Source organism: Ambystoma mexicanum, chromosome 4q (assembly GCF_040938575.1).
Source record: "Ambystoma mexicanum isolate Mex_15411 chromosome 4q, UKY_AmexF1_1, whole genome shotgun sequence".
NCBI classification, from domain to species: Eukaryota; Metazoa; Chordata; class Amphibia; order Caudata; family Ambystomatidae; genus Ambystoma; species Ambystoma mexicanum.
Genome location: NC_090928.1, coordinates 748,744,710 through 748,888,888, shown reverse-complemented (window position 1 = coordinate 748,888,888; position 144,179 = coordinate 748,744,710).

Sequence of the window (144,179 nt, the reverse complement as noted above, 5' to 3'; positions counted from 1 at the left end):
CTTGTTCTTCAGGGGCACCTTGCCCTTATGGCTTGGAAGATTTCAGCTCTTCCTGGTGCTTTAGAGGACTTTCGCAAGACTCTATGTCAGTCATCAGAGACTTCTGGGTGCCCTCTACTAAGTCAGGGTACTCCTCAGCATGGAACAGCTCGGTTAGCTGGTGTATGGCTAGGCACCTCAATCCCGTTTCTGCCCCTCCAGTAGAGGTGGTTAATTTTCTGGTGGAGTTGTTTAAGGGAGGGAAAGCCTACAGGACCGTTAATGGTTTCAGGTCTGCTATTTCAGCAGGTCACCTTTTGGTTAAAAGGGAACCGGTGGGTAGGCACTTTTTATTGCGTAGAGCCCTCAAATCTATTCGTATTAAGGTTCCACCGAAGCCGAAATATTCGGTTCTTTGGGATGTTAATATGGTGCTACAGCTTTTAGGCCGGTCCTGGCCTTCTAATGAAGTCCTGTCCTTACAAAAGTTATTTCCCAAACTGGCGATGTTACTGTGCCTGGTGTCTATCAAGAGGGTGCCTGATATCAGAGCTTTGGATGTGGATAATAAAATGTTCACCTCTCAAGGGGTTACTTTCTTTATCTCATGAAGGACTACATGCTTGACATCCTCAATATCCCATCCAGCTTTTCCTGAAGATTGTAAATCATGTGTTGTCATCTGTTTGAAATGTTTTGAGTTAAAAACTGAAGGTTTCAGGCCTTCGAATACCTCTCAGCTGCTGATTTCCTACAAGAAACTCCATAAGCCAGTCTCCCCTTCTACTTTGGCCAGATGGATTAAGTGGGTTATGCGGGAGGCGGGGGTTGACATGTCCTTTTTTGGTCCCCACTCAGTCCGAGGTGCTATGGCCTCTAAAGCAGCCTTCCTTGCTGGTAGTTTGGAACAGATTCTAAAAGCAGCTGATTGGTCAAGGGAGTCAACTTCCAAGACGTTTATCATAAGCGTAGTGCTCATGTTGCTGTGAATGTAATGCAAGGGCTTTGAACTTGCATAATATGAGCCTCCTGTCTTGCCATAGAATACCTAATCCCCCACACTAGCGTGAGAAGGGGGTTTAGATTCTATAAAAGACAAGGAGGCGAGTATTATTCCTCCCGCCCGCCCTTACTGGTGTTTGGTTGTTGTTTCAGCTTTCGGATGAGAAGTTCGAATCAAGAAGAAACGTCATGTTCAGTTTCAAGTTGCGAGAAGGTTCAGCTTTCGTCTGTTTTGATTGGATCCTCGTCCTTCGTTCTACGTGGTGGACATGTGCTGTGGGCGTGTGAGGCAGATCAGCGACAGAAAGAGGAGCTGGTGTTAGAGGAATGGACCTATATGGGGTTGGCTCTCAGCCCATTGGCTACCTCCAGGGCATGACCTGCCCACTATGTTGGACTGGGATGTTTCCCTTTATACTGTCTGGAACAGCGTTATGTGTTTATTTGTAAATGTTTTGTTACAAAGTTTTCTACTTCTTTGCTGCTGTGGTTCAGAGTGAAGATTGTAATGCATAATACTCTCCTCCTTGTCTTTTTTAGAATCTAAACCCCCTTCTCACGCTAGTGTGGGGGATTAGGTATTGTGTTTCCATTATTGGTTACTGCGGCTGCGGTTGCTTACTAGAACGTCCTTTATCCCTCATGCCTCTCGGTGTGAGGCAGAGACTTTGCCTCAGCAACGCCCTGTGTTCGGGCCTTCCCCTTTTCCCTCCCATCCTCCGCAGTGTCTGGTTTCGTTTCCCCTGCTCGGCGACTTGGGGATTTTTTCTTTTGTTTAATGTATGTGCTGTGTGCACTGGCCATCCCCCCTCCATTAACGCGGCCTGCTTGGCAGCATTTCAGCTTGCCCAGTGGAGCGCTCACCTGCACGGGAGCGGCTCAAGCGCGTCGCCGCTCTCCCTGCCCCTTCCGTGTGGAGGTTTTTCTTTTGGTCTAGGAGGGTTACGCCTGCTCGGCGCCCCACACATGTGTTGCTGTATTTTTAAACACCTAAATATTAATGAATTTGCATTGCACACGTGTTTTCAAGGCTCTGTGTGACCATGTTTTCTCTTGTTTTCTATGGCCACTGGGGCCTGGCCTGCTTGGTTTCCGGGCTCAGCCTGGTCTAGGTTTAAAAGCTCTAAAGGAGCTATTTATTGGTCTGCTTGACCTGTCCCCCCCTTACATTTTAATTTGCCATTGCTGCTAGGGTCCATTGTTATATTTATTACATTACATTCATTAAGGACCATGCAGTCAGCCAAAGGGGCGGAGGGGTTCTCTTCAGCTGATGTTAGCACCCAAGTTCGGCCTGCTTCTAAGAAAACCGATAGGTCTGTTGCAGAGGATGGTATGAGAGGCTTGGGGGAGGCCTCCCTAGTTCTACCCCCATCTGTCTCTAAGGCTATTATGGACTCTATGGACTCTGCCCTACTGAATTTAAATTCCACTTTGGCCTCGGCATGTGATAGACTCAACAACAAGATTGCAGAGTTTCACCCCAATTCTGATCCGGGTCCTTCTGTAGCGGCCAGAAAGTGTACGGCCAAGTCTAAACATTTGCAAGGGCAACTAAGCCCTGTTAATAGCTCTCCCTCTTCTCCCAATTCCCCAGTTAGGGCCTTTAAGCGTAAGTTTGGGGAGGGTCTTTTGTAGTCATCCCCTCCAAATCATATTATCTCTACTCCCTTATCCTCGCCCGATTCTTCTGAGGATTCTGATTCCCCACCTAAGCGGCTTAAAAGGAAGGTGTCCTCTGTAGGGTTACTCCTGGGAACTCAGGGGCAATTGTTGGATGACAGTGGGGTCCCTTTTTTCGACCCCTCTCTCATCCAACATCTGAGGTCAGCAGAATGGCGCCCTTCCGAGGCGGTTACCCCATTCCTGCATCATTGGATCAGGAAACCGCTTCCAAAGGAGGACAGGAATAAGTTGAGATCTGAATGTCCTCGCCCTGTCATTCCTGATAAAGTGGCCTCGACTACAGAGATAGACCAATCTATGGTGGCTTTCTTGTCACAAAAGGGGAAGGATCCAAAAAAGGGGGTTGACAGGGCACTTCGGGGTTGTCAAGATAGATTGTTGGATATGTTGGGGCCCTTGCCCCAAATCTTCGAGTTGGCTGAGGAGGCTGCTCTTAATGATTCACAGATTGATGTCCAAGCACTTAGAGGCTGGGTGCAGCGTTCCTTTTGCCTGCTCGGCAATGCCAATACCAGCATATCTAGAGAGAGGCACAAAGCTCTTCTTAAGTGCATAGACCCTAAGATGCAGGATATGGCTGAGGGTGAGGCTGGCCCCAAAGCCCAGGGGAATCTGTTTGGCGACAAATGTATTAAGGACCTCTCGGCATATGTCAATACCTTTACTGCCCTAGACAGAACCCAGGCAAACATCCGGAAGGTGTTTGCGCCTAGAGTGTTTAACAAGGCTGGACGAGGAAGAGCCCGCTCTTCTGGCCGCCCCTCTTTCAGGGGCTCTGCCCACCCACAGCAGTACGCCTCCCGGGGAGCTTGTCACTCTGCTCGAGGTTCCCAGACGTCCTTCTACCCCTAGAGAGGATCAGAGGTCGCAATGGCAGAGGTGCAAATAGAGCAACATCCGATCCCGATATTGTCACGTTTTGTAAATATTTCTTCCCACAGAGATTTGGAGGGCAGGTTGGCAAGGTTTCTTCATCAGTGGGAGGTACTCACCTCGGATCCATGGGTGTTACAGACGGTTCAGGGATTTCAGATAGAATTCCACTCCCCTCCCTGTCAGCTCTCTCTGCCTCCTCCTCTTGTGTTCGATCAAGAGAAGCAGAAGCTGGTGGACGCAGAGATTCGAGATCTCATTTTCAAGGGTGCGGTGGTTCTGGCCACTTTCATGGCCTCCTAGTTCCTCAGCACGATTTTTCTAGATCCAAAGCCCAAGCAGTCGTGTGATAAATCGTCGTGTGATAAATCTCAGAGCCCTCAACTCGTTTATAGTTTACCAGCATTTCAAAATGGAGGGCATTCACCTTCTCAGGGACACCCTTCTCCCGAGGGATTGGATGGTCAAGATGGACTTCAAGGACATGTAGCTGGTGGTTCCAGTCTTCCCCCTACATCAGGAGTTTCTCCAGTTCCAGTTCTCTTGGGGGGGCGCCTTTGGCAGTTTGCCTCTCTCTCGTTCGGTCTGTCATCAGCCCTGTGGTCTTTCACCAAGCTAAAGTCAGTGATGGCATTCTTCAGATCGGAAGGGGTCCGGATTATCATTTACCTTGATGATATTCTTCTTCTGGCGCAGGATCACCAGGTTCTGCAGGGTCATTTGGAACTGACAATCTCCCTACTACAAGACCTAGGCTTTGTAATCAATGCCAAGAAGTCAATTTTCCATCCTACTCAATGCATCCAGTTTCTGGGCTTCAGTATAGATTCAAGGCAGTGCATCCTCCTTCTTGCAGACAGCAGACTCTCAAGAATTCGGAAGGAAATTCGCTTTATTCTAAGGAAGGGGATAGTGTCTCTCCATCAGTTAGCAAGGGTTGTGGGGATGTTGTCTGCCTTCATTTAGGCTATCTTTCCCAGCACCGCTGCACTACAGGGCGCTTCAGCACCTCAAGAGGAGGCATCTGTGCAAAAGTTTGTCACATTTTCAGATGGTGGTGCTGTATCCCTACGCCAGGTTGGAGCTTCTATGGTGGCTCAAGCATATGGACGCCTGGAACGGCAAGGCGATGTTTGGGCCATCTCTGGCGCGGCCGGTTTGGCGTGGCCCGATTTGCTGCGGCCAGTTCAGGCAGGAGCCGGTTCAGCGCGGCAGCCCGCGCCGAACTGGCCACATCGAAATTAAAGGATTTGAAGCTGGGTAATACTGCCCTTCCGCCCTCTGCATGTCTTTCATTCCTTCTTGACTTGCAGTGTTGCTGTGTTGCCTACCCATCATTCTCCCCTCTACCCTACTGTGCCTCCAAGGGCAAGCAAGTCCTTAAATTGTGCCACTAATTACTGGAGAGGGGGAGCAACTTCACACGTGGTGGCAACAGATGGACGGCGTGACGTTACAGTGGCAGGCACTTTTATACACGAATACGGCCAGGTACTGCCATCAGATGATGTGTGCAGACAGCCGTCTACCGAAAATCAACTTCAGCAACGTGCCATAGGGTTCCACAGAACTACCTTCCACATAAGATGCGAACTTACCATGTTGCCCCTCATTTATGACGCCCTTATCCTTGGACCATCATATAGATGCGTCTTAATGCTGCTTTATATATTGTTCCAAACAAACAGAGTCACACGGGTATTGTTGAGCATCTAGTGGCCAGGGGAGACAAAAGGCAGCTTCTGGGTGCTTTAAGTGTCAAGCTAACCAGGCGCCAAATGGCTCCCAGCTCCTTTCAATTTCGAACCCTGACATTCCCACAAATATAGGGAAAAATCAGTAGGCGTTTCAAAGCGTACCACACTTGGAATGGGCAGAAGAGCTGGGAGAAAGGCAGCTGCATCGCCAACCGGCTGATAGGCAGAATACAGAGCAAGCCTCGATGTTCACAAGCAAGTACTGTGCCCTAGTCCACAGTTCGTACTTTGTGGCAAGCAACCCTAGTATGAATATCTAAAAAGTCTGTTTGCTTGAGTTGCCTGCTCCTGAATTTACTGTGCCTACATTTCAGTTCAGTATAAACTGGGTTTGTAGTCAATTCAAAAAGGCGTGCAAGGACTTGAAATAATTGTGTGGTTAGTTTTAGGATCTAAAACCAGCCTCATACCAAAATCTACTGCCGCGCCAAAACATCTGAGCACCAAAACGTCCCGACGCCGAACTGGCCGTGCTGAACTGGTCGCAGCAAATCAGCCCGCGCCGAACCGGCCGTGCCGAAATGGGGTGTACCGATCTCCAGACGTGTTTCTGGAGTCCGATGCCAGCAGAACTGGTTGGGGGGCCAGGGTAGGTCAGACTTCCACTGTAGGGAAATGGTCCGATCAAGGGAGATTACTTCATATAAATTGTCTGGAGTTGCTAGCGGGTTCTTTCGCGGTCAAGAGCCTTCTCAAAGACCAGGGGAACTGCTGTCCAATATTTATAGAGTGCTTACGCCTAAACATTCAAGCAAGTTGTTTTCAATGTTTCACTATTCAATATTAACATTTATTTTATGGGCTTGCCAAAACAATATAAGATCTAACTTCAATTTTTAAAGTACATTAAAAAATGACTATGCAAACTAAACCTGTTTGGGAAAATTGAATAGAATGATGTATTTACCAACACCCTTTCTAACTATCTACCTCTCGAAAAAATCTACATGATCCCTAATCTAAATTTCTCAATTCAGTAAAATAGAAGCATAGATCCCTTTCAGACACTCAAGCCCAACTTGATTCTTCCTTTTCACGCCCATGTGCTCCTCACCCTGATGTTTTATTTCTCCTTCCCCTTCCTTCTACTCACCTTCTCCCTTCGTCCAAATCTGCCTCTCCCTCTCTCTATATTGTTTCCTCTCTCTGCACCGTGAAGACAGCATGAAGTAAGACACATCCAACAGATTCAAAGTTCAAAACAAAATGATTTATTAAATTACATATCAGGATGATTGAAGGACTAACTTGCCCTATACTTCAGGCAGGCTTTCCCTACCTGAACAAAACTAAGGAAAGCCTGAGTCAGAAAGATCAACTTAAAAATCTGTCTGTGTCCAAAACCTATCCTTGCCCTCACAACTAAAGGTAAACAATGTGTATGGATGCCAATAACAAAAGAAAGTGATCAAAGTTCTGAGCTTCTTCCATCTCATAGAGTCCTTCCTAGCTCCCCTTCCTCAAGTTCAAGAAAGTCACACAAAGGTCTTGAGGTTACCTTTCCCAAATTCACACAGTTCCACAGCTCCTTGGGGTTCCCTTCCCCAAGTTCAAGGCAACACAGTTGCAAAGAAAAGGGGTCTTCACGTTCCGTCCTCAAGAAAACATTGTAGTTCATCAAGTCGCAGGGTTCCTTTCCCCAAGACTCCAACGTATCAACTTATACTTAGTTTCAAACTTCCAATGTTCAACGCAACTCCAGGTCAACTTGACACTCCTTCTGTATTGCATTAATAGTGTACATAAAGTGCTCCTTCTTGTCTTGATTCACAGTGTCTTTATCTTTCACCATTGAGGGTTCCCTGGTCTAGGTGCAGTTGTCAGACCACACGGTCCACCCATCACATGTCGCGCAACCAGGAACCCTATGCTCTCAGCCCACACAGGTTCATCTATATTTGCCCCTTTGTGCAGATTCAAATTCACTTAGATTCTCCTTGTCAGACTCTTGGCTGTATGTGCAGGTTCACACTCTCTTGGCTTCTCCTGGTCAGCCTTTTGGCTTTGCCGCAATGTCTTACACAAATTCTGCCAGTCTTTGGCCTTGCCATATGTTAGTTACTCATAAAGTTCACTTTGCCAATTCACTCTGTAGTGTTCTTATTTATTCCCCATCTTCCTCTTAGGCTCTTTCACATTTGGGCTCTTTTAAATGGGCACTTTCCCATTTGTTTTTCATCATCTCGCAGCTTTGCCCACCATGTTTTCGTTCAGTATGGTATTCAATATTGTCTTAATATTTCCTTTTTACGAGTTCATCACTTGTTTCATATTAAAAATGTTCACTTCATCATCCAGTACTATGCTCAATTACTTTCAGATCATTCAACATTCATAGTTTTCTTATTTCAGTTCGTTCCGCATTCTCAGAATACACAGCAGCAGTGGAGCACTCCGGGCAGAGTGCTCCCTTGATTACACTCACCGGTTTTATTTATTTATATATTGAGAATTTGTTAGACGCCTATACAACAAAATAATGTTTCAAGGTGCCAAAATGACATGACCGCTCTCTACAGCTTCACTGGTTCTCCTGCTATCCTCCTGGATCCACAAGCTTTGCTTCCCTCGCAGCGGCCACCGAGAGCTTCCCTCGCTTACCTGGTCGCCGCAGTGGCTGTGGGCTTCAGGCGGAGCACAGCCTCCTGCTGTTGCCATCGGCAACCGGAGCTCGGCCTGAGATTTAGACCCTTTCACGGCCCACACTCGACCTAAGCGTCTCTCTCCTTCTCCGGACTCACACGACTCCCAGTGCTGGCACCGATTTGCTTTTCTCCAGCCAGTTACATCCCCTGCTGTCCCTGCAGGCACACAGGTCTCCCTCCATGGCGTGCAACCCCACCTCTTATACTCTCTAGGAGTGTTAAGGACCCACAGGCGTGGGTCAGTAAGGTCAATTGCCTGACCTCTAGTCAACATATTAGTGGGACATGGCTGACTTCACCAATTGTACAAGAGTGGTGAAAATACCTATTGGTATTCATTACGCGTAGTCGCCTCTTCCTCATCTCAGTACTGTGATAGGTCAAATGAGGGGAGATGTCTTACAATAGTGTGAAGACCCTCGCCCAAAACGCCCTCGGGCAAACCCATTGGCCAGGTGGAGTCAGGACTCGGGCCTCTAGAGCCTGGCATCCTCTTCAAAAGCCCTCATGGGGCCAGTCCTGGCGCCTATGGCGTCAGGCTCATACACCATGAACAACAATGTGCTTGGGAACTACTTTATTGTATTGTCAGCCAACATGGAGGCATCCACATAGCTTGGTTCCTAAGAACCAAGCTATGCGGTCTAGTGTTTTGGGTGTGGCAGGCCTGGAACTACTTTCCCTGGTACTACTTTACCTGGACTATATAAACCACACCCTGACTGCAGAACATGCTTCGTGTTACTTTGCAGCTTGCAACGTGATGCTCACCGTGTCCAGCTATTCCCTCGAACCTCGGAGAAGCAGAACCTGCAAGGAGACAAAAGGAACATCATTAGCAGCAGCATCTTACCTGCAGTCTTCATCTTTAAACACTTGCAGCTACTAAGAACAGCTTCCTCGAATCTGCACGCCTCCCGGACAGAACAACTTGAAAGAGGGAGATAGAGGCAACATTAAAGAAAGCTGTAGAGACATTTACAAATTACGAACTGCTCAAAAGGCTTACCTGGCTGGTCGCCCCTCGGCTGGCACCACTCTGGACATTCCACTCGCGCTGAAGAACACTGCGACCTACAAGGAAGGAAAACACAGGTTAGCAAAGGCAAGAATTTGCAGCGCTGCGCATAGCGCTTACTTACCGCATCATAGCGCTCTTAATGCGCCATCATTTACCACCGGGGCTCAACCAAGCCAGTTTGCTGCGTGGAAGCTCTGGATACCTCAGGGAGAAAAAAGAGACATTTTAAACAAAGAAAGGCATGAAGGATAGCACCAAAACTAAAGAACAGCAATAAGACCTACCTGAACAATATCAAACGGGCCGGCGTCAGTGAAGTAACTGGACCGCACTCGCCCATGAAAGACAACGCGCCCCTGCAAAGAAGGCAGGACGGAGAGCACGCCTAATTCTACTACAAGGCAGAACCTTCCCCACAGACCACATCAGGGCAAAGCTGAGAAGCATACCAGCGAGTAACCCAGCTGGGTGGCGTCCCTGTGGATACCAGGTGAGCATAACAAACAGCCCATAAAGGCTGGGTAAGGGTTAGGTTGGTCTTCCATAGGGAAAGTGGAATACCATGTCTCGCCTTTGTATACCCCACTCCCAATCCCCAAGGGCCCTTCACCCAGGTGATCTTCCCTCGCTTCTCCACCCCCAGGGTCAGGATCCAAAAGTGATGGCCTTTCCCCTGGCCACCTGAGAAGAGGATCCAGGTGGAATAGAAGTGGGGATCCCCTCAGGTTTCGAACAGCACCCAACACTCCTCTCCTCTCTCCACACTATGACTCTCAGTTCTCCATACCTTCTCCCCAGTCGCTCAGCTTTAATTCTCCCAGTTACCAACTAATTCACTCCTTACTCTCCCTATATAGCTACACCCACATACCTTGCAAGCACACCCAAACCCAAGTATCACTTTCTCCCACTGACCAATACCTCAACTAAAACACTCCTTTAGCAGTCTTCCACACGTCCTTCACCACTTAGCCTTTTGGTCATCCTTCTCTTCCCCTGACTTCAGCCTAATAGCCCTCAGCTTCTGGCTTCCTATGCTAACTGCTGGCTTTCCTTTCCCTAGAGGAGATGTGATAAATCAAAGAGGGTTTCTAAGCCATTCCACTTTCTTGTACCCGGGCCTGTCTTCCTTTGGTAATGGCCGCCCGATACTCTCACAGTCAATCTCCCAGTTCATGTGAGGACCCATGGGATCAGTCAGTATGCTGATTCAGCAGGGGTGGGGGGGTTCATTATGCAGCCATCACAGGTAATTGTATTGACTTTGTGGGCCTTGAACAGAATGTTAAGATTTTAGTGGAATGCTGAGTGGACCCCTCTGCATACTCACAGCGATAGCGCGAGTTATGGTTGCTTTGCTTACCATAACTGGCGAATTTCTGGGGGTTTTCGGTTTTACCTGTAAACATAACCTCCCTGTAACAACGTATTTCCATTGAATTTCAAATGTTTTTACTAGTGCAACTTAACCATAACGTCCCTTTAACAACGTTTTTTCACTGAATTGCATAGGTTTTTACCAGGATACCCTTAGTTTGTAAAGATGTATTGTACAACATACTGAACCTGCTGGCACCGTGTCAATGCGCACAGCAGTCGGAGACTATGCATCTGGTTGCAGACTTCAGGTGGCATCCAACCTGCTCAGAAAGGCAGGGGCTCTCTTACTTAGTGTTCCCATTCAGAAAACACAAGGAACATATACAAACAGCACCATCTACATGAATTGCAAGGGAAAATAGAGTAGGTCTACAAACTGTGTACTTATGAAACAAACAGCACAAAGGCATAGAGAGTACACCATAACCGAATGCACTAACAAGAGAAGTGACGCCTGCCATCAACAGTCTTACAGCACTGCTACTTTACATGGTAACAAAGAACGAACAGGCAGAGTAAGGACTGGAAAGTACTAAGAACAGACCGTCACTACAATGTATGAAGCACACTAAAAGTTGTCTGATAATTGCACAGGTGATGCAGTATACAAAAGTAGAAAAGCATAACGTTTCCTTTTTTTACACAGCAATGGCAAGCACCTTCTTCTCTTTCCACTATCTTCTTTCCAGCATGCTCTCATTGGGTACTGTTAAATAGTCATACACGCATCCACCAATCACATTGAAGAGCTCTACATGTAACACTATTAGGTCTGTACAATAGGCCTCTGCGTTCACACCAAACACAGAAACGCTATTGCGCAATCCCTTAGCCTCCGCAGTCCTATTTCCATGCCGGCCATCTGTAAAAGCTCCGGATGTGGCTTTTGTGCTGTGTGCGGGCGTGTGGGAATACATTGAAACCAGGGTAGGGGATTTCGTCTTTAGGGGTGGCTCTGAAAAGAGTATTTTTTTAGGTGCTTCTAGATAAAAAACTTTATTTTGAATTCATGTAGGTTTTTCGGTTTTCTTCTCCTCCTCACATTCTTACAGTAAACCTTTCAACGCCTCCTGTAGATGGGCAAACAAAAGAGCATCACCAATGCTGGACAAAGAAATGCCATCTTCATGGGAAAACTCTGCATTTCGAAATTAATGATGTCATTGTTGCAGAAGAACATCCCACGAGCGGACAAAAAAATCACACATGCTTCTGTTGATGAGACCCCTTCCAGCCTCTAGCTGGGAACAACATACATTAGGATAGTCCTATACTGTTCTTGTTGGTATGGCTGAGAAAAACACCTGGGCAGTGGGAAAAAGCCTCTTCACTGTATTCAGCAACCTTTTCAGTTGATGGAACAAACCTAAACAAGCCATCTAACCCAAATGTATGCCACCATAATGCACAACGACTACATGGACAGTAGTGAAAGTGCCAACTTGTCTGCAAAGTGCAAACATATCGCCGAAACTGCGAACGTGGACAGCACACCACAATGCGTCCATTCCTTCCAAACCGAAATCGCCATCAAAGTGTCCGAGCCGGAAAAACCGGCAGGTTACCGCTGGACCCATATTACCATTCCGCCTCCGTGATTCACGGAATCACCGGGGCATTACGACCCCGGTGACCCCGGGAATTCCAGAGGCGGAATTGTGTAAGTCCCCATTCCCATGGAGCCCCATAGGACTCCATGGGGATGGGGACAATGGAAACACTGGTTCCGTCTATGACAGAGCCGGTGTTTCCATGTCCGCCTGCCGGTGGGTGGTGTTAAACTCGCCAGGTCAGTAATGAGGCCCAATGCGTTTCTCCATGTCAGCCCTCCTCACTATTCAGAGTAATGAAAAACAGTATTACCGCCCCTTCCTGGGAACTACACCCTCAGTACCTGATTGGATAATCCCCACAGTCCCATTTTCATTGGTCGGCATGATGAGAAGCACGGACTGTGGCATGTGCGCTTCCCCAAGTACTGTGAGTGCCACACCCCAGTAAAGCAGAACCAGTCGTCCTTCCCATGCCACTATTTTTTGTCCAACACTACCTCATTTGGTACTGCTAAATAGTCACACACGCCAATCACATCAAAGGCGTCAGCATGTAATAGTGTCAGTTCTGTACAACACTTCATATGTACCGTTACACATCCAGAGTACAAGTGGCATGTGATGCGAAAGCCCCTCCAGTAGAAAGTTCTGTAAAACTATCCAAGATTTCTGCATCCACATTCATCCACATGGCCACCCATCACCACAAAGTACAGGTAGAAATATTTTCTACGGTGGTCTGGAGGGTTGCCCAGAGCATTGCCAGTGGTTAAGATTAAGTCTAAACCTTCCAGCCATCACTTCTTTGTTTTTGCTATGTCACCCCGAGTGGGACGGGTATGCCCAGACGTGGGTCCCGTGCCTGCTGGGCCTAGGGACCCAAGCTACTCCTCACTGATGAGCCCCAACAAGGGCGAAACATGTTTGGGGATGCTTGTGGTCTCGTGCAGAAGGGATGTGGCCTAGCAGTTCGGGCTGGACTGCCCCTTTTGGGGTGGGGCCAAGCCTGATTTGCATATGGTCTTTCCCTTCTGTAATGGCTTGGCAGGCGAAGAACGGTGGTCTGGAGGGTTGCCCAGAGCATTGCCAGTGGTTAAGATTAAGTCTAAACCTTCCAGCCATCACTTCTTTGTTTTTGCTATGTCACCCCGAGTGGGACGGGTATGCCCAGACGTGGGTCCCGTGCCTGCTGGGCCTAGAGACCCAAGCTACTCCTCACTGATGAGCCCCAACAAGGGCGAAACATGTTTGGGGATGCTTGTGGTCTCGTGCAGAAGGGATGTGGCCTAGCAGTTCGGGCTGGACTGCCCCTTTTGGGGTGGGGCCAAGCCTGATTTGCATATGGTCTTTCCCTTCTGTAATGGCTTGGCAGGCGAAGAACGGTGGTCTGGAGGGTTGCCCAGAGCATTGCCAGTGGTTAAGATTAAGTCTAAACCTTCCAGCCATCACTTCCTTGTTTTTGTTTTTGTTTTTGCTAGAAATATTTTCTCTACACTATTTTTACAACTCTGTTATAAGTGCCTTTGAGCAGGCTGTCTGCCACTGAATGTCCACAACGTACTTACAAGACGTACTGTTCTTTCTCTCATCACCTACCATCTAGTGCCACTGCAATGGATTATGCTTTCAATGTTTTCATTTACCCATATTAGCCATTCTAATATCCAAACAGTAACTGTCCTCTTTCCTTCAGACAATGCTACAAATTTTGCTCGCACTTACCCATTTCCTACAAAATTCATAAAAATATCACACAAAAGCAGCATTCAGTGTTACAAGTTCATGCAGTGCGTGCATACAAACAGGATGCCTTCCCCTTAACTTGCACACTTCAACCATAGCCTTCTGCAGTTCTCTGTACAAATAGAGCTTCTGCCACACCACACCCAGAAACCTTATTGAACAATGCGTTAGCCTTCACAGTCCCATTTCCATGACTGCTATCCTGAAAATGTGGCACGTGTAATGCTGAAACTACAACGGAATTCACTGAGTTATCGTGCTAGGAAGGGGTGGGGGGGTACAAATTTGAAACCGGGTAGGGGATTGGGTCTGTAGTGGTGACTCTGAAAATATATATTTTTTTGTTTTGTGTTTTTTTTTTACTGAATTCTGATCAACACTTCTTGCACAGTGTAAAAAGAAATGGCATTGCCAATGACGGTCAAATAAATGCCATTTCTATGGAACCATTGCATATTTTGTGACCTCATGATCTCATAGTGGGTGGAGAACATCCCAGCAGTGCGCATAAATTCACACGTGCTTCTGTTTATAAGACACCTTCCGAGCTCTGGTTGGGGACAAATTACACCGACATGGTCCCATACTCCTCTTGGTGTTATGCTTGAGAAAACAACCCTGGCAGTGGGAAAAATCAAAATCACTGCATTCAGCAACTTCTTCAGGTGACGGCGCAAAAGTCCACACGACATGTAACTCAAATATAGACTTCCATAATGCACCACCACAACATTAACGGTAGCCACAGACGCCACATATCTGCAAAGGCGAACCATCCAATTGCACTCATAGAGACTGCCCCACAAAGCGTCCACTCCTTCCAACCCAAAATTATCAGCAACGCCTCTTTGCATGGCACACCTGTGCAGATGTTGCACAAAGCTATCACACGATCAGCACTCCCTCATTGGGTACTGTGAAATATTCACACACGCATACACCAATGACATCCAAGACCTCTGCATCCAACACTATAATTTCTGTACAGCACTCCATATTTACCGTTAAACACTTTGAGTGCCTGTCGCGTGTGCTTCCAAAGCACCTCCAGTAGAAACTTCTGCAAAAGAATACACAATTTCAGCATCCAAAATCATCCAGAGGGGCACCCATCACGATTTTGGCCATGCACACAAGAGTCTAGGCCTTGCCCACACCCAGCACAACATAATAGAGCCATGCATGCGAACATGTGGCAAAATACCATAATCCACAAATGTTACAAAGCCAGCGGCACTTCTACCCAACCCCAGCACCATAACACAGCAATTCATGGAAACTTGTAACAGTTAGCAGAATCCACAAACATACCACTGCCTCCGGCACCCCTACCCACTTCCATTCACTATGTTTTGTGTCACTGCCAACCAAACCACAAAATCTTCACAATATTGGCTCTACTCCCACCAATCTGCACAAAGCAGAGTATCTAAGCACATAGAAGATCCACTTCAACCCTACCTTCTTCTATGCTGACAGTTTTCCAACACTGCACCCAGTGGCCACACTGCAGGACTTGTCACTGCACCATCTCCAGTCATACACCGAAAACTGTAGGATGTTCTAACAATGACCAAACCCATGGAACCAACAATGTGCACAGGTCAGCTCACTTCCGGTGCTCTATCAAGTCTAAAATGTGCTGCACAACCATTTTTTACAGGTGACCACCCTCTGACTGATGCAGAGTCCAAACTGCATTGCTGTGGTGGGTGTGGTCAAGGCTTTGGCTCTTGGGTGCATGGCCTACGGCCTACAGCCTTTGGTCATGCACCCAATAGTCTAGGCCTTGGAAACGCCCACAGCAACGTAATGCATCCATGCATGCCAACATGTGACCAAGTACCACAGTCCACAAACGTTCCACAGTCACCGCACCGGCACTCCTTCCCAACCTCTGCACCGTGATACAGCTATACATGGAAACAGGCAACAGTTAGCAGAATCTACAAACATTACACAGCCTCCGCCACACCTACCCACTTTCATTCACCTACTATGTTGTAACCACCAACCAAACCAACACATTGTTCACAACAGTAGCCCTGCTCCCAACACTCTATTCAGTGCACAAAACCAATACTTCACAGTGCAGTACAGTAGTCAGCACTCCGCGCAAGGGGCACTACCCAAGCCCATAAAATATGCAGTTCAACCCTATCCACTTCTATGCACACACTATTAGAACATTGCACCCAGTTGACACGCTGCAGTATCCAAGCACTCAGAAGATGCACTTGAACACTACCCTCTTCTTTACTGACACTATTCCAACACTGCACTCAGTGGGCACACTGCAGGACTTGTCACTGCACCATCTCCAGCCATACACCAAAAACTGTAAGATGTTCTAACAGTGACCACACCCATGGAACCAACAATATTCGCATTTGTCAACTCACTTCTGGTGCTCCCATCGAACCAACAATGTATGCAATGCTGACACACCACACACACAAGGCAGCAATGTCAAACCTACTTGCAATCAGGGCCCAAAGTTGTTGGTGCAAGGCCTCCAGCCATGCATGGAAGGGGCTACGGGATTACCACATGCAACACAACATAGCACACGTTATGTTACATTGTTAATGTCATGTGCAATGCACTCCCCTTCTGCAAAAAACACAACATTGCACTTGTCAAACTTATCAAATAATCTCTGGGGAGGTGAGCGGTGATGAGGATGGGATGGATATGGCTGCAAGAAGCAAAAAACAGGTGTTTTTTGATGCGAAAGTCCGCAAGCAGTTCGGATGTTCGCGGACAGTTCTGAAAAGTTTGCAGACACCTCAGCATTACAGGGTTGGTGAAATGCAGTTCTTGGATGGCTTATAACTTTGGCACCACTTAATGGAACTGCATGTAATTTTGCATGTATATTTCTGACCTGGTTATGAGTGAGTATGCAAAGTTTGGTGGGATTCTGTCATGAGGGGGCAAAATTAGAGGGGGGTTCGAAAATAATGTAAAGGCTTATAAATGAGGTGCCATTTGACGAATCTACACTTAATTTGGAAAACCGATAATACATTTAGATATGAATGTTTTTGCAAAGTTTGTTGGGATTTTGTGAAGAGGGGAAAAATTAGAGGGGAGGGTCCCAAAATAATGTAAAGGCTTATATATGAGGTGCTATGCTACGTCGAGATCTCCTCTTCCCCTGGATGAAACAGCGACTTGCACCTGCTGCCAGGAACAACTGTCCCTGCTGGAGCTTTCTCACCATTTCAGGTACCGCCTGGTCTCCCTTACAACAGACTGTTCAAGGTGTCCCGTAAATCCTTGACTTTCTATCCTGGGGTGACTTGGGACCTACTAACTTACTAACTACTAACTAACTTTTCCTGACTTGATCCAACCCTTTTTGAACTCTTTGCAACGACTCTTTAAAAGTACTATTCTACTGTGTGATCTTGGACACATTTCGCCTTGCTCTCTTCAAGAGTGGACCTGGCCTATGACTTTCTTGCTCCTCAGTAGATTCTGCCTTTTCTGACTTGCTCTGGTTCTCCTAAAGTGTTGGTATTGTGTATGCTCCTAATTCTGCCTTTTTCCCTCTCTTTTTAATTAACTTATTGGAGTGCCATCTTAGGTTAAGCGCTCACCTCTGTCTGAAAATAAGCGGTGTATTAACTAAGACTTGTTCAATAAGTGATCAGGGGTGTATATATATTAATAGTGACTGTGTTTGAACTTGCTTGCCACATTAGTGTTAGTGTATTTTACAAAGTGTGTTTTTGAATAAATAATTATATACTTTTATACCCAAGCTCTGGTCAGTGTTTGCTTGTGCTACTGTATTTTGGTACCTATCTTGTATACTCTATATACTGTCTAACTCTTCTTGAGAGAAGTCTGGCTGCTCAGCCACAGCTACCAGGTAAATCTGGGTGGTACAGACTGCTACCAATTGGGTATACTGCCAACACCTGTGGTCTTAAGCCTTTTGCAGTGGTCCCAAAGGGAACTGCACCGGTTTCTGCCTAACAGAGAGATCCTCCCTCGACGAACCTGAAGCTTTGTGAGCCACTGGAGGGACTGGAACGCCAAAAGTGCAATGAACAGGATGCTTGCCCGCCGGCAGAGGCATCCCTGACAGGTCTACCGCAGTCAAGTAGAAGAAGGAAGCCAGAACTCGGGTAACCAGCTCGACGAAGGAGCTGGAGCGTGCCATCCACGTGAAGCACACCACCAAAAAGCAGGAAGCTGCTGTGGAACCACCACAGAGCCGAGGGAGAGAAGGAGGGGCCAGAGGGGGGTCATGAGACCCAGAAGCAGCGAGCAGCCAGAGAAGGGTTGGGAAACTGGGATGCTTGCTGGGAACCCAGAGGGACATTACCATACAGATACAGGTCTGGGATCCACACCCAGTAAGAACTGACATCCAGAGTCATCTTCTTTGTGGCAGTCCCTGGCGATCTGGGAAACCAGGGCTGCCTAGACTATGGGATAAAGAAGGAAGTCCATACAAAGGGATCTGGGACCCAAGAGAAAGAAATCTATACAAAGGGGTCTAGGACCCAAGAGAAAGAAAGCCATACAAAGGGGGCTGGGATCCAAGAGAAATAAATCCATACAAAGAAGAAATCCAAACAGAGGGATCTGGGACCCAAGAGAAGAAAATCCATACAAAGGGGTCTAGGACCCAAGAGAAAAAAATACCTACAAAAAGGGTATGGGACCCAACAGAGAGAGGCGGTCAGTGGCAGATGGGGAAACTAGTGCTGTCTAGGCTACAAGAGAGAAAAAGAAACCAACAGCAAGAGAGTCTGGGACCCAAGAAAGGGAATACCTGGAAGGATAGGGAACCGGGTATAAGTCCTAGGAATAAAGAAGAGCCAAGAAGGGTCTGGGGCCCACACATAAACTGCTTCTGAGATCAACCCTACAGTCACAGTTCCTGGCAGGATTGTGAACCAGGTGTGCTGTGAGCTTGTTGTACGCTGTGCAGAGAGTTGGAGCATGACCAGGGGAAGAGACGATTTCCCTCTGGTGTTGCTGAACATTGCACAAAGAGCCAAGAGAAGGGGCTCATTCTCTTGGAACGGTGAACATTGGCAAGCAGGCCAAGAGAATAAAGGCACTTGCCCTGGCATTGAGAAAACTGATAAAGGCAAAAGGGGTCAGTGGGTCATCAATCTAACACTGTGGAGATACAAGACTTTTTGTTCAGGGTTCCTTATTAGAAAATCTGAACCCAAGGACTCCTGTTCGAAACTTTGATTTGCACTTTGAGAACATTTTGTTTCTGCATCATCTGGAATTGAACTTTGGCTGTGATCCAGAAGAAAAGAGCCATTCTGTACGAAGAAGACCTCTCTTTTTCTTAGTTGTGTTTCTAGTGCAAGGGTTAGAAATAGGTTTTGGACACAGGACTTGCTTTAGATTTTACGTACATCCTGACAGATGCCTTAGTATTAATTGATGCAGGGAAACCCCTCTTAAAACTAGGGACAGACAGAGATTTCTCTTTTATTTCCTCATTAATAAAAGTCTATAGCGAAAATCATGACACCTATGTGTCGGTCTCCTACATCTGCACCCTTACAGTATGTCCTGGCTCAATTTGACAAACACATACCAAAAGGATGTGGTATTGTGGGATAGGGCAAGGGATGTTGCATACACTTCTCCTGGACCCAGCATTACTTAGTGGGTAAATGTACCCAGCTCCCATGGATACGCCACTGTTCACCCCCAAATGTCAGACAGGGAACTTTTTCACAGCACACATACTCAAACCTGGACATCTGATGGTAGTCTGGCCAGTGGGCAGATTACCTGTGCATTTCAGCAGAATCCGAGTCAGTTGTGCGAGTACCAAAACAGAGTATGACAGTCCCTGATACATGGTGTATCTGGCATTACATGGCAATACCTGACATAGGATGCAATTTGTTCTCAGGGAGAGGAAATTACTGACGGGCCCATTGGTCAGTACTCAACCCCCAAAAACTTGTAAGACAAGATAGCTGCACCGAGTGAGGACAGGCTGCAGGACTTACATACTCCAGCACAAATAAATTCCAGGGACTCACTAAATTGGCAAAGGGAAGTCCATTTAATACATACATCAGCTTGTGGAAATCAACAGCATCGCGAACACCTGTCTCGCCCCGACTTCCCTGAACTTCAGCACAACAGCCTCTTTTATGGGCAAACTTCGTCATCATTGACGTACACTTCTATAAAAAACCATCATGCAATATAATTGGTTGGGAAAGGTAACTTAAGTATAGGTGTTATATCTGTATATGAAAATAAAGCATACGGATGGGATAACTCTTATCGGGTGAGCGTCTACGCCCATCCCTCTACAACACACGTGATTGACGTCACTAAAAGTACGACGTCCTATTGGTTACAGTCTCTATAGGACCCTCGATTACATGGTCCATTGTGATTGGGCAAGTTACACCCCTAAACATAAATCTCCACTTTAATTAGCAGCATGCAGAATAGACACCCTGGTGCCTGGTGTCCCAAGATTCACCCTGCCTCCCTTTCATCAATCAGTGGTTTAGGGCTATGTGTCAATTAGTTGGCTGGGTATGGCCTCGGATCTGTAGTCTCTTATCAGCAAAAGTTATGGCATCCTCTGGTTCTGAATGACATCAGGCGGTGGTACATCTTCGTGCCTGTCTGGTCACGTGTTGGTCCACCGTGAATCTGCTTCAGTTCTCAGTCTTTTCGTGCATTTGATTCTTTGTTCACTTGGCCACCTGCATGGGCCTCTCTTATCCTGACCTTCACAGGCGGGCTAGCTTGCTCTGAAGTTGGAGCCTCGTGAGCTCATGCTCACCTCCCCTTCTCTGGTTGACCTCGATTTCCCCGGCATGAGCCATCCTTTGTTAAGTTTCGATCCCGCTCTTTTCCTCAGCTTGGACCTAGATGTGAAACTCAGCCAGTTGGGCCTGGGCCGCCTGGGCTTTCTTCTGCTCAAACAAAATGGAGTCGCACATGTACATTGTGCTGTATTGAGGTAGACATATATAGTTGGCGCATGCCGCTCTATTCTTCTACTTAAACATTGCAGGCGGTATCGATTACTTAGCATCTTGCGTTTCAAGCTTATTTACACACGTTCAATAAGGCGGTTGCTTCCGTCTTGTCTCATGGCACCATTCTCATACGTTTTCACAGTGTCTCTCCCCTTCGTCCTTTACAATTCTCCTCGCAGTTGTCGGTACTGGCATGTATAGCTTTCAGTAGCCACTTCTGGTTGTTCTTGGTGCTGTCCAGGCCCTTAGTCTATTTCCATTGGCCTTCCATTAAGGCCTTCGGGGTTTCCTCGTGGACAGTCTGTAAATACTCATCGTTTCGTACCAATGGCAGGTACGGTTGTCTGATTGGGTACCGTGCTACCCAGGGTTGCCTGGTTATGGGCATTTCAACAGGTATTGATCTTCTAATGTTCACAGGGCAGCGGCCCATTGCCGCCCTTTGTTGGTTCAGCTGTTCCTCGTACGTCACATACCACGGCGAGTACCTTACTGGCAACTCACAATGGGGGGCAGGGGTGCAGGTCATATCTGGGACCTCCTCTACACTCCCCCCTCTGGTCGTTTCAGCGACCACTCCTACTTCCTCCTTTATATTCAGTTTCTTTGATTCCTCAGCTTCTTGCTCATCGTCTCCTGGGTTTACACAAGAAGGCGTGAAAGTATGCAATTTTGGTGTCCATATCTTTATCACCACTTTCAAGCTTCCTGCTGTTTTCACATGCTCATCTTTGTTCCAGGTCATCAACTGGCATTGTCCATTTGGACTGCAGTAAATCCATTTGCCTTCATACCTTCTTTGTTTCTTGGGATAAGTGAATTTTGTTCCCTCTGGTGCAAATTCACTGCCCTTCACGAAGTCCTTTATATCCTCATCTGTCAGGTGTCTGGGCTTCCAGCCTGGTTCAACGTTGACCATAATTCTCAGCCCAATAGCCTCCTTTGCAGTTTTCTGGCACTGTGTGATGATTATCTTGATAACACAGACTCCTAGCAGCACCACTGCTAGCAAGGCTCCCAGAAACTTGAATATGTCTGCCATCCATTGCGGGACCCATGAGAATAGGTTTCCGAACCAGCTATTATCATCTACTTCATCTGTTTCCTCAGTCATCTAGTTTTTCAGGGTCGTTAACATGCTCATGGCCTCTGTGAGGGTTCCATTTTCTTTGTCGTGAGATGGTGTAAAAGTGCAGCATGATTTTCCAATTTTCGCGCAAACACCTCTATCCATTGCGGTGATCATGTCAAGCACATATCTGTTCTGCAGAGTCATCAGTCTGATTGCTCGAAGCTCTTCTTTGATAGCGTTGAATCCTTTTATAGTGGTATTGATGGTCTGCAATAACTCCCATCTGGTTATCTGCAACCATTTAGCATTCACTCCAATTTGGATGTGTGCAGGAGCATTGTGGTGAATACTGTTGAAGTGAGGCTGAACAGCCTGTGTTCATATGGAATCGCATAGAATGCTTCTTCTGATTTGGCAGAAAAGTAGTTTTCTCTCTTCATTCTGGATATCAGTTCTGCGGATCTCCTCCTTCTCAGATGAGCATCTGCTTTTGGGAAGCTGTCCAGATTCAGATCGTTTTTTTGAATCACCAGTGCGGGGACATGGACAATGACAAATGTACATATGCCCCCCCACTTTCTTGGCAGTCTTATATATACTTTGGATCCACATGCCTATAGCGGTCCATCAGTACTGCGGTTCCTTGTGCCATTCCTGGTGCCTCATATATTCGACCACAGGTTTGATTTTGCCCCATTTTCCTTGTACCATTATTTCTGAACCACAGTTTCGGGTTCTCCAACGGTACTATTTTCAGGGGTCCTCCTCTGTCTTCGACCCATGTTAACAGCTTTTCCAATTTTGGCCATAGAGGTTTACATAACCTCCGTGAGTTTTCTACTGCTTCCTTGCAGGCTCCAAGGACCATCCAAGCTTGGCAGATTACTACTCTTCTTCCCATCTGTCTGGGGAAACCACTGACCCCCAGATCTGCATTTGGCCTCTGTTCTTCCAGATTTCAGCCTCTCCTGCAGTTTTTCCTTGGACGTTCAGTCTTGGAATTATTTCCCATCTAATTCCTGATCCTTTGACGTCAGGGTTTTCATATCTAATAACGTGATTCTTGGTGTGCGCCCTGTTTCTTGTTTTGATGTCCTGGACAAAACTGTCTTCATCTAGGAAGTCTTTTTCGTTGGCCCATATCAGTGAGGCGTCTCTTCCCATAAACTTCCCTCTGGGGTTGCACATTGCTACGTGTGACATGCAGTGTGCCGTGGGGACGTCAACTTCTACTGCAACAAAGATTTTGGACTTGCCCATGCTATATGGCAGGAGTGCACAGACGAAACATTCTCCTTCTGATTGCCTTTGTCCAACTTCCTTCATGTGCTGGTACCATATGTTGTTTCCAAGATGAGCTGTGCTGTCTAGGTAGTCATTTACTTCAGTGTCCGTTTCATATGGGCTTCTCTTGATTCTTAACGTTTTTCTGTAGTTGGCCAACACTATGTCTCTGAATGCGTCTGTACTGCTCTTTCGTTCAGGCAGTCTCTCAGGCGTTATCCTTGGTGAGGCAGGTTCCATTTCCTGCCCTGCAGTAATAGGGGGAGGTCTTGCGTTTCTTTTCCTTTCCTCATGCATTCTCTTGTAGACCTCCTCCCACCACCATTGGCTAGTCATACTTCCAACACGTGGCGGTGTCGTGGGTTCGGTAGTTACTTCTGGCATTGGAGCTGGTGTACTAGTTATTACAGTTGTTGCAGTTTTCTTGCTCAGCTCCTCATGATGTTTCTTTGCTCTTAGTATGAGCAGAAACACATACTTGACTACTGCGTGTGTTTTCTCAGTGTGTTCTTTCGTAGCTTCCTCTGTTCTCTTGAGGGATTTTGTCATGCCATCTCTGTCTTGTTGCTCGCTTGGTTCTCTGTTCTCTGGAGCTGTTTGTTTCACAGGTATCTTTTCTTGTTCGGTTGTTCCGGCCTGTGGTTGCGTAGCCATTGACACTTGCTTGTGCATTCAGTGTATGGGTGCGTGCCGTGGACAGTGCTATGTTATCATTCATTTCGTGCTGACCCTGTCTCCAGCTTTTCTCACCATTCATTACTTCAAGTGTGTACATATTACTGCTAATTACATTCAACTGTAAATCGTTTGCTTTATTATTTTTTATCTTGGAACAGGGATCACTATATAGGGTCTGGGTGCTTTTGTGGGGCCCAGATGTTCATTACCTGGTGGAAGCACGAACATTGGGATGCTTTGTGCAACAATAAGAAAGGCAGGTCTGACAGTTAGAGACAAAATACTACAACAATCACTATGCATATACATATGACAGCCTTGAAAGACATCTTACAGCATCTCCTTCCAGGAAACCGGGGGCGCCCCTCCTTTGGTGGCACAACTAAATTACTGTTTTGGGCCCCCATCTCGAACAAGTCCATAGTCAATAGTTTATTTATTTTCTTATCTTGATTTTCGTTACTTAAAAGTTCAGCAAACACTAAAATGGCGGGTGCAGTTTAATGTCCCCCCTCTTGCGAGTGATGACGGAAGTCTCTAGTTATGGAGTACAGATCCTTTGCTAGACTATAGAAAAAGGTTAGACTACCGCTTTTAGCACATCACATTCTTCCTGCATTTGTGTATACAACACATTTTCAGGGCCCCTTCCCAATTCGTCTTGGCCCTGAGGACATGCAGGAATTTGTTTGCAGTGACACCATAAAAGGATGGCTTCGCTGCACATCACGCATAGATAAACCATTGAAAAAATAAAAACAAAAATAAAAATAACAGTGAACATATGAGAAGGTAGGAAAAAAATAAGAAAAAGGTTGAAAAAAGTAAACACGGCAGTGAAGTTCATTGCTTTGCTCCTTTCGCCTGGTTCTTTGAGGTCGAGGTGCTGAAAAGTCTCTCTCTCCCCCATTTACTCCACTTTGGGATGATGATGAAAAACAGAGAAAAATAAGAAAAATAGGAAAAGAAGTTCAGGATGTAGTTATCCCCTTTCGATTCGTTCTACGTTTGAAGAATGAAGAACTGTGTCTTTGTTTCCTTGCTCTGTCCCCGGCTGGGGCTTCTAAAGGGTTTTATCTTGGATCTCTCCTTTCTAAGACTCTACTCAGCAGCGAATGTCCATGATTGCTTCTCAGCTGTGATGCAATAGCTCTCAGGAGTCTGTTGAGTTGTGCATTTTTTGCTGGATCACAGAGAAACGTAGGCACGTCGACAGTGATGTGGCTACCCACTAGTTCTGGAAAGTTCTCAATGAGGTGAAAGAAGACTGTGAAGGCAATTCTGCTGTCTTCAGGTGACAGTGACATTTAGCTCTGATTCTCTGTCTCTTAGGTCATCGGTCTTTTTGCAGTGTCCTTACCTTCTCGATCTGTCCCTTGCCGAAAGTTTCACTGGAATTCTCTCAGCAACTCCCTCTGAAAGCTGGACAGTTCCATTTGTAGCTGTATGCTATAGAAGAGTGTTCCTATCTTTCTTGCGTTGGGAGGGTCTCTGAGGAAGGTGAGGGCGTCAACCTCGGCAGGTCTCCCTACCATTTCCGGAAAGTCATTTACTAAGCCAAAGAGGACATTGTGGACTATTAGACTGTCCTCAGGGGACAGGGACATTTATTTGTTTTGCAGAGTCTCAATCACACGCCTCGCTTTTGCTTTGAGCAGTCTTTGCACTTGCCTGCTGCGTGGATAGCTACCACATTATTTAGTTTACTCCATATTTGGTTTAGAAAATGATTGTTTCGGGGATCTCTGATAAACGTCAGTGTATCTGTGGTCCTCCCGACAAGTTCTGGGCACTCCTCAATGATTCGAAAGAATAACGTGTAGGTCACTTCGTCAATGACTGCTTGAGGCGGGAGCATTGGTCTTTGAGTCACTGTGCTCAGGCAACTCGGCAAAGACTTCTGCGATGACAGTCAATAGTTGCCTGATTACCTTATTTTCTGGATCTTGGATGAATTCTGTGACACTTGTTTCTCTCCCTATGAGTGATGGATAAGTCAATGTCACTAATTGGAAGTAGGTGAGTACATCCCACTTAAGGCTTCTGCTAGGGTGTACCATAAGTTCGTGAACAAAGTCTAGATACTGGATGCTTTCAGGATAACAGTTTCAGTTCTCAGGAATATCCGGTTCTGTTGCTTACCAGAGTCTTAGAGTTCTTTGTCCACTACTCTGTGGCTCTACGTGTTTAAGTTACCAGTGTCACTGCAGGTTCAAAGTATGCAACCTTTTCCTTTGCCCTGCGACTTCAGCTGCACATTGCGTTTGTTTGAAAAGTCTTGTATCTCATTCAGTGCTTAGAGGAAAGTTCAATGTATAGCCACAGTTTTCACAGCGAGCTGTTCAGTTTGTCTTTTCTGCTTGTGCGTCCTTCTTCCTCACCCTAGACCTTGTCTGCACGTGCTGTGGTCCTTCCCCGTTGTCTGTAGCTTCCACGGTGGATGCAGTAGGAGCGCCTTCTCCTATAAAGGGCTTGACGTCATTCAGGAAGATCCAGACTCTTCTTCCTTGGAGCTTGACAGTGGACGGGGTGCAGTCCTCTACGATGAAAGGGCCATTAAATCGTGGTTCATCCCATTTCTTCCTCGTAAAGTTCTTCACTAGAACTCTGTCCCCGGGAAGACAAGGGGTGCGCCTAGGCTGAGAGTTGCGCCTGCATCAGCATTGTCTGTTGTGGTTTGTGCTGTGCTGTCCCTTTTCCGCCGTCGCTGCAGCTGGCCTGAAATGACAGATGTACTAGAGGTAAGGCAGTCAAGGTAATTCTTCATTTCTTCTCCCAGAACCTCCCTAACGGGCTGGGCATCACATCTAGCTCTATCTCGGGGGGGGGGGGGGTAAGAGGGGTTCTCATCCTTCTACCACTGATAATCTCGTGCGGTGTGAGGTGATGGTCAGAGCCTGGCTGGTTCCGAAGCGCATATAATGCCAATGGTAGGCAGTGCAGCCATCCCATCTTTAATATGAGCTTCAATTTGGCTATCCTTTCTTTCAACAGGCCGTTGAGCCATTCACATATGTCATTTCCTTCTGGGTGATGCGCTGACGAGAACTTGTGCTTTATACTAAGCAACAAGCTAATCTGCTCAAATACTGAGTTTACAAAATGGGGCCAGTTGTCTGACCTCATAACCTCACACACCCCCCACCTGGGGAAAACCTCCCTCACCAGGAATTTTGCAGCACAGGCAGCATCAGGGTGTGTACAGGGCCCTGCTTCTATCCATCTAGAGAATGGACACACCACGACAATTAAATACCTGTACCCATTACAAATCTGAATCATATCAACATAGTCGATGTGCAGGTGCTGGAAAGGGCCTTCAGGTCTGGGAATGATTCCTCTCATCACTTTCAATGTGTGCCCAGAGGTGAATTGCTGGAAAATTATGCAATTGACCATAAAGAATGCAACATGCTCCGCTAAATTCGGCGCGAACCAGTCTTCTGAGAGTGTGGCAGCAAGACTTTCTTTTGACATATGGAAAGGGTAGTGGAGCTGTTCTAACGCTACCTTTAGGAGGGTGACAGGCATTACTGGTTTACCAGTGCTGTCCTGCTTCCATAACCCACCAGAGGGGTTTAAAGAACACCCTCGATGCTTCCATAAATTCTTCTCATCCTGAGGTGCCTCCCCCTGGAGTTCCATTAACTGTGTCTGTCCCATATTGCTATAGGCTTCTGGAGTGGCTTGGGCTACCATCATTCGCTCATGGGTACGTGCCACCTCCACGTCCATGATTGTCTCACCCTTGGATGCCATGCGCTTGGCTTCCGTGACCGCTTCGTGGTTTCCACGTGACACGAAATCTGTTCCTTTGGTGTGAGCGGCGCACTCGATGACCACTATGCACACTGGGAGCTGTAGTGCTTTTAGCAGCCTGTCCAACAAGGCTTCATGTTGCACTGGCGTGCCGTCCGCTCGGAGGTAGCCCCTCCTTTTCCATCGTGCCAGGCCTGCGTGCACGGTGGATGTCACATAGGCGGAGTCACTGTACACTGTTACTTCCTGGTCTGCATGATTCTCGATGGCGAGTATCAATGCCACTAGTTCTGCAGCCTGTGCCGAATAGTGGGATGGTATTCGTGCACTGACAAGTACTTGGAACTCTCCATTTGCCATGTTTTTGATCACGGCCACGCCTGTGTACCTTTGCCCGTCTTCTTGGTCAATTCTCGATGACCCGTCAATGAAGACGACTTCTCCGCTTGGCAGAGCATTCTCTCTTATTCTGGGGATTTCATCATAAAACTCTTCATAATTGGCACAGTCATGCACAGGTTCTCCCTCTTGACTGGCTCAGCAATTAACATAGCAGGGTTCACAGTTTTGCATCGCACGATTTTGATTGATGGATTTGAGATAATCACCTCATATGCGGATGCTCTCTGTGACGTCAAGGTGCCCTTTGGCTTCTCCAATATGGCAAATAATGAGTGCTCAACATATAATGTCATGGAGCATCCCATCACAATACATGATGCTTTCTCGATGGCAAACGAGGCGGCTGCTAATTTTTGCGTGCATGGGAAGTGGCCCCTCATGACCGGGTCCAAGCTCCCACTGTAATACGCTAGGGGCTTGTACCCCAGCGATGTTCGCTGAGCGAGCACTGCCGTCATAAAATTGCCATCGATATGAGAGAAGAGATAGAATTCCTCTGCATAATTGGGGATCCCGAGAACTGGGGCCTTACAAATTGCCCCCTTTAGTTCTGCAAACCCCTTTTCCATTTCTTCAGTCCATTCAATTTTTCTCTCTGTTGCCTGGGCTTTCTTTAAGGCCTGGAGCAAGGGCTTCGTGTATGAGCTGTAATCGAAGACCCATGCTCTGACATAATTGCATAGGCCTAAGAAGCTCTGCATTTGTTTTACCGTGAGCGGCTTAGCCGTGTTCATGATAGCTTCAGCCCTCTCTGGTGTTACCTTTTTCCCTTCATGTGAGATTAGTTGCCCTATGTATAACACCTCCTGTTGACAGTATTGCAACTGGTCCTTGGCCACCTTGTATCCCTTCTCAGCTAATATGGTCAATAGCTGAACAGAGTCGTGTCGGCATTGCTTTTCAGTGGTGCTGCAGATCAGAATGTCATCTACATACTGCAAAACAACACTGTCTACCGCAATGTTACTTAGGTCCATTTGCAGGACTCGGTTAAAAATGGACGGAGATTCACAATACCCCTGTGGCAGCCTTGTACTTTTCAGGCGCATTTGTCTGAAAGTAAATGACGTCAGGTCTTGAGAATCACGGTGTAATGGGATCGAGAAAAATGCATTCTTCAAATCGATCACCGTGAAATATTTTGCCTCCGTGGGTATGTTGCACAAAATAGTGGATGGATTAGGGACTAGAGGGAACTCGGCTTCTACTATGTCGTTCAACGCTCGTAAATCCTGGATTAAACGCCAAGACCCTCCCTTCGATTTCTTGACAGGATAGATCACCGTTTTACAAGGTGATTGTGACGTTACCAGAATGCCCTGGTTCATCATGGCAGAGATTGTCTTTGCAATCCCCTCATCCGCTTCTCTGGACATGGGGTATTGTCGCGCTCTTGGTAGAATCGCTCCAGGCTTGAGTTTAATCTTCACCTCTCCTGCCCCCTTTAGGAGCCCTACGTCATAAGGCCCTTTTGTCCATACTGTGACTGGCACCTGGGCCATGTCCTCCTCAAAGTATTCTGGTCGTGCCATCACTAGCATCATTCGCTGTGGCACTTCTCGTTTGATCATTTTGACCCAGAATATGAGACTTACTTTCACCCGTGTCTCCTCTAAGTCAGGGTGCTCTTCAAACAGATCATCATCTGTGACATCAGTCACTCACTACCCTTCTTCAATGGCGATAACTGCGCACCATTGCCTTCCTTCGTCATCGTATCCTTCTACTAAAACCACCTTCCCCTTTACTGTGGCAAACTGTATTACCAAAGGAAATATTTGTCCCTCTTCTTCATGCATGGGTATCCTTGGTCTAAAAAGAAACTCGTCAGGGGTCCTCATAGTTTTGCCTGCAAGGCCCGGGAATCCCGCCATGAGCACTCGCACACCATATGCGAAGACCAACGGCTCCAGCGGTAAAGCTCTCATAGCTGTACGTCCCGAGTATGCTCTGATCATTTCGCATACGTTGGAATAATGCATTCCTGGCGTGGAGCACACTATGCCATCCTCAGTGAATGAGATTGACATGTTCAGCTTTGTCATTAGATCTCGACTCATGATGTTTACTGGGGACTGACATGAGTACAGTAAAGGCACATTCATTTCATGCTTTCCCACGGAGACCAGGAGAGAGTCTGTGAAGGGAACTCTACTATGAGCTCCAGTGAAACTCTGTGTGTCTATTGCCTCACCGGACAAGGAAAACTTGCCTTCTCTTATGCACGAACGCATCGCGCCTGTGTCAACTAAGAAGGAATACTCTTTTCCCCCTATGGTGACATTTACCCTCGGTTCCTTATTAGGGTTTGGTGTCACCGATAGGATAGAGCACATCCGAGTTTCCCGTGAGCTGTCCTATTTTATGTATAGGTTCGGACCACTATAAGTTTGTGGAATACCCCCATTGTCCATCCCTTGTGGTACCGGCGGCTGTGCCTGCTGGGGTTGCCCCTGTTGCAAGTTCCCCAAGTTCGAGGGTTGAAACCCTTGCTGTGCACCTTGCTGCAAGCCAGCTGCTGCACGGTATAGTTTTGTGCATTGCCCTGTTGTGAGGTAGCCGGTTGATTTACCGTGCCTGCCCCCATCCCTTGATTGTTCTGCCACATGCCTTGGCTTCTGCACATGCATGCCACGTGTCCTGTCACTCCACACAGCCAACACACTGGTCGTGGTCGGGCCATCTGTCCATCTGGAATAGCTGGACTGCCCATTGGTGCGCTCTGGATACCACCTTGAACATTTTGAAAACCTCCTTGGTTACCTCTAAAGCCTCCCTGATTACCCTGCCATCCTCTACCTCCAAATCCCCTTCCTCTCGGATAATATCCCGCGTTACCCTGATTGTTCTGCGGCGGGTTAGTGGCACATTGCGCACTGGAATCGGCTGGGCTTGTTAGCATGGCTCCCTCGAGCGCATACTTCGAGAGCTTCCTTTGCACTAGCTTCGCCTCTTCTCCCTTACGCGTTGCTTCTTTCTTTCGATTCTTTTCTTGCAACGGCTTTCAATAATGGGCAATTGTCAACTGGATTTCGGCCCACGGTTTAGCTTCTATTCCTACCAATTTTTTTAGTTGTTTTTGCACCGGTTCTGGTAACCCTTGGCACAATATACGATAGAATATAGGGATGGATTTTGTCCAAGACTCATGCGTTTCGAGCACCCACGCGTCTTGAAAATTCTGGATATAAAGCAACAGATCTTCTGACTCCTTCATTTTTCGAGTCATTAAAGCTCCCATATCAGATATGTCTGGATATAGCATACGTAGCGCTTTCCATACTGCTGCTCCACAGTTATTAAACGGCGCTCCGTCATGAGAGGTGTTAGTTATGGTTACCCTAGGGCAGCCTGCCCTCTTCCACAAATCGTCTGCTCTTTCTCTGAGTATTGCAATTAGGAGATCCTTGATGTCCCCTATGGCTAGAGTGACTCCCCCCATCATTTTTTCTAGCTCATGTATCCACTTCCCGGCTCCCGATGTCAACATTGGAAGATTATTCTTTACATTTTCCCGGTCCATGTGTGGCCATGGAATATATTGCGGTCTTACTCCCCCTTTCTCTAGCAGTCGGAATTGGAATGCGCAATCCTCCTTTCCCTTTTCTTTACCTCCTCAGTCTCTTGCTGGGGTGGCGTTTCCGCCTTGCTTTCTACCTGGCAGCGCCCTTAACCTATTGTGTAGGCAGGTGCCGACGCCCCCCGCTGACCGTGGGGTGTTTCTTCACGTCGGCTGGACTGTCCAGCGGACTTTGATGTCCTACTTGCGGACTCGCCAGCCTCTGACCATTGTACCCCTCGGTTCCCTGGGAGCTGCCTTTCACGCCGTCTCCCTTTGTCATACATCTCTTCTTCCCCGTCCCCATCGGAGTCAGACTACGAATACTCCCAGTTTGCACAACTTCTTGCATCATCTTCGTTCTGCCTACCTTCTAGTCGATCTAGGGAATGTCCCCTGCTCTCACTACTTTGGGTGAGATCCTTAGTTCATATAACTGAGTGCTCTCTAAGCGTTCATCTTCCCTTCCATCTTGTAAGATTCGTTCCAGTCCCATTTCATCATATATTTTATCAATCGCTTCCCCGATGCTTCTGGTGTTGAAGTCATCATCAATAATTGTCCTGCTTGTACCTGGTACTGCATCACTTGCTGGAAAGAACTCTTCTATGTCTTCCCAGTCTACAACAGGATTGGGTTTTTTCACTTCCCGCTGCAAATATTCGAAATCTCGCGCCTTTGCCTGCGCTTACGCTCTGCTTCCTCATCCATTTCTCTTTGCTTCTTCGCCTCCTCTCTAGCCTTACCTACTTCCCTCATCCGTTCGTTTCTACGTTCTTTTGCCCTTCTACTTTCCTCATCTTCTCTCTTCTTCACTTTCCTTTCGTGCACCCTCCTTTCTTCCTCCAACTTTAGCATGCTCTGCCTGCACTTTTCATAGGCTGCATTTTGCGTGCGACTGAGCGTTATACCCTGCTCTTCGCGATATAGTTGGTCTCGCCTCAACCTATCTTTTTTTCTTGCTTTCTCGTCTCTCATAGCCATTTCTTTCATCTTTTCCTTACTTTGCACCTCAACAGACCGTTCACTCAGCCTTGCGTCATCACTTCCTTTTCAATCTAATTTAAATAGTATCTGTCCTCCCATCCATTCGTCCTTTGCGAATGTCATCTCATCAATCTCTCTCTGCTTCTTTCCCTCTCTCTTTTTATCGAGAGGTGCACTAGTCTGTGCCTGATCCTTTCGTCCATCTCTGTGCCTCTCCTTGTCCCTCGGGATGGCGGGGGCTGGAACGGTGTCCTGCTCCTTCTCATTATTTTCGTCACTACTGCATGCAAGTGACTCATACGCAGGGTTGCTATACCCCATGGCTGCTTTGAGGTCTCGTAGCGGGTAAAGACCCTCTGACCTGCTTCCCTCAATGACTGGTTCCAGCGGGGCCGGTGGTGCAGTAGGCGTCTCACCCCCCTCTGTACATACGTTTAATATCCAGTCTGCAGGTGATTCTTCTTCCTTTGTTTGTTCAAACATCTTCCATAACTCGAGAACGGCAAGGCGTTTCTCGAGTTTCTTCCCGCTATATGTGGCATTTAGGAACATGGTTTTGTGCTGTAAGACAGCCTTAGACAATGACCCATTCTGGGGCCATGGCATAAACATTTTATTTGCGGTGCCCTTAAACCACTCCTGGCTGTATTTCTTCAGCTTTGCTGCATGTTTTGGCAATTGCTTACAGAGATGCATAAGCGGGATGACCTCCTCCATCTTTTCACTTCAATACCCACAATGTTTACACAATAACTTAAGTCTCTCCAGCAATATGAGCGAACACCACAACCGCAAGCTCCAATCCACTTTTTCCCACCAAAATGTATACCATCAATTTACTCAACAGAAATCATCAATTCACTGGCGATCCCCTCTCAGTTACAGAATCGCAAAAACCAAAATGCATTTCACTCAAGCATCAACACATTTTTCGCATCAATACATTTATTGCGCATTCACATATAGCAAGACACTTGTAACAGACGCTTGACAGACTAGACAGACACTAGCTGGTCAACATATACCTGCCTTCTAATTATTACCCCGTCATGGGATTTGAACTACCCCTTTATGACGTCTTTAAACGTCATTGTAGCCTAGTGTCCCCCTCTCTGTGGGCTCCGGGTTCAAGTTCCTTCTGACCACTCTTTAAAGCGCAGGAACAAGGCGAATTTACAGTTTTCTCTCGGGTTTCCCCCCCCCGGTATTCCTTACAGTTTTTAGTCTCGGGTGCCCCCCCCGGTATTCCTTACAGTTTTTAATCTCGAGTGCACGCCCCCGGTATTCCTTACAGTTTTTAATCTCGGATGCCCCCCCCGGTATTCCTTACAGTTTTTAGTCTCGGGTGCCCCCCGGTATACATTTACGTTTTTCCCTTTCCCAGGTGCCCCCCTGGTATTCTGTTACGTTTTAGCTCAGGTGCCCCCCTGGAATTCTATTATATATGTCTTTCTTTTATACTCAAGTTATTAAACCACTATATATGTACCGTCTTCTCTACTTCTAACTAATTTATCTTTCTCCGCCACCCTCTGCTACCTTTCCCCCACTTGCTCTCATGCCTATGAGTCATTTGCCAAGGTAACGAGTTTCGTTGTTTCACTCACCGATCGTCTCTTTTCCTCTCTGGATCTCTAGGATCACTGCCCCTTCCTCTTCCCGCTTTATGGTTTTCGCCCGATCCGCTTCCTGTGGGAATGAAAAGGGTTATGCTTGGAAAAGCGGGTTCCTTCAGACCCACTTCAGATTTTTTGGGAGTATATACACTATCACTGTCCACGGGAAGCTTCTCGGCCTACTCAGCCGGAATAGCGAAAGGACTCGCGATGTAACCGAAGATCCAGAGTTACTTCGCGCCGTCGGTTTAAAGGTGTCTTGTGACTATATTAATCGATTATCAATAATCGATGGCCGAAACCATCCTCACGCTACCAAGTGTTCTCGGGGAGAGGAAATTACTGACGGGCCCATTGGTCAGTACTCAACCCCCAAAAACCTGTAAGAAAAGATAGCTGCACCGAGTGACGACAGGCTGCAGTGCTTACATACTCCAGCACAAATAAATTCTAGGGACTCAGAAAATTGGCAAAGGGAAGTCCATTTAATACATACAACAGCTTGTGGAAATCAACAGCATCGCGAACACCTGTCTCGCCCCGACTTCCCCGAACTTCAGTACAACAGCCTCTTTTATGGGTAAACTTCTTCATCATTGACGTACACTTCAATAAAAAACCATCATGCAATATAATTGGTTGGGAAAGGTAACTTAAGTATAGGTGTTATATCTGTATATGAAAATAAAGCATACGGATTGGATAACTCTTATCGGGTGAGCGTCTACGCCCATCCCTCTATAACACACGTGATTGACGTCATTAAAAGTACGACGTCCTATTGGTTACAGTCTCTATTGGACCCTAGATTACATGGTCCATTGTGATTGGGCAAGTTACACCCCTAAACATAAATCTCCACTTTAATTAGCAGGATGCAGAATAGACACCCTGGTGCCAGGTGTCCCAAGATTCACCCTGCCTCCCTTTCATCAATCAGTGGTTTAGGGCTATGTGTCAATTAGTTGGCCTCGGATCTGTAGTCTCTTATCAGGAAAAGTTATGGCACCCTCTGGTTCTGAATGACATCAGGCGGTGGTACATCTTCGCGCCTGTCTGGTCACGTGTTGGTCCACCGTGAATCTGCTTCAGTTCTTAGTCTTTTTGTGCATTTGATTCTGTGTTAGCTTGGCCACCTGCATGGACCTCTCTTATCTTGACCTTCACGGGCGGGCTGGCGTGCTCTGAAGTTGGAGCCTCGTGAGCTCATGCTCACCTCCCCTTCTCTGGTTGACCTCGATTTCCCTGGCATGAGCCATCCTTTGTTAAGTTTCGATCTCGCTCTTTTCCTCAGCTTGGACCTAGATGTGAAACTCAGCCAGTTGGGCCTGGGCCGCCTGGGCTTTTTTCTGCTCAAACAAAATGGAGTCGCACGTGTACATTGTGCTGTATTGAGGTAGACATATATGGTTGCCGCATGCCGCTCTATTCTTCTACTTAAACATTGCAGGCAGTATCGATTACTTAGCATCTTGCGTTTCAAGCTTATTTACACACGTTAAACAAGGCGGTTGCTTCCGTCTTGTCTCATGGCACCATTCTCATACGTTTTCACAGTGTCTCTCCCCTTCGTCCATTACAATTCTCCTTGCAGTTGTCGGTACTGGCATGCATAGCTTTCAGTAGCCACTTCTGGTTGTTCTTGGGGCTGCCCAGGCCCTTAGTCTATTTCCATTGGCCTTCCATTAAGGCCTTCGGGGTTTCCTCGTGGACAGTCTGTAAATACTCGTCGTTTCGTACCAATGGCAGGTACGGTTGTCTGATTGGGTACAATGCTGCCGAGGGTTGCCTGGTTATGGGCATTTCAACAGGTATTGAACTTCTAATGTTCACAGGGCAGCGGCCCATTGCCGCCCTTTGTTGGTTCAGCTGTTCCTCATACGTCACATACCATGGCGAGTACCTTACTGGCAACTCGCAATGGGGGGCAGGGGTGCAGGTCATATCTGGGACCTCCTCTACAAAGTGTGTGCCATTCCAATGAACCATCTAGCCTCTGAATGCCTGGTGTTGGATGACAATACCCATGATATTGTGTGAGCCCGTGGCTAGTTGATTGGAGTATATGCCAAAGGAGGTCCGTACCTACCATGATGCGAGTAACTGGCTGAATGAATGCAATTTCCAAAAAGAAAGAAAACGCATTCACTTTACATGAATAAAAATATATAGCTTTGTCGATGCTTGTTAGCATTGTCAGTTCCCTGCAGTTGATTCACTGAAAGTATCTGAATCTGTTCATTTGTACGTGCTATCTCAGTTGTGGATGTTGGTGTCTGGATGTTCACATATAAGTTCATAAAAAGTATGTGATGTACAACTAGTAAACATAACATTTCAAATAAAACACTTTTTAATACTGTGTTTTGGTTCACTGAACCTTTCACAGGAGTAAATTGAACAGATTGATACAAGACACCATAATTAAGAAGGGGAACTGTACTAAATACACTTCAAATTCTAAATTACAAAAAAGGACTATCCAGAATTAAAACACTTCTAGCAATCAATTAGCAATACATTATCACTACAGTTGAACACATCACAATCCCAATTATACTTTAGACGAGTTATTTGGCACATTAATTCTAGGTAAAAATCTAATAACTGCTAAGGAAAAGAAATGTGCCCCTCCCCCCTCACTTGCATCCTGTACCACCAGTCACACGACATGGTTCTATAGTCATTAAAAAACCTATCGAAAAGCAATTATCTGAATTGTGATATGCCAGAGCATTCCACCATTATGTGTTCAGTGTTTCAGTCTGATCCGATGATTTACAGAAATGGCATAACTTCAAAGTTCGTGAAATTTCATTGGTAGGGAACAAATTGAGACGAAAAGCGCAGAAAGTGCACTCTTGCTGCATCATTGGGAAATGTCCCACGATACATAGGAATAGTGTTAACAGGTTTAATATCCAAAGTCACATGGTGGAATAATGTACAATTCCTGCATTCTTCAATAGTGGTAACTCAATCCTGATGCCATAATTACATTTTCACTGCTTCGGGTTTCTCCTTTAAATTATCATTGGTTTCATCAAGCGTCCGGAAGAGGCGTATACAACGATCAACCCGCAAACCCATAGGTCACTTTTCGCAGTTATCTCCTAAGTCAAACAAGGTACCAACTTCTGCCATTAAACAATTCCTGAAAAAAGATAACATTTTCCAAGTAACTTTGGCTGACAAGGATAGAAGCCTACGCCCGTATCGCATGGCAGAGAGCTGAACCCCTAGAGGAAGACACAGCACCCCACAAACACTTGTAAATGAAAATACTCAAAGGTTTGTCTTAAAAAAAATAATGCATGTCAGGTACCTTGAGTGGTGAAAACATCACAATTGCACTCCAATTAACCAGTTGGTGACATGCATGAAATTAGTTTGCATAACATTTCTATCAAATCCATTTGTTAATGTTTAAAAGAAACTACAAAGTTTATCAAATGTGTACATTCATATAAAATAGATATATTATTCAGTTAACATTGTGCTTTTCTTCTAAGTTGTACTGCAATGTTAAAAAGCCAACTAACATTTAATTTGAAGTTGTTCACTTTGACTTAAGTTAATGGCTTAAATAATTTATTTGCTATACAATAATACATGTAAAAGAAAACGTGTTTAACATGTGAGTTTATGGCCCTTTGGAATGTGCATATGTAATGGATGGGATTACACCAGAATAATTCATACAACCGGACAAACTCAAGAAGATGGCAAGTCACTGTTTTATTAACAATTATCTAAAACAGGGAGGTTGCAATGAACATCAACGTGCGTACACTCAATCTCTTAATGATCTCGTCAAAAAATACAAGTCTTGTACTTAATTGTGCATCAGAATTATGTGATACTACATGGCAATAGTGAAAAACCTATCAAGGGTCGGGATTGGTTGAGGGAAACATCTAGATATACACTTTTATAGGAGCTAGGTTATTGGCTGCCCTTTATCATGTGGACAACTTATGCCTACCTCTAAAAACATGTCTTTTCAGAAACATTAGATATACAGTTTCTCATTGGTTTTACAAGCTATAGGGTCCTTCATTATACAGACTAATACAATTGGGTGGCACGCTTGTGCCATGTATGGAACATTCGGTTCATTTGGCAGCACGTAAGCCCAGACCCAGGTGCAGGGAGATAGGACATGAAGCTAACTCACCACCCAATTAGCCCAACATCTCTCATCACCCATGCCTTCTGCCATGAAATTGTCTTCGCACTTGGCCCTGTAGACTATTCTTGTCTTTGGGAATGCACGGGAGTGAGGGCACTCGCTATCGTGTCTGGAACTCCAAGTTCAAACTCCATTTCCATCCTTGGCTCATGTGACAGGAGACCACAATCTGGCCCATTTTTAAGCTTTTAAATGCTCTAAATGAATTAAAACTTGGCATCCTTTGTGTTCTTTCTTGCACCTTAACGTGAGAAAATTCATCCTCTGCACACTCCTTTCTTCTTCATAACAGATAGCTGACCTCGATTTCTAGGATCTTGACTTCAGGCCAGGCAGCCTCACCACGCAGCTCCATGGGCCTGCTATTTGTCTGTGACACAGCTTTTCCATTACCCTTTTATGGTTTCTGGCTTATTTATTTCATGATAACAATGTCCAGTTTCTATACAATAGCGGCTTCGCCTGCTTTCTTCTATTATCTGCTCATGTCTAAGCTATAAAATGACTTGATCTACCTTGCGTTTCAGCATCTGTACATTCATATAACTTCGTTTTTTTGCAGCACTTTATTAACGTGTAATCTTTGCCTTTTGTACATTGATAGTTCACTCGATTCTTTACTTCATCATTTGTCCTCTAGGATGCCTACTTTGTCTTCAGTCAGTATCTCGGGGCGTCGTACACACTTTGTATGATGTCATCAGTTCTTTTACTCAGTTCTTCCTCATATTCCTTCAGGGAGTTCCCTCCTGCAGGTTGTCGTCAATTCGGGGGTACATTTGATAGTGCCGTCTCAATGGGTATCTCCTTCCAAATATTCGGTATTGGTACGATAGCTGGTGTCAGGCAAGGCACAGTCTCATGTCTCCAATACAGGAGAGGTAGGGGTGGGGGATCGCCTGCAGATGCATACAGCTGCTCCTCTGCATTCCCCCCCTCTGGTTTAATCCTCTACCACCTCCTCAAGTTTTCCTGCTTCTTTCTATCTTCTCTTGAAGAAGTTTTTCTTGGGTGTCCATATCTTTCTCACCCCCCTCAGGTTTCCCGCGGTTTTAATGTGTTGACCCACACTCCAAGTCCTGTGATTGCCTTGTCCAATCGGGGTACAGTACACTCAACTTTCCACGTAATTCTTATGATCCTTTGGATACCAGAATTTTGTTCCTTCAGGTGCCCCAATACTTTTATATAGTCTCTGATGGCATCATCGGTCAGCACCTTGTCTTCTGGTTAATCCTTTGCGTCAATCAATCTTCATTCCCACTGCTTTCTTACCCGTTTTCTTACATTGTACAATTATTATCCTTAAAATACAGAATCCAAATACTATGATCACCAATATTGCTCCAAGGAACTCAAATAAGTTTGCCATCCAATGAGGAATCCATGAAAACAGGAGTGCGAACCAACTGTCATCTTCAATGGCCTCTTCCACCATTTTTATGTGTAGATCTGTCAACATTGATATGGCCTCTGTCAAGTTCCCGTTCTCGCCGTCATGAGATGGTATGAATGTGCAAAATGATGGCCCGATCTTGGCGCAAACACCTCTTTCCATTGCTGTAATCATGTTGAGGACATATCTATTCTGGAGAGTCATCAGTCTTATGGCCCTCAATTCTTCTTTTATGGTGTTAAATCCGTTTATAGTGGCATTGATAGTTTGCAGCAGCTCCCACCTGGTGATATGCAGCTATTTGGCATTCACTGCTGTTTGAATTCCAGGCATGTACATGGATGTGAACATCACTGCAGTTCTGCTGAACAATTTGTGCTTGTCTGGAATGTTTTCATAAGCCATCATTGATTTTTGTGAGAAATAATTCGATCTCTTCATCCACCGGAGTTCTAGTGACCTCCTTCTTCTCAGGCGATCGTCCACTTTTGGAAATTCTTCAATCTTCAGGGCACTTTGTGGAATCACCAATGGTGAACATGGATATGTACCAAGGAACACACTTCACCCCAATGCCTGGGCAGTTTCATATAGGCTCTAGATCTGCAGGCCCAATATCGATCCATTCAAACTGTTTTCCCTCTCCTCATAGCTGGAATGTCAATTGTGGTTTTGCACCCCTTATTATGTACAACTTATTTTTTTCCTTTGCTTTGAAAGCATAGTGTTGCATTAATCAGTGGGACTACAGACACCGGGCCTGCTTCATCTTCCACCCATGTCAGCAGTTTGAAGTACTTGGCCCAAGACTTCAGACACTCATCATTTACCTTCTGTACTCCTTGCACTGCTAATAGAAAAACAAAGGGCTCCTGGCTCTGCCCCGATCTACCTAGGTGGGTTTGAAACTTATAACTACAAAAATGATCAGGGTGACTGAACTTTTGTACACTCTCAACATTGACCCTACTTACATGACAAGAAAAACATTTCTCTAGGTCAAAGTGTGAACAATTTGGCTTTTTGCCCAACTATTTTAATGCATAAAAAGTCATTTTTTCAAAGTTGTTTTTCTAGATAGGACAAAAATTGGTTACAAAACAAAATCTGTAAACAACACATTAATATTCTGTCCAGTCACGTTGACTGGGCCTGAGTCTGAATGAACATGTATAATCCCTTACAGAATCTAGGGATCTTAGTGAACAAATAACATGTGTATGTGGTACAATGTGGTACAGAGAAGTACATAAATTGACAGTGTTGACACTACAACTGTGGAAAAAAGGAGTCGACACTACTGTGTTTCTGCCATTCATCAGCTGATCCATAAAGCTGGCGAGTGATTGGCCTTCATCAGGACGGGAAACAAGTTGAACTGAAGATGTCCTATTGTTCTCGTGTTTTGACTTTGTCACCACGGGATCGAAAAATTGTCAAAAAAACTCCAGTTTGAATCTCGAAGAATGTTGCCAGTAATTCTGGTATATTATTATATACCCGAAAAAACCTATGGCAGAATGGCATAGGTTACAGATCTCAATATCCTTTTGATGGATGTGTGGATTCGAGCTCAGCGAGTGAATTGTTCTGCTGGAATGGATCCCATTTAATGGGATTATCTAGACAGTTGGTATGATTGGATCTCCTGATGCGCAGCCTGCATGGACCGCGGAGTGCTGCAGCATTCTGCAATGCTTCCTTTTTCAGAAGATGAGCTACACAGGACATCATTCCATGTTCCCAGCCTTTGTTTGTACTCACTCGTCATAGATCAGCAGTTGCCCCAACATCCAGGCATTCCAGTCTTCTCCGTCATGTCAGAACAGTTCATTCTTTTAATTTCTTCAACAATCACCTTGTCCGGTCCTGCAGCAGGATACACAAGCATCTTGTCTGTCTATCCAGGCTTTTTCTCCCTTTTTGTTGTCTTGATATAATCATCCTGGTATGGAAATGACTGTCTTCATCTCCATCGCAAGGTTGCCCAATTCCCTTGAAACTGTCCACAGTAGGACATGCTGCTAGATGGCTGTGGAATTTTGCATTGTGTGCTGGCATCTCTTTTGAAATGAAGGTTTTTACTGTATTCATGGCATGGGGGATGAGATAGCAGACATAGCAATTCTCATCAGATGCTCCCTCCCCCACTTTTTTCATGTGCTGTTACCACATATTATTCCCCAGGTGAGCTGCATTATCAAGATAGGTATTTATCCGCTGGTTATGTTCTTCTGCATCCCTCTTATGTCACCTGACATGCCCATAGAGGTCAAAGAAATGATCACCATTTGTACTTATGCTAGGAAATATCATAGGAGCCCTTTTTTCAATGGGACCATTATGAAAATAAAGACTTTAAAATGTAAGATACAGAAAGATAAAGAAAATCACAGCATATATATATCAAGCATAGAAGTCTGAAAAAATATTTGGCGTGCAATCCCAATACCTGTTGAACCTGTGCTCTCTCCATAATCACATTATCCCCTTCACAAATAATTTTTAATACAGGTATTCAATTTTGCACTCGTAGTTGCACAATCTGCTCAATTATCACAATTAAGAGTCTCCTTATCACGGAACAATGTTTAGGGTCATGTAGCAAGGTCTGAATATTAACATCTCTCCTAACAAGAGCAGGGTAGGACTGAAGTATAAACATAAAAATTGCAACTAGAAGCCAATGTGTGTCCCTGTCGACAGGTATCATATATTTATTATTGAAATGGATATTCTCCTAAAAATGAACCTGGATATTGATCTCTCTTCCAAGTTCTAATCAGAAATTGATGTTTAGGCATAATATTGATGCAATTTCTACTCCTTCAAAGAATTTCTAGAAAGTATGTTTTCAGCCTCTGGAATTCTCAGCAGGTCCATGTACTTCCTGCTAAAATAGTAAAGGCGTGTCCACTGAATTCCAGTCCAAAAGAAATATGTGCTAACCACACGCTGTTTTATCATTGTCCTTCTTAGTCATCGATCGAGTCTGCGCACACAGAAATTCTTCTTCTTATCTTGCTTCTTGGTCAATGAGCGCTGGATGGAGGATCTTGTTTTGTAGATTTGTACTTCTCCTAACAGCAACCAAGCTCTTCGTCCTGATACCTTAACTGCAGAAGGGGAGACTTTCTCAACACAAAAGGGACCATTGAACCTAGGCTTGTACCATTTACGTGTGAAAGTCTTAATAAGGATCTGGTCGCCAACATAAAACTTTGGCAGTGGCAATAGTTCACTTAGATTGGTTACTGGGCCGTCCTCTTCCGTGTTCCATGACCCCTCCCTCTGATGCTTGACTTGATCTGCAATGAAAGAAACACTGGTAGTCATACATGTCAAATAATCATGCATTTCATAACCTAGAGCCTTCACTACACTCTGGGCATCACTCCTGAATCTAGATGGAGGTGTAAGAGGTGTCCTCATGCAACACCTTGTCACTAACTCGTAGGGAGTAAGATGGTGGTCAGAACCTGGCTGATTTTGAAGGGCATATAAGGCTAAGGGTAGGCAATATTGCCACCCCTTCTTCAAAGTTAATTTGATCTTGGCTATCCTCTGTTGGAAGAGACCGTTGAGTCTCTCACAATTCTGTTTGCTTGTGGGTGATAAGCAGAAGGAAACGTATGCTTTATGCTGAATAGAACCCCTATTTGTTCAAATAGCTATTTGACAAAATGTTGCCCATTATCGGACCTTAGTACTTCACACACACCCCATCTTGGAAATACTTTGCACACTAGAAACTTTGCTACGCAAGTGGCATCAGGGTATGTAAAAGGACAAGCTTCGATCCACCTAGAGAAGAGACACACCACCACTAATAGATACCTGTATCCATTACATGTCTGCAGCATATCAGCGTAGTCAATATGCAAATGTTGAAATGGACCATTCGGCCAAGATATTACTCCTCTGATTGTTCTCAGTGTATGCCCAGCAGTAAACATCTGACACACGATGCAATTCACATGAACTGTGCAACGTGTTCCAATAGATTGGGAATAAACCAGTCTTCTGCAATTGTTGCAGCAAGACTTTCTCTGGTTATATGTGCAGGGTAATGTAACTGCACAAGTGCGACTTTTAGCAATGCCGCCGGTATCACCGGGTTTCCAGTGGTTTCCAGTCTCCATAATGTTCTGTGGGGGGATAAAGAACACCCCCTACATTTCCATAGCTCATGGTCTTCTTGCAGGGCTCTACCCTGAATCTCTATTAGTTGCGTAATTGACAGCATATTAAACCCCTTTTGTACTAGCATGAATCTATTCAACATTTCTTTAGTATCTTCAGTATCAAAACCCAAAAAGTTCTGAAGAATATGCAACTCTTTTGGCTTCTACATCTGCGGATTCGTTTGTATGAGAGATAAAGACTGTTTGTTTAGTATGTGTGGCACATTTTACAACCGCTATGGCTACTGGAAGTTGAAGTGCCTTAATGAGCCAGTCCAATAAAGATGCATGTTGCACTGCAGTGCCATCTGCGTGGAAATAATCCCTCCTTTTCCAGCGTGACAGCCCTGCGTGTACGGTTGACGTCACATGAGCGGAGTCACTGTACACCATCACTTCCTGCCCTTCATGTTTCTAGAGCGCAAAAATAAGTGCTACCAATTCTGCCGCTTGTGCTGAGAAATAGGACAGTAGTCTTGCACTCGCCACTACCTCAAATTCACCATTTAATCTGTGCCGTACAACTGCAAAGCCGGAATACATTTCTCCACTAGTTTGATCAATTTTCGAAGAACCGCCAATGAAGATAATCTCCCCCGCTAAAGTATTTTCTTTCACACAGGGTATATCATCATAAAGTTAGACATAATTTGAACAGTCATGCACATGATCACCTTATTATACAGGTTCAGCTACAAACGTGGCTGGGTTCACTATTTTGCACCTCACTACCTCAATTGCGGGATTAGAAATCATTACTTCATAAACTGAAGCTCTTTGTGACGTCCGTGTACCCCTGGGTTTCTCTAAAATGGCAAATAAGGCATGCTCCACATAGAGAGTCATGGAAAAGCCCATGGTAATGGTTGTGGACTTCTCAGTTGCAAATGTGGCAGCAGCCAAAGATTGTTCGCATGGAAAATGTCCTCTCATAACAAGATCAAAGATCCCACTGTAGTATGCCAAATGTTTATACCCTAGAGTTGTTCTTTGTGTGAGTACCGCTGTCATTACTGACCCATTTGTGTGTGAAAACAAATAAAATTCCTCGCTATAGTTGTGAATCCCTAAAACTGGAGCTGTACATAATGCCCTTTTTAATTCCTCAAATCTTTCCTCCATTTCTTCAGTCCATCCCATCTTTTCCTTACCAACTTGTGCTTTCTTTAGTGCTTGCAAAAGTGGCTTGGTATATGTGCTGTAGTTTAACACCTAGGCCCTGCAATAATTGCATAAACCCAGAAACTGCTGCATCTGCCTCACTGTGTTTGGCTTTGGTGTCTTCATGTTAGCCTCTGCTCTTTCAGGTATCACCTTCTTTCCTTCATGTGAAATTAACTGGCCTGTGTACAACACCTCTTCCTGACAATACTGTAATTTCTCCTTGTCTTCCTTGTATCCCTTGTCTGCAATATAGTCATCAACTGAACAGAATCTTGTCTACATTCATCCTCTGTTTCACCTCAGATCAATATGTCATCTATGTACTGTATTACCGCACTCTTGAGTTCACCTAGATCCAGCCGTAGGACTCTTAAAAATTGATGGGGACTCCCAAAACCCTTATGGTAAACAAGTATGTTTTAGTCTCTTTAGTCTGAACATAAGGTCTTGTGAGTCCTTGTGCAACGGGATTGAGAAAAACACATTTTTTCAAGTCTATCACCGTAAAATACTTAGCTTCAACTGGGATACTACATAATGTTGTTGCGGGATTAGGAACTAATGGAAACTCAGCTTCTACAATCTGATTAAAAGGGCGCAAGTCCTGATAAATCTCCAAAACTCCCTTTAGATTTTTTTTATCGGATACACTGCAGTATTGCACAAGGATTCCGATGGTACTATGATTCCCTGATTCATCAGTGCTGAAATAGTTTTAAATATGCCTTCATCACCTTCTCGAGGTATAGGGTACTGTTTTACTCGTGGTAAAATTGCTCCTGGCATGAGTTTTATTTTAAAATCTCCTCTTCCCTTCAATATGCCTACATCATATGGGCCCGTAGTCCAAAGGACACTTGACACCTTTTCTAGGTCATCCTGGACAAATGCTGGTCGTTCTCTTTTCTCGATCCTTATGCAGTACGTAATGCTTATAAAAAAACACTACCTCATCGTCTATACGTTCATCTCTGAGCATATCTTCATCTGATATGTCAATCAATCTGTATCCCTCCTCAAGAGCTAGCACTGCCCTCCATGCTCTGCCTTCGTCATCTACTCCTTCGAGCATTGCTACTTCTCCTCGTACCATGGATGCTTCTATTTCTATAGGAATAGTCTGTCCTTCCTCATCCATACGTACTTGTGGTCTGAATAAGAACTCATCAGGTATCCTCACACTCTTCCCTACTAATCTAGATCGCCATGTCAATAAAATTCTCACCCCATACATGAAGACTTCTGGAACTCCTCATAAGAGCCACTTGCCCTGTAAATGCCAGTATAAACTCTCCTACGTTTAAATAGTGTAACCTGGAGTGGAGCTCACTATTCCTTGATCAGTTAATGAAATCTCCATGTTAAGATTTTTTAAAAACAGTTTTTATTCGTTTTTACAACAAATCAAACAAAACAAACCCAACAGTACATGTCACATAACTTGTGGCATCATATACAGCGTAAATCGTGCACTACCTTCCCTTTACCCACCCCCTTACCCTGAGCCTACTCCACTATACCATCTGCCATTATTTCCTCTGGGGGTATAACCCCCTCTGTAGTGCCAAACAAATCATTTTCACTTGGGCAGGCCTGGGTGGACCCAGAGAGTGTGGCTACTTAGTGTCTCCAGGCTATCAGAGTTTCTGCATCCTCACCCTCCCCTATGGGCTGCTTCATTCCATACCGCCATTTCGGCCCCTGTCCATTTCTGGAGATCGTGCCACCAGACCTCTACCCTTGGCCTGTTGCTTGCTTTCCACCCGATGGCAATTCTACGCTTGCCAAGAGTATATGCCAAGTCCTTGAGTTTACTCACATGTTTTATTCTGCGCGGTCTAGAGAATCCCCCTACCATGCATGCCCACACAGATTCTACATCTAACGTGATCCCCCTCCCGATTAAACAGTGGGTTACTTCTACCCAGAATTTTCCAATTTCCGGGCATGTCCAGAACATATGTATCATCCCTGCGTTCACTTCCCCACATTTGGGACATGTTTGTATTTCTGCGTTCTTGAATCGAGCGATCCTCGGGAGGGTCATGTACGCTCTGTGAGTAACATATAGCTGGATCTGTTGCAGCCTGGCACTTTTTATGGTATCTGAACCCTTGTCCACAGCCCGTCATTCATGGGTTCCCCGGCTTCCTCTTCCCAGTCCTGTCTCAGCTGGGTCACCTCCTTCCCCACCCTGGACATCAACAGTTTGTATATTTGGGAGACCTTGTGCCCCCCCTCTGAGATATCATAAATTGTTTCTATGGCTGTGTCGGGTTGATCTTCCAGCACTATTTCAGACCATGTTTCTTTCACCCGCTGTACCAATCTGGTGTAGGTAGTATATTGCCCTAAGTGTAGCCCTGTTTCTTCTACCCGTACATTAAATACCCTTACTTTCCCCTCCTGCCATACATCTCCCAGCGTTGCAATGCCCACCATATCCCAATGCGTGCGGATCGCCTTCCTCAGTTGCTCGTGCACTTCGGTAAATGCCACTAGTGGCATTTGCAGCAAACACAGGGTCGGGTTCTCCATGACCTGGCAAGCCTTGCACCACATCTTCCACTCCAGTTCTAAAATCCTTATGCGCCCTTTTAGCTCCGGCCTTGGCAGCTATATCCATTCTTTCAAAAAGAACGGAGCACATTCAGAATAATCTGGACTCTGATGTTGAGTCTTCTTTTAACCACTTAGCCACATATTGTAATTGGCTGGCCAGATGGTAGACCTCAAAGTTGGGCAATTTTATGCGACCTTTATCATACATGTTCTGTAGTTTCCACAGGGCTATTCTATTCCTGCTATTGTGCCACATGAACCCTCTACATATGCTCTGAAGTATAACAAAGAATCGCTTGGGTATCATGTATGGTATGTTCCCAAAAAAGTGTAGCAACCTCGGCAATACTACCATTTTCAACAGAGCCACCCTCCCTACCATGGCCAGAGGGAGCTTAACTCAGAATCTCATGCTATTCTCTATGTTTTCCACTGCTTTTTCTGTGTTGTATTTATATTCAGCCTCCACCGTATGATAGATATCAATCCCCAGGTATCTAAAGGTTCTAGTCTCCCAAGGTATTTGTAATACTGGTAAATTGTCTTGCAGAATCCCCTTATATCTCCCTAGTGGGAATATACATGACTTCTTAGGGTTAACTGTAATGCCAGAGAGAAATGCAAATCGTTCCATCACTTCTAGGATATATTGCAGATTTTCCTACAGATACATCAAGTATAACAGCATATCATCGGCATACATGGATATTAGGTGTGGCCCTCCTTTTGTGTAGATTCCCACCTCCTTGTATTGTTGCCTCAGATATATCGCTAAGGGTTCGAGTGCAAGGATGAACAGCATCAGGGACCACCTGTCTGGTGCCCCTACTGAGTTGCAATCTCTCTGAAATTATTGCTCCGTTTTTACTCTGGCTAGTGGCGCACTGTACAGTAGTTTCACCCACTTCAGGTACCTGGGCCCTATTCCGTATTCTTTTAGGGCTGCCATCAGCAAAGGCCATTTAACCGAGTCAAAGGACTTCACTGCATCTAATGAGATAATTGCTACTTCTGGCGAGTCCCCTTGTGTTTGCTATATGATACGGTGAAGCCTTCTGAAATTGTTGGATATGCTTCTGTGCAGAACATATCCGGTCTGATCGGGATGTATAAGTTTGCTAATAACCTGTCTCAGTCTATTTGCCAACACAGCCGTGAGTACTTTGCTGTCCTGGTTCAGCATGCATAGTGGTCTGTACGACCCGCAGTCCGTGCTTGGCTTGTTGGGTTTCAGAAGTGGGATAATAGTTGCCTCTCTCAGAGATTCTGGCAGTGTCCCTATTTCCAATGCTTCATTTAACATTGCCAGTAGCGGGGGGGAGCACTTCCACCTTATATGTTTTATAGCACTCACTGGGGAGTCCATCCGTTCCCGGGACCTTACTGGTAGGTAATAACTTAATTACTGCTTCTCGTTCCTCTAACGTGATTGGGGCCTCTAGGTTCTCTCTCTCTTCATGTACTCAGTTTAGGTAAGCAATATCCTCAAATGTTTCCATCATCTCGCTCCATTCTCCCCCTTCGACGTTTCCATACAGTTGTTGATAGAACTCAAGGAACTCCCTGTCCATGCCCTCTTGGGTATCCCGTATCTGTCTGTTTTCCCCTTTATTGCTCTGATCGTTAGTTTTGGTGTCTCATATTTATATAACCATGCTAGCAACCTCCCCGGCGTATCCCTGCCAGCGTGCAGTCTTTCTATGTATTTCTTGTAATTTAAGTTACATAATCTCTCCCAATGCCCTCCACACTCTAGCTGCAATTGGCTTATGGTTCCTGCCTCCTCAAGGGAGTCATCTCCTTTCCGCATAAGTGCCACCAATTTTGCCTCTCCCTTTTGTAGCTCCTGCGTTATGCCTTCTTGTAAACCTTTGGATTTGGATATAGCTGCTCCCCTCACCACCACTTTAAATGCCTCTCATAAAGTGCCGGCCGATTGTACGCTTCCAGTGTTATTTTCGAAGTATTCTACAATTTCCTTTCTCAGGTCTTCCCTGAACACTGTATCTTTCAATGCTTTGGATCTAAGCCGCCATGTTGGGATCCTAGCTCTAGGAGGAGAGTATTGCCATGTTAAGATTAATGGCGAGTGGTCTGAGAGGACCTTCACTTTGTATTCTGACCGCACTAGTTCCCCTGTCAGCTCCATGGTAGCAAACATATAATCTAGCCATGTGTACAAGTTTTGTGGGGCCGCGTAATGAGAATAATGTCTGTCATGTGGATGGTGTAGCCTCCAAATATCTTTCAGATGAAGGTCTCCCAATAGGGTTCTCAAGATTTTAGCTGCAGGAGTGGGTTTGTCTAACTTCCTGTCTGATCTGTCTACCCCGGGGTCAAGCGTACAATTAAAGTCACCTCCACATATCACCGCTCCTCCATGGTACGGGCAATCTTTACTATATAAGGTCTTGAAATAGGCCGCCGTATCTTGATCCGGGGCATATGTATTGATGACACACAACTCTCTATTTTCTATCAATCCCTGTATCGCCACCATCCTCCCATCTGATTCCACATTGGACTGTAATAACTGAAAGGGGACATGTGGTGCTATCCAAGTAATCGCCCCTGGGGCATATGCAGAATACATTGCCCCTATGATAGTCCCTTTCCATTTCCTCATTATCACATCCTGTTTTTCTTTTGTGAGGTGCGTTTCTTGCAATAGGGCAATATCTATTCTCTGCCTTTTCAAATACATCACAATCATATTTCGCTTCAAGTAACTATTGAGCCCCCTGACATTCCAGGTTGCTATCTTAAGGTCTCCCATCTCTCATCCATGTCCCCCCGCCTCTGTCCTCCCTTGTCTTCCGCACCATGCGCAGTAGCGTGTCAGCGGTGTAAGCTCATACCCTGTCCCCAACTTCCCTCCCTCTCCCTCCAATACAGCACTCCCAACTCCCCAACTCCCCACCCTCTCCCAACCCAACCTAGCCAAAACCATACACACCCTTCAACTCCCCCACTGCCCTCCCTCCCTCCCAACCCCAACTGTTTAACTAGTTGCCCAGCTCGATTCCTAAATCTCAGGCTCTCCCGCATCTTGCCCTTTTCTCTGTATAACCGATACTCCGTTCTTTGTGGGGGGATACTGCCCTAACAGTATCCCACCTAAAACTACCAGGGAGGTTGGTACCAAGTCTCCTAGTATAGTAACTCCTGCAATACGTTGACTACATGCCTCAAACGACCATAATCCAGTCCTAGTGTCTATGCTTGTGCCGTACCTATCTCCCATAAATGCCACTTATGCATCAGTTCGGCACGTGCATGTGTCCGGTTCACTCCGCGGTCCCACTCTCCTTCTGGTCTTCCTCTCCCGCCGGGCAATTCCGTGAGTCCAGCCATGCGGTCACATCCTCTTGTGATTCAAAAAACAAAGCCTTATTCTTCAGGAGCACCTTCATTTTCACCAGGTACAGTAACATGTACCTGTAGCCTACTTCGCGCATCCTCCTTTTCACTGCGACATAGTTCAGGCGTTGTCTCTGCACCAGGAGTGTTTGCGGTGATGGTTGCTGATGCTCTGTTAATCGTTCCCCCTTTGCGGAAGTGCTCCAGGAGCTTCTACCTGTCCTTATAGTTTAAAATCTTAGCGATGATGGGCCGCGGTGGGGCTCCCATTGGTGGTCTTCTCGACAGGGCACCTGTAATCTCCTGGAGCAACATGTTTTCCACATAATTCGTCGGGTCTGCTTCCCTTCTGGTTTCTTCGAGCCCGTCCCTCCGCCTCCTCTGCCCTGATCTCCAGATTGCGCACCTGTTGTTGCAGCACGTGGATGTCCTTTGCATTGGTTGTGCACGTGGTTGCGTTGCTTTTCACCTCTTTTTCCAGTGTCCCTGTGTGCTCTGCTAGTGCCCTTACATCTTGTCGCAACAGGTTAACATCCACGCTCACTGCGTCAATTTTGGATTCCAGCGATGTCTTCAGTTCTGATATTGCTCATCTTACTTTCCAGTGATATCTTCAGTTCAGAAATGGCGTGCAGTACCTGTTGGTTATGGAGTGGCATCTTCTCCAAATCACGAGTGCCTTGGCCTCTCCCGCTGCCTGCTTCAGACACCTGTAGTGTTCTGGCAAACTCCTCAATGGAAGATTGTTTCCCTTTGCCTCTCGGCGCTTTGGCTGCCATTCCCCCTCAAGCCAGGGGCCACACGACACTTTTGCCCCAGAACGTGGCTCTCTTTGTTATTGTGTGTGCTCTCTCTCAGTGTGGGGTGCATCCGCCCCAACCTGGATGTGGCAGTGCGCTCATGGTGTCCTTCGGCACTGTGCTCACTCGCCTCTAGGGGGACCCTGCCGTCCAACATTACTACGTGGCTCAGTCAGTTGCTGTTAGGCAGTGCTTACTTCATTATTACTTGCTCCTCTATGTCAATGAGCAGAGCAGCCCCGACGTAGCTTGTTGCCTTCCACTCCGTTTGCTGTATTGGCAGAGTATCTGTTGCTCAGCCCACTCACCATTGGCTATGCACTGTAGGCTACTTGCTTGTCCCATATTCAGTGCTCTTCATACCAGTGTCAATGGCGCTGACTGCATCTACGCCCCTACAGGCCCCTTTTTATAATGTGTTTTCTCCTTAATTTGTTCAGTAGTGCACCAACTTGCCACCCACTGTAATCCCACCTTGGGGCTCAATGCCATTCCATTCAGCTCCGGCTCAACTCTTGTGTGCCCGCAACAGTGTAGCCAGCATTGTCTTCATCAATTTTGTTTTCCCGGAGCGGCGTGTATCAATGCCCCTCTCGTTCCGGAACACTGGCCACTCTTATAAACCATACGTATCCGCCTGGCAGGGAGCCTCTCACCGCCCCGCACTGCGGCCCGCTTGCAGTGCGTGTTAGACAGAATTATATGCAGTACCTTTGGGAACACCACACACAATTAAGACTACAAATGATAGTACTATTTCACCTTTGGTACAAGCCTGTACTACACAGTTAAAATGGTAGCAGTAGCAGAGCAGCCAGACTTATCTCAAGACTAAGTGAGCAGTATCGAATAGTTACAAAAAGGACAGCAATTTACATGATTCAGGCAAACACTGACTCAAGGTTTCTAAGTAAAAGAATATATATTTATTTACTCAATAACATTTCACTATTCTAAGCAAGTTAAGAAATCACAATCATAAATACACCACACCACTTCCCTTAAATTCCAGACAAGTTAAGCTCACAAAATGAAGTGGGAGCAAAAGGGCACTCTAGCAATTTAAAAGGAAAGGAAAAGTCAAAGCTATCAGAAATTAAATCAAACCAACAGGTAAGTACTCAGGGCAATTGAACAAGAGGATCTTCAGTGAGGAGATAAGCTAGAAAAGGCTTAGGGCCAAAGTCAATGGGTCAAAAGTCTTTTGCTCAAGATCACACAGGGCCAGTCCCCTTAGCCAATCAGGCAAGAGTGCGACTTGGGTTACCAAGGGAACCCATGGCAGGGGTCCGAAGACCCCTCCCTCACATCCTGCCTACCTAGACTTGCAGGCGCCTTAAGGAGGGCTTCTGGGCAGAAGCCTGTGAAAAGACAGCGAACAAAGGAATCATCCCCGGTTTGGCACGCAGAGAAAAACACGAGAAAGACTTTAACAAAAAGAAATGGTGAATAAACCCAGCCAGAGCCAAAATAAAATGTATTTGGTCAAGCGGGTTGATATTCGAGGCTAATATAATAGCCTAAAACAGCCCACGTTTATATAAGATAATCGCGGTAGAAAAGTTAGGGTAGATACCACTGCCACCAGCCAAGTCTTGATGTAAAGGGAGCGAAACAATGCTCCAAGAGACACAGACACAAAGGAATAAGAATTAACCCTTTCCAGTACTCCATGTAAGATGGTGTTTACTGGGTCTGTAGTTTAAAGTGACTAAAGTAAAGTTAATGGCAACTTTACCTTTTCTAGGGGACAGTAGTCAACCCCAGAAAAATGGAGTCAGTGGGAAGTCTAAAAGACAACCCTGTGTTACTGCACTGAAGGTGCTGTGTAACACACATGAAAAGTGGTGCTCATGGAGTAGGTGAAGCTCCAGTGCTCAAGATCACACAAAAAGTGAAAACACACACAGCAAAAACACATGTAAGAAAGGGAAAAAGGCTCACACTCTTACCAGGTGAGAAAAATAAATCCTAGAAATCCAGCAAAGCTGAGGGACTCATTAGGTAAGAGAAATTAGCCATTCTGGAGAATTCTCCCTAACAGTGCCATAGCCCTCAACCTGGCCGCCGTCCTCCAGGGGTGCGGCAGCTACGTCTCCATCCACAGTATCTAGCGCGTAGCATTTACTTTGTTGTCCGTGTCCACGTAGTATGCCTGAAGCTAAATGCACTTCCTTGCAGGCCCGGGTAAAGCTTTTCGCTCTACACAATGTAGCAGATGGACCCTTTGAAGTCCGGGTCTGCCATTTTGTTTCTATTGTTCGTCATCCACCGCAGCACTCGAACTCCAATATCTTCTGATCCTTTGTCACCACGCACATGTAGTTTTCAGGTTCCCTGCAGTCCACCCTCTGCCGTCCTTGTCTTCGGTTACTGGGATTTCAGGTTGTATTCAACATATATTTACAAGGATCAGTCACGATCATCAGGAGTTACCCAGGAAGACGTCCTACACCATGGCTAGTCAACCACGCCCCCTCGCCATGTTAAGTTTCATCATTAAATCTCTTCACAAGATGTTAACTGGCGTCTGTTGTGAATATAGCAAGGGGACAGACATGTCTCATTCCCCCATAGAAACAGGTAACTTATCAGTAACAGGAACCCTTGAGCATTCATGACAATACCTGACATCGTATATTGTCCCTCTCTTATACAAGAGCGAGTCTTCACAGTGTCTACAAGAAAAGGAAAGCATTTGCCTCCTATCGTCACATAAACCCTTGATCCTCTTGGGGGGTCTGGTGTCACTGATAGTACTGAACACATCAAGTCACCCTGTGAGCTGTCCTATTGAGGGTATACATTCATGCTCGTCCCTGTAAAAGGCTTTCCTCTTACCACAGTGACACCCCCTATTGTAGGTGTCAATATTTGCCCTATATTCGCATTCTGTTGTGTTTGCATGGTTGCTTGTTGTGACTGCCCTTACGGTGGGTACATTTGCACCAACCCTGCTGTTGTGCCTGTTGTGCTTGTGGCGCCTGTGTCTGATAGGATATGTGATCCTGGGCAAAGCCCTCTCGTGTTTGTGTACTGTATGGTGGTGGATAAGCTGTCCACCCTTTTAAAGGTAGTCCATTCTGTTGCACGTTCCCTCAGCTTCTACATACAGGCGCAATATACCCTGTCATCCCACAATTCCAACATACTGTGGGTGGCCCTCTGGCACCCCTCCATTATATCCCCCAGGAATATTCTGACTTCCTCCCTGGGCATATTGAAATCTACCTTGGGTGTTCTGAAATCCGCCATAGGCATTCTGAAATCCGCCTCCTCTTCCTATGAAGCCTACACCTCTACCTCGTGGCCAAAACCCATACCCACTTTGATCCATTGGTTGTGCATTATTCACTTGTGATGTACCCATTATTACTTGCGTTCCCACTCCAATCCGCTTGTCAATACTGTCCCTTCTATAGCAAACATTTGACAGTTTCTTCTTAACTAATTTAGCTTCCTCATCTTTCTTTTTGTTCTTCTCTTGTAATAACCAACAATGATGCACAGTAGTTAATTGTATTTCGCCCCTTGGTTTCGCTTCCATCCCTACTATTTTTTCATCTGTCTTTGTTCCAGTCCTGGCAATCCCTTGCACAAAATATTATGGGCTAGTGCCACTGTTTTGCCCCACAGTTCACGCATTTAAAGCTGCCATATCTCTTGAATATCTTGAATAGGGTCTTCATCTTCCTTCACTTTAAGTGTCATAATTGCACCCATATCTTATGTATCAGGATACTGTACCCTGAGAGCCCTCCAAACATCTATCCAGCAATTATTAAATGGTGCTTCATCATGCGCCGTGTTTTATATGGTCACACCCGCATATCTTGCTTGTCTCCAAATGTCGTCTGCTCTCTATCCAAGAATAGCTGGGAATAGAACTTTTATGTCTCTTATGGCCGGCGTGCTTCCTTCTGCCATCTTTTCTAATTCATATATCCATTTTCCAGCCCCCAAAGTCAAACTAGGGAGCTTGCATTTTAAGTTATCATTATCCATTTGGGGTCATGGAATATATTGCAGTCTTGTTCCCCCCTTCTCTAGCAAGGGGAACTGTGAGAACCCCATTCCATAGTTGGATCCCACTATTAGTTTACCTAATGCAGGGGTGACCGTCCCTATACATCTCTGTGCTGGTAACGACCTCAACCTATTCACATAAGGTGGAGATTCTTCTCTCTCACTACATTATCATCTTCGGGGAAGCTCAGGATATGGTATAGGATCTGGTTTCCTTTCCTTAGGGTGTTCCAGATCTGACAATCTTAGCTCTTTAGCCATCTGTTGACTTCCCAGGGGGACACACGTACCCTCTCCCTCCGTCTCACAACCTGACTCTTTTTGTCTGACATTGCTAGACCCCAACAAGTGTGACTATCATCCTCCTCTTTTCTATCTAAATTTAATCTGCTCAAAGACAGTGCTTGGCATGCATCACTAAAAATGTTTTCCTCCTCATTCTGTGGCTTAGGTACTGGGGCTCAGTTACCACTCCCTTGAGTTCCATACTTGCTATCCTGTCTCATTTGCTGGTAAATCTTATTGATCCTTTCTCCAATATGTTCAGCCTCATATCTTTCGTCTTCTAGTGCTACTCTAGGTGTTTCTAGCGCGTCTTCTTTCATCGGGAGAACCTCTTGTTCTATCCCATCATATTTCCTCGCTCGGCCTCATTTGTTCATTAAGAATGAGACTGGCATCCAGACCTTGCTGCCTTCTATTCTATCTCTTCGTCCACTTCCCTTCGCTTTCTCGCATCCCTTCTTGCCCTTTCTTCTTCTTGCCTTTGTTCTTCCCTTCTCACTTCCTGTCTTTCTCTCCTTCTCTGTAATCTTTTTTCCCTTCACTTTTTGTGCTTCTTCTTCCTCTCTCTCTTGTGTCTTTCTCCTATCTCTTTCTTTCTAGTGTCCTACTTCCTTTGTTCCTGTGCCCACTTTTTGTCTTTTTCTTATTCTTCTCTATACATCTGTTCCCGTCACCCTACTTTTTCTTCCTTGTTCATCCTCCCTTAATCTCTTTTCTGAATCCATATCCTTCTTTTCTTGCTCTTCTTTGTCTTCTCTTTGCCTAACTCCCTTGATGCTTTTCCCACCTAACTTAAGTAATATCCTTCCTCCCATCCATTCATTATGTATGAGCGTTACCTCATCAGCCGCATCCTTTTCTCCTTTCCATCTCTTGATTTCTCAGTCTGTGTCTGTCGATATATTCGATCTCTCACCTCTTTCTTTTTTATCTTGTATGAATTTACAGTCATCTTCCTTCCTTTTGCACTCTTCTGGACTGTCATCACTAAAGTAAGCGGGGGATTCATATGTTGGGTTACTTTACCCCGCAGCTGCTTTTAATTTCTTTAAAGGATAAACTCCTATCTCGTCTGTATCTGCGCTCTTAATTTCAGGCAAAGCAAGAGGAGGAGTTGAGGGCTCAATGCCCTCCCCTTTATGCTGATCAAGCATACATTTTCCAAAGTTCTAAAACTGCCAGTCTTTTCTCCAATTTCTTTCCTGTGCTTGACAATGATCCCCCTTGTGGCCATGGCATGAACATTTTATCAGCTGTGCCCATTACCCATTCTTCACTGTACTGATTGAGCGCATGTCTTGGTAGTGTTTTACAAAGGTGCATGAGAGGAGTGTCTTCCATAACGACAAGTCGCAATTGACTGTCGATACTTACCAGATCGTTAATAAAATCTCTATTCATCTCAAGGCTTACTGCTCACCACTTATAATCCAAAAACAACAAATATGAGAAAGCACCATCAATCGTCGCTCAATCCTCTTTTGTTTCAACAACCTATCATTCTTCTGATTGGTGCCAATCGTTTACTACACCCTAACTCAAAACAATGTCACTTCCAACCTTTTCAGCTTCTTACCTCTGAAAACTTCCCACAACAAATAATACTCAAAACAATAACACAATACACATTAATAATCCATGTGATCACCTTCCCTTTTTCTATAAATATTTATAGTAAGATGTATACTTCCCCTGCCCCCGATTATATCACTCTATACGGTTTTAAGACGTCACCTTTCACAGTCCTGACTCTGTGTATTCTCCCTCTTAATATTCCGATTGGAATTTGAGACGTCTTTTTCTATCTCCCTTGAAATAGGATTACTTAGGCATTAATTTATCTCCCCAAAATGTCCTGTTACCCAAAAATATCACAATCGCGCCACTTTATAATGCCATTTCCCTTAGTCTACTTACATCCGTTAATCAACTCGAGGCCTTCGGTATTGACTCCTCGTCCAATCTGACCACTCCGCCTTCCATCCATGGAGCGCCAGTGGAAACCAGGGACGTCATTTCACCAAAATGCCAAGGTAGTGGAAGTGACATCACACAAACCTTGACCTCTGGTGACATCACCGGAAGTGATGTCGTTTGACCCCACCCCAGAGTGAGATCACAGGAAGTGATGGAACACGACCTTTCCTTTCACCCCTTGACAAAACAGGAAGTGGCATCACATAGAATTGTTCCTAAGCACACTACGAAAAATATGGTTACGATATCACTATAATGTGATATACATTTCATTTAAGAATGGATCGCCATATGTATCAGTAAGATAAGTGTGTATAGGCCCATATTACCAAATTACTGTGAATGCAAGCAGATGTCCATGGCCAATAGTAATGATGTGCTATTATATAGCACTTACGCTTAAGCGCTTTATATAGAACAAATATACATACAATATCACCCAACCTTTGTTGGTACTCATTTATCGACCTCAGAAGGATGAAAGGCTGAGTTGGGGTGTTTAAGAACAGACTAAATCAGTGACTCACCCCTTGAAGAGTGCCTGAAATAAACCTTTATTGAGTCTAGCAATTATTGTATAGAATTCTAGAAAGAAAAATAATTTGGTATTCCCATTCTTTCTTATTTAGGGTCACCGCTGAAAGTGTTAAGACTAGTGGAACCCCTGTTTTTGTTTTTTTTGTTTTTTTGAAGAGGTCTGAATAAGAAAGCCAGCCACTCCAGAAGCAAAGAGCCGTGTGGCGCTGGTCACAGTCCAAGAGCTTGCATTAAAAAAAGAAATCTTTTTTATTAGGGGTAATAAGGGAGACCTCACTGTTTTATTAACAATTATTTAAAACAGGGAGGTTACAACAAACATCAACAGACGTACGCTCAGTCTCTCAATGACCTCCACAAAAAATTCTATTCTTATGCTCAATTGTTGCATCAGAATGACATCATACTACGCGGCAATAGTGAAAAACCTATCAAGGGATCGGGATTGGTTAAGGGAAACATCTAGATATACACTTGTATAGGAGCTAGGATTGTTATTGGCTGTCCTTTATCAGATGGGCAACATATGCCTACCTCTAAAAATATGTAATTTCAGAAACATTAGATACAGAGTTTCTCATTGGTTTTACAAGCTGTAAGGTCCTTCATTATACGGACTGATACAATTGGTTGTCATGCTTGTGCCATGTATGGAACATTCGGTTCATCTAGCAGCACGTAAGCCCAGACCCAGGTGCAAGGAGATAGGACATGAAGCTACCTCCCCACCCAATTAGCCCAGCATCTCTCAACTGCCATGACATTTTCTTTGTACTTGGCCTTATAGAGTATTCTTGTCTTTAGGAATGCACAGGAGTGAGGGCCCTCGCTCTCGTGTCTGGAACTCCAAGTTCAAGCTCTATTTCCATCCTTGGCTCACGTGACAGGAGACCATGATCTGGTCAATTTTGTAGCTTTTAAATGCTCTAAATGAATTGAAACTTGGTACCGTTTGTGTTCTTTCTTGCACCTTAATGTGAGAAGATTCATCCTCTGCACACTCCTTCATCAAAGCAGATAGCTGATCTCAATTTCTAGGATCTTGACTTCAGGCCAGGCAGCCATGCCACGCAGCTCTATAAGCCGGCTATTCGGCTGAGACACAGCTTTCCCATTTCCCCTTCATGGTTGCTGGTTTATTTATTTCATGATACCAATGTCCAGTTTCTATACAATGGCGGCTTATTATCTGCTCATAGCTAACTTATACAATGACTTGATCTACCTTAAATTTCAGCATCTGCCCATTCATTGAACTTCTGTTTTCTGCAGCACTTTATTAACGTGTAATCTTTGTCTGTTCCACGTTGATAGTTCACTCGATTCTTTACTTCATCATTTGTCTTCTAGGATCCATACAACGTCTTCAGTCACTATCTCAGGACGTTGTAAACATTTTTGTATGATGTCATAACTTCATTTACTTAGCTCCTTCTCATATTCCTTCAGGGAGTTCCTCCTGCAGGTTGCCGTCATTTCGGGGGTACATTCGATAGGGTTGTCACAATGGGTATCTCCTTCCAAATACTTGCTGCACTATTGGTACGATAGCTGGTGTCAGGCAAGAATTGGTATCATGTCTCCAATACAGGGTAGGAATGGGGGCGGGATCTCCTGCAGATATATACAGCTGCTCCTCTACACAGGGGTTGCGGATATTGTATGTCATACAGAAACAAATGTACTCTGTCCTTGTATGTACTTGGGTATGCCAAGTTTCTCTTGGTTCCCCCTAAATGAAAATGGGTATTTTTTATTGTATGAAATTAGGTCTAATCTAAAATGGTTTGTGTGGCATATGCCTGTTTGGGAGTGCCTGATACTTTCAATTCATCAACTACATAGTATACAATATGGAGCAGCACAATTATGCCATTTACAGTAGAACTACAACAAACACACACACACCAAACTAGCCACAAGCTGGCAGACAAAACAACCAGATTAGCCTCCCACAGATTTGCTCAGCGTGTTGATTTATTTATGAGTGCTCAAAGTTGCCCAACTACATTTGGTGGGTTTCCTGGCGACCGTGGCGACTGATATGGATCTTACGACGGAAACCAAATGGTGACTATTTAGTTAATCATGGAGAACATAAATAACATGACAACAATTTTAATAAACCTTTCAACTGTTGTCTGCACTATAATTGTATTGCATTAACATCCAGCTCCCTTAATTGAGTGGCGTTCAACTTAAGCAATGAACAGTAAAATAATAAAATGGTAATAGGATTCAAACAGCAAATATGTCATGAGGGTCCTACGGCCGCTCTGTGAACACCAGGTAGTTTGAAGCCAGCTCCAAATCTTAGAAAACATGCTTAAAAGATTTAGATGTTTCAGTTACCATTTAATCAGGGCGTGTCATTTCATGCATAAGGGAACATTAAGGCACCAGCGAAGTCCTTGCACAATGAGACGCATGTGCTCCATTAAAGGATAGGCTATTGAAACGTTTCTGGTTATATAACTATTTAGGATGGATCTAGATCAGAGGCACTCTTGAGATCACAGAGCACAAGAGAAGAGCTCCACTGTGTGGCTCCTGTTACTATCGTCGCTGGTGGGAACAAATCAACGGGGCAGTAGAGGCAACAACAAGGAGCACACACCTGCCTATCTGTTTATTCCTGTTTTTTGTTGGTACTACTTGACTTATTTTAGGTCGTAAAGCCACATACAGCCAGGCAGGGGTGTTGTTAGGTGTGGAAAAGATCAGGGGCTAAGCTAATGTCGGGACGTGTGGGATTAGGGGCTAGCTATTGCCTTTTGGTTGTAGTCCCTGAGCTACTATCCGGGGCTACAACAAAAAGATCCCGGGCTATAACCCCCTCAGCCCCCCATCCTCCAGCAACGCCTCTGCATACAGCTCTTATTTGGATAAAGACATGGCTCGTCCAACAATACCTTAGTGTAACCTAGAAGCCAACTATCTATTTTTTTTTTTAAAACATTATTATGCGTTGGTTTAACAAGTAAGCCTTTCACAAAAAGAAACACCCATATACAAACAGTCCAAAACACAAGTACACATTTACACATGATACAATTTTAAGGGAAAGAAAACATAAATAAGACATACATTCATCAGTAACATTGGCTAAAACGAATCATCCCTTCCATCCCATTATTCCTTGAATAAAAAAAACAAAAGAAATCTTTACAAACATGCATTTAAGTTTATTAGGCTAATGTCTTTAAAACAAATCTTAAAACCTTAATTATCGGCGAAACTGACCTCCCCTCGAAAAATCGCTGCCATAAGCACTGTGCTCCCAACCATTCATTCCTGTACAGGGCTCCTTCCCTCCCCCTTCCTGAGGCTTTCCTTTACCTCTTCCACACGACAATAATGGCATGCAGATCAGGGGGGAAGTCCTTATTGTTCCTAGCACTCAGGACTTCTCCTGTTTTCAACAAATTCATCCTGAAGCTCAAACTGGACTCTTAATCTAGAGTTGGAGAACCTCTCTAAATATTTTGGTAGTGTGCCCTGTGTTTTATGTTCATGCTCCAAATCCCCAATTAAGATACATACTAACTGCCCAGTCCAAGTCCAGCAAATGCGGTTTGGTAGTGTGCAAAGACACATTCTGAGATTCTGCACTGTTTTACCTCCATCTTGTTAAATAGTAGCAATTCTTCCCCATTTGCTCTCTGTACTTGTGAAAGGACTACTTAAAAGGCAATGTAAAAATATTTTTTTCAGGCTGCTTCTAGATATTCTTTTACATCTGTCAGCCAAATAAATCTGAGAAGAAGGCCAACTGAAGGAGAGGACAGATTCTTTGAATGTCCAAATGTAACATTTTAAAAACTGGCCTAGTCGCCTCAGGTCCTTCTGTAATATTTGAGCATGTAGGTGTGACAGGGTCAGGCATCAGGCCTTGTCAAGAGGGGATGAGGACGCCTCTCCACCTGAGTTGGGAGGCCTATCAAGGTTTTCACTAGTGTCAATCCTGCCATCCACAGAGATACCCAGGCTCTCACCATTTTGAAGGAACTCTGCAGTGTATGCCAGCTGCCCCCATGTTTGGGAGCATGAACAAATGTCTCCTTGTGTCCCTGGGCCCCTGGATTTGGACTCAAAAGCACCCTGAGAGCAATAATTAGCCGGGATCCTAGTGTTTTTTGCTACTGAACTGCCTGGAGCCATGTTTCAAGAACCACTCGACATATTTAAACCATCAGGACCCTCTGCTGCTGCCTTTTGCACTCTCCCGATCTTCAAATTGCTAGCATAGCCCCAGGAAGTCTGGTTTGGCACTGCCGGACCACCAAGAACTGGAAAAGGGTACTATTGGCTGCTAACTACCCCTTGTTTCCTCTTTGAGACTCCCACATAGCCTCATTTCCATCTCTTACAATGTTTAGGAAGCCATCTCTTTCTTCCCTTTCAGCGATATGGTCAGCCGCAATGGGTATACAATACCACAGGGTGAACCTAAATTTAGCTAAGGCACAAGTGGCCTTTGCAGATTTAAGAGCCATGAGTAGTAAAGCATGATACCTTTCCTCATCAAACTAGCCTTGACAGGTTTCCACGCCCCTGTAGGGTGGGATATCCGGTCCCTATGACATCATATCTGGGGCGTGGCCCCCTCGGGTTTCCCCCGGAAGTTCTGCCTGGGCAAAATCCCACCCCGGATGTGATGTAGGTGTGTTTAACAGGCACTTGTTCCTTAGCTGGGATGTCCCACCGGATGTGACATCATGGGGGCTAGCAGGAAGGCCCCCCCAAGGGTTGGAGTGCCTAGTGGCCCCAGGGGGCTTCCCCTGGATGCCCTCACCCCTCAAACCCCAGCGCCACACTTCCAGATCTTTGTGGGTGACAACCGGAGATGCCCCAGTGGGGCCCCCTACAAAGACCCAGAAGTGTGGCATTGGGTTTTGAAGGGTGGGATCGTGGAGATGTTTGAGCAGCGGTCATATTTAGAGGGTGTGGCTTGTAGGGTATATATATTCAGATGAGTATTGGGGGATGTACAAACCGTTCCTGAAGCCCTGGAAAAAACAAAAACTCAAAAGACCTCAATAAACGGAATTATGAAGTGCTACAGCTACTACTCTAAGGATAATACATCGACCGAGGATTTGAAAACCCTTCAAAAATACTACAGCCCTGAAAGTCAGCCGGTGCTATCTGCCGATGGGTACCCTGATGACGCAGCGGCTATGGATACAATGAGTGAGCATTTTGATATGGTGAATCTTGGGAGTGGGAAACCGCCGGGTGTCATCGACTCTGGTGTAGATGACTCCTACACCGATGCAGACTACGTGGATATGGATGATGTTGTTACGGCTTTTAAGGAGGCCCCGTATGAGGATCTGAATGTTTTAGAGCAACTGTTTCCAGAGGCCGCAATGACCCCGACGTTATACACAGCATCCGATGAAGACAAGTTGTTTATGGACGTTACTAGCTCCGCTATACTGGAAGATGCTGGTTCCGAAATGTGTATTATGGTAAGTAATGAAGTATGACGGCGTGTGTGTGTGTGTGTGTGTGCGTGTGTGTGTGTTTATGTGTGTGTGTGTGTGTGTGTGTGTGTGTGAAAAACCTGTGAAAACACATGCTCAAGAGCTAAACTTCTTTCTTTTTTGAATTGCAGAAAATGCCAGATAACCGTAACGGAGCTGTGGGCCTGAACAACTCGTTTAATGCCGTCAATTATAATTGCGTGTGCTGTTCGAAAAAGGATCGAAAGTTCAGCATTCCCAGACGGTGATACGTGTAAGAAATGCGATACTTTGAAACGTTTTGAAAGTTCTGATGAGGAAGAAGATGAAAATATAACCCTTTTGGAGACTGTAACGGTTCAAGCTTTTGCGGCGTCGGTTGTGAAAACGTGTTTGAAGCGTGACTATTACAGTTGGTGTGAAGGGCATAAATACGGATACCCTCAACAGGATGCTCATGATTGTTTACTCCCGATTTATCAATCTGCAGCAATACGGGTGATATGTCAGATGTTGAAGTCATATAACGTTTATCAGATGCTTAAAAGTGTTTATAAAACCATGGGTATGCGTGTACATGTGAGTGGGGGGGGGGGGTGGTAACAAAAACAATCTTGGAAATTCAAACGTGTTGCAAGCCTGAACAAAAATGAAATCTTTACGCCTGGCAGGACCTGTGTTTTTTAGAAACCATGTAACCCATTTAATGCAGAGAGACTTTTCTCACATGTACAGGCTTAGGAGTAACCTGCAGAAGTGTCCGGTACCGCGAAAGCTTGTTTTTTAAAAAGCTGAAAATACAATAATCCTGCTCCTTATATGTGTACCGCTGTTTCTAGGGTAACGTTTCTGGAGGACAAGCCGGATGTGTGGAGTGCTACCTGACGCCTGGATGTATGTGTGGGTAAAAACATTTATACGCTATGCTGAAGGTGAGAATAGCGGTAAACAGCCCACACCTGCTGTGGTGTTTTTATGTACCGAGACTTCGATATGCGCGGATTTGTGAAACTGTAATCTGTATAAGTGACATCTGTAACATCATCAAGATGCCGTGTGTGATGAATACGGTTCTGTATTCCGATGCAACTTGGGTTCTTTATACCTGGGTCCTAAAACAGTGTTGAAACACCACAGGGCTGAAATGTATGCAAGATTCCTATGCCTTAAAGGTCGTATTTTACAAGCCTCTGAACTATCTGAATTGTTAAAAGCCCTTCCTGAGGCTATATGGTGTCTACAGAGTTACAGGCGGGGTACACACATTGATGTGTATGGCTTGTTATATGATGCGTCCAATAAAATATTAGGGGTGGTAACTGTTCGACACCCCGTACTGTATACCAACCAGTATAAAGAAAAATAAAATAAAACGTCATACACCAACCCTGTGTCTGGTTATTTTTTTGTAGTGCAGCAATGGCTAACAACACGTGTTCAAGATTGCATGAAAGCTATTATGATAAATGTGGGGTTGGTAGTTATGGGGGTGTTGATGCGATTAAATGAAAATTACAGCGTGATAAATACCCCATCACACGAGGAGCTGCTAAGACATAGCTTTCCGGCCAGGAGACGTATATCCTCCATAAAAATGCTAGAAAATGTTTTAAAGGAAGAATAACCATTGTCGCAGCAGAAGTGACGCAGTGGCAGGCTGACCTGGCGGATGTTTCTAACCTTGAAAAGCAGAACAATGGTGCGCAGTACATTCTGACAGTGATAGATGTTTTATCAAAATACGCGTTTGCAGAGGCCTTGAGGGATAAGACTGGTGCAAGGGTGGCTGCGGCCTTCAAGCATATCTTCAGCAAGGGCTGCGTACCTGTAAAATTACAAACTGATGCCGGTAAGGAATTTCTGATTAGGCCCCTGCAAAACATTCTAAAGCAACACGGCGTGCATCATTTTATAACACACACAGAAGTTAAAGCGGCGGTTGTTAAACGTTTTAATAGAACTCTGAAATCTAAACTATGGAGATATTTCACAGCCTATAGTATGCAACGCTATGTGGATATATTACAGATTTTTATCAATGTGTATAATGACAGTTACCACCGGTCTACAAAAATGCCTCCGAGTTCTGTAACCTCGGAAAACTCATTATCAGCGTGGCGAAACCTGTATGCTGGACGGATATCAGAGAAGATCAAGAAAACAGCCTTCCGCGTAGGGGACCACCTCCGAGTATCCAAGTTAAAAGGTGTCTTTACAAAAGGCTACCAACAGTCCTTTACCGACAACATTTTTATAGTGGAAAAAGCAGCCGTGAAAGAGGGGGTATAGATATATCAGCTGAATGATTATGCTGGTGAAGTTGTAAGAGGTAATTTCTACACAGAGGAGTTACAAAAGGTGGTCGACGATCCCCAGCGTCTTTATAGGGTTGAGAAAATTATTCAGGTAAGGGGTCTAAGAAACAGCATCTGGTCAAGTGGCTGGGATGGCCAGAGAACTTCAACAGTTGGGTCAACGCGGCATCTCTAGAGGATCTAAAAAATAGAGACACTCCCTGAGAAGAAGAAGAAGATGGAAAACACTGGCTTTTATATCACCTTGCCAAGTAACGCCTCTTTAGATATATTCCCCAAAAACGAAATATCGAATTATTGTGTCAAACTTGCTAAACCCATTAATTTACAAGGTCAGTGGGAAGCAGGGTTGATGGAGATTCAGTACCCCCATACGTGGGACACCCTGGACAATAGAGATTCCTGGTATACCATCAGACGTTGAGAACCTGCTGAATTGATAAACGTGGGTTTTCCTCAAGGCTTCTACCCCACAATACAGGCACTGCTAGATACTATCAATAAATCAATCGCGAGTCTCGAGCGCTATGCAGATATACAGTTTCTAAATAACTCACGCCGGAAGGTATTTGTAAGATCACCCGATCTTACCGTGGAGTTTATATGTAGTGGGAAACTTTCGATGGTGTTGGGGAACGTTCAGCATATAAAAAATAATACTAAAAATATGGACAAAACACGTGCAGATATTGATGGTGGATTTTACAGCCTCATGATCTACAGCGATATAGTAGAATACGCACCTCTGATGCGGACCGCACAGGTCAAGGGTGAAAATAACAGCATTTTTAATATACAATACATGAAGCCTGATTATATTCCTGTTTCTAAGTGTCATTTTGACACCATCAACATTCAGATAAGGGGTGATCAGGGTGATCTGGTCTCATTTAAATACGGGAAGGTCCTGGTGAAATTACACGTGCGCCCTAGACGCGAGAGAGACAATTAGATCATGAAGAATTATGGGGAGCCGCACACTTATAGGGATTATTACCGCAGACAGGCCATTTATGGAAATCAACCCTACTTCCAAGGTGCACCTGTGATGTATGGTGTGGGTCTAGGCAATATTTTCAGAAGTCTTTTTCAGAGAGCCATGCCCTTCCTGTGCAAAGGGTTTGAATTAGCCAAGCCGCATATGAAAACAGCTGCTACAAACATTGCTAAGGATGTGGTGTCTATTGCAACAAGCTCCATAGCAAATCGTTTCAACCAACCAACACAAGAGGGCTCTGGTCTGGTTTACGTAGGTAAAAGCCCTGCAAAAAGAAAAAGGCGAGCTTCGCGCATGCGGGGTCCTCCGAAGCCGCATAAAAAATGAAGAACAACAACTAAAGCCGCTCAGAAGAGAAAACACATGGCAAAGAACAGACGGGTCAAGCGAAATAAAAACAAACCCGGCATCAATATTTTCTAAAAGATGGCCTTTATCCACTGTGCCTCGGGGGAATGTGTGGAATCGGAACTAGATCTGTTTGTCGTGCCCCAGACACAGGCAAGCATCAAAAACAGTTTTTTCATGGAAGTTGCGCCCCTAGCGGCACTATCACCATTAGTCCCCATCGAGTTTAACATATCGGGCTCAATGGAGACGTACCTGTATTTGAAAGTTACCTTACTCTAACTAACCTGCAGAATAACAAAAGAGGATGGGACCGCTATTGGTGCAGCGGCAAAGATGGCCACGATTGCCTATCCGGTGGCCACCCTTTTCAACCAGGTGGACATCACTCTAGGTGATCGCATGATTACACAGAGTGACAATATGTATGCCTATAGAGCATATATAGAAGGCATTCTGAACTACAGCATGACACTTTGGACACCCAGCTCACTGCAGGGCATTTTTATAAGGACACGGCGGGGCATATGGAGGATTATGATCTAGATGGAAATAACAAGGGCTTTATAAAGAGATCAGCGTATGTGACAGGTAGCAGAAGCTTTGAATTACTAGGGCGCCTACACGCTGATCTGTTTTTACAGGAAAAGCTAATGGTGAATGGTGTTGATCTAAAAATTAAACTCTCTCGAAAAATAAAGACGCTTTCTGTCTGAACAGTGATGATGCAGAAGCCTACAAACTGGTAATAGTATCAGCGAGTTTATTCATTAAAAGGGTCAACGTGTCACCGACGGTCAGACTCGCGCATGCTGACGCTCTTCAAGTATCTGACTTGAAATACTCTGTGGAGAGGACCTCCTTGAAAATCTCCAGTGTACAGTTGGTGTGAAGGGCATAAATATGGACAACCGTGTCGCCAGTCAAGATAACTTATTCTTGGGACAGCTACCTAAAATAATCGTTATTGGCTTTGTGGATAGCACCGCTTTTTCAGGGGATTATGCAAGCAATCCTTTTAATTTTAAACATTACAACATTAACTACGCCGCCCTTTTTAAGGATGGGGTCCTCATCCCCGCCAAAGCCCACAGCCCTAGTTTTCAACAGAAAAATACAATTAGGGAGTATCTGGGGCTAGTCTCCATCAGCGGGAAGCACATGCGCGATAAAGGATTTGTGATACCACGTGACGACTACGATGGTAGCTACACCTTGCTGGCTTTTGATTTGAGACCCAATAATGCATCATCAGGACATTATAATCTGATTAGGAATGGTAATTTAGGCCTTAAGGTACGGTTTGCTGCAAATTTACCAAGTACTGTGAATCTCATTATTATAGCCCTATTTGACTCGGTCATAGAACTCAACAACCAGCGACAGGTGCTGTACGATATGTAATGGATACCTACCAGATCATGCGTTTCCTGCGTAAAGACAAACATGCTGTGAAAACATTTCGAGGTGTGTATTCGTATGATAACATTCCAAGGGATATACCAGGTGAGCGGCCCATCAGCTTTGTTGTGAACACCTATCCCCAGCATCAAGAAGGCACACATTGGATAGCTATGTTTATAGACACTGTTGCAATAACTGTTTTTGATAGTCTGGGGTATTTCCCAAGCCACCCTCTATATGACGGCGCTCTATTGGACTATGTTAAACATATAGCACCCATAGTACATTATAATAGAGGCCAGGTGCAGCATTCTGAAGCCGTGACATGTGGTCAGCATGCTTGTTACTTTGTATCTAAAATGTCTGAGAAACAGTCCATGTGGGTTGTTATGCAAACCTATTCTCTTGATCTCAGACAAAATGATTGGATGGTGATGGATTTTGTGAACAAACGTAAATATCGCCGGCCACCTGTAAATGTATATAGTTTTTGCCAGAAATGTAAGTGTGTTAATAACCAGTAGATATGTGTACAGGTCTAAATAAAAATATCTTGTACTTTTAAACAACCGTCTCCTTCTTACTTGTGTCCTGTTTAATTATTTATTTTTTTAAATGTTGTGGTCGACATGCTTGAAATAATTACACGCAAAACGTGTGGTTGGTATAAATAATAATGGGGTTTTATTACAAACAGAACCTTTGTTTATACAGGCTGTGTGGGGTATAGATATAAAAGCATTTACATAAACACATATTTTATTACAAACATGGCATTTGTTTAATCAACAGGTGTGAGTATACTTATAAAACAGATACATAAACCATATACATATACACACTACAATGGTTAAACACTGTTCTTAAAATTAAGAGAAAACACAGTTACACACTAAACCAGGCCTCGTGTTTGGGTTCCTTTTTCTTTTTCTTCTCTTTAAGGAAATATCCAGGGACTCAACATCCTCGGACGGGGTTTTTAACACCAGTGTCTTTCAATGTCTCGAGCAGTTCGCAATACCCCATGTTTCCCACTAAAGTGGCAGGAATGTTTAAGTCCGCAGCAGATTGCATGAACAGATCCCAGCCTCTAGGTTTTTTGTGTCTTCCAAAGGCCTGCGGGTTGGTAATTGTAACGCTCACCTGATTCCCACGGAGGCGCCGACCTGTTCTGGACTGCTATGACCTCTTCTAAGGTGATGCGCAGGACTCGGAAGACGGACTGGACTGGACCCCCAAACCTCGCCTGTCTGGCCCGTAGAAGAATCCTTCTGTAGATGGAAAAGGGGATTAACTGTCTGCTGGATAATGTGTCGGATTCCCCCCTTTCCCCTCTCACACTCCTCGAACCCCCTCCGCGATTCCCCGTAGAGTCTCACCTTAGAGTCTGAAAGGACGAGCTCTCCATCCTGCTTCCGATGCAGGGGCGCGTTGATTTCCAGTTACTTCACTGGATCTCGGGTTTGGTGAGTATTCAACTCCGCTTGACTTTTCCGATATGAGGCCGTAAGTATTCAGTTGCAAAAGTTCAAGCCTTAATTGTCCGTTGTCCTTTTCTCTATTTCAGATGCAGGATGAAGAATCCGCGTTGAGGAATGGATTTGCCGAAGGTAAACTCTGGTGAGTCTTTTTGATGGATGGTTCCCTTAGTGATCTTGATTTCACCCACTAATGCATGTGTCTTTTTCCCCTTAGGGGCCGGGGTACGAAAGTGCCAAAGAAGCGGCGCCGACCCGAGGAGAGGAAAGATTGTCCCAACAATAATCAGGTAAGTCTTAAGGTGGAAGAATCAGGCCTTCCTCAATCTGTTCCTTCGCTCACCTTTGTTTTGTCTCTTTTTCTCCTTAGGTGCTGAATGGAGACGGATGGTGCCAATGGTCGCTGAAGAGCCCGAGGGCGCCTCGTGAAGGTGAGTGGAACGCGGCGCTGCAGCGAGCGATGCAATGCGCTTCTAAAAATAATGTCTTTTCTCAGGATGGTCGGAGTGATGGTTCCGGACTCCGGATGGAGGTAGGTAAAGTTCAATTATTCACCTTTCTCTCCTTTCCTTCCTTTTCAGGTGTTCCAGGTTGCAGGCGGGCGTGGCTGGAGCCAGGATGCAGGAGCAGACACGGTGAGCGTCCAGCTGCTAGATGCAGAACAACGCGAAGCGTGCGCTGCTGTCTGAGCGTGGTTTAAATAGCCCCCAAAGTAGTTCCGGGTAAGTATTCTTCCTCAGCCACGCCCGAGTGGTAAAATAGTCCCATAGGTAAAATAGTCCCTTTCAGACCTCAAGGAGGTCTGGATCCGGCAGCATGGTCTGCATCAGGTAATTCCATCCAAGCACTCCCATAATGAGCCTGGCGCCTATGGTGCCAGGACTGATGCCTTCTATGAGCCTGGCGCCAAAGGCGCCAGGACAATGTCCAAAGAGCCCCTATAAGGGGTTGCTGGGTCCCTCCCTGGGGACATGATGTCTGCTTTCGGGGACGCTGGTCCTGAACTGGCTTCCCGGGAGTAGGCATCATGACAGCACTCTCCCCCAAGGCCCCTCCCAAGATTGTTCCCTCCGGAGGTTTTGGTTTGTTTGGGAAGATCCGGTGGAATTTCTTAATTAATCGAGGTGCATGTACATGGTCACTGGGTTCCCACAACCTCTTCTGAGGCCCGTATCCCTTACAATCGATTAGATAGAAAAGTTTTGACCTTAACACCTTTGAATCTAAAATGTTCTTCACCTCGAATTCAGGTTCTCCATCTATTTGAATGGGTTCTGGAGGCTTGATTAGTCTGGTTCCAGGTTGCACTGGTTTCAAAAGTGACACATGAAAAACAGGGTGAATTCGCATGTTGGCTGGTAAATCAAGTTTAACGGCCGCTGGATTGATTATGGCCGTAATGGAGTAAGGCCCCAGATATTTTGGATTAAAAGTTCGAGGACCCTTGAGCGATAAGTGCCTGGCAGCCAGCCATTCTTGGTCCCCAATCTGGTACTGAGGTGCTTCACTCCGATGTAGGTCAGCATTCTTCTTGTATTTTCTCTTGGCTTGTTGTAAATGTGTAGTTGCTTCTTTGAAGGCTTGGGTAATTGAAGAATGCAGATGGTCCACTGCGGGCATTCCGAGGCCTTGAGGCGAGTCGAGGTCTGAGGTTCGAGGGTGATGCCCATATAAAGTATAAAAAGGACTTTGCCCAGTTCCAGAGTGTACCGAATTATTATATGCATATTCGGCTATCCAAAGAATGTCTTTCCAGTTACTTTCAGATTGCTGCAACATACACCGTAAATATTGCTCAAGGGTCTGATTCGTCCTCTCTGTTTGACCATCGGTCTGAGGGTGGTGACTAGTCGATAATCTTACATCGATTTGTGCCAATTGACAACATCTACGCCAAAAGTGGGAAATTAATTGGCTTCCCCAGTCTGAGATTAGTACAGACGGGAATCTATGTAAACGAACAATATTTTCAAGGAATTCTTTGGCTAGAACTGAAGCTGAAGGTAAACCTTTCAATGGAATGAAGTGGGCCATTTTGGAAAATAAATCCACAATAACAAGAATAGTGTTATATCCTGAACAAGGAGGTAAATCCGTAATAAAATCCAATCACAGGGTGTGCCAAGGTGCTGGCGGAATGTCTAAAGGTTGAAGGAGACCGGCTGGTCTTTTCTTTTGGCCTTTATTTTGGGCACAAACACCACAGGACATCACAAATGATTTAACATCTTTTTGCCAAGAAGGCCACCAGAATTGTCGTTTCACCTTTTCTTCCGTCTTGGCAATACCGGGGTGCCCCTCTATTAGTGTATCATGATAACGAGAAATAACGAGCTCTTGTAATTCCTTGTGTGGCAGAAATAAGCGTCCTTGGAAATAAGGTAAATCATTATTTATAGTAAAGTCAGATCCCTTTTGTACCCAATCCTGTAAATCTGTAAGGTCCAGGAGTTGTTTAACTCTAGCTTGAATGTCTTCAAGCGTTTGTAACGAAGTCATGCCCAAAATTCTCTGTTCGGTAATTATCGGTACAGGTTCTGAGTTAGTATCAGTTTCTCCCATTCCTATTCGGGATAGAGCGTCCGCTTTGCCATTCTTACAGCCAGGGCGGTAGGTGATTACAAAATCGAATTCTGCAAAAAACAAAGCCCAATGGAGCTGTTGAGATGACTGAGCCTTGGCGGTCTTTAAATACTGTAAGTTCCGGTGGTCGGTGATCACTGTGATGGTATGTCTAGCGCCAAGTAGATAATGCCGCCAGGCTTTAAAGGCGGATTTAATGGCTAACAGTTCTTTGTCAGTGATTGCGTAGTTAACCTCGGGTGTCGAGAATTTTCTGGACCAAAATGCAACGGGATGCAGTTGGTTAGTTTCGGGATTTCTTTGAGACAGGACAGCTCCCATGGCTAGGCTGGATGCGTCAGTTTCGACGACATAAGGGAGATCTGGGCGCGGGTGCTTCAATACAGGTGCAGAGGTAAATTTAGCTTTTAGTTCCTGAAAGGCCTGCTCGGCTTCTTCAGACCATTCGAAACGTTTATTTTCCTTAAGAGCGCAGTGATGGGTTGAACCACACGAGAAAATTCCGGGATAAACCTGCGATAAAAATTGGCAAAGCCAAGAATGCTTTGAACACCTTTCACATAGCTAGGCGAAGGCCATTTGAGGACAGCATCCACTTTTCGTGAGTCCATGCGGACTCCTTTAGGTGTCAGGATGAAACCAAGAAACTTGACTTCTGTGGCATGGAAAACACATTTTTCAAGTTTAGCAAATAGTTTGTGTTGGCGCAATTTCTCGAGAACTGCCCTGACATGTTTTCTATGATCAGATTCCGAAGAGGAGTACACAAGAATGTCATCGATATATACGACAACACAAACGTCGATGAGTTCCCGAAAGACATCGTTCATGAAGTATTGGAAGGCAGCCGGTGCATTGCACAATCCGAAAGGCATCACCTGGTACTCGAATAGCCCATATTTGGTGCGGAAGGCAGTTTTCCATTCATCGCCTTCCCTTATTCGCACCAGATGGTAGGCCCCCCGGAGATCTAACTTGGTGTATATGCAGGCATCCTTTACCTGGTCAAGGAGTTCAGGGATCAGAGGCAAAGGGCATCGGTTTTTAACAGTTATCTGGTTCAATGCGCGGTAGTCAATACAAGTTCTGAGGTCGCCTTCTTTTTTAGGCACGAAGAATAAAGCCTTAGACGGGCGAATAAAACCATTGGCTAGGTACTGATCTAGATATTGTCGTAAATGAAGATTCTCGGGTTCGGTAAGGGCATAGATCCTGCTGCAAGGGGGTTGTGCACTGGGCAATAGATCGATCTGGCAATCGTACGACCTGTGAGGCTGTAGAGTGTTGGCCTGTTCCTTTTGGAAGATGTCTTGAAATTCTTGGTATTCTGGTGGTATTTGCAAAATGACAGGGGTTACAGTAGCTAGGCCAATATTTGGATTTCTTGGATAACAGGTTTGTGCACAATCTGGAAAGGTTATCCTCTTTGCTCGCCAGTCAATTCGAGGATTATGTGTTTCCAACCAAGGGATTCCTAGAATTACTTGAAATTGCAGAGCCTTGATTACATCAAACACAACTGCCTCCCGATGTCCGTCTTGACCCAACAATGTCACTTCAGTAGTGGAGTGTGTTACCGGCCCAGAGGCGATTTCGGTTCCATCCACTGTGGTGATGACATCCTTACTGGTTTTAGGGCAAAGAGGGAGGTTGATCCTGGAAGCCAATTCACGATGCACATAGTTTCCTATAGCCCCACTATCGATGTATGCCTTAATGGCATGTAACCTCCCAGGCTGCTTCGGATTTACGAGGACCATTGGCATGATGAAATGCGAGGTCAGAGAGTTCATTTTTAAGCTCGGCAAGCGGACCCCTACGCTTGTCGGGCGTGGTCGTTTCCCGACTCAGATTCCATCAGGTTCTTATCAGAGAGTCCTACCGCCTTCTTAGATGGTTTTATAGGGCAATCTCGTAAAAAGTGTCCAGAAGCCCCACAATAAAGGCATAATTGCATTTGCGATCTTCGTTCACGCTCTTTTTGAGTTAAAGGTCCTTTAACCCCTCCAATTTGCATAGGTTCAGTAACATCGGCACCCTTGGGGTTAACCTGGGTTTTGACCAAAACCCGGGTCTCAAACTTGGACCGATCTGCCTTTCTTTTTTTAAAAACTTTATTTTTAGGTATTTAAACCACAATACAACTTCACACCCACATTAGGGTGGACTTTAAGCTTTGCACCTTGACCCAGGACCCACCCGGTGTCCACCCACACACCCCTCCAACATCCCCGCCCCCCAGACACAGCGTCCTCTTTAGCTGCGTGCAAGCTACTTTTAGCTCTCACTCCAAGGATATGGAAATACCATGGGCCGGCCCTCACCGAGGGGTATCTTCCGAGTCTGAGGAGTCAGATGTGTGATCCTCCACTTCACCCCTCAAGAACAGTGTCAGTGGTCCCCAGATGTCTGGTGGCCGGGCGTGCAATGGAAGGAGTTTGATGAAGTCTATTTCAACATCTTGGTAATAAAGCAAGTCTCTGCGCCATGCGGTGACTGTCGGGGGGGGGGAACCTCGACCCCAGGCCATGGTAACCCTCCTCCGAGCCAGAGTCAACAGAACCCCGGCCAGTTTTCTTATTGGAGCTGAGAGCAGCCTAGTCATGCCCAACAGGGTTGCTGTGTGGCTCGGCTGTATTGGTTCTCCCACAATAGCAGCTGTCGTCTCCAGGACTTGTTTCCAGGAAGGCATTAGCTCGGGGCACTCCCATGCTAGGTGAACAAAGTTCGCTGAGATTGTCCTGCATCTGTTGCATTTTGCTTCTGCGTCTGGGTGATGTTTGTTGGTTTTTGCTGGTGTGTGATATGTTTGATGGAGGAAGTTGAAGTGTATAAGTTTTAGGCGTGAGTTAAGCGCCACTTTTTGAGTTTGTTTCAGACTATAACACCAGTCTTCGTCCGATATGTTGACATGCAATGACTTTTCCCATCTAGCTTTTGCACCGGTGATGGCGGGGGTTGTAGTGGGAATGAAGGATTTATAGATCTGTGACACAAGCCTACCCTCGCCTTGTGCATGGATAACATTATGCAGCAATTGCCAGGTTGGTGGTTGACGCGGGAAGTCTGGCAGCAGCGCCTGAATGGTGTAGCGAGTCCTGAAGTAGAGGAATACATCCAGAGCGGTGTTGCCCCCTTTATTTTTGGCTTGTTCTGGAGTTAGAAAGCCCTCTTCCGTGAAGAGATCCCCTAGGGTTTGTATGTTCAGTTTGTCAACCCATTGGTGGAACACCGTCTCTGAGGTCAGTGGGACTCCGGGAATAAACTTGACAGGTAGGAGTGGGGAGTACCGTGAATGTACTCCGAGTTTCTGGGCCAGAGTCCTCCAGACTTGTACGTCGTGAGCATCACGTTCATCGTGGGACTGGAAACCGGCGTGTGACTGATGACGATCGCGATTAGAAAGCTAGGTGTTGCTAGGGCTCGTTTGACTTGTACATGTGGTCGGATAACTTGAGAGGCATACCAATGGCTGAGGAACTGTGCTTGAGCTGCCCAGAAATATCTCTCAAGGTCCAGCAGCGCCAGTCCCCCATTGGTGACCGGGAGAGTCAGCGTGGTGTACGCCACTCTGGCTGGCTTGCCCGCCCAGAGTAGTTCAAGGACCAGGCTTTTCAATTTTTTCAAGAAGGATTGTTGCAGCAACAGAGGGATATTGTTGAATAGGTATAATAGTTTTGGTAGAATCACCATCTTCACCAGGGAGACCCTACCCCAGAGGGTTAGTGGAAGCGACTTCCATCGAGAAATCTTGTCTTGCAGAGACTTCACCACCTCTTCGTAATTATCACGAAACTCTTCCTGACACTTTAAAGATAGCTGTATGCCAAGGTACCGGACCTTGGAGAATTTACATGTAAATTGGAAGTCGTCTGGAAACTGTATGGTGGCTGGGGTCAGGGGGAATACAATGGATTTTGCCTGGTTGATTTTTAAACCTGACGCTGCTCCAAACTTGATGACTTCCCTCATGACTGGATTCAGATTGTCCTCAGGGTCTCGGATGAACAGTGCAACGTCATCGGCATAGAGAGAGATGATGAGTTTGTGAGGGCCTATAATGAGTCCCCTCTGCTGCCGCTGTTCTCGAAGTTTGGAGGCCAGTGGTTCCATCACCAAGGCGAAAATTAAGGCAGATAGTGGGCAGCCCTGTCTCGTGCCTCGTTGCAGATCTATTGGAGCTGATTTGGCTGTACCCACAATTATACTGGCGCGTGGCTTGATATATAGGAGGGTGACAAGGCTGATAAAGCGGGCTCCCAGGCCCATCCTGGTGAGGACCATGAACAGAAACGGCCACTCCACAGAGTCGAAAGCCTTTTTGTCGTCGAGAAGAACCGCCACAGCTTGTAGCGAGGGATCCAGTGCGGCGATGACACCGAACATTCTCCGGATTCCAAACATCGTTTTGCGGCCAAGTATGAAGCCGGCTTGGTCTGCCAGTACGAGGGCTGGCATCAATGGCATCAACCTCCCCGCCAGCACCTTGGCGAGAATTTTATTGTCAAGATTAAGGAGAGAAATTGGTCGGTAGGAAGAACATTCTTCCGGGGGCTTGCCAGGCTTGTGCAGCAGAATAACATTGGCTTCACAGGTGGAGGGAGGGAGGTGTCCCCTTTCCAGCGCCTCTCTATAAACTTCTGCCAGGAGGGGGGCCAGGGTGCTCGCAAATGACTTGTAAAATTCTCCTGTCAATCCGTCAGGGCCCGGCGCTTTGGAGCTGGGGAGGGACTTTATGGCTTCTATAATCTCTTCTTGCGTGATCATTTCATTTAAGGGTTCACGGAGAGACTGTTCGACCCAGTAAAGCTCCATGTCTTCCAGGTACTCCAGTGGGGCGGTTGAAGACTTGTTGAGTTTAGCACTATAGAGATCTTGGTAGAAGATCCGGAACTCCTCTGCTACCTTTTCGTCGGTGTGAACCGACCCACCTAGCTTGGTCCGAATCTGTTCTATTTGCGCATGCTTGTTATCAGCTTTGATTAAATTTGCTAGAAGGGCACCAGGTTTTTGACCTTCTCCGTATTGACGGACTTGGCTGTTGCGATTCAGGAATTTGACCTCTCGGTCTGCTGCGAGATTAAATTTTAGCAATTCTTCCTTCAGAGCTGCTGTTATTTTGGGATCTGCCCCATTTGTGGCTTGAAGTTCAAGTCCCTTTAGCCTCTCTTCGCTGGTTGTGAGCTCGCGCCTGATGAGCTTTAGGATGCCGTTTTCCTTGGCGTGGCAGATTCCTCTGATAAAGCATTTTAAGGACTCACAGATTGTGCTTGCGGAGGGGACCGATCCTGCGCTGGCTTCGAGAAACACGTTGATCTCCTCCCTTAGTTCAGAGGCAAACTTCTCATCTCTTAACGAGCCTGTCTTGAAGCGCCATCGCTGTAGTGGCGGGGTAGGGGTGGAAGGCGTAAAGCTGAGGAAAGAGGAGAGTGATCGGAGAGCGTTCTCGGATGTATGCAGCAACGATCACTTGACATTGGACCGCTTGCTGAGACGAAGAAATAGTTGATTCGGGAGCTCGTGTTGTGTACTGGTGAGTGAAATGTGAATTCTCGCGACTCGCCGTTCGAGACCCTCCAAATGTCTAGCATGTTGAAGGCATTGCATATTTCTTTTATTTGGAGTCCCACTTTGGTAGGAGGTTGTGGCATAGCTTTCGATCTGTCTCTTACTGGATCCAATACAGTGTTCATATCCCCTCTCCAGATATGGATGCTGGGTCCTGCATGGAAAGCTGGGTAAGCACCCATCCAAAATTGTCTGGGCCATCCGTGTTTGGAGTGTAGGAGTTAACAAAGGTCACTTTCTGGCCTGCTATTATGCCGCTCACTAGGATCGCTCTCCCTTCAGCGTCTTTCGCCGTGCGTATAATGCGGAAGCTCATCCTCCTGTGTATGAGAATAGCGACTCCTCTGGAGTAGTTTGAGTAGGAGGAGTAGTATCTGTGACAGCCCCAGCTCTTGGCCCACTGGTGGTCCTTCCCGGGGAGAAGGTGGGTTTCCTGAATCATAGCCACGTCTATTTCGTGACGCCTGAGGTATTGCAGTATTTTCCTGGTTTTAGCTGGAATGTTGCCGCCTCTTATGTTCCATGTTAGAACGTTGAATGGGTCGGGAATATCATTCTATTTGACCGCAGATCTTCACCTGAGTCTAGCCGTGGTGTGGCATCGGGGTGAGTTTTGATGGAAATTTTGCTGAAAAATTGGCTCATTGCTTGGCAAGACGACACTGGTATCTGGTTGGGAGACAGAGAGCAGGGGGGTGATTGAGAACTGGTGGCGCAGAACTTTCCTGATGAACTCTGAGGGCACCGTCCATGGGTAGACCCCAAATGGCCCATGGCGTTTCTCTCTTTGAGGTGGGCAACCCCCAACTGGCCCACAGGGAGATCCCTCAATAACCAAATAAAACAAAAAGCGAAACATGTGGATGCCATGTCGCTGTGGGAACTGTAGCCCCAAGGAACTCAGCTTAAAACAAAAAAAAAAAAACTGGTCGCTGAGTGAACTTTGGAGAATGAACTGGTGCTGTGCTAGGGGCGCCTGGGGCTTTCCAAGCATCTCTGCCCCGCGTTGTAATCAGTGAGAATGGCACCTGTACTTTTTTGCAATTTATTGCAAGTTTGTACGCCGACTCTGGTCACTCCGGTTTATGGTGGATTCCTGAGATTTCTGTCTCTTTGGGGCCTGGGTCGGTTGGGGTTCGGATCAGGGCAGCCCATCTGGTCAAGAAACATGCTCGCGTCATCGGGCGAATGGAAAAAATGGACCATCTCCCCGACCGATCTGCCTTTCTGTTTTGAAGTCTGTGATCTAATTGGACCATCAAGTCTATATATTCAGAGCAGTCTTGGGGTGGATTTACGACCTGGGCCAGGACATCCTTAAGTTCTCCACGTAGACCTCGATGGAATAAAGTGATTCTTTTATCCTCCGGCCATCCAGTCTCCACAATTAACCTATTGAAGGTCGTGATATAGGCTAAGAGGTCCAGGTTACCCTGACATAGGGATAGAAGCTCGTTGTCCAGGGCTTGTCCCTGAGAATTCCGCGCAAAAAGTATTTCCATGCTTGTCTGGAAGGCTTGAAAGTTCCGAAGAATTGGGTCATCTTGAGTAACCAGTGGAACTGACCAATCCGCAGCACTGCCGCTGAGATATAATAGTACAAAAGCGACCTTGGTTTGGTCATTAGGGAAAGCCCCAGGTCTGCAGAGGAAGTGCAATCGGCATTGATTAATGAATACGGCGAACCTTTTGGGGTCCCCGGCAAAACGTTCCGGTGGGGCCAGTGGCATATTTCCAGGTAGATTAATTTGCACAGGGCTATTTGAAACCACTGGGGCGGAATTACCCCCAGAACCTGGTAAAGGAGTTTGACCAGCCTGACCATGTAATAGCTGTCTGGCAAGATCATCAGTTAGTTGTTTAGATACAATTAACTCTCTCCTGAGGGCATTTGTCTCCTGGCGAGCGGAATGAACTTCAGCCCGTAATTCCCCCAATAGCTGAGCCAGCTGGTCTGTTTCGGAAGTCTCCATAGCGCCCGGATGGGAAATTGTAGGTAGGCTTCGCATTCTGTAACGCTCACCTGATTCCCACGGAGGCGCCGACCTGTTCTGGACTGCTATGACCTCTTCTAAGGTGATGCGCAGGACTCGGAAGACGGACTGGACTGGACCCCCAAACCTCACCTGTCTGGCCCGTTGAAGAATCCTTCTGTAGATGGAAAAGGGGATTAACTGTCTGCTGGAAAATGTGTCGGATTCCCCCCTTCCCCCTCTCACACTACTCGAACCCCCTCCGCGATTCCCCGTAGAGTCTCACCTTAGAGTCTGAAAGGACGAGTTCTCCATCCTGCTTCCGATGCAGGGGCGCGTTGATTTCCAGTTACTTCACTGGATCTCGGGTTTGGTGAGTATTCAAATCCGCTTGACTTTTCCGATATGAGGCCGTAAGTATTCAGTTGCAAAAAGTCAAGCCTTAATTGTCCGTTGTCCTTTTCTCTATTTCAGATGCAGGATGAAGAATCCGCATTGAGGAATGGATTCGCCGAAGGTAAACTCTGGTGAGTCTTTCTGATGGATGGTTCCCTTAGTGATCTTGATTTCGCCCACTAATGCGTGTGTCTTTTTCCCCTTAGGGGCTGGGGTACGGAAGTGCCAAAGAAGCGCCACCGACCCGAGGTGAGGAAAGATTGTCCCAACAATAATCAGGTAAGTCTTAAGGTGGAAGAATCAGGCCTTCCTCAATCTGTTCCTTCGCTCACCTTTGTTTTGTCTCTTTTTCTCCTTAGGCGCTGAAAGGCGACGGATGGAGCCAATGGTCGCTGAAGAGCCCGAGGGCGCCTCGTGAAGGTGAGTGGGATGCGGCGCTGCAGCGAGCGATGCGATGCTCTTCTAAAAATAATGTCTTTTCTCAGGATCGTCGGAGTGATGGTTCCGGACTCCGGATGGAGGTAGGTAAAGTTCAATTATTCACCTTTCTCTCCTTTCCTTCCTTTTCAGGTGTTCCAGGTTGCAGGCGGGCGTGGCTGGAGCCAGGATGCAGGAGCAGACACGGTGAGTGTCCAGCTGCTAGATGCAGAACAACGCGAAGCGTGCGCTGCTGTCTGGGCGTGGTTTAAATAGCCCCCAAAGTAGTTCCGGGTAAGTATTCTTCCTCAGCCACGCCCGAGTGGTAAAATAGTCCCATAGGTAAAATAGTCCCTTTCAGACCTCAAGGAGGTCTGGATCCGGCAGCATGGTCTACATCAGGTAAGTCCATCCAAGCACTCCCATAATGAGCCTGGCGCCTATGGTGCCAGGACTGATGCCTTCTATGAGCCTGGCGCCAAAGGCGTCAGGACAATGTCCAAAGAGCCCCTATAAGGGGTTGCTGGGTCCCTCCCTGGGGACATGATGTCTGCTTTCGGGGACGCTGGTCCTGAACTGGCTTCCCAGGAGTAGGCATCATGACAGTAATGCTGTGAACTAAATCATGGGCATTTGAACCTTTGACAGTTGTGCCTTTATATACAAACTCCCCCTTTGCATTCCAGGGTACCAGCCCCTGCTCACCGGTCATCTTGTTCAACAATAATTCTGAATTCTTACGATAACGGGGGTTAATGGTGTTCAGGATTTTAGCTACCAGGGGATCAGAAACGTAGTGCCCGGGACTTGTGTTGCCGAGACTCGTGGGCTCTTCAGGGGGCATGTACAATAGTAGTTTGTTCTTCTCATTGTCGGCTTGCCTAAAATGTGTTAAGTATTTCTGGAGAATAGAGGAATAGAGGGTAGGCTTGTCGTAGTCTGATAAATCATGCCTGATCCGGAGGGTTGCTGATTTTCAAATATCAGGCTCTTTCTTGTTATGGGTGCTCAGACCATCCAGCTGACGTTTGTCAACCAGATACATCTTCTGACTGTGCTCCATTAACCGCCCCCTAGAAGCCTGGTGATCAGTGGCAATGCAAGGCCAAGGAAAGCTCCTATGAAACCTCTGGATTGTTTTAAAAGTTTTCTTTAACTTTTATGGAGGCCCGCTTGTTACCCAGATTCTTGAGGATTAGCTTCTTCTTTTTTAAGACATATAGTTGACGGCCGGATAGCGGTACGTTCCCCCTGACGGTATTGAAGGCAATCTCGGCGATAGCCGATTCTACATCATCAGAAGCTGAGCACAGAATGGCCTTGTGGTGCTGTGGCGGTGCCGTTACTAGCATTTTAAGGAGGGTGTAGTTCCATCGTATACGTGCCGTCATGATGGTCGGTCGCGGGTACTAATGAGGTCTGCTTTTCCCCTCACCGGGTTTTTCTAGAGGGTTTCTGTATGTAGACGACTGGTAAATCCGGATGGAAACTACCCATGCGCAATCGGTAGTCCTCTAAGGTGTTTCTCTTTAAATCCACCAATAAGTAGCCATAAGGTTTATGGGTAGCGTCTTCAAAGGCCTCCATGAAAAATCGGCTGTTACCCGGATACATCTGGCGTGCTAGAACTGAGAGTTGTTGTTTATCTCTGGGGTTCTTAAACAGAATGATATAACTGGCATTTAGCGTTATCGAACGGTTGCCCTTTCCCTTGTAGAATACATTAGGTTCCGATGACGTGAGTACTGGGTAAAAGCCTTTTCCAATTCGGAGCTCTGACCGCCCTCCATCATGAGATCATTTACGATAATCATTAACAAGGGTTGGTGGTAGCAACCGGTCATCATTCAGAGTATCTGGTAACCCCTCCACAAACTTCAGATGCAGTATTTTAGAGGCCAGTTCGTTATACAAGTTCTGCCAGCACAAATAAAACCAGATTACATTATCCAGTGGGGATGACATTGTGGTGTGGGCATTTTCTAGGAGCTGTTTAATAAAATAACTTTTAACACAGCTGGAGGGACCCACTAGCACGCATGAAAAAGGGTGTTGAAGGCGAGTGTCCATCATGCGCTATGCTTCCTTTTCAGTAACCGTAGGGTAATGTTTTGTAGTCATTTGTAAGCACCCTTTTATCAAACACTACCCTCAAAGTCTTCTGCAATGTCTGGGTGCTAATCTCCCAGCGTTTTTCTCCCACACTATGGACGGCTGCTGCACCACAATAGCCTTGATGGTGTTTTTTAAAGTGTACTCATGCATCAGCTCTTTCAAACTATCAAAATTGATCTTCATGCTGTTGCTGACGTTCAAAGTGATGCCTTTTACTTTCATACAGACCTCCCCTGAGGATGTCCGATAGGAATATGTTTTGGGCCCTGCAGAAACAAACTCTATAATGTGCTCACCAGGAGCTAATTCACTTGTTAGATTACCCAGATAATCACCCAGTGGGGGATTCTGCTGACCGGGGGCGCTAACAAAAATGACCGAATCCGTGTCGTGATACAGACACCCCTCCTGGAGAGCATCCATGACTGTGTAAAGTTCCAGACGGGCATAAGCTGTTGTGAAACACGCAATTAATATGTTTATATTGTTGGAACACGTAGGGTACTCCTCACCGTATTTCCAACAGAGGCATGCCGTTTCCTCATCTATAAACTGCAGGCTTGAAATGTCATAACCTGCGTCAAAAAGATAGGCTGTCAACTTGTCAGGATCGGTTATAATCGCTGTGTTTGGTAAATTTGTTCTCTGAGCAGCCTTACCCCATAAGGAATTTAAGCACATCTTGGCTAGTTGCTGTCTGGAAGGGTTATTCTCGATGAATTCTGGTCTTAAACAGATACCCTGATGTGTGTAATAGTCATCTATGTACTTCTGACGGGCTGCGGGGTCATCGCAACCCTCGGGGTATCCTGAAGATTCTTGTTTGCTCCTCAGGAACATATGAATGTACTCGCAAAAGAGTTCTACCGTGATGTTCTCAAAGTGCCATATTTCATGAATCTTTCCCAGAAGGTACCCTTTCTGCAAGGCCACTTCTAACTCGACGGTACACCAGGTAACCGTGATCAAGCGTTCCTCATCGCTATGTGTGCATTTTTCAGTCTGTTTTGACTCTGCACAAGCCATACACAATGGGAACATGAGCTTACCAGAAATCCTCTGAGGAAGGTACCAGAAAATAAAGCTTCTTAGGGGGTACACTTGGCATTTGATCAGCCCAAAATACTGCTTAATATGCCCAAAATGTTCATAGATGATACGTGGGTGGCCTAAAGGATAGGATTTTGACTGATTGACAAAGGGGTAGAGGCTGGTGAAGTCGAAGTAGTGTATCATCTCATCAGGCGTTGTTTCGTGGTAGAGCTTGATGGCATTAGTCCTACCTCTAAAAAGAGCGTCACACGGTTCTAGGGGTTCTGGTAAATTCTCATGCTTGAGAAAAATCTTTAAATCAGAATCTTTTTTCAACATTTCGTGCTCCCAAAGCATAATGACGCACAGACCCCTGGTCTCAAGAAAATTCTTTTTTAAAAGAGTTCTCCTGTAAAGATGATCATATTTACACACCGTCAGGGTGTTATAGTCATCTTTCTTATAACATTGTGGACACCCGTGATAAAAACACCCGTTAAACTCATAGGCCATCTGCACCCGGTTTAAAGAAGCATAGCCGTCTAGAAAATAGGGGCCGATCTTTTTCTCTCCTCCCCGCAGGGCATGCTGTATAGGTGTCTTGATCTGCTCACACACATACATTAGCCACTGGGTGGAGGATGTGGGAAATCATTTTTGGTGTCCATGATACATGTCTGGGGATATGAGGGCTATTGTTTCAGACTTTAGAAACAATTGCTTGTATATATGCATACACATGCTAGCCAGGGTGATGAATGCAAAGGGATCTACATGTGTAACAACATTTATCTTCAGCTCTGGGTTTTCAGGAGCATCCATAGTGTGCACCTGTCAGGTCATGTCTATGATGCTGTCTCGAAAACTGTTGCAGGCTGTTCTCAAAATGTTGACCTCTTCATGACAATAGGTTTTTAGCTCTCTCTTAAAATCAAAAACCTGTGTTTGGGTCTCTGTATACCATTTAAGAAATGTCTCCTTGTCATCAGGTATCATGTATTCTGACCCATAACACTCCATAGGGGGGATGGTGCCCACATAATTCTGATTCTGGACCATATTAAAGAAATGTGGGAAATACCCTTTGGACCCCGGGAAACCAAAAGCCTTAGGCAGTTTGCTTAATTTCATGGGTCGAAAATTCAAACTGTCGATAAAGCGTATTTTAAGGTCTGGCACAGTGAGGAGCTTCAACTTTGCACCCTGAGTAATCAGCTTGACGTCAACTCTCTCTTTAATCAGTTGTTGTATTATGAAGAAGCCATCGTAGCCCTGAATGTTGTGAGCCAAAAAGCTATACCCCTCGAGTTTTTTTGTCAGAAATGTGGTAATGAAGCGGCTGTCACAATCAATTCCCGCGAATGACCAGCTGGCATCACGAGTGAGATGCTTGGCATAGATATAGTTGGGTATGTGTATGCCGGTCTCTTGCATGCACTCCATATCAAAGATTATTTAATTCATCACAGCGGGGGCATATCTGACCCTTACAATCATGATTGGCCTTTATAAAACGTCCGCAGGAACTGCAGTCTGTTTTTAGATGACATACGACTGTACCTTGAGACGCATTTTCAATGTGTTGTTGAAGACAGTCTTTGGACCAGGCAAATGTTTTACACCGGGGACATTTAAAACCTGATTCACTGGTCACCACGCAACGGTCTCTCTGACACATGTTGCAGTGTAAGTGGCATCTGTGAGCGGCCTTATTGCTGTATATGTGACAGCAGTGAGGGCAAACATTTCGAGCCCCTAGGAAACTCTGAAGGTTTAAGATTCCATAATAGTGTTGTGCGTGTTGTAAAATATATATAGTGTTCTTATTCACATTGTCACCTGCCGGGAAGTATTTCCAAAGCCTGTTCTCATTATACAGGATTTTGATATGCACGCCGGAGTGATCCTCAAATAAACGCAGATCATTAAAGCCAACCATAACATCAGGTGGTATACCCAATACTCTATGGCCCTCCATAGCGCTTGCCTGAATGTATCCATCCATAATGGTTCTAGGCTCTAGCAGTCCTATAATGCTTGCAGCCATACAGATGTGCAAGTCCCCGTAATTAAAATCCAAGAGCCAGCGTTTCTTCTTGGAAACCACCATACTGTAAAGGGTTTTCTTCAGGGGTCTGTACACACCGCCCTCTCTAGTCCGGACAACCACCAACACAAGTCTCAATGGCTCGGTTACGACCAGTACCGCCTTACTTTGTAACAGTTTTCCAATGTTTTCTAGAAACTGCAAAACTTCAGAGGTCTGCCGAAACGACCGCCTGGTGAAAAGAGGCCTGTTTAAAACCGTGCTGTCTAGACCGATCTGGACAAAATTGTTAGGCCCAACCATTCCAAGAATCTGAGGGATGAGCCTTTCAACAGCTTCTGTGATCATTAAGAGAACTTGTCCGGTTGATCTTAACCTATCCAGATTTATAAAGCGGAACACCTCATAGTGTTCAATGCTTAGAAACTTTGGTAGATCTCGCTGGTATGTGCCCATACTCTGCAAGAAAACCATGTCAGTTTCATCCTGAGGGGGTGTGTTTTGGGGTTGCGCCTCTAAATCTTTAAGGGCGTGCTGCATGATTATTATTTTAGCTTTTCTCAGGCGTTTGAGAAACATTTTCCGCTGCCTGCGGGTTTGAAGCCATTTCAAACGGCTTGCCGGTAAATCTTTTAAAGCGGTACCTCGTTTTTTAACAGGATTTGAGGGGTTGTTTGTGTTTTCCAACACTAGACGTGGTGTCTCGGACGCTGCATTTAAGCCGGTCTCAGCTGTACCCGGCCCGGGGTCCAACCATAATCTTAAAGGCTCTGGGGGTTCTGCAAAATCAGACCTGGGCTGTATATGCTTTTGTAGCCCTTTTCAAGTTTGTTTTTAAGAGTTGGGTATGTGTTCTTTTTCATAATTCTTTTAGCTGTGGTGTTCACCCTGTTTTTAGAATCCCTAGTAAAAAGGACGTGTTTGGCCTTAGACACGCGCTTACGCATATCGACTAGATCTTTTTTACCAAACCGGTGTCTCAAGCTCCAGGCCTGGCGTCATAATCTAGAGTTGTTATGCAGTCCTGATAAGTGTTTTTCCTTTCTCATTTTTTTTAAACCTGGGGGCCGAAATAACTGTTTTACAACACTACCCCTTTTAGATGCACGTATATTTACAAAGTCGTTGAATGTATTGAGATTCACAGGCGCTGGAGTATTTAAGGGTTGTATATTAGAAGCTGTACAATAAATGACTGGTGTACGTCGTTGTTTGTTTATACCGTTGGGGCCCCTATAGGACAGATCAAGGGGTTTTGGGGTATAGCCTGTTTCACGGATGACAGATGCATATACGCAGTTTTGAGACTCTATTTTTATGGGGGAATCTGACATTATTATAATAGGATCCTCCTCTAGGACACCCCTGGTGCTAGGTTGAACCCCCCGACGTTCTATAGCTAATAGATATCTCAGTGTTGGGGGCCTTAGGTGAGGATGCATGGAGGGGTGTTATATCTCCACAGCCGGGGGCCACAGGATCTGATGACAAGAGCCTATGTGGGTGGGGATTGTTGGAGAGCACACAGGAGGCGATGAGATCTTATCCCAAACGGGGGACCCCTGTAGCGGACTATCAGTGACTATGCGGTTGGGGATCGTTGGGGAGTACAGATGAGGGGGTATGATCTCACCACAGCTGGGTGTCCACGGACGCGGGCTAACCGCCGCTCTGTCTAAAAGGTTTTCAGTGCCCACTACCGGGAGCACCAGGCCCGGTGTAATCACACCCCCGCTCTGCGTCTCCTGGGGAGATCCAGCATTCACATGTGCTACAGGTATGAGTGATTCAATAGTCTGGGGTATATGATTATTGGGAACAATAACACATTGGGGGTTAATGGGTACTACAATGTTTGCAAACCCTTGAGACACCCACCCCCTGTTAAGCGATAAGCATCTCTTTTTATGTAAAAGAAACTTTACTGCCCCATCTAACTCAGAGTTACGAATATCGGCATTATACAACAGCTGTGTAGGCGGCTGACCTGCAGTTGGCGGGGTTTGAGCTGTCGGGGTCGAAGAGGACAGTTGCGCTATAACTTCTTTCTCAGTAGCAATGCACGCCCCTAAAATAAAATAAAAAACAGTTTTAGTTTTATATTAAAGGCCAAGCAATACTTTACAATACATTGTTCGGATAAACCTCAAGGTTTATGAGCCCCCATTAAAATATTAAAGAAACTGGTTGGTAAAAAATGTGTCCCAAGCAGTATTCTAGAATAACATGATCGGTCCATTATGGGTTTTACAAAGACATGCTGAAATATTAACAATACTTGCTATGGAAAAAAAAGAGGTACTCTCAGTGATGATTTATACATACTTACATTCTGTATCCCAGCCAGGATGCTTCCTTTTTAATGAAGGGGTCGTCGCAGTTGTTGGGTATCTGGCGTGGGACCTGGGGGCGGCATCAGATGTTGATGGTCCAGCGGCCTGGGGAGCTGAGGAGAGCAGTGATGACGTTGGTCCTACAATGAGTGTATCTGCGATAAAAAACAAAGAAAACAGTTACCACCAGGTTCTACATCAAAGAGTCGCATGGCAGACATATGCTTCAAATACATAATAATATTTTACACTAAAGACTCAATTTGTGGAAAGCAGCAGGGTTCCTATAAAAACATACATGCTGCTTTACAGGGTTCGGCCTTTAATGAACATGTCTAAAGTGACAGCAACAATTACCTGCTACAATGCCCGATGCCTCTCGTCCATCTGCAGAAACGGCACCCTTAGATCCTGCATAAAACGGGTCATAAATATTGGTGCGGTCATGGATTACTGCAAAAAAAATAAAGAAACAACATATGTTATTGTAAAAACATAACTAGAAATCATAATAGTTACACTTATTTAATATTAATAAAACATTATCAATATCAGATATTAACCTCCAATAATAAAAGAGATAGTAATACCCAAGGTTACATTATTAAAGATTAACAGCTCCTGATAATGCCCGAAAATTACATTGATATAGAGATTGATATCAGTTACTAGTATCCGCTGTATTAAGTACCAACCCGACGTATTTGTAGTAGTAATTTCATATTCTGCCAAGAGGTCGATAAGTGCTTCAGAATTGATACACGTGTCCTCCAAGATGGCATCCCATGCAGCATATTCATCTGTTAAAAACAATAAATAGATATATAACCGTCTGTCCGTCCATACTGCAAATGCCCAAACCCGGCCCTTATTAACTTGGGACCCCCTGGGGATCAATTCACGGGGGTGCAGTAGTTTTGACCATCATTGTTAAATATTGTTTTTAAAATGTACAATTTGCATCACATTTTATCACAATCCCCACCCCTGGGATACTATTCAAGCAGTGTCACAAAAGACATAAAATACCATATACATATGGGGGCTCTTGGGGGACAGTTTGATGGGTTACTCCACTATGAGACTATTCTCATTGACCAACGATTTTGAATAAAAGTTCTTTAAACTGTACGACTTGCATCACATTTTATCAGAAATAACCCCTGGGGTTCCATTCAAACAGTGTCACAAAAGGCATGAAATACCATTTACATATGGGGGCCATTGGGGGCACGTTTGATGGGTTACTCCACTATGAGACTATTCGCATTGACCATCGATTCTGAATAAAAGTTCTTTAAACTGTATAAGCTGTATCACATTTTATCAGAACCATCCTCCTGGGTTGTTAATGCAACAGGTGTGCCTGAGACAACCTTATTTATTTATTTTTTGTTTTTTATAACACTGCAGGACTGGGCAGAGGCTCACCCTGCAGCGACCATCCCCCAGATCAAGGGCTGGGGCAAACCGAAGTCAGAGAGCCCGGCCTCACAAGATAAATTGACAAGGCCGGGCCCTCTGGCTTTGGATTGCCCCGACACTGCCTGTGGGCTTCTGATAACGGCATACTTGCCAACCCTCCAGATTTAGGCAGTAGGCTATTGCTTTTTAAGCAGTCCTAACGCCTACAGATTTCAGTGACAGATCCTACTGCTTTTTACAGTGTCCAGCAATTTATGTGACTCTAAGGCAGGCTCCAGGACAAAGCATGTAATACATTAGTCTGTCTATACAGTGGACCGGTAGGTGATCACTTTGATTGCATTCAGCCCAATCCACTTACCTGACAGATACTTGACAACATTTCAACATCTTTCCATGTTGTGCTGTTTCATGGGGTGTGTATTTTAGAATGCTTCAATGGTTCCAACAATGTATGATATGGCATTTATAACAGGCCTATACACAAGGGTTGTATGTTTTGTATTTTACGGTGATGTCATTGTTATGGGCATTCTTATTTTTGAAACTTGAAAAATCCTACATCTTTTGGGCAACAGAATGTTGGCAAGTATGTAACGGTCATGCGGAGAGCACAGCCTACACCCGGCGTACTCCGCCTGGTCGTTAACAGAGCCGCCCCCACGCCGTGGAAATGTCTGGATAGATTTCTTGTAAGTAATGAATAAAAACAATTAGCCTATCTTGTTTTACTTAAGTCTACCCTATTCTACATCTATGCATAAATTAGACAGGCCTCTTACTTGTGAGTTGGTCTGGGTAGGCATTTTCTCTGTCAGCGTCAGGACTGCTTCACACAAATTCACAGAAAATGGAAGAGATCTTGTCTAAACAGCACACAACCCTCATATACTTTTAAATTTGGTGTTTTTTGCAACAGTTGCGAATTACCCCGGAAGCTAAACACCTTTGTCCATTCAGGACATTGCACCCCCCCAGTGTTTTGCGACTAGAGCTGCCTGCCTTATCGGCCGGCAATTCAAGCTGATGCATCACACCTGTTCCTGTGGGCTGAGTCCTCCTCCAACCCTTTCCCTCCTCCCCCAACAACCCATCCACAAGCTGGGGGAGGAGGGGAAGTGCTGGAGGGGACTCAGCCCACAGGAACAGGTGTGTTGCATCAGCTGAGCTCCGGGCTACGTACATCCACTCCCCAGCATGGAGAGGGGGTTTTGGGGGAGGAGGGGAAGTGCTAAGCGGGGCTCAGCCCCGAGAGGCAGCTGTGATGCATCGGCTGATCTCAGGGCTACGTACTTCCACCCCCCAGCATGTGGAGGGGTTGTTGGGGGAGGAGGGGAAATGCTGAGTGGGGCTCAGCCCCCGAGAGACAGCTGTGATACATTGGCTGATCTCGGGGCTACGTACTTCCACCCCCAGCATGTGGAGGGGGTGTTGGGGTTGAGGGGGAAAAAGGGGGGCTCAGCCCCCGAGAGGCAGCTGTGATGCATTGGCTGATCTCAGGTCTACGTAATTCCTCTATGGATCTCTTCCTGTTGAATTCCAGCTACCACGTGGCTGGGCCCAACAGCTGCTTTTGAGCTCTCTATATATAGAAGGCTGTTAGGGATGTGGGGTGAACATGGCCTGCGCAAACTCTTGTGCATGCCATTTTGAAGCCTGAGGGCCTTGAAAAGGACAGAGACCTCCAACGCTGACCCAGGCCCCACAAGCTGACCCTTGCAGAGACCCTGGGCCTTGCTTCACAAACCAGGTGGGCTCTGACCTATCACCCCCACATTGCTTATGAATATTATTTGTTCATAATTTAGTTTTTTTGTTTTCTCCCCCTCATAATCGGTTGGGAAATTATGAATATTTTTAATAAGCATAGTGAAAATATGATTACAAATTAATATTTCATAATTTTTCCATTTTTTATATATTTACAAATATATTTTTCAGACATTTAAAAAAAAAATCTTCTAATTCTTACCTGTTTTATTATAAGTGTAGACACCCTGCCACACTATACTAAATACCCTCGTTAGCACAGCCACCCCTGGTCAACGCCCAAAGTTTCAATCTTATGTATACCTTACCGCACCTGCCTGTTCGCGCTAATGCTGTTTAATCAGAGTTTCACCCCGGTCCTCAGGATTGGCTTGTACCTACAGCCAAAAACCCCACTGTATATATACACCCTACACTCTCCACCCCCTAAAGATGGCCGCCGCTCAGACATCAGCTCCACACTTCCGGTTCTTTGTGGGGGGATCTAGGGGAAGCCCCCTTGGGGCCCCTAGGGACTCAAACCCTTGGGGGGCCTTCCTGCTAGCGCCCATGATGTCACATCGTGTGGGACACCCCCGCTAAGGGGCACGTGCCTGTTAAACACACCTACATCACTTCCGGGGCGGGATTTTCCCCAGGCAGAACTTCCGGGGGAAACCTGAGGGGGCCACGCCCCGGATATGACATCATAGGGACTGGGTATCCCACCCCAAAAGGGGCGTGGGAACCTGTCAAGGCTAGTTTGATGAGGAAAGGTATCATGCTTTACTACTGTCATGCTCCCAGCAGAAACTACTTTCCTTGCCCAAGTGTTGAAATGCTTATCATCCCTGTCTGGCAGAATTGTTGGATAAGGTGTTTGTTTAGAGCTAGATGTTGCAGCCTGAAAACCAGGCTCTCTGGCGTAGGATTTTTTGTCAAATTTCCAGGATCGCTACTGGATGGCCTGTACTTCTTGGTGAGGTTTTGGTTCACCTCTGGACTTGCCTCAGGTCCCTCCCAGTTTGCCTTTACCCTTTTTTGCAGAGCAATATGAAAATGGAGTACCAGATCCTCCTGAAGCTCTTTATCAAGGATATCAGTCAGGTCATCTTGCTCGAATGGGGTCCTGTCCCATCCTAGAAACTCTATTACCCTTGACATAAGATGTCTGTATGGGGCATCTGCGTGTTCTACCGGGTCCGGTTTACCAAAATCAAGTGCTGGTGAGGTGTCAATCCCACTAGCTGACTGAAGATTTTCATATAACTCTTTTAACCTTGACTCTTCCAAGATCAGGGCAAAGGGATGGGTATATGGGTCTGAAGGTTCATGTTCTTCATAAACTGAAGACAAAGAGTTGAAGAAATCGCCCCTTGTTAAGGGTTTACATGATTTTTCAACCACCTTAGCAGGTTGAGGGCAAAGGTGTTGATGGCTTCGACACCAATGTCGCTTATGGTTTCGACCCTGATGGCATCGATGGTTTCAACCCCGATGGTTTCGACCCTGATAGCGTTGATGGTTTCGACCCTGATAGCGTTGATGCCTCTGAAGACCTGATCCCCTATTTCTCGTTGAGTCGACACCTCGGGCTCAAGGGGTTGCAGGAATTTGGCTTAGTCCTTTCCTTGTCGGTCTTCAAAGACTCGATCGGAGCATGACTTCTGGTATTTTCTTTTGAAGATTTTCAACATTTTCTGTCTGAATAACTTGCATTCACCAGGAGTTAACGATTTGGTCGGGCAAGAAATTGTTCTCTCAGGAGAAGAATCGGAAGAGGATGTGGAAGGTGACCTATAGCATCTTTTCTTCATCTTCTTGTAGGAAGATGAAGAATGGTATGACCCACCTTCTGAATCATGAACGCCTTTTTGATTTTTTCCTTCAAGGAGAGTCGGCTCTCGTTTTGTTGGTTGAGCCTTTCTTCAACAGAGTGGTCGGGTGGGATTTAGGTTGGGGCCTACCTGCCGCTAATTTCCCTTTGTGCTCTTTCAACGCCTTACTGGTCATTGCTTGTCATTGCTTGACAAGATCGACAGTTTGTCATGTCATGCTGCACGCCAAGACACCACAGACACACTCAGTGAGGGTCCGTGAGCGACATTTTGGTGCTGCAATCATGGTATTTTTTTAACCTGATCTTCAGGGTTGATGGTGTCGATGACGAGGCCATCGTTTGAGAGTGCCGCAGTTTTCTTAAGACTGGAACCAAAGCATGTCGTAATTCTCCAAAGCGTTGGCTATTGTGGAGAAATGGAACTGAAGCTAACGGTGCGCTGCGCATGCTATATGTACCAGGGATGACGTCAACATCAGGACGGAGGCCCTCAAGGGACATCGAGTCGACCGCATTGACGCACTGCACCCTCTGCTGAAAAAAAATATTCTGAAGCAGCTGGAGATGAATAAATCAAAAGATGTGGGATACGTGGAAGGACACAATCCATTCGAAGTAGGATGCTCCAGAGGGCCTGGTCAGGCCCTAGGCAGGTCTAACAGGTAGTAGGAGGTTCCAGCTGGGATCAGTGAAAGTTCAGGGAGGTGGTGGGAAGAACAGCGTCTGGAAGAAAGGCTATTATGGATAATCCTTTTGCCTCTCTCCTTGCTGACCCCAACATGATCTCTAAGAGGCCCCCTAGAGTCCTGCAGAACAGGACTGGTTAATCTTCGGGCACTTAGCCTAGGTGAAGACTTTCTGGGGTCAAGAGGAGCAGAAGAGGGCTTTGCCACATACAGGAAGGAGGAGTGAGGTAACTTCTTTGGGATTTTGTAATAGTGACAGCTAAGATTCAAACGCCTGATCATTCACCTGGAGTTTGGGAAAAACATGGTTAAGAGACATTTATGCAAGAAGGCCATTCTACATTTTGATATTTCTTTGGGGAAAGACCTGTTTAAATTTAAGTTGGCCAACCTCTGTACACAGTCACTAATAACATTGCTGAACTTTAAGCATCTGGTCTTGGTGTACTTCTTGGTTCCAAATATCCATTTTGTGACAGGATACACCCCGATTGTTCTCAGAGGGAGACATAAAGGGTGTTTGCCCATAGGCCATCACAACCAGCCATTCAGTACTCAGACAATAGGCGTTACCAAGTTCTAGTGGCCATCCTGGGGTTGAGAGAAGCGTGGGCTAGTGAGTGAACTGCCCATTGGAGACGAGAGAGAGAAGGACAGCCTTTAGTAAGCCCCTTCTGAAATCATTAAATAAAAACTGTTATATTTTCCTCAAGAGTTGGTGTGTTCTTGAGGCCATCTGTGACCAAACGCTGAATCATTGTTTAAGGTGCACTTTTCTTTAGATAACAAATATGGCATATTGGAACAGCTATAAAACCATATTTCTTTTTCAAAACCTTTATTTAAACATGGAAATGATACAAACAAAGGCCAGTTGTGTCAGCAGCATCGATGACAGTTAAGAAAATAAACGGTTCTATGTGATTTTACCGAGTTAAATTACACAGAATGATTTTACAATTACACTTTTATAATGAAAAATTATCAAATGTTTTATTTCTTTTATTTCGGGCCCCCCAAACCCTGTTTCATTCTGCTTTTAAACCCTCCCTAACCCCCTCCCCACCCATTTTAACCCCTTAACTCACCCCATATATATATATATTTTAATAGATTGTTATTATTGTTTTGTTATTAAAGTAATTCTCTATTTTTTATTCGCTAAAATAACTGGATACCAAAAAAACTGAATTATTACCCACCCGACACAGTGGACCCACCCCAACAATAAAAGGCCAGAGCACTCAGTATTGTCCACCCCTAGTTCACAGAAGGGAATAGTTCAACAAAAGGAGCGGATGTCTAAAAGCAAGATATGGATACGTTTGGCAATCAATTGATAAATGGTATTTAGGTACTCGGTTAATTGATTATTCACATGGGTCGTCACTTTCTCTGTCACTAAAATATCCCACACCTTGATCCGCCAGTGGGGGAGCAAAGGTTCCTCACTGCACTTCAATTCACGGGCGACTGTGATCCTGGCGGCAAGCAGGATTTGTGTAACAAACTGAGGAGTGAACCCAGATTTAGGGTACACATCCTCAACCGAACATCGCAGGAGGACAACTTGAAAGGGAGGGCGTGACAGAAGTACAAGAACCTGAGCAGGAGATTCATTTTCACTGCGGTAAGCCACCCCATTGACAATATCTTGTGTTTGCTCCACCACTGGAGGACATTAGCCAGGTCACTAAATAGACCAGGGAAAGTGGCCTGATAGACCGCCTGGAGAGAGGTATGGAATCCACCCTCCCTCCCTCCCCCCCAATAAGCAATATAGCCAGTGTCCCTCTGCAATGGAGAGAGCATCCCCAGTTCAGCCAGAATCGCTCGGGGGACGTGGACACCCAATGCCGAGGACTCATGGCAATTAACGGAAAATCCTGACGCTGCCACGAATCAAGCCAAGTTGGACATCACACCGCTGAGGGACGTCTGGAGGTCTGTCAATGTAAGCATGACATCATTGGTGTATTACAGCGATATTATATGGTGCTCCACCTACCACCACCCCCTGTATCTCTGCATTGTCCCTGATCCTTTGGGCGAAGGGCTACATAACAAGTGCAAATAACAGGGGGCACAGTGGACAAACCTGTCTAGTACACCTGGTGAAGCCAAAAGGGGTGGTGAAACCCTGGTTGACCCTCACACTAGCCGAAGGACCATATGTTGAAATACCACCACAAAGCCGAAGGATTGAAAGACCTTGTGCAGATAGGGCCAACGCACCCTATCAAACGTATTGGCTGCGTCCATAGCGAGGACATCCCATTCCAGGCCCCATCTGATGTTATTGTGGGCATCACGTTTGGGGATACATTCCATTTGGTCAGGGTCAAATAACTTGGGAAACACTGTGGCTAGGCTGGTCACCAGAATCTTGGAGTACAACTTGGCGTCAGTGTTGAAGTGGACTCTACCTTCAAGGGAGTAACCTTTCTGAATGCCTGAAATGAATTAAATAACCTGGTCATAGAAAGAAGTAAAGAATCTGTTCAGCCTGGGGGTTCTATTTTTAAGAGAAGCGATCTCGGCTGTACCCACTTCTTTGGTGATGTTTGCGTCCAAAGCTTTACGATTATCAACTGAGAGTATGGGAAGGCCCAGGACCAGACTATAAACCTGATCTGAAGGAGCAGGGAGAACCTGCATCCATTTCACCATGAAAATAGCTCTCGATTATGTCACGTTTCCCCAGTTCGGTGTAACAGAGTTGGTGAGCCCAGTAAAGGTAATACTAGCGTGTACCGATTTAAATTTCTGGACCAAACATTTGTTTGCCTTATTACTTTTCGTGTAATAAGCCTGCCTAGTACGGATAAGTGCCTCAGCTGTCCTACCAGCTAAGAGTGCTTTGAGTTTATTCCTGGCCACCCGCAACAGTGTCCTCGCATTTATGGATCCCTGTTGCCTGTGCAACAGCTAGGCTGTGCACACTTCACTCTCCAGGATTTCCCTAAGTTGCCTATGCCTTTTGCTGTTCACTGCAGTGTGTGCAATAACTTCCCTCCGGACTACAACTTTCATCGCATCCCACAATACGGCAATCAAGATCGTTGCATAATTTTCAGAGAAGTAACTGACTATCACCTTTGCAATTGTGTCTCTATGGACCATATCCCCCAGGGCAGGATCATAAAGCTTCCAATGAGGTCTGCGGGGAGGGAACAGCCTACAATCTAACAATTCAAGCTCCACAGGCATGTGATCAGACGGAGTAGTTGGGCACCATAGGAATATACAGAACCTGGGAAGGAGATACAAGCAGCAAGTCAATCCTCTAAAACGTCCTTTGCACATGAGAGAAATGCATGTTGTCGCACTCACCGGGGTGCAATAAATGCTAAAGTTGAACTAAATTAATCTCTCTCAGCAGCTCTAGGAGTGAAAGGGCATGTTTAAAATCGGTGGCTAAGAGGAGATGAAACTTATCCAGGTTTCGGTCAGGCACCAGGTTGCAATCACCTCCCAAAATCAGCTACCCTTTGGCAAAGGGTATTATTTCCACCAGGAATACATCTTGTCTCTCGTTAGGTGTGTACAGCAAGATGAAAGTGAATAAGTAGGCCTTTAACCCCTATGAATCCTCCCCCAGGGTCAAGTTTTACCTCCAATTCGACAAAAGGTACATCACAAGCAAGCATGATCCAAGCCCCCACTTCTTTGTACCACTAGATATCAGATATAGCCTTGGGACATGTCTACTTCGCAACCTGCAGGTGTCAGGAGGGTATAGCTGGGTTTCCTGTAGAAGGACAATGGAGTAGCCATTGCCAACCAACCTCTGCAGGATTGACTTGTACTTGCTGGGAAGTTGAGCCACTGCACATTTAGGGTAAGCACCTTAAGATATAATGGAGAGGGTCCGCTACATTCTCTGGACTAGGAAGGGGCATAAATATAACCTGTCACCCACCACTGACAAAAACCAACATAAGCAAAAATCTTAATAGGTTTGTTCGCATCTAATTTTGTTCAACTCCGTTCCCTCCCAACCAAAGAAAAATAAGAAATAATAAAACAAAAGGTAACACCACAAAGATCTATTAGTCCCAATGGCTCAGGGCTCATGCCGGTCAGTGCTGGGCCCAGCACATAGACACAGAACCAGAAGTGAACAAGCTATGCCAGTACCAGGAAAACAGAAGAACAGGAGCATAAAATAACGGAAGATGATGTCTGACATCAGGAGGCTGGAAAAAGAGACATAGGGGGTCATTCCGAGTTTGGAGGTAAATAACTGTCCTTACCGGCATGGCGCAAATAGCGTGTCCGTGTAGTCAAGAGCCCGCTAATAGAGGGCTATTACGAATTCGCGGGCATGAGCTTTGCACCATGCTGGTAAGGGCATTACCGCCATGCCGTTAAAGGCACGAAATTGCCCTTAGCGGCATCATGCATAGCGCAGTTTGCACTACCGGCATGAACCAATGCGGCATTAGCTGCCACCGCTAATAGGGGTCACCTCTATTAGCGGTGACCGCTAATAACGGTCATCGTAAATAAGCGGAATCGGAAGTAACGTCATCGCACAGGAATGGGAAGGAGCACGGCGGCCATCTTTAAAAACACAATCCATCGACATGCTCAGCACACAGGACCTGTGGGACACTGCTGTTCGTGCAACGTCATCCTCCAACATACCAACATGCCAAAGGCTATTAAGAAGGGCGCCGCCCGCCTGCGCAAGGAGCGCTTCAACGAAGACAAGCTGGAGATGCTAGCTGGGACCCTGCAGGAACATGCAGACATCGTGTTCGCCCAGAGCATGAAGAGGGAGGCTATTATTCGAAAAAAAGAGATCTGGGCACTTGTGGTGCAGAAAGTGACCGCAGTCGGGAACACCCCACGCACCATAAAAGACTGGAGGAAGCGTTGGGACGACCTGCGGCTACGAGTACGGAACATACGCTCTGCAAACAGAAGCCAGGCAATGGCAACAGGTGGAGGAGCCAGCTCCCCCATCAAGCTGTCCCGATGGGAGGACATCTGTGCCAGCCTGATTGGCATTTAGGGGATAGAAGGTGTCGGAGACATGGAGTGTGGCACCACAACATCGGCGGATGGAGGTGAGTGTCCTAAGAAAACACTGTAATGCAGAGTCTGATGAAAGTCAACCAATATGTCTGTCCAAAGAGGCAAGCCATGGCCCAACACACACACACTCCCAGCAAAGTTGTCGGACGCATCACAGACACATGCAGATGCCTGCAGCAAGGCAATGCTGTACCTGACATATACCACACAAAATGTAAATGCCATAAGTCACACTGCATGCAGGCCCCAACAAATATGCATGTCACATACCACAGGTCTTGCCCAACATGAGTGACCCCGACGTATGCCTGGATCACCCACCCATGTAGCAAACAACGTGATCATCCAAACTCTAATGTCTATTACCCTCGATTGTGTGGATGATCAATTGTACAAATGTATGTATGATGCCCATCAAAACATTGATCATGCAATCCCTCTCTTCGACCCACACAGGCTCAGACCTTGACAGCAATGCCCAGGACTCAACCCCACAGAAAACCACACCATGGAAGAGGACCCGGGATGAGGCCAACTGGCCTTCAACCTCAAAGGGCCAACCCAAGGCCCGCCGTGCACCACCAGTGAAAACACCTCAGGTTGCCAGGGCACCGGTGCTGCCAAGGGCCGTTGAGGCGGAAGTGCCAAACACCTGTTCTACAGCCACAGGAAACAGCCGAAGCTCCACACTCGGCAGAGTCCAGTCTAGCTGGGGAGGTGGCAGCCACAGCACCCCAGGCTGAGGAGGAGGCACAGGAAGAGGGATGGGTGCCCGTGGAAGACAATTCCTCAGAACTGCTCCGCACGGCCAGTCCACTGCCATCCCTCAAAATCACATCACTTGAGTCGGACCACGGCACCACCCCGTAGCAGTCTGGGGGGCATTTTATTCAAGAGGCCATTAGTCCCATAGTGGAGAGCAGTGAGGCCGAGCATGACACCCAGGCACCGTCCACTTCCGCAGGTGCACCCGCAGGGCTGCAGCGTTCTGAGCAGCTGACTGCCCTTGTGCCACACTTCGTGGAGGACAACGCCCAAGCAAGGCAGGAGTGGCGGGAGAACATCAACTCTCAAGGCAAGACAATCACAGACAACACGGCCTCCACGGGCAAGATATTTGCGGAGAATACTAGCCGCCTGTGCGAGGAGATATCTGCCCTGCGGCAGGTACTCAGCCACATAGCCGATGCCTTGGAGTCGGAACGTCCGGCAACCCAATTTGAGCAGGCGGCCACACCATCATCATCAAGCTCTACCCAGACCAGCCCACTCCGCAGGTCGTCGCGCACCCTGCGCCAGCCAGACATGCCGCCACCAGGTCCAGGGAGTGCTAAAAAATAGTCTGGGCAGCCTGATGAAGGCATTAGAGACTTGTTTGGACATGTGTGGGGGAGTTGTTGGGGGAGGGGGTGAGGGTGTTGTGGGAGCTGTGGGGGGAGGCGGAGGGGCTGAAGGTGGTGGAGGGTTGTTGCACTATCGTAATCATTGTTAATTTCAATACACCCGTTGTGTCAAAAGCAAGACCTGAGTGGACATTCATCATTGCGCTTGTGTCATTTATTCATATACACTGCATAGTGTGCATGTACCCCCACACCCAGTGCACTCTGTCAAACTATCATGTCAGCCTCTGCAGCCATGTGTGTCAGTAATATTGTGCAATCATTGACTGACCCACAGCACGTCCCTCCTGTGTATCGGCACCACAATGATATGCAGCCACTTCGTTTTCATCCCCTTCATCATCACCAGGTGGTTGCATTTCAATTTCAGGGGGCAAGGGCACTTTGCGTCGGATACACATGCCGCCAGATTATCGTTGGCCACATGCACATGTCCCTTGATGTATGCACGCCATTGTTATGCCCTTGATGTGTCCTGTGCCCTGGAATAATGGTGTGGGTTGCATCTTCAAGATGATACACGGTGTGCTCTGCCGTCTTGTTGCTCATTCATTGTGTATGCATACAGCTGTGTCCGTGTCCATTAAGTGATGTGCAGCGTTCTGTAGGATTTTCTGATGGGGAGCGTTGGCAGTAGGCTCTTCAATGTTAGGCATTTTGTGCTGATTTTTCCCATGGTGACATGCAGCATTCCTGTGGTTGATCCGGGATATCGGGCACAACAATGTGGGATGATCTTGCTAGCGTAGCCTACCATCTGGACCTTGTTGGAGTCGTATTGCTTGCGATGGCGGTAAACCACCTCCATGGCATGCGGGCCCACCAGCTCCACGTGGGTGCAGTCAAGGGCACCTATACAATTTGGCATGCCTGCCTTTGCATGGAGGCCACCTTTTGTGTCAAGAATCTCCTGGGGAGTCCGTGGTAGGGATATGTATTCAGTTGTGTGCTTGAGGAGGGCATCCAGCACTTGCTTCAGGATGCGAGTGAATAAGGGTGGTGATATGCCATGCATGTGCCCCACTGTATGCTGGTAGGTGCCTGTGGAAAGGAAGTGGAGCTCCGACACTACCTTCAGTAGAGGGGGGATGGCGGTGCGTATTTCAATGAGGCTGACAATGTCGTCGTGTATCATGTCCACAATGGTGTTGATGGTGTCCCTGTCCAGACGGTACAGGGTGTGGTTATGCTCCAGGGTTGGGTTGAAAGGACTGGCTCTGATGTTTGGGATTGGGGGCTGCCTGCATGGTTACGCTGGCTGCACTGGTGGGGCATGCTGGGCCTGTCTCTCCCTCCGTCTCCTGCTGCATCTCCTCTGTGGTGCCTGATGTTGCTGTTGGTGTTGTTGCTGGTGGTGCAATGCAAGCATGTCCTCCAGCTCAGGTATTGATGCTACTATTGTTTTAATCTTGGTGTGGAAAAGGGTGTGGTGTGTTGGTGTGCTCCTTTTGTACAGGCCCAGACTCCATTGCCTCCACCTGTGCTGATGGTGTGCACCCGTGGCAGTTGGGAACACTGCACATAGCATTTTACGGTTGGTCCGCGATGCCGGTATTTACGGCATGCAGGTATCCACTTTTAGCGCCTTCATGATGCCGGGATTTGCATGTCCGCCTGACTTGTGATGTCCTCCAGTTTACGGCATGCCGGTATTGCTAACATAAAGGGATGTGTACCGCGCCCATGCCGCTATTAGAGGCACCGTTATTTACAGTGCCACTAATAGTCGGTTGGCAGGTCGGAATAGCTTGGAGCAGTAAGCGATGCCGGTAATCCTTTACCGGCAACGCTTTTCCCTTACCTCCAACCTCGGAATGACCCCCATAGTCACTGTTGTAGAGAAGGAGCCAAGTACCCCCACCTCAACCACCTCACCCATATTGCCTATATGTTGGGAACCATAGTGCGAGACACATGCAGCACCATTGAAACTACAGATACCAAGGAGAATCCTGGAAGCAAGGTTTGAGAAACCATGCTCTGAGACGTCCATTGATGTCCGTTGTACTCCCTGTTTTAGATAATTGATATTAAAACAGTTAACCTTTTTGCCAACTACCTTAGTCGTTTTGATTATTGATGTTTGAGTAAGTTTTGCATCCCCATTCATGTCCAGGGTATTGTTACCTCGTCTTTAAGGGCTCCGAAACCACCAGTTCACTGTGATGGAGTGAAAACCAGGTCAGAGTCTCCGAGTCCATCACACTCTTATCACTTCATGCCAGATGGGCCCGTAGGTTTCCAAGCCTTACCAGCACTGGACCACTGCTTCACCTGTGGCTTGGGGTTATTCTGTTTCAGCATGGAGGGCGGAGAGACACGCTCCCTCATCCGAGGGTCAGCATCTCAACAGGCTCAGCCTCCCGGAAAAATTTGATTATTTCATTCCTTGCCCTCGTGCGTGTAGGTCATGGCCTATGGGAACCCCCACCTATAGCGGATTCCCTCCTCTCTGACCCAAATAGTAAGTGACTGGAAGGCTCTCCGCCATGTCCTGATTAAGCTGGAGTTTAGTTCTGTGGAAAGTTAGATTTGGTAAACAACATGCAGCCACCATTAACTCATGTTTGAGAGCGAGAAATGAGCTTGGCTAAGGACATCAGTGAGCACATCCATTTCATCACTGGCAGCTTCACGAAGGCTATGAGTATGATCCAGCTCTACTGATGCATCATCAGGGAGTTTAAGGAGTGGCACTACTGAGAGCTGGACATTACCCGGCAGATCAGCATCTCCCACAAAGCAGGGAATCCACGCAGCCCGATATTTTTCTGTATCGAGTGATTCTCCATGTCTTAATCTTTTGCTTTCAAGCACCTCGCACCTGAGCTCCATGTCATGCAGGCGTATTGCTCTGAAACACTCGCATCATTTCCCCCAACAGATTGGCCATATTTTATAAAAATAGATCAGTAGGTGGAAAACTGCCCTGCTCCTGATGGGCAAATGGAAACATTTTAGTTAATTGAAAAAACATGTATCGTCTGCTTCTCCATGTATTAACATATCTGGTCATTTGGGAGGGTGGAGCTAGTGCTGCTTCCCCAATTATGTGATGGTGTGCAAATGTTTTAGGGTTTAAACATGTTTTTAAACTTATGAAGCAAGAGCCAGCAATTGTTAAACTCAAGCAACAATCATTTAAGAGCACACCAACTTTACAGATCGAGCACTGGTCTGTAGGTTGACCTGAATCTGTGTTTTCAATTCATTTCATGGACGATGAAAAAATTTACCATAACATACTAAAAATTATGTTTCACATAATCCCATAAAATCACTCTCTGTCAAGTTAATGTTCTAGTTTACCCTTATAAAATTAAAATCAGTGGGAACACATTTTGTCCAGTTTACCATTTCTCTGCTTTATTCTTCTGAGGTTAACTTCCTTACTCTCACAGCTTCTCCTGCTTTAATTTTAAAACCTGCCTCCAGCCGACACTGCCATTTCCCCACCTCTTTTTACCTTCCCCCACTACTCCTTGTTTTTTCATGATCTTTTTTAATTTTAGCTCATAAGTGTCATAATGCGAAACCTAGTGTGGTGTAACTACAGGCATGAAAGCAGAGCCAGACAGGAAATGGTTATAAGGAGATCTGCAAAGCCTGCAGTTGCTGGTTGGATATAGCAAATACAGGGCCTGTGTTAGAATCGAGGCCTTCTCAGCCAAAGACAATATGTTACTTATCGTAACAAAGTGCAATTGCATCTTTTATCCACGCACGCGCAAGGCTCTGGACTGTATCGGGTGTCCGTCTTCTTGCGTTGAGTTTGTTGCACCAGGACCATTTGCCCCATCTCCAGTTGTTGTTCTTTCGCTCTCCGTTTGGTGTCGGTCCATTGCTTGGCCCTTCTCTTCTTTTCGGCATCTCGTTCCCTGATGACGAGGTCTTCCTCAGGGTTGTAGTCCTCCCATCGGGGAATGCATGTCCTGGGTTGGTACCTCACCATGAGCTCAGCTGGTGGCTTTCCAGTGGCATTGTGTGGGGTATTTCGGTAGCTCCGAAGCATGCTGCAGATGGCTTTCGGGTGAGGCGTCTGTTCTGCTGCTGCTTTTTGTCTGGTTAGCTTGATTCTGGCCATAAACCTTTCCACCATCCCATTGGCTTGGGGCCAGAGAGATGTAATCTTTTGGTGGTGAAAGCCTAGGTGACTTGCGAAGTTTGCAAATTCTCTTCCTTGAAATGGGGAGCCGTTGTCGGTCTTGACGACGTTGGGGATGCCCCACTCGCTGAATAGTTCGTCCACTATGGGTGCGGTTTCCACGAAGGATGTTGACGGCGTTTGCTTAACAAAAGGGAATCTCGAATATTCGTCCATTACTACTAATAGATAGCCTCCTTCTTCTAAAGGTCCATAGAAGTCCATTGCGACCTTTTGCCAGGGTCTTGTCGGGAGCGTGGTTAGTTGCAGAGGGTTTGGGTTTGGTCCTTTCGCTGCCAGTTGACATGGCTTGCAGTGTCTGAGCATGTCTTCTACTATTACATCCATGTAGGGGAACCAGACATAGTTCCTGAGAAATATTTTTGTGTTGTCCATTCCCCTGTGGCCCTTATGTGCCAGTGTTGCTAGGGTCTTCCTTAGGTCCCTTGGTGCTACTAGCCTTCTCCCTCGTAGCAGGAGTCCTTGGTCAGTGGCTGTGAGTTTGTCGTGTATTTTGGCCAGCCGGTCCAGTTCCTTCTGGTTTACATCCTCCCCCCCGGTTTCCTTTGTGTGACGTTCCCTCCATTTGTTGGACCGAGTGAGAAAGACAGCAGCTCTGAGTGTTGGGTCGGCTTTGCTCCTTTCTTCGAATGTTGCGGTTGAGATGGTCGGTGGCATGGCATTTGATGACAGGTATGAGATGTATTCTGTGGCTTCCTGGGCTAGGGTGCCGTCTTTGTCCGGTAGGGGGTGTCTGGAGAGATAGTCTGCTGGGTTGGTGTCTCCTCCTGGTTTGTGGACGATGCAATATTCGTACTCTTGCAGTCTTATCCCCCACCGTTCTATGCGAGGTGGCATTTTCGTTTTGGGGTTCCCGAAGATTGATATTAGAGCTTGGTGGTCCGTTACTAGGGTGAACCTCCGGCCAATAATAAAGTGGTGGTATTTTTCGCATGCCCATACTGCAGCCAGGCTTTCCCTTTCTGCCTGGGAGTAGGCCTTTTCCGTGTGCGACAGGGCTCGGCTGGCATATTCAACAATCGCGTGATGAGCGTTGTCTGCGGTGTCGGTCTGGGCATGGATGGCACCTAGTCCCACTGGACTTGCGTCGACCGTAATGATGGTGTGCCAGTCCGAACGAAAGTATGCCAGTTGTCGGTTGTTGGTGAGACCTTCTTTTATCGTTGTGAATGCTTCCTGACAGGGTGCATCCCATACAAAAGGTGTATTCTTCTTTAGGAGGTTGCGGAGTGGGTCAGTTGTTGTGGCGTAGTTTGGGAGGTAGCGCGCACAGTATCCTGCCATGCCTAGTAGGGAGCACAGGTCTGCCGTGGTCGTAGGTGCTTGGAGATCGGTGATGGCCTTAATCTTGTCCGGGTCGGCTGTTATCCCTTTGCTCGAAAATATGTGGCCGAAGAATTTAAGGCTTGTCTTGTTGATGTCACACTTGTCTTCGTTGAGAGTCAGTCCCGCGTCTTGTAGGATGGAGCAGATGGTTCTCAGCGCTCTGTCGTGTTGTTCCTGATCTTTTCCAAATACTAAGATGTCGTCACTGTAATTTACTGCGTTCATCTCTGATGGTCTCTTGAAAGATTTCGGGGGCAGATGATATTCCGAAGTTGAGCCTTTTGTATTGAAAGAGGCCGTCGTGCGTTGCAAACGTTGTGATGGGTCGTGATTCTGGGTCCAGGACCAGTTGGTGGTAGCCCTGGTTGAGGTCAAGCTTTGAAAAGAACCTCACTTGGTTTAACCTAATCAACATGTCCTCCAGGCTCGGGCCTGGGTGCCTTTCTCTCTGGATGGGCGTGTTCAGGATGCGCATGTCAACGCATAAGCGGAGACAACCATTGTCCTTGGGAACAATTACTACTGGCGATACCCTTGGTGTTGGCCCTTCTGCTTTCTCTATGATGTCGTTGAGAAGGAGAAGTTGGATTTCTTTTGATACTTGTTCTTGGAGGTGGAAACCCACTTTGCGCGGGTGTTGCGGTACTGGACTAATGGTATTGTCGATGTGTAGTTTGATGCATGATCCTTTTAGCATACCAACTCCTTCAAATAACTTGGAGAATTGGCCCTTGAGGTCTCCCTTCGCCAGAGGTCTGTCGATCATTGCTCTGACGCATTTGTGTGATACTGGCAGTCCCTCTATTACTTCTGACTGGTTGTAGTGTAGATCAATTAAGGCGAGGGCACTGGCCGTGCGGTAGCTGAGGAGGCAGCGGCCGATGGATGGGCTCTTTATAACGTGTATCGTGGCAGTTACCGTGATGTCCCTGTGCCGCAGATCACATAGAAATTTTCCTTTGGAGGTCATTGGCTGCGCCGCTCCCAATTGAAAAATGTGAGTCTTGGATTCTTGTAATGGGTATGAGGAGGCTATTTCCCTGTAGATATCTTCATTCATGACGTTTACCGTCGCTCCTGTGTCGACGATAAATCTGTTTCTGGTACTTCCTAACTGTATGTATCTCTGGGAGCTGAGGTGTCTTCAGTTTCAGCACTAAGAAGGCATAAGTACTCTCTGTCGTATCCATCTTGTAGATATCGGGCTGGTTCATTCCCTCCCAGCTGATGTTGTGGTGGGGGGTTGAGATATAGGTCTCTTCCTTGTTGGAAAGGGCTTGGGGTTTCTGCCTTGTAGGTCGTCCCGTGTTCCGGGTTTTGCATGAAGTCACTCTGGTGTATGTCATATAGTTCATGGTCTTTCCTATCTGGTTCAATCTGAAGCCCCTCAAGGGCTCTTACGGTGTTTGGACGTTGATAAGCATTCGTGGGCAGTGTCGTACTTCTGTCTCCCTGGCGGGGTTGTTCCGTGTGTGTGTCCATCATGCAGGTGGTCGGTCGCGGCCGTGTCGAGCTCCCTTCTGGTAGTAGTTCTTTGCACATCACCTGGAAATGGTTTTCCATACCGCATATCATGCAGCGTTGGCCGATGGCAGGGCACGGACCTCTGTGCGGATACTCGAAACCGCAGCGATAACATTGGCGGTCGCTTGGTGTTCGTTGTGTCGGATACCTTGGGTTTATCCTTGTCTGTGGAGCTGTGTGTCGGGCGTATGGGTGCATTGCCGCTATAACTTCTCCTTTTTTGGGGTTCTCGATGGCTGCTGCCTGGATGTCCACTCTCTCATATACTCTTGCTAGGTCCAAAACTTCTTTTAGGGATAGGGGTTTCTTTAGGAGATGTTTCCGGAACATGGAGGATACACACCCTTCTATGAAGCGTAGCCTTATGGCTTCTTCGTCATTAAAGTTGGCGAAATCGCACTTCGATATTTTTCTTTGAAGGCGAATGGCGAATTCTCCTATTGATTCATGAGGCAGTTGGCCACATTGGTTGAAAGTGTATCTTTCATAGTCACGGTTGGGTGAGATAACAATCTTTTCATTTATGGCTTGTCGGAGTCTCGCATATGTGGTGCGGTCCTGTAGGGGAATCGTACGGATGATATTTTTGATTTCTCTCCCTGCGACGTTTGCAAAGATGCTTAGTATGTTGGGAGGTTCTTGTGTGCCAATTGCACCCACAAAGTCTTCGAATTCCTCCATCCACTCTTCCCATCGTTGGCCCTGGTCGTGGTGTGGGTTCAGAGTGAACGGGGCGGGTCTTCTCATTAGGCTTGCATAGGAGGAGGATGCTCCTGGTGATGTTGGTTGGGCATTGGGATCTGCTGCATCCTGGGCTGACATGATGGCGCAGCTCGGTATGCTGTAGTTAGTTCAGTGGTGCGTGGGCGTTGGTTATTATTAACTCCTGGTGCTGTGTCTTCCTTGGTATATACCAGACGTCACCTGGGGAGACGCGGGGCTTTCTTTTGTCGTGACTTCTTTTACCCTTAAATGTTTTATGGTAATGTCAAGTGCGGGAGACACGGGGTTCCTTTATTTGTAGTTAAATTTCGTTAATGTCACGTGGGGAGACGCAGGGTTCCCTTGTGCCGTGTTGTGGGTTTTCACCCGTTTTATGGTAATGTCACGTGCGGGAGACACGGGGTTCCCTTCTTTGCAGTTAAATCTGGTTGATGTCACGTGGGGAGACGCGGGGTTCCCTTGTGCCGTGTTGTGGGTTTCGGGGTTCCCTTCTTTGCAGTTAAATCTGGTTAATGTCATTACAGGAGACACGGGGTTCCCTTTTTTATGTGGCTGTGACTCCGTTCACTTTCAGCGTGTTTATGGTACTGTCACGTGCGGGAGACATGGGGTTCCCCTCATTGTAGTTGCCCCACCCGGCACCTTACTTGTTAGTCAGCGCCGCGGGCCTGCGGGTCTCCTCCGGTCTTCCGCGATGACGGGCGGGCCTCTTCCGGCTCCTCGGGCTGCAGGTCTTCTCTGGTCTTCCGCGACGACGGACGGGCCTCTTCCGGCTTTTCAGGCTTCCGCGTCGCTGGCTGCAGGCTTCAGTAGGCACGCGGGCTGCGGCTCGCTGATGTGTTGGCCTTCTGGTGTTGACGCTGGGCGCACGGGCCTTCCCGATCTTCTCCAGGCACACAGGCCTTCCAGCAGGGCGCGCGGGCCGCTGCTACCACCTCGGGCGCACGGGCCCTTGCGGTCTCTTCTGGGCACTCGGGCCCTCTCGCAGGGCGCACGGGCCGCTGCTGTCTCCACTGGGCACACGGCCCTTCCTATTACTTCAGGGCACACGGGCCCTCCAGCAGGGCGCTCGGGCCGCTGCTCTCTCCTCTGAGCACTCGGTCCTCCCAGCAGGGCGCACGGGCCGCTGCTGTCTCCACCGGGCACACGGGCCCTCTCGATCGCTTCTGGGCACACGGGCCCTCCAGCAGGGCACTCGAGCCGCTGCTCTCTCCTCTGGGCACACGGGCCCTCATGATGACTTCTGGGCACACGGGCCCTTCTCAACTGCTGGGCTTGCCGCCCTCCTACCACTGCTGCCGGTACGCAAAGGGTCTCATCCCACCTTCATCGCCAGTGTTGGACTCTATCTGGTTACGCAATAACGAGACTGAGCCAATGCTGCTGTGAACCTTCTTTATTCACGCCGATCACTTCTCTGTCTTCCGCCACTCCCGCCCCCTCCCCTTCCTCCTTCTTCCCGCCCTTTCCCTCACGTATTTCTTAAAGGGGCTGTGTCCCTTTTGTCCAACGTACAACAGCACTGAGCACAGATACACACTCCAGGGAACACTGCAAATACCAATAGCACATCACACACACACACCGCCTCCTGCACTGCACGCACATACTGCTTCTAGCAGTCCACGGCACTACCCTGCTCAACACCACAGCACTACATGCACAAACTGACTTTAGCATTACCCGTTTACACGCACAACTACCCACACTCAGGTATGCAAATACATACACTGTCCTAACTCAACTAAGCAAGCACAAACACACCCCTCCACTAGCACTGCACATGCAAACACAAGGTGTACCCTTTCCCATTGAGTGCCCTACAGGAAACTAAGGAGAGTGATTGGAACAGCGTAAGTTGACCCACAGAGGGCATTAGAATTGAAAGGGAAAGAGTGGGGACTAAACAGATAAACCACAGGTCCCACCGAAGGGCCCCCCACCCCCACCTCAAGTGGTACAGGGAGGTGATGCTGGCTACACACAAGTGTACACAAGGGGACAAAGCAGTGTAGACATCCATTAGTCTGAACACCGGGGGTGGACGGTGGTGGAGTCTGTGTCACCACAATCTGAAACCCTGGGTAGAATATAGAAGGGAGGCCCCTAGCACATCACAATGTATTACACTGGCAGGGATTTGTGCCACAAGTTGCCAAACTGAGTGGGAACAATAAAATATCACCACTAACCAATCCCACTAAAAAACTCACCCCTCTGCTTACACCTCTCAAACTCTAAACAAAACCCAACTATACCTCTACAGCACAAACACACTTCACTACAACAATGAAAAAAACACACATAGCCTAACACAACTACTGACTGGAAATTCACACCTATGCTCAGTGAACGGTGTAAACCGAACTGATGCTGCCAACAGCACAACACAGCTCGCTTGCACTTTTTCCCCGCTCAGTCCTACTAACTTACCTTACCCCCTTGCTTTTCAGATCCGCCAGGGGACCACTCAGGTGGTGATAGTGCGCAGTATAAATATCCTTTAACATAACATGCAATGCACATATACAAACAAGGTCTCTAGCACTGCGTGCATTCACAGACACACGAACAGCCACGATGACATCTAGCCTTGAATAGTTGAATCTGAGAGGACTATGCTTTGGCATAATGGTAACTGTTTTACTACAATACCAATGAATATTGGCATGCAGCCTTAATGAATTAAATGCGCACAATCTGGGACTGCTGCCTCTTACTCAGCGAAGAGGCAAAAATCAAATGTGGCTTTTACAGCCTGATTGGTCATAATGGAAGCTCGCTATGCTATGCTAATCTGGGCATAGCAAATCCTGGCATTAACATGGCAATGTATTCGCTTGTGTGTCTGACCGAGGTCAGAATGACCAAGGGAGCCACTTTCCAAGTTAACAGCTGAATGGCTACAGAGGCAATATGATCAAAGTGCTTGTAAGAAAGCACTAAAATAACTACATTAAGACCCCAGGCAGTGTGTGTTGTCTACATTGGAGGAAGGAGGTGTAATGTCGCCAAGAGCTGCTTCACCACAGTATTAGAGCAGAAAAAAAGAAATGCAGCCAGAATTTCAATAGGTGTGAATGGTTGCCAATTAGGACCTACAAGACACAAACAAACTTGCAATATAGGAGAAGCTTGATGAAGGACAGAGGACATGACATTGGACTGACACAGGCACCAATGCAAAAAGAGCATTGGCAATGCCAACAGTGTTTTGTGTGGGCATGGGAAAGGCATTTGCCAGGCCCTGCCGTACTGGTATTAACTGGCCATCGATGGTAGCAGCTGAAAAACGGTGCGAGTACCTAGGCATATAATAGCAGTGCCTGGCAAATGCGTAATACTTATGCACAAGTCAAAACTGTTGCCAATGCTTGCTTTTATTAGTACTTCAGTGAAGGTCACGCATAGGGTTTATAAATTGAGTGGTGAAGGCAGACTTGCTTGATACATTTTTATAACATGCTTGATACATTTTTATAACATCAGTGGCGTTACAGTTCCAATTGGAATTGGGAAAAGTGAAAACATGCAAAGAAGTCAAACATGAATGCGTGGGTAACACCCACTCCCACACTCCTCTTTGCCAGATCCAAATCACAGACACGCGAGAGTGAGAGTGTAGCCCCTTCTGGGTCGTTTTCCAGAAGAGGAATCAAGATGTTGCCAGCCCAAGAAAAAGCCTTGGTCCACAGACTGATGGAGAGAGGAATCGGGGCCCCATAGAACAGCAGCAAAGTTCGGACCAAAAGTAAAAGAAACTATTCACACAAAGATGAACGTTCTGGAGACCCATTTGGTGACCGTCAAATGGTCAGATTTGAATTGCGGCAACATCTCATCTGTGTATGGAGCAAAAAGTATATTGACGTAAAAGGCAAGTGTAAAGACCGGAGGCGGGTTTGTACTTCTGCTCTCTATATGGTAGAGGAGAGACACAGAGACCCTGCCAAGATTCTCTAGTATTAGTAGTTGTGGTCGAGCAATCAAGGCCTAGCTTCTCGGGAGGTGGTGCGAGGTGGTTCTTAAGTATAGTGTAGGCCCTGAGCACCCACGAAGGAATGTCCACACACTATCGGTTAAAACACAGTCTTTATATAATTAATATTCAAAGTCACATACACGATCACGATAAGTCACTTTGTGCTCTGAAAATCAACAATGGTAAATGTGTACAATTCTAAAGTGGTACCACTAACGTTATTAGATCTCCTTAAAGTGCATACAGTCAGAATGACACACAGTTCAAAATAAAGAGGAAACCAGCAGTAGAGAGAGGAAGGAAAGCAAGATGGTTGAACAACTGGCAGAATACTGGCCCCTACCACTAGACACAGTTCTGTGTGGAGATCCCCCCACCTGGGCAACCTGTAGAAGAAAGATACAAGCCCTGTCCGTATATTGTTCACACTAGGCTTTCCAATAGTTCTGCATCCCCAAAGTACCTGGCGTTGTAGCGTTCCTCGTCGGGGAAATTGACAACCCTTCTGAGTATTCTCCCTTTCAGGCAGGAGTCACGGGTCATCAAACGTCTGATGGAGAACAGGTCGAGCTAGCGGTGCTCGTTGACGGGGAAGCGTAAACGTCCTGCAAGGAAGAGGCGTGCGAGGCATCTCGGTGTCCATAGTTCTGGACAGCAAAGAGTTGAGGAACTGTAGCCCAGCAAGGGCGTCCAGTCGTCGGCGTCTCTGTGGTCTTTGGGTGGCGGGAAACCCACCGGTAGATGCTCCTCGGCGCGTCGACGGTCAGGCCTTCTCCAGCAGGATACAGCAGCGACAATGCAAATGAGAGCGTCCTTGGATAAATTAAGTTCTTAGGCAACGGGAGCACGGTGGCTCCAGTCGGTGACGGCGGTCGTCAACAGTGGCGGACAACAGTCCGGGCGCTTCTCCTTGGAGTTCCGCAGCAATCCCTGTATCAGGTCGGCAGTCAGCAGCCTGTCGAAGGTCTGTCTACCAGGGAGCTTAGGCAAAGATCAGCTGTGCACAATGGTCCCTTGTAGCTCAGGAAGAGGGCGTCTTACCAGGTCCTCTCTGGGTCAGTTCTTGAAGCACAACAGCTTTCAGATTGTGAAGGAGAGCAACAGCAATTCTTCTCGTCCAGCAGGGCTTCAGGATCAATCTTCAGTTACTCCAGTTACTCGTCGTAGTGGACTTCAGCTTCTGAACACGATTCCTAGCAGTGAGAGGTCCCCAGATATACTGTTGATCTCCCATTCATTCTGCTGGGTCACACTCAAGCATCCAATCACGACTACGGTCATTCATGCAGGCAGGCAGCCAATCAGACACACGAGGTATTCAGGCCATTCACTTCTCTCCAGACATGTGTATTGGGACAGGTACAGAGCCATTCAACACTCCAAGCTGCATTCATACCGGTTTCGGGCAGGGCTGTCTCAACCATTGTGTCAACCACCAGATACTAGACAGCCACAACATAGAATGTATATTCGTCACACACTCCATTCACCCACAACATACGGTCGTTGAGAAGGCTCCAGCCAGTCTGGTCGGCACTTCCCCACACTACCATATACGGAACTTCCACCCAACAGCCAGTCAGGGGGAAGGGACAGAGGCAGGGCTTCCTGGGACTTCGGGAAGATCAAGGTAACAGGTGATGGAAGGCAAGAGGCCATGGGGGCCATTTTGTCTCCATCTGGAATCTACCGATTCCATTGACAGGGCCTGGGCATCCCAAAATGGAGGACGCTCAGGGCACCAGTCATTTCAGCACGGAGCTGCCACCAGCTCATACCCTGCTCTGTGGGTCACACAAAGGTGCCCAAAAACACACACTGGGGGCACAAGGTTGTACCCCTGCCCATTGGTGCCATCAGGGTATCCCACGGGTCTGTTCATCAAACCAAAAGAGAGAGCTGCACTGCCAGGAGTCCCACATGAACTCCTGCACGGAAAACACGACAGAACACACAATACAAAGCAGTAAAGGGTTTGTAGGGAGCAGGCCAGCAGGGAACATAGCCCCACTACTTATTTTCATACACTTCGACAACTGACCTTGCGAAGACGTCTTTGCAGCAGCTTTCTGTGAGAAGGGTCATAAAGGATACGGAGGCCCTGTCCCTCCGATGCATTTACAGCATCACAGCAAGTCCAAACCCTTCACCTGCACATCAGAGCCCAAACTTGAAGCTTTTGAGTAAGCATGCTGCCCATGGGACATGGGGCGTCCTTATCAATTATGACCCTTCTCACAGAAAGCTGCTGCAAAGACGTCTTCGCAAGGTCAGTTGTCAAAGTGTACGAAAAGAAGTAGTGGGGCTATGTTCCCTGCTGGCCTGCTCCCTACAAACCCTGTCACAACGCTCTCTCCCACACGCAATCCAAACCCCAAAATACAACTGCTGGGAATGTTCAGTACAGTGCAGTGAAGTTTCAACTTCTTCCTACACTTCCATTGCAGAACAGTTTCTTTTTAAAATAAAAGTATAGTAACAGTAAAACTTTTTTTTAAAGTAGAGGTGAACCGCTCCCGCCCACTTCCAACCACTGTACAAGGTGAAGAAGAAAGGTAAACTCCTCTACATCAACTTGCAATGGTCAGAAAACATGTTAATTTTATTTAAGACCTGGTATTGACAAATGAGGATGGAGACACAGTATACGTGGCTCAAAGTCGAGCCCGAATTTTGTGACACCTTGCTGCCACATCCCAGTCCTTGCTCTTCTTGTTCCGACAGAAATAAAAATAATTGGAAGGCTAGGACATTGCAGTTTGCCAAAGCTGAAGTAAAGAAATCTAATGACCAGTACTACAAATGATTCATAGGCTTATTTTTTTGATAAAAACCTTTTGAGGCTGAGAATAAGGTTTTTCCAAAGCCAAATCACAAAGTACGACACAAATGACTCCAGAGGCACAGAAGAGGAAGTCTCTTGAGGTTTGATTATTGATGAGCCTGAGCCTTTGCACTTCCCAGGAAGAGTTGAACCAAAGACTTCTGTGTCCCTCAACTTTACTGCCCTAAAGTGCCTATTTAGTGGGATTGGCAGCTTCTCCTCAGCAGAGGATGTCAACCCCTTATTAGAAGCCTAAGGCAAATTTGGCGGTTGAACTGCTGAAGGAAGGACAGGCGGAGTATCCCTGGCGTGTAACCTCAGAGGTTGAGCTGGGACAGGAGCAACTCTGTCCCCATATTAGTCTGCTAGCATATCAAGGAACTTGTTAGAGGACAGAATTTACAGAGACATGTCCAATACTGTCTAGGAGATTGTCCCACACCAATATCTTCCTCCGATTGAAAGATGTTGGGAGGGCACGCTGAAACCACAAACAACAGACAATGATGGTTGCAAGCTGGAGGGGGTTGAAAAAGCACTCAAGGGGAGCATGACCAGGTGGCATCAGATTGCAGATGTGCCTGTTGTAGGCTTCGTTGCGAGACATCAAAAAACCCTAAATGCAGTATTAATTTACAATTTGATCCCCTTACCATGCAGTGAAGCCTCCCTGACTCAGTGGTCTGTGCTGGAGGACGATTGGGGTCCAGAAAGGGCTGTGCTCTGTAAGCCTGGACAGAACAGTGTGGGTGGCTTACAAACATGGTGGCGCAAGAGGGTTGTTGGAGGCCGGAGCAGTAGCTGGTGTAGACTTCGAGAGCCACCACAGTGGTTGGTGGGGCTGCTCCTGTGGCAGTCTGCCCCACAGCGAAGAGCGAGTCTGACACCTGGAGGTCCAGAGCACAGCAGTCAACATCCCTCCAACTCACAGAGGCACCTGTGATCGGGTGCTCCGAGCAGCCGGGAGGTCTGACAGCAGAGAGGCGAGGCAGTGGCAAAGGTGGTTGGGGTCCTTTACTGAGTGCCGATCGGACTGCTATACAATGCAGACCCGGAGTCAGAGCGCCTCTTCTCTTCCTCCATCCTGCAGGAGGCACAGAGGTGCTATTGCTGGATCAAAGAGACCCGAGATGGCATTTCACAAGCTGGAGAAGCCTGGATATGTGGAACGTGAAGCAGTGAATGAATGAGGGTGCTCGACCCATGGCAAGTAAATCAGTAGAATTATGCCTGCAGTATACACAGCACACCCAGTACTGTAAGGGCAGAGACATACCTCTCCCACTGATGGTTAATGAAGGGATTCCCAGGTCTCTGAATACTACACAGGAGCTAGGGTCGTAACTTCATGGCAAGTCCTGGCCCGACTGCGTAGAAGTCACTGCGCCAACATACCTGAATTAGAAGGCCGTTTTCAAGCCATCTGATTCCCTGCCACTGCTTAGAGGCTGGTGCCTTTGCCCCAAGGAATACACTGTCATTGAGGACATTTATGGTGATACCTCTTCCGGTACTTTTGATGTAAGGTTGCCACTGGGGGTGGTCAAGGGAGTCCCGGGCCCTCAACATTGTTAATGTGCTCTGGCCATAACCAATCTAAATGAGATCATTTCAATCGCAGAACCCAGACCAGTTGGTGGAGTTGAGGCTGAGGAGTTGAGGTTCCCGGGTTCGAGGTGGCAGGCGGGTGCCTTGTAGGGAGATCATCATATATCTTGTGCTGTGAATCTGGCTGGCAGGGGTATACTGGGGCACTCATTTGGTTTCTGGGTTCCCGAACAGCAGCCCTATAAGTGTCACAGCAAGATACATTGGATTAAGCCAGGTGGAAGCCTTTGGGAGACCAGAGGAATACTGTGTCCAGGGACATTAATCAGCCTCTGCAATAAGGGCGAAAGTTGGGGCCAAAGACAAAGGAAGTGGCATCAAAGCGTTGTTAGGCACCTAACAGTTTCGCTGCACTCTGAGCAACACTTCTACTCCTCGATGGAGATGTAAGAGGCATTCTCTTTCACCTCCCTGTCACTATTTCATGTGCGGTGAGGTGGTGTTCCTAATAAGGCGGATTCCGTAGGACATATACAGTTAAGGGCAGGCAATATAGCCATCCCATTTTAAAAGTCAGTTTGATTTGAGCAATCCTTTCTTTAAGGAGGCTGTTGAGTCTCTCAATTACCCCGTTTGCTTGCAGGTGATAAGCAGAAGAAAACGTGTGTTTAATACTCAATAATAGTCCTATCTGTTCAAATTCTTCATTAACAAAATCTGGCCCTTTGTCAGATCTCAGCACTTCACTCACACCCCAGAAAGGCTTAACGTACGAAAAACTTGCTGCACAAGTGGCATCAGGGTGTGTAAACGGACCCACCTCGATCCACCTAGAGAAGGGACACACCACCACTATCAGATACTTATATCGATGACACACCTGCATCATATCAACATGACCAATATGTAAATGCTGAAAAGGACCATTCAGTCGAGCTATTACTCCTATAATTGTTCTCAGTGTGATGCCCAGCAGTAAATCTTTGACACACGATGCAATTCACTACAAAGGATGCAACATGTTCTAATACATTTGGAATAAACCAGTCTTCCGCAATCGCTGCAGCTTGACCTAATTACATGCGCAGGGTAATACAGCTGTTCAAGCACTATCTTTTTCAATGCTACTGGCATCATAGGATTTCCAGTGCTATTCTGTTGCCATAATGCTTCTGTGGGGGATAAAGAAAACCCCCTTCCTTTCCATAACTCCTGCTCTTCCTGCGGTGCACTTCCTTGAATCTCCATTAATTGGGTCTTTGGCAAATGATTAAACCCTTCTTGCATTACCATAATCGTGACTACTTTCTCTTTGATATTTGGAGTGTCAAAACTTGAGATATCTGGGGAATAAGCAACCCTTTTGGCTTCTGCGTCTGTGTCTTCATTCCCACAAAAAATAAAATCTGGTTGCTTAGTGTGAGCGGCACATTTAACGACCGCTATGGCTATTGGGAGTTGTAGTGCTTTGATAAGCCTGTCCAATAAGGATGCGTGCTGTGCACTGCAGTGCCGTCTGCTCGGGCCTAGCTCCTCCTGTTCCACCGTGCTAGCCCTGCATGTACTGTGGACGTCACGTAGGCAGAGTCACTGTACACAGTCACTTCCTGCCCTCCATGGTTCTCGAGCAAGACAATAAATGTCACTAATTCTGCTGCTTGTGCCGAAAAAAGAGACAGTAGTATGGCACTTGCTACCAATTTAAATTCCCCATTCATTCTATGTCTTAATACAGCTGCGCCAGAATGTCTTTCCCCAATCGTCTGATCAATTTTCGAAGAGCCATCAATTAACAGAATTTTACCTCCCGACAAAGCATTTTCTTTCACACAAGGTATATCATCATAAAATCCAACATAATTTGCACAGTCATGCACATGATCGCCTTCCATTACTGGCTCAGCTACAAATGTGCCAGGATTCACTATTTTACATCTGACCATTTTGATCATTGGGTTAGAAATCATAACCTCATAGGAAGAAGCTCTCTGGGATGTCAATGTACCTTTGGGTTTCTCTAAAATAGCGAACAGAGCATGCTCCACAAAGAGATTCATTGAGTAGCCCATAACAATACTTGTAGACTTCTCAATTGCGAACGTAGCAGCTTCCAATGACTGTTCGCAAGGAAAGTGTCCTTTTATAACTGGGTCTAATATCCCACTGCAATACGCTAGAGGCTTGTACCCTAATGTAGTCCTCTGTGTACTGCTGTCATGACTGTCCTATTCGTGTGCAAAAATAAATAAAGTTTATTTACAGATGGGAAATATCCATTTGCATTTCAGTTTTTGTTCCGCCCACAAGTAGCTGTGCTACCTTTTTTGAAATATTTGCAAGGAACTTGGGCTTGGGCACCCTAAGTTACCTGGGGGCAACCAGACATGGACTCCCTGCTCACTGTGCTCAGAGAGGCACAGCTTTACCTCACTGATGAAGCCCAACAAGGCTGAAATACGTGTATGGGGTTGCTGTTGGTACTCTTGTTCAGAAGAGAATTGCCATAGCATTTTGGTGCTGGACTGCCCTTGTGGGTGGTACAAAGACTGATATGCAAATGGTATTTCCCATCTGTGAAAGGTACAGTGAGCAAAAAGCAGATGGCTGAGAACTCTCAATGTGGTTAATAACCACTGAACATGTTATCATGCCGGTTTCTTTCGTGAGAGGGTTGCCTGCTACCTTTTTTTGTATTTTTGGAAGGAACTTGGGGTTGGTCACCCTAAGTTACCTGGGGGCAACCAGACGTGGACTCCCTGCTCACTGTGCTCAGAGAGGCACAGTTACACCTCACTGATGAGGCCCAACAAGGCAGAAACATGTGTATGGGGTTGCTGTTGGTACTCTAGTTCAGAAGAGAATTGCCATAGCATTTCGGTGCTGGACTGCCCTTGTGGACGGGACAAAGACTGATATGCAAATGGATATTTCCCATCTGTGAAAGGTACAGTGAGCAAAAATAAGATGGCTGTGAACTCTCAATGTGGTTCATAACCACTGAACAGGTTATCATGCCGTGTTCTTTCGAGAGAGGGGCGCCTGCTACCCTTTTTTGAATGCAAGTGAACAACTTTGCATCCAAGATGAGGAGAAAGATCCAGTGTCACATTGCCCACCCTCCTTGCCTTCTCCAATATCTTCTGCTTGTCTGGGTAGTTATGGAACTGAGCCAGCATGAATCTCAGGCCTCTGCCTGCTCCACCCGCTCTGTAATTCTAGGCTCGTCAATTGTATCATTTCCAAAGAGTACTTTTGCTGTTTCATGGACCACCCTGCGGAGATCTGTTTCTGTCTCCCACTCCTTCTCCGGCATCCCAAAGAATCGCAAGTTGCTCCTCCTTTCTCAATTCCGTCATCCTCATGTCTATCTAGGTTTCCAAAGTTTCAAGAGAGGACTGATTATTTTCCCTGCTTGTAACGTCTCGTCCATTGCGTCCATCAGGATGTTGATTATGTCCAATTTGCCTCCAATGTCTACCCTCATTCCTTGGATCTCCCTCATTCCTCGCACCCTCATTCATTCACTGCTTCAGATAGAGAGTCCTCCCCCCTTCCTACATTTTCCTCCCTGTAGAAGTGCTATTGGTGCTCCAGCCCTGTGGATATTCAAATCGACCCAATTTCCCTTTCCAGTCGATAGGGGATCTAGGGTCCTCTATGCGGACCAGGAAAGTACTCCCCAGCAGTCGCTTCACTCTCCCCATTGGTCAGATATCTCCTTTGGCGTCCCCAATACTTCCACTAGATAGGGCTAAGGGGGCAATTTTATTGTAGTGTCCAACAGGGCAGGCCACTGCTTCGTTACCAACCCAGGGGCTCACGACTCCCCTCACAATTCCGAGCCTGGGGATTTGCTTCCCTTTCCAGCCTGCGGTTGGGGGCTCCCGGCAGTCTCCCTCCACAGCACAGTTAGGGCCTGCCCTTGTGTCTCTGCCCTACCTTGTCACTTCCTCCATGGGGGTTCCTCTCTAGAGTTCCTCAGAGGTCACTTTGTTAGGTGTACCTCAGAGGTCACCTTGTTAGGTGTACCAGTAGCGTCTGTCACTATTAGACTTGTGTTGCTGGGCAGCCACCACCTTCTCCGGGTATCACTACGGTTGAACTCTCTCGATGGGCCTCCCACAGCCGGTCGCCGATCCCAAAGTGTCCTATCAGCTCATGGGCCACAGCACAGGCCCCTGTTGGGTCTGCCTCATCAGGGGCCTTCACTGGCCTCCACCAGGGGGTCTCCAGCACTTGACTCCTCCTGCACCCAGACTTACAGGCCCACTTTATCGGAGAGCCTTTGGGGTCACCCCTCTCCTTACCAGGGCCCCCTCCCCTGTGGGGTGTTGTCACCTCCACACTACAACCTGTGCGCTGTCTGTGGCCCTGAAGACGTGCACTCCAGGGAAGCTAGAGCCCAATGCCCCCTCACTGGACTCACCACAGGCCCAGCTGGGTCTCCGCTGTCTGCAGCTCTCACTCAGATGGTCTGGCCCCCAATCCCCCTCTTCACTCCGGTCTCCAGGTGAGGGGGGGGGTTCACCGACTCACAGCCTGACCGCTGCACTGAGGGCCCTTACACTGTGCCAGGCCCTCTCCTGCAGCACCCATGCAGGGCTCTCATGGCCTGTCTCTCACAGTGCGCAGCTCCTCTGTGCCTCCTCCTCCCTCTCCTGGTGTCGGAATGGCTAACTTTGCCGCCCAATGTCGGATTCTCTCCAGCTTTGGAGCAGGGGTGCCCCAGGCTTGTCTCTCCCTTGGGGGATATTTGCTGCTGCCCATGGGAGGGGGGTTGAAGGCAGGGGCTCAGTCTCCCTTTATGGTCCAGGACTCGGTACTGCTCGCCATGCCCCCTGTTGCTAGTCCACTTCTAGAGATTGTGTGCCTTGGTGGACAGGGTTTGAGACTTCACTTCTTCTTGCTTCTGGATTTAAACAATAGTACTCATGTGGTCTGTGAGAACTCTCACAGTTTTCCCTTTCAAACAAGATAAGAAGGATTTTAGCACCTAAAACACTGACCTATGCTCCAATATGTTTATGTGTTGCTACCATTGTGCCTTGGCGTAAAGGTCGCCCATATGGGCACCCTAGCCCTTCATGAATGCATCCATTGCTACTGTGAACTTGGAGGCAATTCTGCGAAAGGTGCCCCTTATTTAAGTTGCTCTTGTCCTGCCACCAGAGACAACTCCTGTCAGGAGAGGACTTGCACATTTTGGTCGGGGAGCGGGGCAATTACAATTTACTGGTCCATATGAGTAAGACTTTCCTTGCAAGTGAATAACAAAAACCAGGCACTGTGATGAAAAGTAATTTGCTCAGGGTCACATAAGGTGTCAATTGTGGAAGGTGAGGTTTTAAGCACTATCTTCCTGGCTCCACAGTTTCAAATTTAGACAGCAGAGGAGGCTTCATCTTCTCCTATTCTATCTTCAATGTTGTACCAACAAAATGCTTTCTGAAAAGTTATGTAAGGACTAAACTAGTATATTAATTAATAATTCTGGCTTGTATGCACCAATTGACAGGATAAAGAAACCTGTCCAAATATAAAGGAAGCTGTTGAGCTCAACCTTCATGGGTTACCTCGCGCGTAAGCCAGCGCGCCAAATGATATGCAGGAGCCGGAGGTGCACATAACCTTCTTTATAAACTGACTGGCGGCAACTGCCGCAACCCTGTCCCCGTCCCTCCCCTTCCCCTGACGTCACGTCCGGGACGTCGTGTCCTGGGGCCACAACGGCGGCCCGCCCACACAACGATGTGGGCTATCTGACATCTCCTCCCTTTTTAGCATGCGAGTCCCGTAGGTTTTCTCACCCCATCTCCTCTATGAGTCGGGTTGGCTCCATGCGGCTCCTCTGGGGGCGCCTTGCCCTGCTCGGGGTTAGTCTTTCCTTAGCAGGCGGTGGGGTGCTTGCTTCACCACCTGACTCTTCCCCGTCTCCTTGATATGCTCTTTCTTGTGGTCTGTCATTTTCGCTGTCTCTGTCCATCGTCCACTGACCCCCTGGGGCCGGCGTGACACGTTTAAAATGTGAGCTGTTTCTGGTCACTAACAACAGTCATTTCTTTGTGCAGTGACCATGGTGCCTTTCTTGTGGGTTATGATGAGGGGGGTGGATGCGAAGGTGGCTTCTTCCTTTTGATTTTTTGGTTGTCGGAGCCACACTTCGTCACCTGGCTGCATTATGCTTTCACGGGCTCTTCTTTTCCTGTCTGTGACTTCCTTTGACATTGCTTTCCTCGCAGTGTTGTTTGCTTTTGCCACTTGTTCCAGCAGCGTCGGTTCTTGTGACCTTGGATCTTCCGGTAGTCTCGTGGTGATCGGCCTCCGGAATAGCAGGTCTGCTGGGCATACTCCCATCGTGCTGTGTGGCATGTGTCGGTATTCCCTGAGTAGCTGGTTGAGGGCCTGCTCAAAGGACTTGTTTTGCACATGTGCAATTTGTAGGGTTCTCTTGATATTGGCCATAAACCTTTCGACCATGCCGTTGGCCTGGGGCCACCGGGGGGTTATTTGTCGATGTTAGAACCCCATGTATTTTGCAAACTTCTGGAAGTCATGGCTTATGAATGTGTGACCATTGTCCGACTTTATGACCTTGGGGATGCCATAAGCTGAGTGCATTCTGTCAAGTGCTGTGATGACACTTGATGTCGCACTGCTTTCCACTATCTGGGCATCCGGGTATCTCGAATGTTCATCCATGAGAATGACCATGTGAGCCCCGTTGCTCAGGGGTCCAAACAGGTCTACTGCTAGCTCCTCCCATACCTTGCTCGGCAAGGGTGATTTCTGTAAGGGGTTTGGGTGTGGTGGCGGCGCCACTTGGGCGCAGACGTGGCAGTTTCCTACGATGGTCTCCACTAGGCGGTCGAGCTGCGGGAACCAGGCTTTCTGTCGAAGGAGGCGCTTCGTGGCGACTATGCCTCAATGTCCTTCATGGGCCAAGTGTACTATCCTCTCCCGGAAGGGTTCTCGGGATGACGACTTTGCAGCCCTTCAGTAGCACATTGTTCTCTACCACCGTTAGTTCTTCCTGGACTTGGTCAAGCCACTTGACCTCCTCTCGTGTTGTCTCTGACTCTCCCCTCGCCTGTTGTCTCATGAGGGCCATCTTGTCTGTTTGCAGACAGTGTCTCGCGATTCAGAGTGCCGGGTCCGCCTTCGAATGTACCGATAGCTCCGTCCAGAATGTACCGATAGCTCCGTCCATCCTACTGGCATTGGTTGTAAGTGGGGTATGATGTAGTTTATGTATGCATCCGCTATGTATGGTTGGCACGCGGTTGTGGTTATTGGCTGGCAGGAGAGATAATCTGCAGGGTTTTCCTCCTTCCCGGGTCGGTGTTGTATTTCAAATCTGTAGTCCTGTAGGCGCAGACCCCATCGGGCTATTCTCGGCGGCATTCTGGCTTTCGGGCTTCCGTGTATGGTAAGCAGTGCCTGGTGATCAGTGATGATGGTGAATTCCTTGCCGAACAGAAAGAGATGGAAATATTCGCAAGCCCAGACGACCGCTAAGCTTTCCTTTTCTGCCTGTGAGTATGCCTGTTCTATGGTTGTCAGGCTTCGGCTGGCATACGCCACTATGTGGGTGTTGCGTGGTTCCTTGGGGTCCTTTTGTGTCAGTATGGCGCCGAGTCCCACGGGACTGGCATCCACGATCAGCTCGGTGTTGCGGCTGGCACCGAAGTATGCCATGTCCTCAGCTTGCGATATGGCTTTCCGTATGGCCTCAAATGCCTCTTGACACTCTTTTGACCATATGAACGGTGTGACTTGCGTGTGAGTAGGCGCAGCGGGTTACTGACGGTGGCGTAGTCTTTTAGGTATCTGGAGCAGTAACTAGCTAGGCCCAGAAATGATCTCAAGTCTGTGGTGTTTATGGGGGGGGTGGCTGAATTGAGTGCCTCGACTTTCTCCGGATCGGATCTCATTCCTTTGTCCGAGAAAATGTGCCCGGCGAACCTCAGATAACCTTTCGAAAATTCACACTTTGATTTGTTCAGTGTCAACCCTGCTTCGTCCAGTGCCTGACACACTCTGTGGAGTGCTATGTCGTGTTCCTCCTGTGACTTGCCATATGCTAAGACATTGTCTGAATAGTTCAAACAGTTGGGGACGTGTCTGATTACCTTGTGAATCTCCTCTTGAAAAATTTCGGCAGCGGAGGAATTGTCAAAACTGAGTATTTTGTACTGAAAAAGACCGAGGTGGGTGACAAACGTGGTAATATAACGAGATTCAGGCGCAACCTCAATCTGGTGATAACCTTTTGTGAGGTCCAGTTTCGAGAAGATTCTTGCACCGTGAAGGAGATGGATCATGTCAGTGATCCTGGGTGCCTGGTGCCTCTCTCTTTCAATGGCGGTGTTGGCCCTGCGCATGTCTACGCATAGGCGTATAGACCCATCCGGTGACTTCTTGGGGACGGGCGGATGGGGATACCCATGGTGTGGGACCCGACACAGGTTCAATGACGTTCATTTCGATGAGTTTATCAAGTTCCTCTTCCACCTGTCTCTGTATATTGAATGGAATCCCTCGATAATCCTGGGCAACAGGTTTGATGTGAGGGTTTATGCGGAGATGGACCTTTCTGTTTCGCAGCTTGCCTAGGCCGGTGAAGAGCTTTGGGAATGATTGTTCGATTGCGTCCGGTTTGGCAAAGTATTTATGCGCCATCAGCTGGTATAAGACGTGCACCAGTCCCATGTCTACCGCGGTCCGGAAGCTTAGTATGCATCCGCTGTTAGCTTCAGTTTTCAGAATATGTAGAGGGACTTTTGCCGTGTGTTCCTTATGTGTGCACCATGATGTGATCATGCCTCTGCACGGCAGAGGGGTCGTGGAGCCATAAGTATATATGTCTACCATAGCTTTCTTGATTTTGGGCTGCGGTGCCAGGGACTCGTATGCTTGTTCGCTGATGATATTGACCGTCGCACCGGTGTCTATTAGGAATTTTAATGCGGTGTCATTTACCTGAAGCGTTAATATGGGACTGTGTTGGGTGGCTGCAGTATTGTCTTTCAAGGCCCACACGTAGCCTTTCCTCCTTTGATCTTCCTCTGAGGACGGGGTGTCGCTGATGGTGGGTGAGCGAGTTTCAACGTACCTCACAAACCGTCTTCTGTGTGAGCGTCTCGTTTCTTCCGACGAGCGTCTGTCCTCACGAGTGTATAGGCTTTTGCGGTCCCCATCCTCTTTTCTAGTGGGTTTCCTTTCACTTTCCCCTAGAGACCTGGGCGGACTCTGGCGACTGTATCGGCGCCTGTCTTGATTGCGGTGCTTGGTTGGCGTGTATGTCGGCGCGTTCTTGCACATGGCCCTGTAATGATTCATTCCACCGCATGCGGCGCATTTTTGTCCTATGGCAGGGCATTACCCTGTGTGTGGGTACTCATATCCACATTTGCAGCACGTGGCTTCAGGACGTTTGTTTCCTTGGTTGGGGTGCGAATACAATTTGTTGACTGAATCAGTGTTTTCACTATGCTGTTGTATGGATACTTTTACGAGATTGTCCAGTTGGGAGTCGACAGCCGCTTCCATGCGAGCCAGTGCTAGGATTTCCTCCAGAGATCTTTGTTTCTGTAAGAGTTGCTTGCGAAATGGTTGTGAGAGGCATCCCGCAATTACTTGTGATCTGAGCGCCTCTTCATTGGAGTATCTATGGAATTCACAATGTTTTAGTTTGATGCGGAGGCGCATTACAAAATTGTCTATTGACTCACCCTTTTCTTGTCTGGTCGTATGAAACATGTGTCGTTCATAGTCGACATTGGTGTGCGGGGCAAAATAGTCTGATAGCTTGGCGTGTAGTTCTCCATATGTGACCGTGTCCACATTTAGTAATTCCTCCGCAATGTCTCTTACTGCTGGTCCCACAGCCATGAATAATGTATTTTTCAGTCTTGTATTGTCGGTTAGTCCTATGGCACCGGTGTAGAACTTGAAGTCCCGGAGCCATATGGTCCAGCGAGGTCCTAGATTCGACGTATCACGTATTTCAAAGGGGTTTGGCATTTGCATGACCTGGGATGCACCTCCCTCGCTCTGTGCGTGTTGGTTGTTGACTTGTGCTGCATCTATAACTGATGATGCTGATGCCGCCGCTCCCGCCCCTCCTGAAGATGAGGCCGGGGTGCACGCCGAGACGCTCGCCGAGTCCGACATGTCGGCTGATGATATCGCGGGCTTGTGTGCAGGCACGTGAGGCGTGTGATTTTGGCACCTGGCGCCTGAGGTTTATTTCCACCTCAGGTACAAAACACGTGGGGCGACTTGCCTGTGGAGTAGGAGCGCCGAACGAGAACAAGGCAAAGCGGCACTTGCCCTCACCTTGGACCGGCACCTTTCTCTTGCAGCCTGCAGGGCGCTGCGTCACGCTGGGGAGTGAATGTTCCACTCCTCGCCGAAGAGTTGCGGGCGGGATGCGTCAGAGCCCTTTCCTCGGGCTTTGTGCTTTTTTGCTGCCTCTTCCGGGTGCGGGCGCTATACTCCGCAGTCTGGAAGATGAGCTCAAGTCGCCTGGGCTCGTTATCTGGGGCCTGGTGTCCCACGGGAGGCGGGGTAAGGCTTCTGCTGTTGGGGCCGTGTCCAAGGTGCACCGACGCGCTGCACTGCTCGGCTGCAGACCTCGGCACGACGTTGCTAGGGCCCGTGTCCGCTCATCGCCATTGTTGAGCTCAACCTTCATGGATTACCTTGCGCTTAAACCAGCGCGCCAAATGATACGCAGGAGCCAGAGGTGCACATAACCTTCTTTATTAACTGACTGGCGGCAACTGCCGCAACCCTGTCCCCATCCCTCCCCTTCCCCTGACGTCACGTCCGGGACGTCGTGTCCTGGGGCCGCAACGGCGGCCCGCCCACACAACGATGTGCGCTATCTGACAGAAGTCTTAAATGAAACATATGTTCATAAAGTATGTATTACATTTTCGGAAAAAGAAAGGGATTGAGCCAGTCCCACAATCAGGTGCAGTGGCATGAAGTTTAGGCACAGATCTCAATCTGCTAATCTACATTTCCAGGTTTGTACCACTACTTCACTTACCCAATTTTCCTTACCAATTACTCTTTGTTTTCCCTCCACACACTCAATGCCCCTTCGCACCCCCTTCCTTACAATGAACTTTCAGGCTTCCATTCCTCTGTTGCACAATCCCTTAACTCAATTCTTACTTTTTTTGTGTGCCCAAGATGTACTTTCTTTGTTTTATTTTTTATTGATTTGTTTTTCCATTTGTAGAAGGGCACAAAGACAGTGCTGCAAAGGGGTGAAGAGGCACAGATAGGGGGTGCATGGCCTTGGAGTTGGGCCTTCAAGCCAGATGGCAAAGCCGGCCATCCAGATTGAGGAGGCCTTCCTCCATAAATCCCTGTGCGACCAATCGGATCGCGGGATAATCATCAGAGTTTGCAGGGCTGTTGGGTCGTCTTCATTGCAATCAGGAATCACGGCAGCCATATTATCATGGGGCTGCGGCTTTGGTGATATTAATGCCGGCAGGGTGGCCAGCGCAGCCAAAGTGGATGATGTTGGCTTGCACTGCTTGCAGTAAAGCCATGAAGAGGCAGAGACAGGGGTGCCTGGCCTTGGAGGTGGGTCTTCGAGGATGGCGGCTTCTTTGAAAGTTGGCAGCCTATTTCTGATCTGGGGATGGAGCGACTTAGCAAATGTATTTGTATTTTCAAGGGGGGGCGGGTGGGTGGTTGGGGGTGATGGCTGGCTGGTGGTGGTGTGGGTGTGTGTGTGTGTGTATATATTTTATTTGTGGAAGTATGCAACTGTGTTCATGTGGCTATGGGCATCATTACGAGGTTGGCAGTAACCCGCCTGGGTTGCCGCCAACCCTGTCACAATGTTTCCACCACCTGACTTCCCAGTGCCACCAGGACATTACAAGTCCCGGCAGCCCTGGAAGTCAGCCAGTGCTTCCGAGTCCTCATTCCCATGGAGTATATAGGAGTCCACGGGAATGGGGACTTGGAAGCACTGGCACTGTTGCCAGTGCTACCATGACAACTCTGCTTTCTTGGGCAAATGCGCCCAGCAGGTCAGACCTGCCGGGTGCAGAGGCCTCTGAAAGCAGAGTTGTAGTCTTCCGGTCCGGAAAGCGTGCCAGTATGTTGCTACCAGCACCTTGATTTCCAGACCGGCAGACTTGTAATGAGGCCCTATGTCTCTATATATGTGAATCAATTATTGATTTGTATGTTTGTCTTATGTTGGTCAGATAAGAGTGTTCTGCCCAAGGCAAAAATATGAAAACCTTAGGCGTGTCATTCAGAGTTTGGTGATAATGGTAACTGAGCCATACTTCCTTGGTAAGTAGAAAACATGATAAGCTGCTTAGCATTGTAACGGCCAATGGTGTAGGAGCTGCAGTGGTATCAACATTACCACTCAGGGTCACAGAAATCAGCATTTAAATGTGTACATTGCCACTGGGTGGTATACACATGCCCTTGTGCCTAGGCCCTTCTCCAGTGGGGCATTGGGGGCTGACCAGGCACAGCAGCAACATGGTTGAAATAGAGACATGTGCCACACCCCATCAAAACAAAAGCAGAGCAGGCCTTGCAGCAGTGGGTTCCTTCTGGGCAGGCTTGATTCTGAAAGATGTTTCCTTTCTCAGTTTATTGTTTTTACATTTTGCACCTCTGGCCCAGGGAGTTACAGCCGAGCCAGCCTGGGGGGGCAATGGTCCCCTTGGCCCCTTCCCAGCCCCCTCCTGTGGAATGTGTCTAGGTGAATGTTATCATCACATCTCCCAAATACTTGAATCCACCTCAAGCCTAGAAACTCCTTCAGTGGGTGCGTGAAAATCCTGTAATTCGAGACTAAGGGAATGCACAATGACATGTCTAGCAGAGACTTGCATGTCTGGAATATGGTTACATCTTTGAAGAGAATGTCTGTACTTTAGCCAGTATGCTCGGAATGTTTTCCTTCAAAGGGTTTGCCTCGAATTGTGATGTCCAAGGGTCCCCAGGAACCCTGTGTGACAAGTCAGAATCAGGAGAATGACAAGGTGGCATTTTGGATACAGTAGTTATTCATTTTAAACACCAAAAATCTAAACTGCCACTATGTTTCACAGCGCTATTCTTAAAGAAAGGAGTCTAAAAGACATCAGGATGTCCTACAAAATAATCAAGGTCTGCCGTCCTGAAACCTGTTTTAGCCTGATTCCTACCCCCACCTCCAACTATGAACTAGAAAAGAGCCTAACTTTAACAAAGGTACAATAAATGCCTTTGACCAAACAAAAGACTAACACCACTGTGATGTCTCTTTATCAGAAAGGGGTTTCTTGCCCCATTGCACAGTACAAGTAAAGGCACCAAATGTCTCTTCCACCTTCCAATCCTTGGGTTGAGTGACAGTGTTTGGTTTGTCTCCTTCTCCCTGGATTGCCAGGCACTATGTCTCAGTTTCAGGTCGTCTTCCACCCTTCATACGTCAACACCAGGTATTTTCCTTGGGCTCCCCACTAGAAAACCTTGTGGTGTTTTCTCCACTCAGCTACCTCCTGGGTTTTACCCTTCACTCGGGTCTCGTGTATCACACCCCACCTTGGGGTTTTGTTTCTCTCAGCCCATCTTGGGCCCTGGTTTCTTTCACTCTGCCTTTGGTTTGGATCTCGCTCTACCCGCCTTGAGATTGATTCCTGTCACCCACACATTGGGGTGTGGTTCCTCTCACCCCACCTTGGGTTCTGGTTGTTCTCACCCCACTTCGGGGTCCAATTGCTCTCACCTTGCCTTGTGGTCTGGCTTGGCTTTTCCATCCCCCCTCCCAGCTCCCTGGAACGACTGCACACCTTCTGTCTTGGGGTGGTGCTCCCCCAGGCAGGAGTTCACATACGATGATGCTGTTTCTCCCTTCCAGCCTCCTCCAGGTGTTCTGTGTCTGATGGAGCTGGCACTCCCTTCCCGATGTCTTCCTGCAGGGCTTCACTGTCACTTCTACATTGCGCTGCTCATTCAGTGCTCAGGCATTCTCCACTGCAGGAGTCTTGTGGGCCGGGATTCTCTGGTCTTGGCCCGGCAGGATTGCTGAGCATTCCGCATGCTTGGCTGCGGGTTGATTCACTACGCCAGGGGTGGGATCATTTCTCTCTGCCAGACCTCCCAGGAGGAGGCCTCTCCTCTTCTGCAGCCCCAAGGCTACTCTCCTCTCCTAGTTCAACACTGATTGGGTCTTTATCCTCAAAACAACGAGCCTTCTCCTTTCAGAGTGGAGGACGGTGCCTGAAAAGGGTCAGAAACCATACCAGCCATTGGATTAGGAAGTGGTAAGTCACTATACAAGTTAACGCCCATATAACTAACACAACTATCAGATTCCTGAGACACGGGATACCGTAACCCCTATTTAGGGATTGCCTGTCCTCTAAGGATGATCACCCCAAGTGGGATCCTGCTTACACTGTTCCCTAGGGGGTGTTAAACATAGCAGGCTCACACCTCTCTAGTCCCAAAGTGAGTGGGCTCCCTTTTAGGGAGGGGACACATTTCTTGGATTCCCCACAGCACTTTGATGGAACTTTGAATGACTTCTCTTGATAGAGAAGCTCATCAATGCCGGACATCTCTCTGCATTCCACGGGCCCTGGTCGAATCTTGGCACCTGATATGGACAGATGTGGATGCCTTTCCTTCCAAGATGGGTGCTACTGCAGCAGAAACATTGTGAACAGTCTCAGGGTAGACTGTAGGCCGAACTGGAGCACTTTGAAATGGTCAGGCTGCCTCGCCACAACAATACATTTGTATCTTCTGTGTTTGGATGAATGGCCATGTGGAAAGAAGCATCCTCCAATTCAGAGGTTGAGAGTAAATCTATGTTCTGAATTTGACTCAGGATTTTCTGTAGAGTGACCAAACAACTGAGAACATACTGAAGTGTGGACGTAAGCTACTCTGGAAAGCACCCATTGGTCCCAGGTTATATTTTTCCATTGATTCACAAAATCCTGCAGATTCACCCTGCCCTACCACCGGGCCGTTGAATTGTGGGGGCAGCTGGTGGAATAAATCAAGCCTTCTTGCCAGACGGCTTTTAATTGCTATGCACCTCTTTGTTTGCTGCCGTCCCAGCAGGACTGCAACCTCGGTTTATACTCCTCGCCTGTTGAGTATGAAGCTACTCTGTAGGATTCGGAGCGATGGGATGAACAGGAATCTGCGGTCCCTGGCAAAATGGCACTGGTGCCTATGCTAGAGTATGCCCAGTGACAAGACTGTATCAATGTGTCTTTTTTAAAAAATAGAACATTTTATTGGTTTTTAAAACAAACATAATTATGTACTACACAACAAGCAAATCCACATACCACACTACACCTATCGGTACCATTGCTGTTTGTTACATTTGGTAAACATTGCTAAGCATATTCAGTCCATATCTGCCCATTTCTGCCAGGTCTTATTCGCTTTCCTAGGGGGGTCTATAGCTGCATATATTCGCTGCTCCATTGTCATGCATATATTAACATCTGCTACCCATTGCACAAAAACCGGAGTGTACCCAGGTCCCCATAGTCTTGCTATATTGAGTTTAATCAGTCCTGTGGTTGTATAGATGAATAGTTTCTCGAACCGTGTGTTGACTCCCTCCTCCCCTATGCCGAGTAGTAACAGTGTGGGGTCCATTGGTATGTCCTGTCCTAAGACTTGAGCCACTTTGTTACAGCACTGGTGCCAGTATCTTCGGGTTCTTGGACATTCCCACAGTATATGAAAGAACATGCCCTCCTCTTGCTGACAACAAAGGCAGTCAGGGTTGGCGCCCGAATCCACCGGTATAGTGCACCTCAGGGATAGTACACCCTATGTAGGATTTTAAGCTGTAATAGTCTGAGCCTGGAAGAGACTGCGGTTTCCTGCGGGTACATCTGTGCCAGCACCCAGTCATCTATTTCTATTGGCCCCACATCTATCTCCCATTTCAGTTTGAGATTAGAAAGTTCAGGTGTTGCGAAGGAGGTTATGACGTTGTACATCATAGATGTGACCTTGGTGGGTATGTGTTCGGAAACAAGTTTTCGTTTCAGTGGCGTGCATTCTGGCATATTGGAAAGCAGGGGGCGATGCGCATGTAGTGCATGGGAGAGCTGAAGGTAGTGATAGTGTTCCACATTTCTCAGCTAGGTCTTCAAAGGGGACCAACTTTCCTCCGGTAATTGCATCCCCAACCGTTACTATTCCTGCTGCTATACATCCCGGCCACATTGGTAGTTTAGTTCATTCAGATAGGTTACTGTTCCTCCATAATGCCTGTACTGGGGTCACTTTTTTGTCCCATCCAATGTATTTATGGGCATCTCGCCATATAAGTGTGGTGTGGGCTGCTATTGTCTGTGGCGGGGTTCTACTCCGGGTCTGACATGTCCCTGCAGCAAATCAATCTCTGCTCGGATATGAGTTAGGTTCCTATGCCCATGTAGGGTGTTGTTGACCACCGCCATCTGACTTGCCCAGTAATGCAATTGGAGGCGTGGCAACCCAACTCCACCCTCCCAGATGGATCTTTGCAGTGTCTGCAGCACAATATGTCGGTGTCCCCCCGCCCCATAAGCTTCTAAGAGCACTTTCTATCTTGTGAAATTCTAGATCCGTTACCTGAAGAGGGGCATTTTGAAGGACATATAAGAAGCGTGGCAACACTAGCATCTTGGAGAGCGGCTCTTCCAAGCAGAGTCATTGGGAGCAATACTCAGTGTCGAACATCTGTTATGAATCTACCCACTATCGGGTATACGTTTCGGGGAGTGTATTCCAGCAGGTCAGTTGTTACGTGGATCCCCAAATAGCAGAACTGTTCGAGTTCAATGCAGTATGGGCAATGTGGGGGAATTGCCTGATCCAGTCCTTTGACTGGAAAAAAGGGTGGATTTATGCCAGATTACCTGTAGACCACTGAATGTCCCATACTGCTCAAGTATTCTTGTAACCACCGGACAGGAACAGACTAGGTCAGACAGATACATCAAGAGGTCGTCCACATACAGCAAGACATTATCCTCCGCGCCTTCTAGCCAGTGGAATCCTCTCCATGAGTTTGTGTGTCGCAGTAGTATGGCTAGGGGCTTGATAATTAATGCAAAGAGCAGCTGGGACAAGGGACATCCTTGACGGGTCCCTCTCCCCAATTGGAATGTGCGGAGGGCCACCCATTAACTCTAACCTCTGCAATTGGGGATTCGTATAGAAGTCGGATCCATTTTATGAAGGATTCCCCAAAGCCCATTTGCTGCATGATCTCCCATAGGCTTTCTCAAGAGACTGAATCAAAAGCCTTCTCAAAGTCAACAGCCAGTAGAGCAAGAGGTTCTTTGATGGCCAGGGCTCTCTCTAATATGGACCAGTGCAGAGATCACTGTCTGTAACCTATTCACAATTACTTTTGCTAAGATTTTGGCCTTGCTGTTTATCAATGAAATCGGTCTGTAAGAGCTACATAGTTCCGGGGGTTTCCCTTCCTTCGGGATAACAACTATGCTGGCCTTGCGTAGATCTGGGGGTAGGCTGATTGTTCCCTACAGCGGAGAAACATTTTAAGTAGCAGGACGGCCATTTCATTCCCTCCTAGTTTTTTCCAAGTTTCTATTGGGATGCTATTAGGACCTGGTGTTTTCCCTGATTGAAGCTGAGAGATGGCTTCTACAATTTCCAGCTCCGTGATATCTTCTTCTAGAAGTGTTTGTGTCATGGTCAATTCAGGGAGTGTAATGTCGTCTAGGATAGCCGTGTTAGGAGGTTCGGTCGGGGATTGATATAGTGTTGCGTAATATTTGTATTGTATTTATTATGTTTATATAGCGCTTTCATCCAAAGCGCTTTACATTATAACAACAGAATACATAGAACATTCGAACATTATAACAGAAGAAGCAATTTACAATGAATCGAACCAATAAAAACAGTAAGTAGAGCAATTAATCTGTGAGGGGAAGGGGAGAGGAAGGGAAGGGGGAGGGGAGAAACAGAGGCATATAAGGGTGAAGTGAGGGAGGATAAGGGGAGGGGGAGGGAGGAGAGGATCATAGGGAAGATTCGAGGGAAGGGGAGAGGATGAGAGGTGGGGAAGGTTTCAAGGCGGGTAATGGAGAAGGAGAGATTTCAGGGAAGTACGAAAGGAGGAAAAGGTAGGTATAGAGCGGATTGAGAGAGGTAAGGAGTTCCAGTGGAGGAGGGCTAGGAGCTGAAACGGGAGGAGGCACATGGGGAGGGGGAACGGTGAGAAGGAAGTGGTTGGCTGAACGGAGGGAGCGGGAGGGATTATAGAAAGAGAGGAGAGAGGAGAGATAAGGGGGAGCCAGGTCATGGAGAGATTTAAAGACTAGACAGAGAAAATTAAATTTAAGTTGGGAGTGAAAGGGAAGCCAGCCAAGGCAGGAGAGCAAAGAAGAAATGGAGTCATGCGGGGCAAGGAGACAGATAGATAGATTTAAGGGGAGCAAGATGAGAGGCAGGTAGTCCAAAGAGTAGGGAGGAGCAGTAGAAGAGGCGAGAGAAGATAAGGGAGTAGCTTAATAGTTTTGTTGCATGGAAGGTAAGAGAGTAGCGGACCTTGCGAATATTGAAGAGATGGTAGCGAGAGACGCGAGAGGTAAGAGAAATATAGCGGGTAAAGGAGAGGGAAGAGTCAAAGTGAATGCCTAGAATTCGAGCGTGGGCAGAGTTAGTAATAGTAATAGTCCACAAAGCTCTCAGCAATGTCCCAATCAGAGTGTAATAGTTTGTTTGACATTGATTTTATTTCCCTGATTGGTCAATGACCTGCATCCCTTCACTCTAGCCAGGCCAATATCTTACTGGCCTTGTCCCCGGTCTCGTATAATTGCGTGCACATCTCTGTGTGTGCTTGCCTGGCATTGTCTAAGGCAGTGCTGTGGAGTCGTTCTTTAGCCGTTAAGAGGGATTGGTGAGTTTCTGGCGTCCCTGTGGTTATGTATTCGGTTTCCCAATTCACTACCTCCTGTTTGGCTTCAACCACCTTTTGTCTGTGTAATGTCTTGTGAGCTGACGTCCAGGTGAGTATCTCTCTGCAGAAAACTGGTTTATATGCTTCCCACAGTGTTGTTGGATTGTCTACCGTGCCACTATTGAGTTCAAAATACGTGGTTGTGGTATTACGAATATGATCGAGGAATCCCGGGAAGCCTAGGTAATAACTATTTAGCCGCCATGCAGGGGCAGGGCGGGTGGGGGGCAGGCCTATTTGTTTTCAATTCCAACAGTAGGGGAGAGTGGTCTGAGATTCCCTGCGCTAGTCACTCTATGCACGTCCATTGATGGGAGAAAGAAGTAGTCTAATCGAGAGAGAGAGGCGAGAACCCCGGAATGGTACGAGTATCCAAGCTCTGCAGAGTGCAAGTCGCGCCAGACATCAGTTAGCCCTAGCAACTGCCGAGGCAAAGGTAACCAGTCTGGGATTTCTATGATGCAGGTGTGTGCGTTCCAATTCCATATCCATAACGTCACTAAATTCTCTGCCTAATCTGCAGAGATCTGATCTATCGGTTGCGATTGTGGGTGTTATATCATCCAGCAATTCTGCTGTGAGTGCGACTGCTACCTTTTCTCCCCATAGTACACCTTACATCATTACAAACCTGCCCCTGGGATTCTGCACCACTTGGGACAATATGAAGAGGAGCCTCTTGTGTACCAGGGTCAAAATCCCCCTGGAACCTGTAGAGAAGCCTGCATGTATCGATGTGCGGTAGTTCGATTGCTGGAAGGAGTTTAAGGTCGTACCGGGTATGTGCGTTTCAGTAAGGAGAGCAATATCTGGGGAATATCTATTGAGGAATTGTGTAAGCAAGCGCCGTTTGATCCCAGTGCCTAGGCCATTCACATTCCATGTCAGGAGCTTCAGAGATTTTACTTTATCATTGGTCATTGCCATGTCAGAGGTCCAATAAGGGCCACTGTAGCAAGCGGTGTGGGGAAGAGTGTCTTGTGTATGTGCATCATGGTGCAGGTAGGTGAGTACCAACGTGACTTCAATTGGTTTATTTGGAAATTAAAACAAAATTCACTAATAAACTCCCGTCCCCGCTTCCTATACTCCATCCCAACTTCAAGCATCTGTCGCCCAAATCTTATTGATAGACGAAACCGTCAGCTATCAACTTTTAACCCTTTAAGTGCCATGGGTTTTTCCCCCAGTGCCAAGGTCTTTTTTGGTGATTTCGGTATGTCGCCATTCAATGCCTTCTAACATTTTTGTTACATGAGATATCATGGCAAAATTTGGCCCCTTTTTTCCCACATGTAGGCGGTTGTAACCCCACCCAGGAATCCTAGGTTGCTGTAGGGGGGTGAGAGAAAATAGCCAAAAAGAGCGGAAATGTTGTGTCTTTTCAAAAAATGCCAATAAAATGATGTACAAAGAAGCCTGTGATTTATTTCCTTGTAAGAGCTAGGAACAAATGGTTTGCTGTGCTGAATTCCCCAATTTCCTGGCTTTCAAGAACAGGTTGAGTGGAAACAAAAAAAAATATTTTGATGTGGTTATCAACCATTTTGTGAGAGGTAGGCAATTTTGGCCATTTTTGCCAATTGGACATGCATGGACGGAATGGAAGAAAAGGGTAAGAAAAGCCAAATTGGAGAACAGAAAGGCATACATTTCTGAAAAGCAGACAAAATTCCAAGTTTGGGAAGTGGTGATTTGCGCATGTCGGGCAACAACTAGGTAGGGGAAAATGCCATAGATTCGGGAAAAAGCAGGAAAATGACCCGAAAAGAAAGGTCCATGGTGGACATGGTTGGCTTGTTACGGCAATGGCTTCTATGAATTTTGAGAAAAACAATGCTCCGCTACATTCCCCCGACACTTGCAGTTAGGAAAGCACACATTTTTTGTAGTGTTTCACAAAACAAGCAATACCACAAGCCAGACACTGAGCCATGGTACACAGGCGTTTTATGCTTACGGCCTGAACAGACATACTTAGCATGTGTAAATCAGGAAAACCAATGTGGTGAGGAACAGCAAGCATACATTTTTTGAAAGAGCACAGACAGACCTTTTCAAGGGTAGATGACTTGTGCAGGTTACAAAAGTGTATGGTGCCTAAAGCAGCGACTAAATGCAGGGCACATTTGGGAAATGAAAGGGTTGTGTGACAAAGGGCACCAGCAAATGGGTCGAAACGTTATGAAAACCACACAAACACAACAAATGTCATACCTTCCCGCGTTCCCACACGTGTCCCAATGAAAACGATACCTCACATGTATAGGTGCACCTACCTGGGCGCCAAGGGGAAAGCCTAAAATACCCCTAACCCCAAGTCTTTTCCGACAGCTGAATTTCACAATTTTTCCAGACAGGCACACCATACAGATATGGGCCTAGGGTGTCCAAGCCACCAAGGAAAACAGGGAACCCCATGCATTTCCGAAAAGAGGACATAAGTGAGAATCCAAATCGGGCCAGAATTTATTACCCAGAAACCTTGGCAAAGTCTGAAATGTGGCAAAAAAACACAATTTCCGGCACATCTCACTCGGCTCACCCACGAAACACGTCACCAACAACACATGGCCTACCGTCCCGCGTTCCCGCAGGTGTCCCGATGAAAATGGTACCTCACATGTGTGGGTGCACCTACCTGGGTGCCAAGGGGAAAGACTAAAACGTCAGTAACCCCAAGTCTTTCGGCACAGCATCATTTAAGGAATTCTGCTTATGCGCACACCCTACAGATTTGGGCTTAGGGTATCCAAGCCACCAAGGAAAACAGGGAAGCCCATGCATTTCCGAAAAGAGGACACCCATAGGAATCCGCAGAGGTCTGACTGGCGTATAAAGGCCCAGAATGTATTACCCAGAAACCCCGGCAAAGTCCGAAATATGGCAACCCTCCTCCCATTTTCCGCACATTTCACTCGGCTCACCCACCGAAACATGCCGCCAACTACACATGGCCTACCGTCCTGCGGTCCCGCAGGTGTCCCGATGAAAACGGTACCTCAAATGTGTGGGTGCACCTACCTAGGCACCAAGGGGAAAGCCAAAAACACCTCTAACCCCAAGTCTTTTCCAATAGCTGAATTTCACAATTTTTCCAGATGGGAACACCATACAGATATGGGCCTCGGGTGTCCAAACCACCAAGGAAAACTCAGAACACCATGCATTTCTGAAAAGAGGGCACCCGTGGGAATGCATAGAGGTCTGATTTGCGCGAAGCGGCTCAGAATTTTTATTACCCACAATACCCGACAAAGTGTGATATTTGGTGGTCAAAAAACACAATGTTCAGTTTGTCGGGGGTTCTGGGTAATAAATTCTGGCCTGCTTTGCGCAAGTCAAACCTCTGTGTATTCCCACAGGTGCCCACTTTTCAGAAATGCATGGGATTCCCTGTTTTCCTTGCTGGCTTCGACACCCTAGGCCCATATCTGTATGGTGTGCCCGTCTGAAGAAATCATGAAATTCAGATGTCGGAAAAGACTTGGGGTTAGGGGTCTTTTAGGATTTCCCCTTGGTGCCCAGGTAGGTGCACCCACACATGTGCGGTACTATTTTCATCTGGACACGTGTGGGAACGCGGGACAGTAGGCCATGTGTTGTTGGCGGTGTGTTTCAGTGGGTGGCCAGAGTGAAATGTCTAAGAATTGTCTTTATTTCCAGCCAATTTCAGAGACATTTCCCTCTGTCAACTCACCGAAACATATAGCCAACAACAGATGTCATACCTTCCCGCGTTCCCACAGGTGTCCCGACGAAAGCGGTACCTCACATGTGTGGATGCACCTACTTGGGTGAAAAAAGGAAAAGGGTAACCAACTGGTAACCCCAAGCCTTTCGGCACAGCACATTTTGTTTGTGTGGGCAACCTACAGATTTGGCCCTAGGGTGTCGAAGCCAGCAAGGAAAACAGGGAACACCATGCATTTCCCAAAAGAGGACACCCGTAAAAATGCACAGCGGTCTGACTTGCGTAAAGCGGTCCAGAATCTATTACCCAGAACTCCAGAAAAAGTGAACATTGTGTTTTTTCCCCACCAAATATCACACTTTGTCGAGGATTGTGGCTAATAAAGACTGGGGCAATTTGCGCAAGGCAGACCTCTGTGGATTCCCACGGGTGTCCTCTTTTCGGAAATGCATGGGGTTCCCTCTTTTCCTTGCTGGCTTCGTCACCCTAGGCCCAAATCTGTAGGTTGCCCACATGAACAAAATGTGCTGTGACGAAAGGCTTGGGGTTACCAATGGGTTACCCTTTTCCTTTTGCGCCCCAGGTAGGTGCACCCACACATGTGTGGTATCGTTTTCATCGGGACATGTGTGGGGACGCGGGAAGGAAGGCCATGGGTTGGACTGCAGGGATCGCTCCAAACAGGGTGCCAAAAAGGACGAGCTATCTCGTCCTTGGCACTTAAGTGGTTAAACAAGATCATACAACCTGCATGGTCAACTATAACAAACAGGTAATTTCGGTTGTATGCGCAGTTGTACGTCGGTGGGGGTGTGCCAGGTCACACAGCTGTGACTCAATCCATGAAAGTTGTCACTGCATTCTCATTCCAAAGCGTTGAGGTGTGCCATTTATTCGGTGTAGCTCTGGTCAGCGGTAGTGTCTATCTGGTGCCTTCAGCATTATGTCTCAGTCATTGCCCATGAAAGGTGGAATTTCTGGTTCCCATCCTGGCAGTGACTGATTCTGTCGGAGTCCTTCGGGCCTGATCTTGGGTCTGTTATTCTTGTTTCTCCTGCCTGACCTCCAATCGCTCTCACGATGCTGTTCTGCCCATCTCCATTCTTCTTTAGGATCCGTGAAGTGCACTGTTGTGCCTTTGTGGTATATCTTGAGTTGGGCGGGAAATAAAGACTGTATTTGACATTCAGGGATTGCAGACACTTTTTGAGTTGGTCTGGCGCGCTGCACCTCTCTAGTGTAGACCGGAAAGAAGGTGATCCGGGACCCGTTGTATGTGAGTGTTCCTTTGATTCGGGCCATCTGGAGCATGGCGTCCCGGTCCCTGTAATTCAGTAATTTGGCTATCACCATGCGCGGTGCTGCTCCTGGCATGGGCCTTCCGGTCGGCATATGGTGAGCCCGTTCGACTGAGAAAAAGTTGGGGAATGTCGTGGGTGCAAATATGTCTGTGAACCATTGTTCGAGAAATAGTTCCAGATTTGGTGCCTCTGTTTTCTCGGGCAGGTCCAGGATGCAGATGTTATTGCGTCATACTCTAACCTCACCCTCATCCACTCGTTCCTCCAGCGTATTAAGACGTGCCATCACTCCAGACGTTTGTTGAGCCATTGTGCGGAGTCCATCCTCGTCTCCAGATATTCGGTTTTCCACCTGCCCTGTACGAGATTTGTTAGCCTTTGGAGGTTGTGCCAGAGAAGAGACACATCCACTCTTATCCCATCCATTTTTTTCTCCACAGAAGCGCAGGAGTTGGCTATGGCGCTCATAACATCCTTTAGGGAAATGGTGTTCTCCACCTTGGTCATACCTTCTGATTGCATTTGCTCAGCGGGGGCCACTGTTGTGGGCATCGCATATTGCTCCATTTTGCTTTGGGTGGATGCCTTCTTAAGCTTGTCTTTGACCATGGTGGGACATTTCTGAGGTGCATGAGCGATCGGATCCCTTTAAAAGGCCCATGTTGCAAGCATTCTGAGAGACAGTATACTTCTAATTGTAGGCTGGTCGAGCTGTACAGGAATCTCATTTGCCTGATCAAATGTCTCTGATACTGGCTAGGTCTGATCCAGGGGTCCAGTCACTCCGGAGATCTCTGTTTGTACCACCAGGCAGTCCCGAGGGTCCAGGTGGAGGCGGGGGGAGCCCAGACTTAATGGGTACTTCAAGTAGTACTTTGGCCAAGTATTGCCAGATTACACTGGTTCTTTAAGTCTCACCACATGGAGCTTTGCTTGGCAAATCCAGCCACTGCCTGTTCAATTCATGGGTTTGCGTGGGCCTGAGGTGTCAGGATAGATGAACGGGGTCCCAATACTGGGTTGACTTGGATGTCAGACTGTGCGTAGCATATGTAATGTGGCCGATCTCGATATAGGTCTTCTTGTCTCCACAATCGTGTTCCTTAGATCGAATGGCTCAGAGGGGCCCATTGCTGCTCCTTAGTTAGTGCTCCCCCAGTGGGTTACCTGCTGTGTGTTCTTGCAGTGCCTCTTTCCCACTTTGCAAAAGGCTCGTATGTATCCCCAGAGTAAAAGTGTTATTGATTGTCACAATGATCTCCGGAGTCATTTTTCAATAGTGTGTTTTGGCCATAGATAAATAACTATTTGTATACATCCTGTCTAAGTGTAACCTGTGATTCCCATTGTGTGACCTCATTGTGGACCCCTTACAAGATCACCACCTCTGAAGAACTTAGCCTAGACCGCCTGTCTCTGCTACCGAAACTGGTTTGGCTACAGCTTCCCAGAGGTGTTCTTGTCACAATATATTTTGGCCTTCTATACATCTGTCCGCCAGGCAAGAGTATGGACAATCAGTCCTAACAAATTGGTGTACAGCAGTGGGATTACCCTCTTCACATAACATCTGGGTGTTTTGTGAAAAGGCTCTGTATTGGATGACACAGTGTAGATCACTGGTGGTGTGTCCAGAGAATACTACACAGAACACTATCATTTTTGATTACCTTGTAGATACAAGTCACCTACTGTACATAATATAATGTAGATAGTCACTTTTAGTGCCTCAAATGTGGATCAGTTTAGAAAGTTGTGTGCTGGGAGGGGCTTGACAGTCTCTGGCACAAAAGATGAGTTAGTTGTAAAAATTCTGGACTTTGAAAGAAACAAGGTTTTTCCTAACTTGACAAATGGTCCTGATAGTGGAGCTGGGGCTGGACCCAGCACCAGTAATGCAATTGCTGCTACTACAGTGGCTAATGTTGAGGATGAGGAGGAAGAAAGTGCATCCTCTGGAATTCTGGCTGTGACCTCTTCCAGTGCTGAGTCATTGTTCAGTTTGAAAAGAGACATACTTAGGCTCAAAGAGAAAGAGCTTGAGTTTGAAATGGCCAAACTGGAAATTGAGAGGGTTGAAAGGCAGAAAGACAGATCACCAGCTGGAGCTTGCCAAGATTAATGCTTTGCAAGGTTCTTAAAGAGGATCTGGAGATGGTTCTGTGTTCTCTTTACATCATAGGTTTCCTAAAGATCTCTTAAGTATGTATGAAGAGAAGAATTACATAATTGGCTGGCTTGTAACTTTTGAGTATGCATGTGAGGTGCAAGGAGTGAGTGCTGTGGACAGGATTGCATGGTTGATCAGCAGACTGCCCCATTCTGGCTGCAGTGCCATTATGGAAATGTCAAAGGCTGATAGATTAGATTTTGTAAACCTGAAGCAATCTCTTATCCTCAAGTTTGGGAAGACTCCTGCACAACGTATATTTTTATTGAAATTCAGATGGGCACAAAACAAATATCACTTCATAAAATGGTACACGTGCAGACATTTTAACATCGACATTTCAGTTTTGTAAGCAGAGACATAATTTAGGGGTCGCCAGAGGTCCAAACTGCGACCTCTGAGGTCTCCCTTGCGACCTCTGTGGTCACCCTTGCGACCTCTAGAAAAAATGCAAGCTCATGGGCTGTGGCCAGCACCATGTGGCTCTTTAGTTTTGGAGTGGCTGGCTTTCTTGTTAAAGCCCCTTGAACAAAAAGAAGAAAAGGGTTGACACAAGTCTAACATTTTCAGCACTGACCCTAAATAAGAAAGATTAGGAATACCAAATAATGTGTCTTTTTGGAATTCTATACAATAATTGATAGACTCATTAAAGGTTTATTTCAGGCATACTTCAGGGGGTGAGTCACTGATTTAGTCTGTTCTTAAACGCCTCAACTCAGCCTTTCATCCTTCTGAGGTTGATAAATGAGTACCAACACAGGTTGGGTGATATAGGTGTATATTTTTTCTATATAAAGCACTCATGCGTAAGTGCTATATAAT